The sequence below is a fragment of the Sipha flava genome, unplaced genomic scaffold, assembly GCF_003268045.1.
Source record: "Sipha flava isolate LNK unplaced genomic scaffold, YSA_version1 277_pilon_pilon, whole genome shotgun sequence".
Taxonomy (NCBI): Eukaryota; Metazoa; Arthropoda; class Insecta; order Hemiptera; family Aphididae; genus Sipha; species Sipha flava.
Window position 1 is genome coordinate 879,423 of NW_020272943.1, and position 130,176 is coordinate 1,009,598.

General features: G+C 31.5%; 5 protein-coding genes across 12 annotated transcripts; 1 reads left to right on the plus strand and 4 right to left on the minus strand.

Annotated features, from left to right (window-relative positions):
• Nucleotides 1-2,934: 2,934 nt before the first annotated feature.
• LOC112685487 (33 kDa inner dynein arm light chain, axonemal-like) lies at nucleotides 2,935-6,057 on the minus strand. The gene is made up of 4 exons (XM_025557406.1): nucleotides 5,987-6,057; nucleotides 5,461-5,606; nucleotides 3,440-3,637; nucleotides 2,935-3,010 (listed from the first exon to the last, which is right to left on the minus strand). The coding sequence occupies exons 1-4, from the start codon at nucleotides 6,030-6,032 to the stop codon at nucleotides 2,960-2,962; spliced, it is 441 nt and encodes a 146-aa protein (XP_025413191.1). The 5' UTR covers nucleotides 6,033-6,057; the 3' UTR covers nucleotides 2,935-2,959.
• Nucleotides 6,058-9,609: 3,552 nt separating this feature from the next.
• On the minus strand, nucleotides 9,610-29,052 carry LOC112685445 (rho guanine nucleotide exchange factor 18). Of its 3 annotated transcripts, none has more exons than XM_025557336.1 (29): nucleotides 28,936-29,052; nucleotides 25,108-25,334; nucleotides 24,955-25,034; nucleotides 24,694-24,868; nucleotides 24,481-24,625; nucleotides 24,249-24,426; nucleotides 24,011-24,186; nucleotides 22,822-22,983; nucleotides 22,515-22,687; nucleotides 22,373-22,446; nucleotides 22,212-22,300; nucleotides 21,262-21,321; nucleotides 18,965-19,015; nucleotides 18,812-18,858; nucleotides 18,654-18,745; nucleotides 18,489-18,593; nucleotides 18,088-18,405; nucleotides 17,866-18,024; nucleotides 17,641-17,795; nucleotides 17,236-17,392; nucleotides 16,873-17,158; nucleotides 16,600-16,784; nucleotides 13,549-13,711; nucleotides 13,155-13,264; nucleotides 12,878-13,074; nucleotides 12,228-12,474; nucleotides 10,746-11,048; nucleotides 10,380-10,676; nucleotides 9,610-10,015 (listed from the first exon to the last, which is right to left on the minus strand). In XM_025557336.1, the coding sequence occupies exons 2-29, from the start codon at nucleotides 25,307-25,309 to the stop codon at nucleotides 9,830-9,832; spliced, it is 4,572 nt and encodes a 1,523-aa protein (XP_025413121.1). In that variant the 5' UTR covers nucleotides 25,310-25,334; nucleotides 28,936-29,052; the 3' UTR covers nucleotides 9,610-9,829. The 3 variants fall into 3 exon arrangements, with proteins under 3 accessions (XP_025413121.1, XP_025413120.1, XP_025413122.1); XM_025557335.1 differs by having other exon boundaries at nucleotides 22,509-22,687; XM_025557337.1 differs by lacking the exon at nucleotides 21,262-21,321 and having other exon boundaries at nucleotides 9,611-10,015; nucleotides 22,509-22,687; nucleotides 28,936-29,051.
• A 189-nt stretch (nucleotides 29,053-29,241) lies between these two features.
• LOC112685453 (bolA-like protein 3) lies at nucleotides 29,242-32,065 on the plus strand. The gene is made up of 4 exons (XM_025557351.1): nucleotides 29,242-29,354; nucleotides 30,038-30,164; nucleotides 31,487-31,575; nucleotides 31,912-32,065. Exons 1-4 carry the CDS (start codon nucleotides 29,307-29,309, stop codon nucleotides 31,984-31,986), a joined length of 339 nt encoding a protein of 112 aa, XP_025413136.1. The 5' UTR covers nucleotides 29,242-29,306; the 3' UTR covers nucleotides 31,987-32,065.
• Nucleotides 32,066-34,215: 2,150 nt separating this feature from the next.
• On the minus strand, nucleotides 34,216-38,020 carry LOC112685465. Its single transcript, XM_025557361.1, has 5 exons — nucleotides 36,967-38,020; nucleotides 34,848-34,941; nucleotides 34,666-34,787; nucleotides 34,450-34,606; nucleotides 34,216-34,365 (listed from the first exon to the last, which is right to left on the minus strand). The coding sequence occupies exons 1-5, from the start codon at nucleotides 37,731-37,733 to the stop codon at nucleotides 34,216-34,218; spliced, it is 1,290 nt and encodes a 429-aa protein (XP_025413146.1). The 5' UTR covers nucleotides 37,734-38,020.
• Nucleotides 38,021-43,694: 5,674 nt separating this feature from the next.
• On the minus strand, nucleotides 43,695-119,001 carry LOC112685478. Of its 6 annotated transcripts, none has more exons than XM_025557378.1 (13): nucleotides 118,760-119,001; nucleotides 116,413-116,592; nucleotides 79,563-79,718; nucleotides 59,318-59,501; nucleotides 57,666-57,848; nucleotides 55,905-56,012; nucleotides 54,371-54,785; nucleotides 52,765-53,256; nucleotides 50,762-51,028; nucleotides 49,295-49,690; nucleotides 47,993-48,171; nucleotides 46,947-47,134; nucleotides 43,695-44,656 (listed from the first exon to the last, which is right to left on the minus strand). In XM_025557378.1, the coding sequence occupies exons 1-13, from the start codon at nucleotides 118,984-118,986 to the stop codon at nucleotides 44,350-44,352; spliced, it is 3,282 nt and encodes a 1,093-aa protein (XP_025413163.1). In that variant the 5' UTR covers nucleotides 118,987-119,001; the 3' UTR covers nucleotides 43,695-44,349. The 6 variants fall into 6 exon arrangements, with proteins under 6 accessions (XP_025413163.1, XP_025413164.1, XP_025413168.1 ...); XM_025557379.1 differs by lacking the exon at nucleotides 118,760-119,001 and adding an exon at nucleotides 116,771-116,986; XM_025557383.1 differs by lacking the exons at nucleotides 116,413-116,592; nucleotides 118,760-119,001 and adding an exon at nucleotides 97,749-98,009.
• Nucleotides 119,002-130,176: the final 11,175 nt, after the last annotated feature.

Here is a 130,176-nt window from a genome sequence, read left to right on the forward strand (position 1 = left end):
ATTGATTAATTTTCTGTTTTACTCTGCCTTTAGGCCGATACAAATGAAAAACAAAATTAATAACTGTTTATAATTTTGTTATCATTAAGTCGCAAGGCATGGTATTTGTCTGTGTACCGCTTCAAGCCACGCACGTTTATGTACGTATAATCCACGGCAAAGATGATTGTCGCGTGACGTGTAAAGAAATTTTCGCTTTCAATTTGTCATTGTAATTCTGTAATTTTTGAAGTGTAGATGTCTTCTTAATCATTTAAAAACATGGGAAATAACATAAAACCTTCTGAACATACCATTTGTGCCGCTGTATATTATATTATAGCAAATAGCAAGATTTACAATTTCACGATTAAGTTGTCCGAAATGTTTTTTCGTAAATCCTGTGTTTCGATTTTTATGTCGAGGATCTCTCAGATTCCATATGAATGATTATTTCTCATATAGTTCCAAAAAATCAAAAATAAGGACTGTAAAACTTTTAGGTAAATTAAATGAACGTTTACTAAATAAATAATAAATACTGGTTTCAACTGTTGACGATTCCATTTACATAAAAATATGGTTAAGCAGAGTTTACAGGAAATTTTCAGTTTTAACAGTATTTCATAAGTATTTATAACTTATTTTATATGAGTTTATTCATAATTCAATATTAATTTAAATATTACCTTGTAATAAAACAAACTGTTTTTTTACAACTCTTTTATAATATTCATTAAATGGACTCGGAGTAAAAAGTTTGCACTATTATTGATAGATTGTTTTTTGTTACATCATAAAACCAGTTCAATGGTAATATAAATGAATAGGGTTCTTCAATTTTAGAATTTTTAATTGTTACTTCTGATGTATTTTCGGTAATTAAATTAACAACTAACTAAAATTAATTTATTATTAAAATTAAATAAGCCTCATAATATTTTTAACAACATTTAGATAGAACTATTAAAGCTTAAAATTATACAAACCTCTATACATGGTCGTTCCGAACTTTGTAATATTACATTACTAAGTATACATTTTTTTAAGATAACAATAGTTATGATCATAAAAAATTGCATTTGCTCCTTTATCTCTAATCTGTCAATATTTATAAACAGTAATGTGAAATAAACATAATATTTCAAACCTCATAAAAGCTATTATTAACTAAGTCAATCACATTAATTGGGAAAATTGATGGTATTAGATCCTTTTTTCAAATCTTGAACGTTTCAAAAATACTTAAAAATATGATTCCCCAAGTGTTTTAGCTATTTTCAAAGCGTTAATTAGCAAGTCTGGGAAAGTTAATGATAATTTTTAACTGAGTTAAATAAAGTTAAATAAAGTGGATGGAAAAATGTTAAAAAGTTAACAGTTAATCTAATTTTTTTTAACTCGATTAAGTTAAAAGATATATAAACATTTTCAATTAGCTTGTTAACTTAAGATGAGTTATTATTTTTTTATTTTTTATCTACATTAATACTCAGTTATATCGTTTAAAATAATAAAAATCATAAATATTATTGAACACAGCCTATACTAATACCTAGTCAATAGTTTTTCTATACATAGAAAAAAAAATGTAAGAAAAACTACTTTTAAATTTCCAGTAGTTATAATTGATTTGGTAAACCTTGGAAATTAGCCTATTCGACTAGGTCATACTAGACATATCGATAAAATAAAAATCGAATATTGTAAAGTAAATTAGTAATATGGTAGACGTAAGGAATTCATGGAAACTTATTTAACTTTAACAATTTTATTTAAATGAATATTAAGAGCCTCTAGTGTTAACTATGTGCCAATAGTAATTTTATATATTTTTTACAAATGTCTAGGAAGAGTAACCTTTCATATAGAAAATAAATATCACACCATGCTCGGAAAATTCTTGAGCTAACACTGATTATGTATTATGTATTTATAACTCTTCTAAAACTAAATTAATGTAAATTTTGTTTTGAGAATTTAATACTTCTGAATTTTTATAAAATGTATATTATGGTAATTTTCTAAAATAAGTTAAAAAAAAATTAGAATTAGGGCAGTTTTTTTTAAATTTAATTTTAGAAAAGGTTCTATATATTTTATTTTTAAATTTATATTTGTATAAATAGATAAAACGTCTTACCTATATAAATCGTATAACAATTACATTTAAGTTTATATACACCAGCATTTTCAAAAAATGGGGATTTTTTATGAAGTTTTCAATTAAATTATTTATATGTTTGATCAAATTATTTTTAGTTCTAAAAACAATTTTTTTATTATTAGTATAAGTTATTATTAGATAAGAATTTTAACGAATTTGTTACATATTATTTTGATATTTCATACTACAATAGTTAATAACATTATTTGATAATTTGTATTTTACTTTTTATTCAATAACATTTAAATTTAAATTACTTTTATGGGCTATATAATAGATATTGAACTTGTATTGGTAATTATATTTATTTTACGTTCAAGTCTACAGAATACTGAATTAAAAAATGATTTTTTGAGAATATGAATGATTAAAATCATGTGGTATTATAGCATCAGTTTATATAAGTTTCCTATAAATACTAAATTCAATAATTTTATGTATAATGAAAAGTGTAAGATCTAAGAAATTCGATTTATTAATTACCTATTGATTTTTCGAGTGTATTTTGAATGTTTTTTATTAAATATGAATATAAAATATATTTATTTATATATTAATAATAGTTCATTTAAATGATAATATGCTCTTCAAATAAAGTGATAAAAGGGATCTTCAGTTATTATTAATAATTATTAACAATTTTTAAAATTTAGCAAATAATATTTAAGTTATAATTATAAAATATACCAAAGAGAAAATTATTACAATAGTATGTTTCAAAAAAAAAAAAAATTGATAAAAAACAAAAAACATAAAAAATTAATAATTAAGTTAATAATGATAGAATTTCTGGAATTAACTAGTTCACGTAGTTTATTTGGGACGTTCGCGGCGATCACGGGCAATCTCGGATCTTAATCTATCCTGAAAACAAACGTTATACATGCAATATTAATAAAGCGTATAGAATTTTATAGCACATTTATATCATTGTAAATAATCGTATATACACAAGTAACCTAGTTTAGGGATACGTTAAGTGTTTGTAGTGTTAAACGTTTGGGAGTATTGATGTACTCCTCCAAGCCACTAACTCCCATCGACTTCTTTTTTAACAATATTATTATACTATTATTATTATTGTTATTATTATTATTATATTGAATAAATTATCCAAACATCGATTTAATACATATATGACCTGTGATCGCCACTGAATTGAAAATTTTTTAAGAACTAAACATAAACAGTATATTGTATACGTATATTTAGAAATGATTATCGTTAAAAATAAAATAGTTCGAAATAGTGTATAGAACAAACAATGTACCGTATTGGTCGTGTCGTTCTTACTTTGATAATTTCCATTTCTTTTTTTATATCATCCAACTCTTTAGCGCGATTTAAGGCCTGTTCTTCGCGCTTGTCGGCGATTTCAAGTTCTAATTCCTGCGTCATTTTAGTTGTTTCCGCAAACTCTGCTTCCAATCTTTCATTCTCGGACATGAGCTGTTGCACCATCTTCTCCAAATTAGATTTTTCTTTTTCTTTCTTTGATTTAAATAATTAAAATAAATACGTCATTAGCTGGTATAAAATAATGTATTTATATGAATTTAATAGTTAGTATAGTGGTACGATCCAACGATATATTTTAGGGGGGAAATCAGAGGCGAAGGTTCGCTCTTCGAATCGAGTATCATTGAAAATCAAACAAATAAAATCCCAAATATATTATTAGTATGATCAAAGCAATATGCTATGGACACTAATAATGTATTATAACATCATTCAGACGTTATCACATGCGAATTATTCTTATTTATTTTTTTTTAATTTGCCTTTATTAAAAACATTACAGCAGTGCAGTTACATATTATTATTAAACCTTTTATTTTTTACAAGTTAAATTAAGAAGCCAGAAGAATAGATGTAGTTGATAATGGATAAAATTATGGGTGTGGAACGGGAGTTAAGGAGAAGTTTGAAGTCGGAAATGATGTAGCCCAAAGTAGAAAGGAATGAAAAAAGGAACAGTCTACTAGTGGGAGAGGAGGGCAGTGGAAAATTATATGATCGTTGAGTTCTTGATGTAAAGTACAAGAGGAAAAGGAGTTTAGATTGAGTTTATAGGTGTGGGGGGAATTAAGCTATGTCCTATCCGAAGACGGGTGTAGCTCACAATAAGGCGCCTAGGAAGGTCTTTGTACCATGGGTTGAATGGAATTGTGGAAACGATCTGCCGATGCCAGGTAGTAAAGACGAATTATTTTATTATGCAAAAATGTATTTAAAATTTTGTTAGAGATTGAGTAAAACACGTCGGCACATCAAGTAGTTTGTAAACAAATCATAAGATTATTATGGAGACATTATCAGATTATATTGCGTATAATGCGATTGAGAACGGTCATTATTTCCGATAATTATTTGACTAATATGATTGAGAACGCCTAGTTTTTATAATTCTATGCAACGTTGCCAAATATATAGTAGTCTGAAAAACTATATATATAGTTTATATTTATAAGTTTGTGCAATTATTTATATATGAGTTTTGACGTGAATATTTAAATTTAAATATGAAATACATACAGCGCTATTTTGATAAATATGACTAATATATTTTTATCTATATTTTTCAATTTTTCAATTAGTAATTTTGTGTAATTATTTATATGTAAATTTAATAATAGATTTAATTTTTGAATCAAAATATTAAATACATAGGTACATGCCACTTGTATATGGTAACGGTTCACAGAATTTCGTTCTCGATAATACTAGTTTTTGGTTGGCGGTCATTCCATTTTTCATTTCGAAAAAGTAGTATCAGTCGTATCTCAAAAAAAGTAAAACGTTCTCGATCGTACAGTAATCAATTACGAACACAATTCAGCGCTCAAGTGACTGTTTACAAGTCGAATAAATTAGGCCACTATATTACCGACAACTCGCATTCGTAATTCGTCGAAAATTCGTAAGTCTCCACTGTGGGTGCAGAACTGGAACCCATTTTTAAGCTCTGAGAGGATGCTTACAGGGGCGTATTTGTGGGAGAGGGCTAAGTGGATTTCAGTCTATAATTCCAGTTTATTATATATGAATTTTGTAAATAAGCTACAATATCAAAACTAAAATTGTATTAGTACTAAATTTCTAAGAACTGTTTTTAATAGGTTTAGATTGGAATAAGTTATATAATTTATTTATTTATTTATTTTTTTACTTCTTAATAAGAATATTTAGAAATAACTCAACAATTTTTTTTGATCAGTACCTCAGCCTTACCCCCATGTAAAAAATAAATTCTTCTCTGGGTGCCTATGATAAACTATTACTTAGATCGCATTAATATCCTTATCAATAATCACCAGTAATAATTTTCGGATATCTTTGGCTATCATGCTCTCTTGCAGTTTACGATAACCGTCGATGCTCATTTTCAAATCGTCACGGATACGTATCATCACATTACCATGTTCCGGATTCTTTATCGTAATTTGTCTAATTATTTCGTCTATTTACATAATAAAATAAATAACATTAAACTAAGTCAAATAAATATTAAGTACCTAGTTAAAATGGTTATAAAATAAAAAAGGTCATATATCAAACTATTGAACCGAATCAAATTATATTTTCAATCAGTCTTTGGTCAACTTCTATAACTGTACAGAATAGAGTTTTTAATCTAAAATAGTTATGAAATATTGATAAAATTGCCCCAGTTCGTTGCTATTTTTTTATTTTTATTTTTATTTTTTTTTATTTACAATGATTGTAAAGTGTCACAGCACTTGATATTTCATTCTTTCAAGTGTATATGTAATACATTCATATTGATTATATTAGAATTTAATAATTAACTATATCATGTAAATGCGTTTCAAAACTTACTAAAACATTGAAAGTATAGTTGCTCTTTAATTGGGCTCATGACCATCTCTTTAACATCGAATTGTTCTAAATACTTGTCTAACTTCTCGGTAAGATCTTTCGCATCCTTTTTGATACCCGGATGAGTAGATAATTTTTGTTGGTAACATTTACCATCCTCTTCCCATTTTCTTGTCAATTGCATACGATCCAAAACATCACTGCATTTTAGTTTCGTATCATTACTCTCATTATTTACATTGGAGGTCGACGAGCAATCATTTTTTTCCTTAGACTTAGTATGGTGAAATTATTTATGATCAAAAAACGAATTAACAATTTACAGTGAATTCTTATAAATCAACACAGTAAGCTTAACTAAGTTAAAAATATTAAAATATATGTAGGTACATGGAGTAGGTACCACCTAATTTAGTGATTTAGAGGTAAAGTAAAAAACGTAACGACAGAAAATAAAACTAAAAATGATAAATTTAATTTTCATAGAATTAAAATTAATGACTCGAAATAGGTAAGAGTTGAAGTAAAATTTATTTAGGTCGTCAAATTAAATGTTTTTATTATACAGGTATATTCTAATTTCTAACATTTTCTTCTATATTTTGAATTAAACAAATTTTCGATTTCAGTTCCAGTTAACTAATAAAATGCATTGAAAATGTTTGTGTTTTAAAAAAAACTAGCATATGAATTGATGAATAATTGAAAAAAAAATTATAAAATCACGATTCCGGCAAAAACATGATAAAAATCTAAGAATTTAAGCCACTAATTAAAATTAAAATCGGACAACTGGGTTAATTTTATTCCAACTTATTGATCAAAATACGTGAAATATGTAGGCTACTCCTGCCCACAGATAAACATTGATTATATGTAATTTGTTTTAATACTGTTGTTATTAATCATTACTTGATCAATCTTAGTTTCCGTTTTATGCGTTAACAATTCCGGTTTGCCGAAACGTACCAAATTTATTTCGGGTGGTAGAGCTTCTTTGTTATCGTCCATTTTTTTATTTGTTTGCAGTACGAAATAAAACACAACTTACCTACTGCCATTAAATGTTAAATGTGAAGAGTTTGGTGACATACTAAAAAATTATGCCACGGAAGTTCTCGATCGATACGAAACAAATAACAAGTATATTGGTAGGTACCTAATTTCTTTGGTTTTCTCATAGACAATAGGAGGATAAGGTATGTTCTAGACCACCCTCATCCTCAGATATCCACACCCGCCGCCGTCGCCGAGACCACTACCACCCGCGCCTGCAGGCACGAGTTGCCCTCCATCTCCCTCAACAACCGCTGATTTTTTTTTCACCCACCATCAATCATACGACTGACTTGGGCTTTAACGGAGATACAGTGATGAGACATTTATTTTTTCAACACAACTCGATGCGATCGACCTGATAACGGACAATATGAATAAATTGATTTATTTCATTGGTTCTATATTATTTAAGTTTATATTGTTATGTACAGGGACGTAAGAAGGAGGGGTATTGGGACTATTTGGCCTAGGCCCCAACATCCATTGCTTTTTTGTTAACCCCATAACCACCCCTGGTTTTCCACTACATAGGCCCCATGCTTTAAGTTGCTCCAGGTCCCACTAAACTTAACGATGGCCCTGATCATATAGACCTTACCGACCATTTCTAGGAATGATAAGGAAACAATAAACTATACACAGTTATTTTCCTTTCATTTAGAGATATAGTGTCTAAAATGCTATAATAACAATCATAATAAGACCATATAGAGTTCTAATAACAGCGATATTGAATATATATTTTTTTAACGTGTACTATGATAGTCAAAGTTGTCGTGCTGAGTTGTATAATAATGTATGTTATAAGTGTTAACGTGATACAAAAAGGACATCACGCAATAACTAACAACAATAAACAATGACACAATAATCTAACTATATCAGCAATATTAGATTTGTTTTGAATTTAGACAGACCCTTTGTGTACCTGTACATAAAGTATATAGGTGAAGTATATAAGCAAGCTATTGCTTGTATGAAACTTGAATTCTTACATAACCACAAAATTTTAATATTGTAATGCTCAAAATAGTTCAAAATAAGTTTTCATAACATCTGTCTACAAATTACAATCTTAAAAAGATATTTTGAATACAATTATATAACTTGTTCCATCTTATAAAAAAAAAGACAAATTATATTTGGTATTTATACCTTTAAGTAATATTATAGTAATAACATAGTACTAATTTCACTCCGGTAAATAATAATACAAGATCAATAGTTCAATATATATTTTCATTTATATTTATACAAATATGTGTATATATATTATATAAATATATAATAAATTATAACCTGTAATACAATACAATTCAATACAATAATAATAATAATAATAATAATAATAATAATAATAATGATGATATATTATATTATAAATATAATTTAAGGTATGTTCATTATACAAAATACAACAGGTTTGCAATAACTTATAAAAAATTTTTAAAAAAAAAATATAATAAAACAAGTGAATTGATAAAAATTACAAATATCCAAAATTATTCATAATAATAACAAATGAAAGATTAAAAATCTAAGAATAACAAAAAAAGTTTTGGTCAAATAATACTGTGAACTAAGCTTAACACAATTTAAACAGTCAAGAAAAATTAAGTGGGTTAAAAAAATGTATTGATTATAAAAACCATGCGCTAGGTCTTACAAACGGAACTATTAAATACTCTTAATATAAGTACAGAAATAGTGTTAATCTGAGAGTAAAAATAGAAAATTATTTTTAACAAGGGTTCAAATGATCATTAAGTATTTTATGAACGAATTAAAGTAAACGCTTTTTTAGATTATTTAATGTGAAAGGGCTTATATAAAATGTATCAAAACAATATTGCATAATAAATCACATTGAAAAATAAGTATTGCATAAAAGACTTATTTAAAATAATGTATCTAAGACACATTACCAGAGCTAAACAATGTCTCAAGTGAAAGTTATTCTCTACAAGAGAATCAAATAAAAAAGCAAAAAACTTTTAGTTCAGTTATTATATGCCTATTGACATTTAACTTATATATTTTCACTTGAGTTACTGTTATCACCAATTATTGCTAACAAATTTTTATTTTATTTTTATAAAAAATATAATATAAATATAATCACAAAAAAAAAAAAATGATGCATCACAGCCCTAGTTATGTTAGGCAACATATAGGCGAAGATTAAAAGTCTTAATCATTAATTATTGCTTAGACTACCTCAAAAAGGATCTTCCCGAAATAACAATAAGTTTATAAATAGAAGTATAAAATAAAATGTATAAAAAAAAATAACACATATAAAAGCTCGACGTTACCACTAGCCTTAAATTTAAGCTGAGGAATTCAAATAGAATACTAAATGTCAAATAGTTCTAGAAAAAATCATAGAGGGTAGACATTTGAAATGAAAAAATGCAATAAAAAAAGAAAATGTTGAACAACCATACACCGATAATAAATACATGTATAATATACATATATATATATATGTATATATGGTATATATAATTTAAAACATTAGTTGTATTAATTTTTGAAATAAATACCATAATGAGTTATGATTTATTATATTTTATATTACTTAAGGAAAAAAAAGTATTAGGTAAACAATTCTTATGACTCTAAAAGACTCTAAAGTTAAATATTGGAATGGGAGACATACATATGATAAAGTATTCATAAAATTATTGTCTAAGAATGTCCATAATAGTTTGTCCTTTTATAAATAAACAAAGAGATCCACTAATCAGTAATAAAGATTGTTAAGATAGAAAATGATTATGGTCAAAAGAATATCACCTCTTCTTCGTTAGTGGTAGTAACATTAATGTCGTTGTTACTACTATTATTGGGTGATGTTGGTATTTTAGGTTGTTTTGAATCTTGGCTACGGATGCGAAACTTTTCAGGCAACTTAGGATAAGTGTTTGTTCTCCCAGCTTTATTACCAGACTGTTTACCTTCCATCACCTAAAAATTTAAATTGTGTTTGTTAATTTTATTTGAAAAATAAACTTAGCATATAATCAAATACAATTTCAACCTCAAAGTTAATAATTTCAATAAAAAGAAAGTTGTCAAGATATTAGTTTTATTTTTGTTTTATATTTTAAATACATTTTAACAATAAGTTTTTATACTTTTATTTTATTTGATTTTATTGTTTTGAGTAATTCAAACTTTAAAAATACACAAAAAAACAATCATTAATAACATTCCTTATGTACAACAAATTAATAAAATAGTTTTTCATTTTGAACTATTGAATTTTGAATTTTTTTTTTGTTCATTTCCATAAGAATGTAATTTAGATAATATTTTAAGATATCAATACCTGAGCGCTTTGCATCATAGCTGGACTAGATCCTGTCCGTGAATGACTAGGACCTTGTTGATTTGTTGGTGACAATACTTCATTAAGACTATTTTGAACAGAATTCATGGGGTTTTTGGCACTCTCACGTAACTTTAGTGGCAAAAGCTGTTGAAAAGAAGCATATGCTGTTTGAGAAGATGAAGTTACAGCATTGGATACAGCTGGTTCAGTAGTAGTACTCAAACTGCTATTACTTAATTTGTTGGCTAATTTAAAAGGTAATTTCTGTTTTATTTGAACTTTGGAAGCTGCAACCTGATCAAAATTATGAAATATAAATATTAGTTAATTTTGTAATTATTATTACAATTTTTGTTTAAATACCTTTTGTTGGTTAGTAGTACTAATCAGATTTATAGGTAATGTAGATGAAGAAGTGGATGAAGGAGGAGTATGCTGTTTCCATTTCATAGAATCAGATCGTTTACTACGTACAGATTCTGAATGAGACAACGGATGAGTAATTCCATCAGAGGATGATAGATTTTGAGTCTGTTGATTTGGAGACACAGGTGGTGGTTGCATGTTAGGAGACACAATAATACCTTGATTAGTCAACATTTGTAATTTGAGATAAAGCTGCTCTCGTTGTTGGGTAACATCAGTTTGTTCAAGTCTAACTTGTTCCTAAACACAATAAAAATTTAAAAAAAAATGTCAATACTGTTACTTAACTTCATTAATAATTATGAAGCTATATATATTTAATTTAGATTTAAAGATACAAATTATACTGAACCTAGTAGTAGCATTGATTATAGAATAAAGTATAAATTAATCTTTAATTAATTTAAGTAGTTGAGAGAATCAAGTATTTAATATTATATAAAACAAACATAGCACATACAATTTAAATTTAGCTATAATATAAAATCAGTAAATATATTAAATATATTAAATATAATGTACTAGATTATTTATTTTTTCGATTTAAACGAAATCGAAATTAAGTAAAACATTTACAATAATATTTAAAGTTATAAAATATAAAACCAAAAAATTTAAGAATTTAAACGTTTGATGATATTTATAACTATTAACTATAAAATAATATTATTGTTTATACAATAGTTAACCTTCAAGAAAAATAAAAGAAAGTCAAAATTCATAAGTTTATTATTTAAAGTTAAACATTCGGTTAGTATTTGTCATTTGATTAAAGATTTAAATAACATATAACAGTTTTGATGTCCATTCACAAACTATTAAAATTCTAATTTATATAATATAAAAAAATTTGAATGTAGTTAGCTGTAGTTTAATTGAATTTTAATTAATTAAATTATAGGTTTTTTTTTTTTACAATGTTACATTTGTTTAGAAAAATAAGCTTCTGATATAATTAAAGATATCATCTTAGTAACTGAAGTCATACATTAATTATAGAATATTGTATTTAAATTTAAGACTTTTAAAAGTTTACTTTATTATATTTTCTTGTTTATAAATTTAACATATTCTATTTATAGTCTCAATATAAATCTTTTTTTTTAAATATATTTCAATAATAGAGATTGAAAATTATTTCAATAATTATGATAGTATGATGTCAATCATCATACAATTAACCACAATTTTTGCAGTCATCGATTTGATTTTGGTACATGGATCCCCTATGTATATATGATAATCAGTTAAGTCACAGAATTATCTCATAGTAAGAAATAAAAACATCAGAGTTGAATCAGTGAAAATAAGAGAAAAAAATGAATTATCTAGTATTAAAAATTAATAACTAGTCAAATTTGGATTGGGAAATTATTTTTTAAATTATTACTCTTAAATATTACTTATTATAAAATTAACCTGTAATCTGAGTAATTGCTCTCTTTTTTCTTCTAAATCCTTCATTTCAGAATCACGTTCCCTCATCCATAATTCTTTTTCTTGTGTTAATTTATCTTGAAGGTTACGTAGTTCTTCTAATTGCTGATTGTGCCTATAAATTGGTCTTTTATCTTTTAACCCTGAGCTTGAACTCATATTTGAACTATTTACTGAAGTATCTTCAAGCAGATTCTGAGATTTGTAGGCAGCTAACTCAGCTTGTAAGCTATGAAAAAAAAAATTAAATGTATAATTGCATCTTATTGAATTAATTTTATCAATAACTTAATTGCAATTTATGGTATTATTTATATTTATTAACAACAACTTTAAATTATAGTAGATACATTTTTTAAATGCTACCAAATCACGTAGGTAACGAAAAAAAAAAATCCAAAAAAGGGATTTAATCAATGTTATAGTTTATGGAGTCTTATAACATACATTAAACATTATCCTGAGTAGAGTAATCTAAGTTTTACATCCATACCTGTTCAAGTAGATTTATATATAATAGTTGAAAATATACCCAATGCAATGGACAAAGGGACGGAAAGACTTAAGAGATTATTTCATTGCAAACAATTTGTTAATATTGAATTTTTCATTAATTTAAGTTGGAAATTTACCTGTCAATATTTGTCATCTGTTGTGAAATTATAGATGATAAAGTGTAAATATGATGAGTTAGTTCCATTGCTGTAGCTTGTTGTTCTTTTCCCAAAGCCAATAATGTAGGAAACTCTCCAGAAGATTGTATTGTAGTGGCACTTTGTGATGAGCTGGTACTACAATTTTCTTTCCATGCAATATTGCCTTCTCCTCTCTATAACAATGATTAAAAATTAATTTATTACTAACTATATATGATAACATTATTAACTTTGTACATAAATTATATTTTACCAATTTTGAATCTTTGCGAGTGGAACAAGGAGTGCCCATCGGACTGGAATTACCAGACTCTACACTATTTTCATTACCATCCATAACTTTTGGTAATTTTCTCAGAACATCTAATTATAAATATTTGTGGTTATATAATATACCAATAATATCATACATATAATAATTTAACTAAAAATATTAAATTCAACAAATAATAAATATATATATAAGAATATATTTATATGAAAATATTTTTATATTAGATACACATATTTTTGACCTTGTTATTTAAATATTTATGAATATTATAACATTAATTTCAGCATATCATTAAATATTATTTAAAAAAAAAAAAAAAAAAAAAAATGAATACCTTATTAATAATCATATCATATAGAAACTATATATTTACTTTTTGGAGATGATAGAGAATTATCAAATCCACCAAATGTTTCAGCTCGTTTGGGTAATGTTGGTGAAACATATGTTACACTTTGGTGTTCACCAACTGAACTCGCACTACGAGACAAATTCGTACCAGAAGCATATAATGAACAAGCTAGTTCATTAACTTTCTGAAAAAAAAAAAAATGATAGAATCTTGGTAATTTAACAACATAATATTTAATACATTAATATACAGTTAAAACCCTTTTATTTTAGGTAATCAATAAAACCTCCCTTAACCTAACCTCTAAATAAAGTTTTTACCTCATTTTTTTTTTACCTTTTCATACATTTTTAAATCAATTTGAATGTATGAACATAAATTATTTTAAATATTAATATATACAAATTATAAGTATTTTATCGTTTTTACTCATTACATTTACAATTGTACATGCAAGTTGTATGAAAGTGATATGTTTTGTTTTGTAATAATATTTTGTCATACAGGGACTGGAACCGGTTCTTGAAAAAAACTTAGGAACCGGAACCTTTTTTGGAACCTATATTCTTTATTTTGTAGAACCGGAACCCATTTAAAAAATTAAAAATATTTTTGGTTCTTTTCAGTTCTTCAATTTTTCTATTTTATAAAATTACAGCAGATATAACTAAAACCATTTATCTAATATTTTAACAATAAACATGAACTTTTTGTTTTTATCTTTATGAGGAAAAATATAAAGATTTGATAGATATATTTCTTGTAATTTTTGTATTTTATACATAAGAGCGTACGTATACAAAACGAACGTAAAAACACAACAGTTCTGACAAATGGCGAAAATACGCAGGTGTGCCGACTGCCGAGACCTTAACAATAATAATAATAATAATAATAATAATAATAATAACCCCAAAAAAGATCCCCACACACTGCCGCGGTGGTGGTGGCGATTTTATCTAGTGTAAACATAATATATTTATATATTACCATTGATTATAAATATTTATAATCAATGATAAATAATACAATAATAATAATAATACAATAATTGTATAGTTAATTAATAAATTTTTATGTCATTCATAAATTGACAATTATATAGTACGTTAGTGGGTACTATATTAAGTACTTATACTATTGTACACATCATACTCATTATATATACATATATATATATATATATATATATATATATATATATATATATATATATATAAATATATAAATATATACAATATTATATTGATTATTTTTATATGAATTATTTTTAATTAAGTTAAATAGTATATTAAACTATAACTTGAATAGTTTCTAAGAAATAATCGAAGTCTAGACTAATATACACCATGGTAATCGGTCAAAATATCCAAATTTATCCGTTTTTCTAAAAATTAGTATCAAATTATTTAATTGACTTGTTAGTAGCAATAATATCACATTTATTATCGATTGAAACCGTTATGGGTACTGTTAAATTGAGATATCATTCCGTTTTGACTTCTGGTTTTTACTGTTGGGTTTGATAAATTACCCAGTAGCAGTAAATTGAACGAATATTTAAACGGTAATAAGTCGCAAACGGATTACTGAAATTAAATTCTATAAACGTTAAAATTATTTTTTTCAGCATGTTTATAAATTTTCGCTATCGAAAATAGGTATTGCCATTTGAAAATCGAAAGTTGATAGTGTTTTATCAAATAAGGGAGGAAGTTAAAATTATCAAAATTGTAACACAGTGTAAAATAGTAAAACCCAGAAAGTTTAAAAAAAAATTATTTTAAAATTCCTAATACTTCCCGAGATATTAACTGGTTTACGATTAAAAAAACCACCCTGTATTTTGTGATATTATAAAGATTAACGTAATTTATTATACTTTTAGTAATATACAGTGTATATAGGTTGAATTAATTTTATGAGCTAATTTTTATAATTTAATATCTAAGCTAATATTTTTAGAAAATTTAGGTTTTTTTATGATTAAATAATTTGATATTTGAGCTAGTTGTATTAAAAAGTATAGTGTAATGTACTAATTTTCGGAAAAACGGATAAATTTGGATATTTTGTCCTTGGATATTTTGACCTAGATTCATACACCATATATATTAGATAGTTTAGGTACTATTAGCATATATTTGATAATACAAGATTCATACAAGAGTCAGATAACATCACATGGTATAATATAGACTATGGTTTATCAATTTCCCATTTTATTGGAAAAAATATTTTATTTTTAGCACAACAACAACCGACACCACGCGATAAGCTACCCCTCCACATCCCGATCACCGCTATGCACTATAACTATCAAGTCTGTTATGTGTACATCTGATGACTGGTGTAGTGACTGCAGGAAAAATTGAAGTCTATAATACTTTTAATAATAAATATATCTATTATTTTTGAAAACTGGGTCGTCTGTCAACTTCAACAGTTTACAAATATTTTAGCAATAGGTAGTAAAATAAAAGACCAATCAACCTGTCAAACATTTTCATGCACAGTAAAAATGAAAACAATTTTATTAAAATGTTTTTTTTATTATTTAAATGATTAATTTTTGGACACTTTAAGTTTTGTTAATGGGTTAAGGTAAAAAAAATTACGAGTAGAAGACTTAAATAAATTATTAATGAGTAGTAACACATTAATGGTTACAATTAAATTTCTAAAAAACAACCATTGTATGTAAATTCAATTATCACTTTAAACTGACAAAATTCTTATTTTAAATTAATTTTTAATTTTCTCCACTTGAAATTTTTTTTATGCAACTTAAATATCTAATTGGAACCGAAATTTTGTATTATTTAAGAACCAAAACCAAATTTCTTAATTTTCTAAGAACCAGAACCAGAACCGGTATTAACATCAAGGTTCCAGTCCCTGTTTTGTATTACTGATAATTGTTCTAAATAATTTTGAAACTTAAATTCACATAACAACACTTAATTGTAGTATTTAGAGCAGTAAGCTGACAGTGTTCTAGTATTGCAATACAAATTTATAAATATCATTCCGAGGGTTACTCTAAACACATATAATACAAAATATATTTACCTGTATAGCATTCATCACTTCTTTCCGTATTTTTTCTGAATCTTGATGTTCTGTAACTAAATGACAATATGATGGAGTTTCTACAGGTAAGCTCTCTACTCCAGCAGATGCTAAAAGTTTTAGCTGTAAACCCATTTTTTCTTCCAAAATTAATGCTTGTTCTACATCTTTTTGTCTTAAGACTCCTAATAAATAATAAATAAATAATATATGCAATTTAATAAGAACTTTATGATGACATATTCTCACAATCAATAAGATAATCAAACGTACCAACAATTTCTCTTATATTGTTTTTTTTAGTTTCTAGTTGCCTTTGTCTTTCTTCGATGCTTAATGTTGTATATCTATCATCTTCTTCTTCAGGACATTCCTTAACAGCTGAACGAATAGATTGTATCCATACTTGCTTATCTTTAGGCTTATGTACTTTGAGTTCAAACATTTCTGGTTCAGCAGGATTAGAAGAAATTAAATAAATTCCTTTGGTATCAGTTCCAGCTTTTTCTCTGACTAAAAGTTTTTGTAAAGATACTACTCCAGCAACTGGTTTTAAAACCTGTAGAAAACACATTAATATACATTATTTATAATCTATAGGAAAAATATTTATGAATAATAAATAATACAAATTACTTTTGTTTCTTTTTCTTTATTGCTTTCAGGCATAAAAAAAGTATACTTGTGGTTATTTTCAAGAATAAAAAACAATACATCAGTCATGACAATTACATTGACCATAACCATTTGAGTTTTTGCGTGACGTTGCATTAGATAGGCTGTTCCTTCAAATCTAATAAAATATATAAGCTCAATAATAACTTGAATATTTATAAATACAATATATATTAATGTATATATATATATAACTTCATGTTTAATTGATAAATTTTACAAAACTAAATTAATAAGTCTACTTATATTTATTTGTTATTATTTTCAAGATTGTGGCCTAAACTTTAGATAAGAATATTTAATAACACACATACATATATTCTCCATTCAAAATTTAAAAATGAATTAAATAAGTAATGGACTCACCTCAGTCTTCTATTCTCTGATAATAAATCAGATTTTTTGAATTTACCACCTTTAAAATTAGTGAACGATTTAGCTTCCATTCGGTTATATATTTCTAGTTTTCTATCTTCCTTTTCTTTTTCAGCTACTTGAGAATCTACTTCTACCAAAATATCCTAAATGCATACCGTTTATGAAATAAATGAAATTATACATTCCTATGAAATATTAATATAATATTAATACCTTGACCATAGCTAATGCTCTTGAAAGCTTTTCACATTCAATCTTATTTTCTTTTGATGTTTTTATAAGAGGTTCAATCAGCAATGGATACTTAGTAAGTCTTTGAGTAACAAACAATACACACTCAGGAATACCTTTTTTTTTTAATAATGGGTTGGCCTAAAGTAAATAAAAATTGATTATAAAAAAAACTGAACCAAAATATTTTGTAACATCACTAACCTGACAATGTTTGATAAAATTAAAGAAAGCTGGATCTTTTTCTAATACTTTGTAAACATCCAAAGCATCTCTATGTCTGGAACAAAACTCTCCATAAGCACTCTTCAACCGTTGAGCATTAACGTTGGAAAACTGATCTAATAGTAAATCTGCAATGGAGTCTACAATACCATCATTACTAAGAATAGCTAAACGTTGCTTTTCTTTTAGATTTTTTAAAAATGCTATATGTATTTCTGTAAGTTCAGCCAACCTAGGAAACATGCGATAAACTTTGTCACCCAGCTGAAAATGTTTTTGTAAGCCATCAGCAAATACCTATTCATAAAATAAACAAATTAAATAATGAAAAGTAAAGTAGTGGCAAGTATACTATTAAATAATACTATTCAATAATTTACTTTTTGCATGACTCTTAGAGTAAGGCAATGGTGTTTTTCAGTTAAAACAAATTCATAAATATGTTCTTGACGTTTTATTTCTTTATCTTTCAACCTTTTCACTATCTATAAGGTAATAATAAAATTTTTAATATGAATGATATATTTTTAAAATAGTCCACTTACTTCTTTAGTAACAGTAGGTGACCATGAATCAGGTTGCTCTTCATGGAGTCCCAATGCTGGATCAGTTTCTAAATCATGAGCTGTTATATGATCTTTTTGGGAAAAATAAATAAATAAAATAAAAATAACTAATACTTTGATTAATAAATAATACATACTTTCATTTAAGAACTCAAATTGAACCAATGAAACTTCGTCTGAGTAACTGAAAACATAATATTTTATACAAACATCGTAAAAATAATAACTCAACATTTTAAATTAGTTTAATATTATAAACTTGTTTTTAATTGTTAAATATTTTTACTTACACTACTCCATCTTGGGAATTATAGTGAGTATCTTCTTTTTCTTCGGGGTGGCTAAAATTAAATATTATTTATTAAATTTAAATTAAAAACATATAAATTTAAAATATCCAAATTGTATTAAATAATATAAGGATATGAAAGTACATACACACATCATGTTAAGAGGGCAAATTTTGAAAACTACAAAAAATAGTTTTTTATAATAATAAATTAACCTTATGTGTTTATATATTATAATAATTAGTGCAAGTACAAATGAAACACAGAAGCAATTAATAATTATAACATACATATATTAAATAGGTATGTTATCAAACAGATATACTAATTTAAAATAATGGGATATGGCTATTTTAAATTAAAATTCTCATTTATAATATATCATACTAAAAGATACAAATAAAACTAATAAATTATTTAAATTATAAATTAATAATTATTGTAAAATTAATCTATATTACAAGTACATCTATATTAACTTTAAATTGCTATCATTAGTGCATATAGCATGTTATAAATAAATATAGACAGAAAAATATAATGAAATAAAAAATAAAAGTATAATGAAATCTTAAAAATAACTTTTTTTTTTAAATATAAGATATAATTTTTTATAAGTTAATATTGCTAGCATAATTAATTGTCACTGTACGTCGATAAACTATTGTTAATAAAATGTATCTCTAAAGAAGTAATTGTCGTATTCATAGCATTTGAAATCTGAGTTTATTATTTAATAATTATTTTAAATTGTAACTTATTATTTAAACCTGACGATTAAATATTTAGTTGAGATAGGTTACAATGTAAAGATGTATAAGATATTTTTTGGAGTTTCCGTTGATCAGAAGCCTCATTAATTCAGGGACCTTGGCCTAGTGTCCTTAGGATAAAGATGGCATTGATATTATACGTTTATAAGACAAAAATAAGATAATATATAGGTATGGCATCTTCTTAAGAAATCATAAAATAAATGGATTCAAAGAAATATTTTACTGGTCAATTCTTAAACATTAAGCAATAAGTTTTGTCATAGTATTAGCCGGAAATTATTATAAGTAATAGTGATCTTTATAGTATTTTTCTAAATCTATAATTTATATGTAATATTTTTTGTAGCCTGACTATTTAGAGTTCTATTTTGTAGTCAGGATTTTTTTTTTTTTTTTTTTCTAGCAGTGTAACTAGCAATTCTAATTCCAACCTTATCTTAACTTCTATTCTGAAAATATATTTAAATTGTACATAATATGTACAATATAAGCCAAGTTTGAAGCTTATTTTTAATACATTAAATATATAAGCATAAAATATTGCTACATGAAAAGAATATTAAATGTAGCCCTAATATTCTCTTGTAAATTTTATGAAAAATTTAAATAACTTTTCAAAATTAAAATCAAGAACTGTTTTAATGTATTGTTAGCATTAAATTAAGTAATATTTGACAAAAAAAAAAAAAAAAATATGTTGAGACCCCCTCCATATAAAGGATATGGCAATAATCAGAACAAAATATGTTATATATCACTACTGCAAAAAAATGTAAGATAATATAGTAAGATAGTATAGTCATTGGCTTAGATACAGACTGGGGAGTATAACAGAAACATCAACTATATTAACCTAGACTTTTGAAATTATAAAAACTTCTTTAAAGGTATTTTAAATGTCATTCCTTTTAAAATAGGTGAATTATAAAATATAAATCAATACAAATAGCTTTTCAAAACAATTAATCTATATCATACTTCAAAAATAAATATTAAGCTACAGTATAAAGCATCAAATATTATACAATACAAAACTTAAATGTTGAACTCGTATAAGGCTTGAATAACTATAGAGAACTATGAAGATATTATATCAGTGTTTCCCAACCTTGAGGGGGGAGGCATAAACACATTTATGAAAGAGGTACAGTCATCATAAAGAATGAAAATTATTATCAATAAAAAAATAAAATAAAATATATAACCATGTTCCTGTAATTTTTACGTAATTATATTATTCAAACTTCTGGGCCCCCACACGAGTTTTCTCAGTGGGGCCCAGTATTTCATATGTATATGTTAATTAAATTAAATAAAAAAAAAAAGAGATTGGGAATCACTGTGTAAAATAAAAACAATAATTATTCATATTTATTTAGAGTTAAAATCTAGCAAAAGATTTAAAACACATTCAAGTATTGACAAAAGAAAAAAAATTTCAAAATGCAAAAATAAGAAAAAATAAATGTGTGCAACAACAGTAAATCACTGAATACTCTATAGTGATGTGGGGACACTTACTTTACACCTAATTTGTTTGCTACCACTTTCCAAGGAGAGTAAAACTGCACCATAAATTTCCTGAGAATGGATAGGTGAAAAAAAAATGTATGTGTTCAGAAATAATAAAGAAATGTTTTTCCCATCATTATAATTATTATATCAACAAATTATACAACTGTATATATACCTTCTATGATTTATGCATCAAATATTACATTTATAACACTACTAAAATTAAAAAGTGGCTTTTAAATTAAAATTAAATAATGAAAAATGTGATATCTTATTAAACTATAAAGCCATGCAATAATAAAACATAATACATTTGACTGACAACCTTTAATAATGACATATAATACAAAATTATAGATTTATTTTGATGAATAATATGTTTTTGAATTCATTCAAATGTACACCAAAAGAACATGCAAAAATAAAAAAATTACGTTTAATTATATTTTTAAAAGTATGTCCACTTTTTTGAAAAATGAATCATTCATTGGTCTAATTTTACATGTAAAAATGTCTTAATCATTATTTAACTACATTAATCAATCAGAACTAATATTAATTTATGCATAATAACTCTAAAGACTTAAAATTATATTGCACATTATTTAAGTTTACAAAAATGCATAATATAATAGTTTAAGATAATAGAACTGTAAATAAACAGTGAATTAAACTAAATTACATTAAAATAAAGAACACAAATTAAAATTCTATATTTTTTATTAGGTATAAAAAAACTAAGACCAATCTTTAAATAAAAAAACTATTATTATTAAAAAGTTTGCTTCTGATTGATTTAAATCGAAAATTCATAGTAAATTTATGTTTTATCCATCCTCTGAATTATTTTATGTTAATAATTATTTTAGTAAACGAAGGCAGTTTATAAATGTATACATTTTTTTTATTTTAATTAAATTATTAATATTATAAAAAATTTCATTAAAGGTATTTACCTATTTGGTGAGGAAGACTGATTAGTATTATTTTGACGTTTTCCATAAAACCTTTGCTGGAATGAGGCTGAAGGAAATCTTAAATTACTCTATTTTAAAATGTTTATAAGATTAAAACTAATACAAATGACACTTAAAATTATGGTATGTAAAATATGTACCTTTCCATATTTTTGTTTGATACAATCAGTAACTAAATCTTTACATGAATTTTGATGAACCGTAATTAAACAGCCTACAAATTAAATAAATATATTTAAATATTAAATAAAAATAACAAAATATAAAAATGCGTACTCTCACAAGATAAAGCTGGTTTATTTTCTAAAGGTTTTGAACACCAATCACATGACTGTTCAAAGTTACTATATGGTGGAGATATCCATGAATGTAAAATTTTCTTTGACTTATCTTTTTTCTTTCTAAAAAACAAGCTTCCTCTTTTTCTTCTTTTTGCATTTTGATCTTCTGACATGCTAGAAAAGATTATTGAAAAGTAAAATTAAAACATATTTTTTTCAGGATAATTATTTACTAATAGATACACTATTTAAATTAACTAAAATAAATAATGTGCTGAGTGCAAATAAAATTTAAAAAAAGAACTCACTCAGAAAACAAATTGTAGAAAGGTATATTTGTGTTATCAGACGAAGGGGTAATATTATAACAACGTTTCATTGTACTATCTACATCCAATGTTTCTTCTTCAGTCTCACTATCTTCTGTACCACTAGGACGACCTCTATGGTGGGTAGGATTTTTGTATTTACTTTAATAAAAATAAAATAGCAATAACCATGTATTTTAAATAAAGCATTATACGTGCAATCAGTGATAAAGTAACTCACAATATTTTTATTTAACTTTTAATTTGTGTGAATTAATAAAAATATAAATCACAGCTTTACTAGATAATGTTAATTCATTTTATAACCCATTTGTTTTTATGCAAACTAAAGCAATTTATATGAAATAGATAAAACTATTTATGTATAAATTGATAGATCCATTACAAAATTATTTACTATTTCTGTGGGAACAATAAATATATTTATAAAAACTATAAAAGATAATTTAATAAATATATTTTAAAAATAATTTAATTTTTATTCTATTAATAAATTTTGAGTTAATATTTAATTTTACTTAAAATAAGAATACAAAATACAAAAATAATACCTTGAAAATGCAGAAATTTAAACACTTAACTGTATATTGTAAATAGAGTGAAAATCAATAAAAATAAAAAATTGCAAAGGACTTCATTTTCAGTTTATGAGTTAGTTTTAATTGTAGCTTATCAGGTAATATGTCTACGAAATAGTTTTTGGCGAGGTTAAACACAATTTTAATTTTATTAAGGAGCCTACCTTAGTTAAATTTTTCTATAATTTACTTTATTAACATGATACAAGGTTACATACAGATTATACGACAGGGTTTGATATATTTAGATAATAATTATTTTTATTTACCTATTAATTTACTAGCTGGGATTTTGGCAATGAGAGAGGGGAATTGAACTCCCTTTCCCTGAGTCACTGACAAAATATTTAATTAAGATAGATTCATTTGTACATTAAGTCTTGTAAAACTGTGATAATTAAATAAAACAAAATGAGATAAAACAAACTTATGACAAAAAAATAATTTGTTATTAAATATATAAAAAAAAATTGTATATTTAATATGCAACTAATATTGATGCAAGGTATCAATAAGAATTCTAAATAAATATATAATTGTAAGCCATTACATTTAAGGAATAAATTTAAAGTATACTCAAAACAACTTACATCGGTATACTATTGACATCATTATTTATAACATTTTCTTTGTTCAAAATATCATGTGTACCCATAATTGATGGTGTGGAAACAGATTTTTGTAAAGGAATTCTGGGTTGTAACAAACATGTTAACATGTTAATATCTTTTACTGCTCGTTTTTCAATTATTTTGTTAAAACCATTCTAAAGCATATTTAAATATATAAATTGAAAATAAAATAATTATTAATATTTTAGTTGTATACCTGATAGTCAGCCTCATTAAGCGAGTGTGTAGAAGAATTTCCACTAAACCTACGACTGATTAGACCCACATTTGTATTTAACTTTTGAGTACGAAATGAAGAACTGTCAGTTAACAAATTTGCTGTACTATCTGAAAACGGATCTTCTGTCTCAGATTCCATACTACTCAAACTGGCACTAAAAATTAGATTAATTTATAATGGTGAAAAATATGGATTGTTTCAAAATTACCTTTTTTGTTGTTTCACAATTTGTAAACTATTCATATGATTTTTTGTCATATCATCCAATGCTGCCCAACTCCTTCTTCGCATAATTTCATTTTCTTTAGATTCAACACAATTTGTTACCATGTTTAGCCAATTAAGAGAGTTTTCTTAAAAAAAAAAAAATTAAACATTTCAATATTAAAGAAAAATATAAATTAAATTAAATTAAACATACTATGTCTAACAAATCCAGTTCTGTGTTTACTATTTGAATCAAATGTTGAAGATAAATCTGGATGAGTAGGAGAAGAATTAAGACTGGAAGTATCTATATCATATTGACAACGAGGTTTACTTAATGAAGGACAAGATGAACTTAATGAATGGCTTATTCCACAATCATTTATAATCTAAAATGTAATACATAAATTAATACTATAAAAAAAAAAAAAAAAAAAGGGGAAACATAAAACAAATTGTTATAATTTCAAATTACTTGAGTTAATCCTAATGTAGCTGAATCACGCATCTGTTGAAGGGCTTCATGTATTTCATGTAGATGTTGTATATTATCTTCTGTAAATAACATACACGTCCAAAACATGAATAATAATTTAAATTTATAAAATTTATAATTTCATAATTATACCAAGGACTGGATAATTTCTCCCGGCTGATGAATGAGGTGTTATACTAATTGTAGGAACAAGAGTACTGCTAGGCATTGTTCTCAACACAAAATCTGTTGAATCAATACTATTAATATCATGTGTAGCAGCGTTAATTTGGGAATAATCAGTCACTGTATCTTCTTCACTATCATCCAGTTCATCTCTTTCAAAGTTATCCATTACATGTCTTAATGATAATGTAATTCTAAAAATAAAAGATAAAATAAATGTATTAAAAAGAAATTTCATATACAAACAAATCGTTTCAATTTCAATTCAAAATTAACTTAATTTAAAATGGACATTTGTAAATCAAATAAATGTTTTAAATTACCTACTTGAGAGATTAAGTAATTATTCTGTAAGATAATAAGTCATTATAATTATAACTTAAAGGTATTAAAACATATTATTTATAATTAATTAAGTAATTATGTACATTTACACAATAATTAATTTTTGTTTGCAAATAAGTTTTTTTTTTAAAAAAAAAAAACTATAAAATTGATATGAATAAATAATAAAACAATAACGATAATGACGAACTTTAATTTTGCAAAATTATTTCCTATATTATTTATATTGTATTTATGATTATGAAATTTAAATGGTTGTTTCATATTTAACCAACAATAATAAAAAAAAAATATATGAACAATTATGTGAAGTTCATTTTTTGTAGTGTATTTTCTTTATATGCAGGTACAGTGCACATTACATAGAAGAAACTGTTCTTAAATAATATGATGAATTACTTAAAATATTTTGAAAAAAAATTAGCAAAGTAAAAATTAATTTTAAATATTAATAGTTAAATACAGTCAGATTTAATCAGAGAAACCAAAAATATTAAGATATATTAATATTTAATATTAATATTCATAATATGTTATTATTATAATATATTGTTATAATCATGTGATGAATATTCAAATGTATTTTATAAATAGATACACTGTATTATATTGACTATAAAATGGTCAATGTCCATATCTTATTTATTTATTGCCTTTATTTTGTAATCAAACAACACACAATCATAGTAGGAGTAAACAAAATATGCTGATTTCAGAATATAAATAACAAAAAAAGTACTTAGATTTATTTAAATTTAAATAATCATCTAAATAATGATAGATTTAACGATTTAGAAATAATGTAATAAGAATTACTAATGGTTCACTGATTTAATAATTTATTTACCTTTATTAGAATTTCAATTAACTTTCAAATCGTAAAAATTAAAAATACTGAAAAAATTTCTCTATAAAAAATATTTTTAAAAAACAGCAAAGCAATTAACTTGCCTAAGTCATACAAATTAAATTATGAGCTAAATGACTAAAAGAAAAAAAATTAATATTTTACAACTTAAAAAATTTTATTATATCTAAAAAATAAATTAACCTTGAACTAATATACCTTGAGTTGACACATTGTCTTGATAATTATTAAAGAATAAGTACCTTTCAAATATTTAAATCACCTTTAATACATAACTGATTTCAAAATAAAATTTAAAATGTATTTATAGGTAATCAAAATCAGAGCTAAATGAACACCAACTAAACTTGACAAATTATATTTTATAAGATACAAAAGTATATTTTTTTCTTCTGCACTCATGACATGTATACTACTAAGTAGAAAATTTAAAAATTGTTGTTCAAATAATTATTTAACAAATACATATAATCTAAGAGAAATTCAGTAAAATGTTGTTTATCTGAGCATTGAATATGATGAAATAAAATTTGCAGTTTCTAATTGTTGTTTCACCTGTAGTTTGTCTAGAATTTATCTTTAATTAATATTTATGTTCTAAACCAGGAATATATGTACTAATATACACATAATAACTAAACGATAAGATATTTAATACAAATAACACACAAAATGTATTTATTTAATTATTTTCACTCATGGACACTAGGTCAAAAATTATAGTTATGTGAACACATTTCTCCATATTATTTATATAAACAGCATTTAATTGTACATATAATATTTTTTGAAAATGTTGTACTAATAATTTATTATTTTCGGGAGTTATTTAATGGATTAATATTTGGAAATCACTTATAATATACATTTAATAATATAACATATTATTTAGAAATAAGAGGAGATAAAAAAAAGTACCAATAAGAATATATTAAACATATTATTACAATTCACATATTCTTTTACTTTTTCTCTCAAAACAAATAATAATTATTATTAGTTCCTATAATATGAACTTTGTTTATTATTTAAAACTAGATATTGTTGAGGGAGCTTCAGTCGTTGAAAAAGTTTCTTTTAGACCAAAAAGCTAGACAAAACTGAAGAAATATGGTTTGATAGATTTTAACTTTTTAAACGGAATTTGATTAGTTAACAAGTTTTCTATGCTTTGAAAGTGGTGATTTTGAAAATTGTTTAAGTTATGATTAAAAATATGTTTAAATACCTCTTTTTTTTTTTCAAATCAACTTATACTGTTCAAAATGCTGGTTATTATAAATATTCGGGTAAATATTTTATTGAAAATAATGTTTTTATTCAACTTATTATAACATAAAATATAATATAATGTAATATGTAATATATAAATATCAAACTTAGATTATATACATATATATAATATATAAAAAACTGATCTTATATAATTTATCTCACTACAAACATTAATTTTCATAAAAAAAAAAAACATTTTAAGTAGGTAGGTACTTGTATTTCATTTTTGTTACTAATTTTATATGCATCCCTACCTATTAACATGTTATCAAACCCATTGTTAATTTCACAATAATATGTTGTAACTTTTAAGTAAATAAGCATCATTCACTAGAAAATTAAAACATAGTACCTACATCTTCTTTAAGATACTCTAGAATATTATTTTTACGCAATATAAATGGTTATGTGAACATATACAATAATAATTAACAATAATATTACATGTATGAACATTAAGATTTAACAATTATAACAGTAATAACTTATTACTTATGGATTACAATAATGAATCAATCGCTTAATTTAGTATTCCTACCTAAAAATTAAACAGATAAGCTTAATTACAAAATTATTCTTAAGATTCTTAAATACGATCTAGATATTAGAAATAATAATCACTATTAACTAGAAATTCAAATAGGATAATTGGTAAAAAATAATAATATTTTGATAATAATTAAAATAGATGAATCAATTTTTATTTTTAATTACATTATTATATAATGTTTGTTTAATTTAATAAAAATCATCTTCAGAAAAACGTGTACCAGTGTACAGTTTTTAATACATATTTATTAAAGGTATCTACACTGTTGAAATCTGAAGACAATTTACCCATAGGAAATAAATACTTAAAATAAAATATGTTAAATTTTAACTAAATAAAACACAGCATTAGATAATAGCAGAGAATTCCTAGACAAAAAAAACAAATAATAGTTGGGTATTGATGGATAATATAGGTGCATCAATGATTAAGTTAATCAGTAGGCGTACAATTCAAAGTACACCATGAAGAATTTTATATACATACCTATCTAATAATTTTAGGAAAATATAAGTTTAAGAAAATGTCAAAAAGGAAAAATCTTAAAGATTCTAACTTGTCACAAACTAAAAAAACAGAATTCGTTTTCATTGAATTCTCTAACGGTAACTCACAAGTAACGAAATTTAGTCCAAGACCTACATTTATATAATAGGTTTGTTGGTCAACCTAGAAGGTCTAGGCTACGGAGTAATCGGTTCAATACACAAAATAACAAAATAGCAAAATAGATATGCAGTAGACGTTTAAGTTTTACCTGTATTTCAATGAAATTAATTCTTCTTATTTAGTTGAAGATTTAAAAAAAAAAAAAAAAAAAAACACAAAATCCTACGTTTTCCACACAACAATCGTGATGACAGACTGCCATTTTGATACTTTATGTTCATAACAATGAAAATAGGAACGAAAATGATATAGAATTTGTTAACAAATAGACGTCAGCAACGTTTCCAATTTGATAACGCCAACTGATAACAGTGATAAGGACAGAAAATCAAATAAATTACATTTTAGTCATTATGATAATAATTGTATGTACAATTTTTGTTTTATGATTTGGCGATCCTTTAGAACATTAGAAAAATTATTTTATATAGTTTATTTAATCATATAATTTATTTTAAAATGTATTCTATTACAAACCGTAGTGTCAAAATATTTGGCACAAATATCGTAAGTCGAACAGCATGAAATAATACTTTTAATTCTTTGGCTACTTTCTGTGTAGGTTAATTTTCAATTAAAAAAATAAAATTACTTTTGAAAAATATTAATTAATATTTTCTCCATTAATCTGTAATGATTAAAAAACATAAATATATTATATAAGCTTACATTTACTGATAATCTACTTTATATTTTTCCAAATGTAATTTATAAATTATTTAAATTAACAAAGAATGCTTTTATCTTATCAAAATTAAACTCTTTTAAATATTTTTCTTTATACTTTTGGAAGATGAAATATTTATTTAAAGTCAAAATTTCTTTTACAAGTTAAAAAAATAAACATGAAATATTCAGACTAACTATTTTACATGGTAATATAAGTTAATTAAAACATAAAATCTGGGATTTAGTCTCTATTAAAATACTTCTAGCGTAGTAAATGAATCTAGTAGTTTTACTAAGTAATTTTTTCATTAATCTAAGAAAAGTATGTTGTCAAACTGAATTGTACAAAATTAAATTGTATTCCACATGAGTTATATTGAAGTAGGCATAATTTAAACATCTACTATTATTTATTATTATCAATTATTTTAATATTCTAAGATACAAAATCGAAAATTGCCCAGGGGTTAAGCTAGATTTGTTCTCCTTACACTAAGTAATAACTGTTTTAAATGTTATAGTTTGCTTTAAGAAGATATACTGACAATGCCAATGTAGCAACCCTTAAAGGTGGTGAAAATATTTTACACCTATCATTATCAAAAAAATTTCCCCAAGCCAAAGAAATTAAAATTAAGGATATCTCAGGTAATTTTTATTATTATTTCATTAAATTTGTGCATTTTTTTTTTTTTTTTGCCTTCCCTATGTGATTAAATTTTAATTCATTCATTTTTAATTATATTTTTGTTATATTAAATACATTTTGAATTTTATTAATTTTAAAAATGTAATAGTATAAGTTATCATTCAATTTTGTTTGAGATTTATACACAAAATCATTATATTCATAATATTTTAGGAAAATTTAATTTGTTATAATTTTTTTTTTTTTGTTTTTTTATAACTATAGTAAAATCTCTGGTGGAAATAAGCGATATAATATATTTAAAAATAATTAATATTTTCATTCATTTTTATGAATCCTTAAATCAGTAATAAGCAATCATATTTGTATTACTTGCTAAGTATTCCCAATGTAATGTATTTAAAAAAATAGTTGACATGTACAACATAAAAAATGATTTGTATTATGAAATTTTATCAACATTTTAAAAGGTTTAAAATTGTGTTAAATCCTTTTAATTAATTTTTGTAAACATTTTATAGGTGTGTAGAACCGTATTGAACCAATCCGTAAAAGCAAAGTTTTATAACACGGCCAGTTAAACTTCAAAGACAAAATAAATTATGTGTTGTATCTAGTGAATATTTTTATTTTTTTTTATTTTTTTTTAGATTTGAGTCAGTTTGGCACTGAAAGAAAAACTTATTCTGTAACATATTTTTAAATACAGGTTCTACACACCTCAAATAGCATATTTTATTTCTATTTATTATTAGAAAAATTATAATTATTTTGAATGAAGTCTACTTGCAGCAAACTTTTTTATGTCTTTCAAATTTATTAACTCAAATTTCACCAAAACCAAAAACTTCTATTTATAAATTAATTTTGATTGAACTAAAAAGAGTTAAATAAAAAGTGTGAGGAAGTAAATTTCAAGTAAACTTTACAACAAATTCAAATCTATTTTTAAAACTTGTTTGGTATTAATAAGTCATGTTGTTGTGTCAATAATAATAATCTACTATGATACTTCAGTGACAAATATTGACAATATATCTTAATAACCAACTTCTATTTATTAAATGTTCAATATATAATAAAATAATTCATTATAGGTAGGTACCACTAAAATCTAAATACATTTTAGGTATTTTTCAAATTTACTCAAATACCAACAAGTTCATAGATATTATTTAATTTTCAAAGTTTATTTACTTATTATTTAAGCTATATTTGAACATTTAATTTGCAGTTTAATTCTTGTAAAATAATTGTGGTTACTTATAAAAATATTTTTTAATTGATTTTATGTACTCTATTTAGTTTTATGTATTTTAAGGAGGTTGTGGTGCTATATTTGAAGTTTTTATTTCATCAACAGAATTCAAAGGAATGAGTATAGTAAAACAACATCAACTTATTAATGAAGTATGTAACCATTTGTTATGATTTAATGTGTATATGTTTGCCTATACTTCTGTTTTTCTTAATTATGATTATCATTATCATAAATGTATAATAAATTCTTTAAAAATAATTATTTTGTATAAAATTAGGTTTTACATATTTACATACCTAAATTTTAAACAAATTATAAAACTAATGATTATTGTGTCTATATTTGTTTTTTAGCTCAAAATTATAATTCTATAAAATAAAGTACAATATTTATATTTTTTCTGCATTTATTACCAATAGTATACTTAATAAATTATAATGATGCTGCCAATTTAGTATATTTTCATTTAATATTATTTATTTTAGGTTTTAAAAAATGAAATTAAGTCAATGCATGGAATACGAATACATACAGAAATTCCTGTTGAAAATAAAGAGTAAGAATTCCTTTGGATTTAAAATGAATAAAAATAGTTGAAATTTAGAATACTATTTTGATATTGTGTACATTTGTTTTTACTTAGTGTATTTTATCTTTATTTTTGATGTTATTATTATATTATTAAATTATTTTATCAATTGATATTTTACTTTTTTTACTATATTACTATATTTTTATAAAGTTAGAAGTAAGAAAAAAGTTTCTTTGGGCTAGTTATGATATGAGATCCAGAGAAAAATAAGCAACTGTTAAATAGATTGGTGTTGTCCTGATGGTCTCCGATGTCGGGATCAGACCCCGTTTCAGTTGCCTTCACCGTTGATTGCTCCTTGCCCATGTTGAAAGTTGGTGGACTTGAAGATGATTTTTGAATGTTTCGCACTCATTTTCGGTGGTTCTTTTATTTGTGAATGGTGCATGCGACCGTTCCAGGTCCCCTTCCTATGATGGATGGGAAACTGGGTATCGCGTTAACGGTACGCCCCGTGGACTGGATGATCCTAAAGGATAAACGCGGCCATTGTGAAAACGACTACCGTGCCAGATTTCATGCCAAAAATAGATAAATATATAAATAAAATTACTGATGAATTATCAGCTGATGCAGCTCAAAATAAGTACTTTTAATTGCATAAGGATTTGTACGTTGATATGTCATTTTTCGACTCTCGAAATTTCCCAATTAAATCTGAAAGCATTTCAGGAAAAAGTATTCTTAAAAAAATAACCCATTTAATATGTTAGCATTTGAGTAAAAAGGAAAAGTCGGAGTTGATGATAAATGTCAAATGACAGAACGTATTGAATGTATATTATGAGATGAGATGATTTTTCACAAAAATGGCCGTCTATTAAAAAAACTATTCATAATAAATATGAATAGGGGTGGACTAGCCAGGGAGACAAAGGGGCGATCGCCTTCTGGGCCCTTGATAGTGTCATATTAATTAGCTGGGTACAAAATGTAATGTTAAATTAAATGAAAAAAACACCAATCATTTACTATTAGAATATCTGAATTTGGATGAATTAAGCACAAGTAACTAAAAATATTTATTAATTAAAATGTAATAAGTCCAGTTGATCCCCCCTCGTTACCTAGCTCGCCCCTGAATATGAACACGAAAACATCAATAATCCAGGTAAAATAATCATACAATCAGCTAGACTTAAATATTCTGTAAATTAATATTTTATGGTTTTCATAGACAGTCATAGGCGCATTTTTGGGGACTCGGGTGTACTTAGCACCCCCAAATGTGTTCATGTTAATTTACATTTAAATACTTATTGTTCATGTATAAAAAAAACAAGTTTTTATTGTATAAATATATTAATTAATTATTTAAATAATAGTGATAGAAGTTCGTTCTTTCTCTTTTTGGTCTTCGAACTGGATAATAGTAATAGTTACAGATTTTGAAATCCCTAAACTTAAACCATCGTATTGAATGACTCTGAGTAAAGGTTCAGTATAAAAATAAACCATTTATGAGTGTATTTTACCAATTTTAGTCTAATAATTGGTAGGTTTTTTTTTTTTTTTACCAAATATTTATCTGTATACAAAGTTTCATTATGACTGACATAATCAAATTTTTTGAATCAAATTTTTTTAATAAACATTTAATATTGAAAATTGATGTAAAACAGTAAAATCCGTAAAAATGTTAGGTATAACATTTACTTAAACGCTTATGAAGTAAATTTCAGACTAACGATTTTTAAAAAAAAATAAGTAGTGGTAAATAAGTACTCGTATATGAGTTAGCTGATATTAAATTTTCACTTAATATCTCAAAATAAAAATGTTATTACATAAAGACTTTCAAAAAATTAGGTATTTTTAAAGTTTTATATTTAAATCAAAATTGCTATTTGAAAATGTTCTAAAATACGAAAAAAAATATTTTTGCAACAAAGTAAAAGTTTCAAGTTTCTAGCCACATTAATTTAGGAATTATGACTAAATAACTAAAATCTAAAAAGTGAAAGTCTTATATTTACAGCGTATTTTTACCGTTTCAGAACAGTTTTTTCCTAACGCATAGAAAAAACTATTAAGATTTAAAAAAATTACCATTCTAAATTACCACGGCATGCCAATTTAAAATCTAAAAAGTTCATAGAAAAAACTTTTGGACCAGGATTTCTATGCGAAAAAGTGTTAAAAAAATAAAATACAAACATCATTATAAAACCATAATATTCTTCGCTTCACTTAGAGTCTAAAAGTTTTGTGAAAGAAACATTTGTGTTTGTGTGTGATGGTTCAAAGCATTGATTATTTTTCCAATGAATTTGCTAAACGTCACATGAAATCCATGAATTTGTATCTGAAGTGTACCATTATAATTAATAACCCATTTCCAACATTTCTGGATTTAATTAAAACTTGCATTCAACATAAAAGAGATGATGTTACATTTTTCCTTAATATTCATATAGTAATTAATCCTTACACTAGTAAATAGTTGTAGATTTACAACTTTATTGGGTGTAATTTTTATCATAATTTTATTGGCATCTTCCATACGCATTGCAAGCATCAACAGTAATTTAGTTTTTATATCCTTTGCAGTCCAGTTATAACTATACATACTGAATTTAATTGATTCTTTTATAGAAAAATATTGTATCGATGAACGAAAGAAATGTTTAATTTATGCATTTACATTACCTTGATGTTAATTGTTCCCATAAGATAACTGAAGTAAAACAAGACAAATAAAATATAAACAAATGCAGAGGATAGTTTGATTATTTTGAGAATTGGTACCGATTCCGATGATAAGAAAACCTTGAGCAACATAATTACTGTTAATCAGCATAATCTATTGCAATTATTTTGATTATTTACCATAACAAAAGAGTATGTTAAGGATATGATTAAACCCGAGTACAAAACAACATATGACAAAGTAATAAGTCTTATGATGGAATAGAATAATTTTCTGAAAAAAAACACATTTTATAGTTATTTTTATAGAAAAATGCTGTTACAAATATTTTTATCTAAAAATTGTTTTAATTATTACATTGACTGAACAACTGTCTAAAGATTTATTTTAGTACAGATAGATTCTAGTGTCTATGTTTAATATGATTGAAATATAAATATATAATACTTACAGATACATGTTTTGCAAATCAACTGTAATTCATATGAAATCATTGTAACAATTTATCACTCGATAATTTTTATCTCCTGAAACGCACAACGCTTAAGATTTTAGTTATAGTTTAACAATTTATTGACTTTACAAATGTATAGTTATTGAATCGTATTAAATTTATATAAACGTCTATATCACAGGTATTCTAGTAAATATACCTTAATGTAATACATGACCAGACTAGATGACATCCAAAGGCAGAGGCGGTCTGGCCAAAGAAGTTGGGGAGATTTTTCTCCCTAGGCCAGTGACAATTATCAGATTATGTGTTAACTCAGAAGCATTAGAATAATAATATAACTCATATAACTGGTAGGTATATTTTAATATTCTACTAAAAATATGTGCTGACAATCATGTTTATTTACTCAGTAATATTTTGATAGGTGATAATTAAAGGTACGAGTTGTATTGTAAAATGTTGTCCAATGCCGAATTGAACCTACCGAAAGTTAATATGCTGATATAAGTAAAAATTGTTTATTCAGTTTTCAAAAATTGATTAGGACCAATTTTAATTTATAAATTATGTATTGTTACAAGTATGTCTACAAAAACATTATAAAACGGGCCGCTTCATTATCGAATATCCCTAGGCCTTAATATTCCCAGTCCGCATCTGCCCATGAAAATACTGGTGAAACGTATTGGAAAAATTGCTTGTTATTACAGATAAATCGTTGACGGCCGTGCATAAAAGCATTAACGTAATAGGTATACAAGTAAAACCGAATCAAAAACACTATCGATAATGAAAAACGTCTAATTATTATTATTACTATGATGAACTAATGTTTGTATACGCATCGAAGTGACTCGGGAAACTATTCCGTTTGTTTTTCGACCGTTTCGATTCCGTGTTAGGCCGGGGGAACACTGAAAGAATAAAACTGCTGGGAGTTACTCGGAATAAATTCTATTCACACCTAAAAACAAAACAGAACAAGCAAAACAAACACGTATTAATTTATAGTTAATTTTTGTTATCACACTAGACGTCAAGATGAGTTCAGACCAGCTGCGGATTTGTCCACCGGGATATCAGGAAAGTTCCCTGTGGATCGATCGTCGTATTTTGTGATTTCAAAGTTGTAATACTGATATTTTTCAAATGATTAACAATTGTACCGAATGAGCATGTCACACAGTTATTTCTCAGACCGCCACTGGTTCTAACGAAGGCAATTTTATTATACCGCTTTTGTGGTATTTTTCCATTAAACAGTGAAATAAACGTCAATAAAAAACCGTAAAATTTGAGTGAATGAGATAACGTACAGAAAATAATACAAAAAAAAAAAAAAAAAATAAGACGTCTGCTATCGACACGAAAACAAAGAACTGGATCGGAGCGAAATTATATCGATCAAAACCGATCATATTTTGTCTTGTCTTGTTTCAACGTTGACCGATAAATGTAAGATATAAATATTACATCGAACAGCTCTGAGTTGATCCGAGGAGCTCTGGGCACGATCCTGCTCGTCCGACGTGCGCCCGGCCTACCCAGGGACGGAACTAGGGGATGGAAAACGGGGATTCATCCCCGGGAAAAACATTTTAGAGGGTGTAATTTTCGTAATTAATAACAACTGATTTGATATTTTAAACTTTGTTAACTACTGTTATTAGATTAAAACTCAATAAGTACGATTTTCTATTAATAATTAGAAAAAAATTCTCGAGAAGAGTATTTGATTATTGATCTACGATAGGGCGTAATTTTAACATTTTCCCCGGGCGTTAAAAAATGCCTAGTTCCACCATCGGATCTACCTATTCGTTCGCGCGCGCGGCCGGTACCGGAACGACGGCGCGCACACGCGTAAGATGTCTGTCGGAGAACCGGGTCGGCACTCGTTCCTTGGCCGGTTGCCCGTGGACCGCGCGACGATGTCGTAGTCGACGACGAACACGTAGTACAGCGATATGATGAACGCGTCGAACAGCACCTGCACGTACGTTATGCACACGGTGATGATCAGCTCCGCCGCGTAGAACAGCGCGTAGTAATCGTTGTAGCGGCGCGTGGCCACCGGGAACGGCAAGTGGAACACGTTTCCGCGGCACGCGGTCGCGCCGTCCGCGCGCGACGAACCGTTCACCAGCAACGGGAACGCCAGCCACTGGGACGTGACGGCGAAGAAGCCGAAATTGCACAACGCGTACGTGGCCGTTATCGACCGGGCGCGTTGTTCGTGGAACATGGCCACGTGTTTGCGGCACCGGTCGCTGACCATGAACCGTTCGCGCGTCACGTCGATCAGCCACCACAGATCGTCGCCGCGGCGCACCAGCGTCACGCACTTGAGCAGGTACAGGCTGTAGATCAGATAGAAGAACAGCAGCTGCACGAGGGCCAGGTCACCGATTCCCGCGTAGTCGTGCCACTGGACCAGCAAGCCGACCGCCGTTAGCGCGACCACGCATCCCGTGATCGCATTTGCCGCGGTCCACGCCAGCCGGTACACGTTGCAGCCGAACAGTTTCCTGCCGACTATCTGGTAGATGTTCAGCCGTTTGAACAGTTCCAAGTTGATGCCCGACACGTTTGACCCCGCCGAGCTCATGTTATACTTTGCGCTGTTCGATTTTTTCGCTTCTTTGTTGATGGACGGAGCCCTGTGCGCAAAATTCGATTCATAACATTTGCATTTGTACAAGATAATAATGAAGGTATGAGAATAGTGAGATAGTCTACGGAATGATTTCTGCCACGATTAGTAGTGTCACACGTGAATTACAAAAAGTTAAAAGGAACGCGATGTCTAGTGGCGCAACAAGGAACTTGACCCGCGAAAGAAATGAGAATGCACCAATACAACCTTCTAACCATTTATTCAAAAACTCCAAGTAAGAGTAATTAATCAATAATGAATTCAATTCGAAGTATACGTGCGTGATCAACGGTTCTCACGAAACTTCTATAACGAACAGTCGTATATTTCAAAAATATAGTATCATATTTTTATATTTTTACTATAATTATTATTATTACTCTGATATTTGTTAATAATATTTATAGTTATATTTATTGCGTAATTATTACTAAATAAATATATAATATATTCAAGCGAACAGAGAAGTCTCACGTCTACTACATGGATCATACGTCACGAGGTTGTTTATTGTATTTCAATCTGAATATTAAAATATAATTAAACGCATATTGAGTATACCAGTACTCGTACTTTCTTTTTAAGATTGAATTTATATAACTATATTTCACTGCGTTGTTTTCTTTAGTATATAAAATAATTCTCAAATGTGAGCAAATATCCCATAAACCCAAAGTTATTGCGTACGAGTAGATAATCCGCTGCGCCGATATTGCGAGTCATATGTTTCATATCTAGCGTGCGGACTTGGACCCAAACAAGTTACACGGCATGTGAGATTTTAAACCGTTTTATTCACCACACACAGGCACATTTCTATTCAGGTTGTAAATATTAAATGTTCTTTATTTGTAAATATCAAACTGAACATTTTACGTGTATGTTTCTTCAAACCTTCAAAGAAATTTTCTCAATATCGCTACAATTATTTTTATTAACCAAGCAGTATAGTTTTTTTTAGATAGTTCTTGAGTTTTCATGAGAAATAAAATACTTAGAACAAAAAAAAAACCGTGCCAACAATTTCGGTTAGTCAATAAAATCATTGATTTCATTTGTTAAGTAATTGAATAATAACAATGTCCATTTGATTTTTCATTTTAAATAAATGTTAGGCTTATAACAGTAAATAATAATTGAATAAGATAAAAAATTAACGATAGATACGTAGCAATTTACATCGTCAATTATCTTCAGTTATTAAATAATATTATTATTATAACAATACCAGCTTAAAGATTTATACAAGGATTTATATATTTATATATTGTATATATAAAAATAAGGTTCGAAAATCTTGTAAAAAAAAAAAAAAAATTATAACGTTATGATGAGTTTTATCAACGGATCGTGTTTTTTTTATAAAATTAAAAATAAAAACAAATGGTTAAAAAAGTTATTAGAAACGGAAAAATAATTATCAAAGACATAATGATTCATAATTTGCCTTGTCAATCATCACTAATCACGAGTAACCATCATCGATGTTCAAGTCTATACGTTACGGTATTGGTTCTTGAGGAAAATCGGTTAACCCATATATCGTGGTAACTGGCAGCGGAATAAGCGTATCTTCTAACCAGTGCTGGGCAAGATACCTAAAAAAAATTATCTAAATATAAGATACAAGATACATTTATAGTTTGTATCTAAATACAATATACAAGATACTTCGGTATTTTTAAAGAAACTAGACACAAGATACAGGTAGCTGAGATACTTTATACATTTAATATTTAATATAATATTTAATAAATAAATAAATTTTTAATATAATATTTAATTTATTAATATTTATTTATTTATTTATTTATTTTTTTATATTAGTTACAATAAAAAAGAATATAAATATATTTATAAATTACAATATTTATTTATTAACTATTATATGTTTAAATTTAAAAAAATTATATGTAGTATTATAGTAAAAGTAACCAATCATCGCACAGTCACATAGTCCAAAATAAATGTTTAGCACCATAAAATTAAGAAAACATTCTGCCGAGAAATTGGATTTATGTAACTTACTGATTACAAAATTTGCTCATAATAAAGATTATATTAAATATAATCTTTATTATGAGCAAATATTGTATATATTGTTTATTTATCAAGTGAATGTCTTCGACGTGAAAAACTTTAATCTTAATTATTAGTAAGTATTATTACATAACATTAGATTGTATCTAGTATCTTTAATCACAAAAAAATGATGGATACAAGTCAAAAAAGTATTTAAATCTACGATAAAAGATACATTAAAATAATGTATCTCGATACAAGATACAATTGTATGTCAGATACGTATCCTTAATACTAGTATTTAAGATACTGCCCAGCTCTGCTTCTAACACCACGGTATCCTTTTCTTTTTGCGCTGCGCTTCTGACTGGGAAATCACGTACCACACTGGCAGAGTTGTCCAACGCAAGGCACTTGGTAAACGTTATGATGCGCAATCTACAAGTGGGACTATATATCAATAATTGATGAAATTATTTCCTAATGCATTGGTTGCAGATAGTAAGGCCACAGATCACCACTGTAGCTCAATAGCACACACAGGATTTTTTTTCGGGGGGATTTTGCCATTAATAATTTACTGTAATAATTAATGTTGTACCTAATGTTACATTGATGTTAACCCTATGCAAATATATTGTTAAACATTGTACAAAAACAGTATATACTATTTATATTTGTACATGGAAAATAAGCCCCTAACATGATATTATTTGTTATTATTCTGAATACTTATAACTTCTTAATTTATTATGAACAGTTTTTAAGGTCAACGAAATCTAAATGAAAATTGCTAACTTATTATAATAGAATAATGTATGCCTATTAGTATACTTTTATAAATATAGTGCCAATCTTGTTGGTAAAATTGTTTGTAAAACTTAGTTAGGTAAGGTTAAAATGTAACGAAGGAAAACATTTCGGGAGGCGAATTATTGACCTCATAACCCTCCCCCCCCCTACGTGCACCACTACTGTAGCCTTTGGTGACCAGTTCACCGCAGGTGGTGCACAGAAGTTAGTGCAAATATAACTCTTGAGCTTTTCAAACGCGTTTTGATGTTGGATATTTGATCGGTCCACTTGTTAAATAATATCTTTCTGTTGCATCGCTCTCGCGTTTGCACTGACTATGCAGGCGTCGACTATTCTTTGAAGTTCGTCGAGCGTGCTCTTGAACGAATCATGTAGTATTGTCAACTTTTGGGTCAATATCTCGGTCATGGAGGTTGGATATGACTTTTTTACTGCCTTTGAACTAATCTACGTTTAATTCTGGTTTTTTTCACTCAGTCGAAATGCAAAAGAAATTTGAAGTTATGGAAATCTTCCCGTCTTCTTCAAAACCTATGAGGTCATTGTTCTGTAGCTCTTTACCGTGTCGTTCATCTCCTGGAATCTGTACGCAGTTCATATAGGTGCCTAATGCAGTGTTCATATCCGTTATAAAGAAACTATCAGTCTTACAATGAATATAGCAGTAATTATAGCAATGATAGCAGTAAAATCTACTTGTATACTTTTACTGATATAGCTGAAGCTTGTCCACGACCGATTAAGAAATATTTGTCTCACGCAATCCGAAAAACATCGCCAGTCATTACGTTCATTACATGAAATAGGTAAACCGTGAGTTCATTACGCGAAATTGTCGATAACGAAATATAGACACATAGGAATATATGAATAAAATGTACCAATATAAATGTGACAACAGTAACATTAGATAGCAATTAAGTGAAAATAATATTGTGTGTAGATTTTTTATGTTTGAATTGAAATATCAATATATTTGGAATACATTTGTATATTATATATGTATGTTACATTGATCCCCGTTCAGAATTGTTTTCATATATTTATTAAATTTGACCTACATAAATTTCGCTGTTAATTATCGATATTCAATGAAATTAAGGTTTTTATTTATGTTATAGTCAATTTACAAATGTAAATTCCAAAGTGCAATCTACTTATACTATACAAATTTCATTTTTTTGTTAAACGGAATTCATATTGGTAGGTATTGCGTGCTCAACTCTTTGTACTACCGTGTATGTAAATAATATGTTTTGAAAAATGTTGCTAAGAAATGTATTTATTTACCGTACTCATATATGCTCTACATGTGCATCTCATACCCAGTAGTATGTAAATAGATAATAAGTGGCCCAGTCGAGTATACGGCTTTAAGTGTTTATGTAGAATTCCAGGACAGATATAATGACAATAATTATAGTATTTTTTTTTTTCAACAGGAAATTTTACAGAACAGGCACTCATAAATATGTACGTAGTTTTATGTCATTTTGTGTACTTATATGGTTAATGTTGAATGTCTAAGGTTACTGCAAATGTGTATTTATACAATGTAAAATATTTTGTTATGTCTTATTATATCAAGACTTGGAAGTTGTTTAAAAATTAAAATAAGCAAAATATTTTATAAATATAATATTATTTAGTTATTATTTTATTCTTATAATGTTTTAATTACCTAAAGATTTCTGTGACTTGAAGCATTACCTCAAAATGTTTCTAGGTAGTGGGTCTGTGTTGTTCATGTTGTATTTATTTTATAGACAAAAATATGTAAATAAATGTATTTATATGCAAAAAAAAAGGTTACTGTGGAATTTAACACAGTATATTGTAATTGAATTATAATTTAATATATTTCATATAATGTAATGTACTATAATTTTTATTGTACAGAAATTGTTAAATTAAATCATAATAATAATGATAGTTTTTTTTTTTTTGTGAGAAGAATGGTGGAACGGCATAATATGCGTTGCATCTATCCTGAAATTCCTAAACATGTGACTCAACACATGTATTATGCTAATATTATAATGTAATGATATTAATTATTTAACAATTAAATAGCATTACAGCAGTGATCGATATAACAATATCATATTCACTATCTGCACCATACTCGTATGATAAACCAAAAGTAGCAATAACTAGTAGCTCAGTATCTGAGTGGTTATTTGTGATTGCTACTTTAGAATCGCTGAAAAAAATTATAATCACTGCCATTTCATTTTATCACTGTTTTTTTAGTGTGTATTTGATTGATGTTGATATCGGATGTGGTTAATACAATAATATTATAATGGTTGATCGATTAGGTGATAAATGTTGTCAATTTGAAAGTGGTGTTGAAAAGCGAAAACTTAAAATGACTAAAGAACATCATCATGAACGTCAAAAAAGTTCTTTATTCAATTTTTTAATTTTTTAAAAAAAATACCAGAAATATGTTAGAGTGGTAAAATTGAAATTCAAATAAATGCTAACTTCCAATCGAGTGATAATGACGATGTTAATTTTGAAAAAGTAGAAACTCAATCCAGTTTTAGTGGTAGTGATGAAAAAACAACATGCTTATTAGTTTCAGATGATCAGGTACGACCAGAAAAATTTATTTTTAATGAATTCAATGCTTTTATTATGGTATTTTTTAGTATTTGTCTGTATATATGCCTGTATTATTTAATTTATATTTATTTATATTAAAACAAATTTATATAAATATTAATAAGTGGTGATTCATAAATTATAGACTTGTAAATAAAAAAAAAAAAAAAAACATAGATTTTAAATTGTAATAACTAAGATACGTACCAAATTGTTTGTGTGATAAAATTATTAATGTGCTCATATGGTTATATATAAAAATTATATAATCTATATATATATATAGTAGCTAAAAGGTTTTACGAGTATTTTCTATTTTCACCCTTGGTCTGGCAAATCCTAAGGATGGTCTTGTATTCCGCCGACATATAAAAACCAATATAGATGCACGAGACTGTTAAATAATACACAAATTATTACTGTTGATAAGCGAGAAAAGCGTGGCAAAGAATAAAAACTCGCATGTACCACATCGTCAAAATGAAAATCGATATTCTATATTTCGAGAGCGTACAATGTTGAAAAAACAAATGAGATAAAAAATAACAAATTCATAAGGCTTCCCTAAAACGTGTGATTCGCGAGAACATTATAGGTAATATCATGTCGTTTATATTATAATAATATCGTTTAAGTTCATAAGGTAATAAAATCAACTATCTAATGTCAACGTACATAATGCATGCGGTAAGGGTATATTATACATGTCACATAATATATACTATACGATCTTAATCTTAAACGTTCGCACTTATTGTTTTTCAGTGATTTATATGTATATATATATATAATTTTTTTAACAGAACAGAGAAGACAACGTTTACATCGTAATGTACGTGTACAGCGCATGCGTAATATAATCATGACGTGCATGATCGTGTGATAATAATATCATATAAATTATAAACATTACCTTAAGCGTTTCGTACAATATGTATAACTTAATAATAAAATAAAATTAATAATCGTAGGTATAATATATATATATATATATATATGTATATGTATGTGTATGACGAATATAAATAATAAAAATAATAATATGGAACAATATACATGTGTCCGAACGTACGATAGGCGCGCGCGCGGTGTTGTAATAGTTCAAATACGATTTTCAGCATCATTCCAAAAGATTCAGCGTGCTGTTGGTCTTCCTCAGCTGAGCTCTCCATGGAATGATTTTCGCGTGTCCGTCGTCGTCGCTGTCCGCACCGTCCGCCCTGTTGCCGTTGCTCTGCTGCGACGGTTGCGGCTGCGGCGGCACCGCCTCGGACGGTTTCTCTTTGGCCTCCGACGGCGACATCGGTTCGTTCGGCTGATCGTTCTCTTTGTTGTGCCCGTCCGGCTGCGGCGGCGACGGCGACGGCGATTCGGCGAACGTCACTTTGGCTCCGGTGCCGGGCGATCTCGTCGATTGGGTCGACGTCCTACACCAACAAACCGATACGTTATTACAAAAAAAAAAAAAAACGTTGAAAGTACGAGACAGGTTTTTTAAGTCGAAGGGCTTTCAATGTGTGTGTGTGTGTGTGTCAGGTGTGGTTTCAGAGACTTACCAGGGGGGGAGGGATTTTAAGTATTAACTGATAACAGTTGTTTCGCCAAATTAGTACTGATACACTAGAGTCCGACTACGTTCTTATATTATGATACACACCTCGTATTAATGTCATAATATGGTTTTTTAGGCAAAATAAAATTGTTAAATAGGTATCTAATTGAATAATCGGGATTTTACAGTTCACAAGGAAAAAAATGTATTAAACAATTTAAATTTTTTAAAAGTCTGGGGGGCATGGCCCCAGTGGCCCTCCCCTGTAACTACGTGGTCAGGACCGTAGCGACTAAATATTGCGCTCCGGACGAAATTTCAAAATGCGGCCTTAAAATTAAAAAGTATTTTAATTTATAAAAAAAAACTCACAGAAAAACTTAATATTTTTTATAAACGCAATATAAATAATAAATGTTGCTTATAATTATGTAAGCGTTTGTTAATTTTAATTAAATCAATAACTTATTAAAATATAAATATACATAATAATTATATGTAGATTCATAGATATAACACTATAATATTTATAATTTATATAAGTAAATATATAAATTTATATAAATAATATATAATATATAATAATATAATAATATATAATATTAATATATAATATAATATATAATAATATAAAATATATAAATTCCTGTGAGGGCACGGTGTAATGTGTGGATCCCGCTTAACTAAAGTGGTATGTGTGCGGTTCACCGAAAACGTCAATTAGCACACGAACAATTTATAGCGTTTCGTTTTACCGCGGTATAATAGCGGTTCGACAGACACGCGTATTCTCCGCTGATGATTTGCAATTGAAAACATAAAAAACGACCGCAATGACGCGTAGTCCATAAGTTGTACGCGATATATGTTGCAGTGGCTTTCAGAGTTGTATATTATATTTCCTTCGGTTCGGAAAATTTAATTGTCAACACTGTTATTTGAACGTTTATACGGTTTTTATTGTCGAACTATTATAGTTAAAAGTGTGTAATACCCAAGTATAGTAAAGTAACATTTCTTCTTCCCCCTCTTCCAGATGTATTTGAAAATGGAAATGCTTTTATTTTATCGATTCACGGAAACTTTAATCAATTCGGAAAAGTGATAATATTATAATTTAATTACTATTGGCATAAAACTATTTTAAACATGTTGATGGTTAGATTTAATTTCTATAGAGCGAAAATTACCCATCGCAGTACTTTTACGTACTCGTAAAAAGTTTTACCGAGAAGTATTAGGATTTTCAAAACTAACCACCAGCTATGTAATAGAGCACATAATAAATAATGATCGGTTATTATTTGTTAATACAAGACTCCTCCGCATGATTTAATGTGTTGAAAATTTGAAGCGTATATTATATGTATATACTGCTATAAACTGAGCAAATCATATTGTGTTAAAGTTATTATGTATTAGACGTTCGTAAAAATAAATGAAAAAAAATATATACATAAAAAATTTCACTTTAACGATTCAATAATTATAATGCTTAGAAAAACTCTTGTTGGTAGCACACATAATTGTACTCGATTATAAAATAAAATCCGGCGAGTTAATACGCACATCATTCGTATAAAAAAAAAAAAAAAAAAAGTAATCGTTTAATAATCATAACATTAATCCCGTTTATGATTATTTTCGTAATTATGTCCGATAGATAAACATTGAACTAAAATATAAGTAACAAATGAACTGTTTGAAATGTTAAACTATTATGAAACGTACATGCGAAAACGAGTCGCTAATAGATGCGTTCGAAATCGTTGGAACGTGCAGGATACGTAATTAATATGTACTAATATTTATTGACCAACCTAAAATGTTTCGTTAACGTATTCCATGTTATTGAAAAACGAGCTAAACCAAAAGATCATAAAATTTGAGCGGCTGCGTGTTATGCGCTACTTAAACGTGTGCACGACTAATTAGTTTTTACTTTTAATTCACAAGCGTCGTGGGGTACGGATACTATAAAGACACGTGCACGTATTATTTTAAACGACGAGGGAGAGGCCTGGACGGTTTTTGGTGAAAACAACTACAGTGCTCTCGCAGGAAATCAAACCGTGACGACGAAAATTTCTACACACCGACTAATTATCGCAACGACTAGTTATTAAACATCGCAAAATGTGCGCTCGTATTTCGCGAAAACATACTTGTCGTCTTGTTTCTTGTTTTGCATCAGCTGCCGTTTCCACGGCGGCAAAGCCTGCAAGCGCTTCTCCTCCGCTTGTCGACTCAGTTCCTCTTCCATGTCTTTTCGTGCTTTTTCCGCAGCCTTTTTGGCCATCATATGACGCTTCCATGCGGGTATCACATTCCCATTCGCATCCTTTTCCGGAATCTGTAAAAGCAAACATTTTTTTTTTCCATTAATTTTCCACTCGACGCAAATTGAAGTCTTCTCCTGTACGAATAATATAATTAGTACTAGACTAATGCGTTTTTACACGGTTAAAATAACGACAAGAGGAGTTCCGTGAACGCAAACGTATTGTATACGTGTATACATATAATTAGATGTAATGTAATTAACGACCGACGAGAATAGCATAAAGAATAACGTCATTACTTGTCTTAATGTTGAACACGAGGTGAAATCGCACACCATATAGCTTACGGATCTTATTTTAATGCCTTAAGTGAAATGTGTGCAAATCGAGCCTCAATTGCATATCTCATTGAGATAGTCACGATTATGATTATGTATGTTTTTGGGCGATCCTATCATCAATTTCAATTTTGAGATATTTCTATTAGCAATTGTAGAGCTGTACATCATAATATTATAATCAAAAGAAAAATATAATTGATTTATGATTATAATCAGTTATGAATATCAATAAATAACAGTTCAAAGATTCGAATTTCCCATCGAACATTCTATGTATTGTATAAACCAATTTAAGGTTAAAATTGTCTGATAAGTACAAAAGTATGAATAATTTTTTCCACGAAGATATTTTGTTTAGTACAAAAATATAGATTCATTAAAAAATAATTTCATTTGTAAAACAAATAATAAAATATAAGAACTACAATTTTGTTCGTACTAAGATTATAAATATTTTTCAATTTATAATAACTAACATGTTCGTGACGAATAAGGTACTCAATATTTAAATCTAAAATATTATATAAATTGTGAAGATTTTAATTATATTTCATTAAAAAAAAAAAAAAACCCGCACTCATAACATACCTGATCGATAATGTTGTCCGGCGACAATTGTTTGGTGATCTCATTGATCTTTTGTTTTTCGCTCATTTCATCCATTTTGACTTTTTCCACTTTCATTTTTTTGATGCCATTGATATCTTGGGACATTTTCAGTTCGGCGATTAAGTCTTGTCTCTGCGCTTGTAACGGAGGCAATTCACCTAATGAAATATACACACGTGCACGAACACACCACATGAGTCAGTGAAAGCCGAAGAAATTAAAAACCATTCCCATAAAATGTTTATTATAACAACAAAAATCATCTAATTACATACGTTGTTATTATTGTCAGACTCTATTAATATAATACACAAATAAATTCGAGCGTGAAGTAGTATGAATCACTTTCGTACACAACCAATCCCATCATATTATTATTTCGTATAGAAATCTATACAAATATCAGTATACGTATTATATATATATATATATATATATAAATGTATAACAGATTAACAATCTGAAATAGAATTTCTTTTAAACGGTCAGTTTAAAAATATCACGATTTGATTATACATTTTTTATAATAATATGATTTGACAAAACATTGTTTTATTTTGGTAATGAATTGTACATAATGTATCGGGTTGAAATGACTTAATGTCAGACATACTAACGAAATCTCATCGCCAAAACAATATAATGAAAACGCGATTCTACCGTTAAAAGATATATAACTCCGTGGGATGCATAAATTTAATTATAAACATTGCAACGAAAAATGTACGTATCCTATACGACTGTAATAACATAATACAGTCGTTCAATTCACTTAAGATTCGTTCTATTGTTATAACGTTTGCGGTGTGTACATTCCATTTGAGGACGATTTGTTAGAAACAGCGGACGGGAATACAAATAATAGAAATGCGTTTACCTCTCATACACATGTACAAAATGCAGATGCGAACGAATGTTTCGTGTTAAAAGTTCAACGAATGTTTCTGAAAAAAAAAAAAAAAACTACGCGACGATTATCGCTGAATAATGAACGCGGCATTACGGCAGTTATTTCGGCACGGAGTAAAATGATGCGGAAGAACTCGAGTAAGAGTGATAATACACATGAACTTATGCCGAAGTAGTAGATAAAAAGAGTAACGCTTTTTGCCGTCACCTATACGTGTGCTCAAATGATATGAGTTTAAAATTCATTTTCGATCGGAAAAAAAACATTGTGTTACACACATTGCATTTACAACTCCGAAGTTTTACATTTTAACCGGACGATTCACCTAATAAGTACAAGTGCAACCAGACCGTTCCGGAGTAACGTCTTACCGGATTGTTTGTCGAAAGCGTTGTTGCTGGCGTGATGGCCCGGCATGATCTTGACGGTGCCCGGCGTCTTCTTCAGCTGCACGCTGTGCAAGTCGTGTATGCTGATGGCGGCCAAGGGCTGCTGCTGGTGCTGCTGCACGGCCACGGACAACTCGGACTTGGTCCTGTGCAACGGCGCGTTCGCGAACCGTCCCGGTAGTTCCTCGTTGCCGTCCGCTGCTCCGGTACACCCACTGCCGCCGCCTCCGATGCTCTTCAGGTACTCCGAGGGTTTGATGAGTCCGTCGTCGTGGGCGCCCGCAGCCGGAAACTTTGGCGGAATGAACGGTGTCGGCTGCTGCTGGTGCTGCGGTCCGGCCGCGGCCATCTGCGCCCCACCGCCGTCCGCGGAGTCACCTGCGAAACCGAAACGGCCGTGTTGATGATTTCGCGTCGCGGTCCACGGGGCCGTCGCGGGCGGTTAGTAGCGCGCGAACACCGATATTATAATCGTTTTCGGCCATCGCGTGCACCCGCGCGCCAAAAGACAAAGACGACGCGCGCTCGGTCAAAGCAATAATTGCGGGCGAGCGAAAGCCTGAAAGGTGAAATCGTTCACTCGGTGACCGATTTTTATCGGTCAAACGCGTTTTTAATTAATCCGTTCGCACAGGTATTGCACATCGCGCACGTAGGTTGTAACGCGAACGGCGGACGAGCGCAGGCACACATATCGTACGATGCGGAATGGACTTTTGATTGTTCACGGGCCGACGGTCTTCCGCGAGATCGTAAGGAACAGCGTGTGAAACGAAATTATACATGCGCATAATGTGTACAGCAGATAATGTACACGCGAGGGATCCGAATCGATGGATAGAGACTTAAATATTTTATATTTATGACGTGTACACGCGCTGTGCAGATAGTACAGTACAGTACGGAGAATATAATCACTGTCAGTCCGGCTACGAAAAATACTTGCAACGAAAGATACTATCCTACAATAATACAATATGTTTGACTGAACTACTTACTTTTGGATTGTTTTAAATATAATTTGATTACATATTTACATTATAAAAGCATTTGTCCCCGAGTGTATAGTTATTATTATATTCCTATCACTTTTGGGCGAGAAAGTTTAAGTTCCCTCTCGCAATGTATTTCCGCTGGCCAAGATGGAAAAAATACCGATTGCCCTTGATCATGGTAAAAAGGAGAGAGAGAGAAAGAAAACATCAATAGCCTCAGAGGAAAATCACGGTCGACACCGAGTACGATTCGCAATCACCAGACATTGACCCGTATGACGTTTCCGTCTTTCTGCAGTACGGGCGTGGTCCGTGTTCTCTCGTGATATACACGTAATAATATTTGCTATTGCTGCGCAGTGGTCATTTATCGCTATTATTCTAACGCGTTTTATACGCCGCAGGACGGTTGAAAGTGTTTTCTATTTTTTAAATTCGTCTTGTTTTTACTTACGAGTCGATTGGTTGCGGGCCGTCTGCACGTAAACATACACCTGACGATGGAAATCGTTGACCGGCATCGGCGGCGGGGGCGGTGGTGGACACGAGCCCGTCGCCGGTTCGGACACCACTCGCTTGAGGGGCGCCCGTTCCTTGTGGTGATGGTGAACGGCCGCGTGCAGCGGAAGCGTGTGATGGTGGTGCTGGCCGGGTACCTCTGGGTCCGAGTCCTCGGCCGAATGGCTCACGTCCGACGGCGAGCCGCTCGACACACCGGACTCTACGTGGAATAACGAAAAAGAGCATAATTACAAACACACGTTGCGTGTGCACCCATCGTTTAGTTCAGTGGTTTTCAACCTGGGGGTCGCGAATTATAGGTTTAGGGGTCGTCAAAAGTAATGGATGAAATGATTTTTCCATATTATTTAAAAGAAAAAACTAAGTAAATTATTTTGTTTATCATGTAAATATTTTATCGGTAATTAAATCAAATTTTTTTTTTTTTGAAGGGGTCGCATTACAGAAGAATAAAAAATGAGGGGGGGGGGTCGCGATCTGAAAATGGTTGAAAACCACTGGTTTAGCCCACTCGGATCGCGGAGAGTAATCTTCGTCGCCGTGTAGTGTTTATCGATTTATCGATCATCAGTTCGTACGCAAACGCCTACGTGAAATCCCTTGAACGCAACGGCCGCGTTATAATCTCGTTAACGTTATTCTAGCTTTGCCGTTTACTCGTGCGCACCAATTATTTAAATTAATTACCCACTTCTGTGCTACTATCTGTGCCCGAGTTCACGCAGCATCACGCGGATAATAACATGATTTTTATCGTTTTATTGTTCCATAAACGTTTCAACGCGTTTCATGTTAATATTAAAATTCTAATTTTACGTTTTATACAACTTTTGTAACCGTCCTGTTCGAGAGCTAATGTGAAATTCGTAGATAAAATCACGATTACGGCTTACGACTGCAGTGTTGTTAATTAGGTCAGAAACTGTGTGTACGGTATTGGCGTGTGCATACACCTTATAAAATATTACAAGATTATTAAGCGTTACCGAGACAAGCGTGTAATGATTAGACGGTAAAATCGATTACATACTATAAAACAGGATAGCAGTAAGTGAATGTTTAATAATGAACATATGTTAATGCACGAATTTTACGAGTCGTTTTCAAATCGTACGAATTCGATATGAATCCGATAAAATCGTTATATAAAAATAGAGAGTGGCAATGCGGAGCAATATGGTATCGTTTAAGTTCAAACAGAAAAAATTGTTCTCGGCAATCGTATCGTTAGTGAACGTGAGTGATTGGAAAACACGTAGAGAAATGTTTAATAGAACAGAACAGCATTAAAAAATCGACCATACCTAGTGATTTGTATAGAATTAACCTTTGTTATACAATTTGACTTTTTTAGAACAAGACTTCCGAGAGTATTGAGTGAACTGAGTGCAGTGATTATTATACTTTTGTCAATGCGCATTTGACCAATGTATTATTCAATCTTAAAAAAAAAGAAAACTCTTGAAGAGTCATAAAACCAAGAAGAAGAAGAGATTATTTAATCTTGATACAGATTATAAAATCCACATAAAAAGAAAACAAATAAGAACCTAATCTTCAATACCACACCGTATCATATATCCAAGTTCATATGAAGTGGGGGCTGTGTGAAAAGTTTTTTTTACAACACTTATTAATACTGTTAAATTCCTTCGATGAAAACGCAACGAATAGGTACTATATATAAACTGCAGTGTCACAGTTTTTGAGACAAGAGATACAAGTACCAACGTTCAACAGGACTCGAGATACGTATAGTGCATGCAATGAAATTGTTTCGAATCATTTTAAAAGACAAATATAAGTCATTGGTGTACGATTTTTACTTCCCACTTGAATACCTGAAAAGTCGATGGACTAGCCACTGACGACCAGAGCATCAATATTACAAGATCACTCACTGGATAGGGGAGGGGGTTCAGCCGAAATACGTACCTGGCGTCATAGCGCCGACGGACTCGTAGCACTCGATCAAGTTGGACGTGTCGTTGATCATGGTACTATTGGTGCTGTTGGTCGTGTTGGAACACTGGACGTTGACATTCGTGACGGTCGCGGGCGAGTTTATCGCCGTGCCGCCAGTGGTGGTAGTATGAAGCACGACCACGGAAGAACCTGATCCGACGACGCCCAGGCCACCGCCGACTCCGCTGCCAGTGGAACTCATGGACCCGGAGCGGCTGTGACTGCCGGAATCGCGGCTAGGGCTCTTGGAATCCTTGCCACGGCCGTGCGCCTGATGCTGCTGGTGATGGCCGACGCCGACAGTACCGGACGAGGCGCGGTGCCTCACCTCGTAGATGTCCTCGTAATCGTTCTCGCCAGCCGCCGTTCCGGGATCGCTGCACCGGTCGGACGACGACGAGCTCAGGTTCTCGTCCGAACCGGCACCCGAGCTGCTGTTGCTGCTGTGCACCTCCACCTTGACTGCGGACACCAAAACGGGTGACGTGACCGTTAGTGACGTGAACGTGCCGGCCGGGCCGCACAGTGACGACACTTCGTGCCGGTCGTCGGCGGCCGCGGTGGTGGACGCGTTCGCGTGGCAGTAGCGCGCGCCGTCCGGCCACCGGTACCGTAGCGGTCGCGCGGGACACGACGAAAGCGCCGCGCAAATGTCGACGACCATGACGGGCTTTGGCGGGCGGACGAACACTGCGAACGCGCGCTCGGCTCTTTGTACACGCGCGCAAAGTACGCGTTATCTCCGGTCAGATAAGAAAGAAGCGACGTGGCGACTGACGTTGAGTGCGCAACGACGAGCACCGGATTCGGTGGCGGTAAATTTTGTATTTTTTTTCATATTTTATTCGTTACAAATGAATTTGAAAAAATTAAATTCGCACGCGCCCACCGATTTTGTCGCAAAACGTTTATCAACGCGCGCGCGCCTAAATCGGCTAAATACGGGATCGGCCGCGTGTCCGATAGTTTTACGATATTCCGTTTAAGTAACGCGATGTACCGACGACGCGACCGATGGAGAACAGCAAAATTAATAATAGTGTTCACGCGACTCGAGTGCAACACGCGTATTTTCGCGTACATATGCGTTATGCGGTAAAATTAAGGCGAAAAAAATGCACTTACGCGCTGATTAATGCTATACGTGTTGTTTGCTACAGATAATTATAATATTATCGAGTAGTGCACTGTTGTCGAAACCGACGAGATAAAAAAAAAAATAAATAAAACGATTGTACAGCATTACAAAGTTTCAAGTATCATAAGAACCGGAGGAGTTGTCAAGATTTTTGTTATTGTCGGCGCGACGGATATTGCGCGCTTATCGGCTTACCGCGCGGTAACAATTTGCTTAATTATTTTAACGAACATCAGAGAACTCGACGAGCGCACTTATTACGTAAAGTTAGCAACGTTATAATATTACCTACTCACGACCATCGCCGAAAACGAGAGTGGTCAATCATTTATTCGGTACATTTCACGACGTCAACAATATATTGTAATAAGCGCACGCGTCGTTTCATAACGTAACGACAGCAATTAAAATATTCGAATAACGGATCGCGGCTCTTACCGGTCATGGTGTTGAGGCCAACGGCCGGAGGTGGTGGCGGCGGAGAACCAGCAGCGATCACGTACGCGGTTTTGTCCGCCGCGAATATGTCCTTAACCGGGTTGTCGATCACACCGTTCGGATTATGCAAATAAAACGGTCCTTGCTGCTGATGCTGTTGCACGGATTGAGCCGGTTCGACGGCTACGACCACGGGCGCGGTGTTGGCTTTGCATCCGCCGATCTGATGATGATGCTGCTGCTGCTGTACCGTCGCCGTCGCGGCGTTCACGACGTACAGGCCGTCCTTGACCGCCACTTTGCCGCGTCCGGTGCCGTTCTGCTGAGGCTGCAGATGACCGGACACCGGCGACGGGGGATGAAGATAAAACGGTTCCTGGCTCTTTTTGTAGTTCACGCAGTCGGCAAATGAGCACTGTACAAAAACGGTACGTTTTTTTATTATTCCTTCGTCCGTCATGATACGACTATTATCATTATTCGACGGCGATGCAAAATCTAATCATACGCTATCGGGATCGCGTGCCCGAATGAACGGCTTACTCGTTTTCCATTTTCAAATTGAAATGAAAAAATCGCGCGTCACATTTATACGAGCACCGGCGACGATAGCAATTGGTAGTCGTATTGAACCGCTGTTTAATTGTACGTCGAACCTGCAGAGCGTCTAGAGGAAACCGAGTACGATCTCGTGTCAACTCCATAACACACAAGTCGTTCGCGGCTAATGCCAGCAAACATGTTTAATACGATGCGGATCGAGTTAAGTATTGGATATTGCCGTACGCCGACAGTGCATTACGATATACAGTAGAAACTCGATCAACCGTCATTCGATTAACCGTCTCTGTTGTCCGTCATTGCTATCGTAATGAGGCAATCGCGATAAACTTGTTGCGGCGACTGTCAAGCGTATATAATTTTTTTCTTATATTCAAAATATGCGATAAATGCGACGTGAACGAACAAATTTAATTATTTTTAGCTTAATTTAATCAGTGACTTACGAGTAACGCGGTTTTACGGTTACATAAAATACGAAATATTACAGCTAAAAAAGCTTAAGTCTAAATAAAAAACAAACGAAAATAACAGATTATTTTGTTTAAAATGATTAGTTTTAGTTAAGTAGTGTTTAGAATGACGTGTAATATTTAGTGTATATGGGTATTATATTTTTCTGAAAATACCAGGTTGTAAAATATGTACGTTTATTGCAAAATTTAAAAAAAAAAAATTAAAATTATAATAATATTTATTATATTATTTTTATATTACATATATTTTTAATTATTTCAAATTGAATTTAAAATGTCTGTTGACCGCTTATTCGATTAACCGTCGTAGTCCCGATCCCGACAGTGACGGTTGATCGAGTTTTTACTGTAACCATGATCACATTACACGTACAATCGAACGAACGTGTTCGACCAGAGACGTACCGGTAACGATTGCGCGCCCCATAAGTCACACAACAGAAACGCGCGCGTACATTATTAGCAGTAACGAAATACGATAATGGCGATGTACTCACTCGTGTTTTCGGTTCTTCTTTCCGGCACGTACATCCCAACAATCGGCCGTTCTTTTTCTCGTCGTGATAATCCGGCATGGTACCGTGTTGCACCAATACGTTCAGACACTATAGTGCACAAACAGAAATATTACATTGGGATGCGCGTAACACGCGGATGGAATATTACGTTTCGAAAGGGTTACACGTATTTGCGTTTAAAAACACGCACGCACGGCAGTATACCGCGTTACGGTGCTTACGTATCGGCGGATTACACAACGCCTGTACGGTATGGTACGTACGAGATGATGCAAACGGCAGCAATTCATTTGCGGTCGACATTTCGCGAGCGTATATGGGCCTACATTATTTTTTTTAATATTATTATTATTATTATTTCGGTTCGCGTTATTAAACGTCCACGACAATTAGTTATTATTATTATTAGTTATTAGTTATTATCGTCGTTGGGCGTAGTGGCGGTATTAGTACAATCTCGTTGCGCGCGCAAGGGAAAGTGAACAATCGTCCAAAGCTTCGAGCTTTCGTTTTTCACCGGCAGTCCGTGTCGTTCATTCACTTGCTGCGTCCATCAAGGTTAGTCTGGGGTATCGCCGCGATTCGAAAGGTTATTGGAACATGAACGTCGCAGAGCGTCGACAATGGAATGTCCGCCTGTAGACTTCACCGACCGACGCACCAGAATATCATCATCCGCCCACGGTCATCATCATCACGTACGTACATACGTAAAGATATTATGCACAAACGTTAAATAAACATAGATAAATAGCTGGGTAAATACCATGACCGTGGTATTTAACGAACCGCGGAAACGTTATACCTATACTGCAACGGCCTAATTGGGTTAATTATCCCGGAGACGAGGACAAATATGCTTATTTTTTTCCTCGCCACGGTGCGTTATGGGAAATTTTATAAGTTGCTGGTAAATAATAATATTGTATTATGATTTCTTGGTCGCAGAACAACAAGTCGGTGGGTCGACAATGAGAGGTATTTAACAACGTGTTTTTAGACTGTTCGACAGCGGTGTTCACCAGCTGTATACTTACACAATGTCAGCGCGTGAAATTGATTTTATTCACCGAACGCGTCGATTTACAACGGTGGACCTCATCGAACACGTTCACGTTTCGGCAACAACAACAGGTAATTGGGTATGTAATGATTATATTTATTACTCGAACGAGCTTCTTCCTCGACACGTTGTACACGTAAACGCGGAAAAATAATATAAATTCTTACGCGCGCCTAATTCATTCCCACACGAGACCTATTAATTGTTATGACGATCGCGATCCGACGATTCAGCGCGAGCAGCTGAACGTTGCACGCGGACGACCGCAAAAATTGGTCGACGATAACGAAACCCGAAACATCGTCGGTGCATTTAAAGGCGGCGGACGGATGTTTCCGTGTTTGCGCGAGTCGGTAACATTTAAACTGCAGTTTTATAAAATATTTGAATCTCGACGAGTGGATAGTGGGACGAACCCGGACCATAATTTCATCCGAACCGAGTGTACGAGCGCAACGTAATTATATATTTTCATGACGAAACGGTTGATTGCCGACGTGTGGCGTGCGCGAGAATGTAGGGTAGGTACGCACGACACTATGCGTGCCAGTGCGTACGCGCAGTCTCCCGCGCATAAGCTATGATCACGTGTTATTATAGCCGAACCGTTAGCCGACGACAAACGTCGCAGCGTTACGTTACGGGACGGTCGACTGGAAATAGGAAGTTTCGCTCACCTCCATCTGGTGGTTTTCCGCCGCGTCGTTGATCGGGCTCTTGCCGTACTTGTCTACGACCAGGTTGGCACCGTGTCTTAACAGCCACCGCACCGTGTCGACGTGCCCTCTGCTCGCAGCGAAATGTAACGCCGTCGCGCCGTCGCCGTCTCTCAGGTTCGGGTCGACTCCTTGATCTCTGACCTGTTCAAACGTGCACATTTCATATGTTTTATAATGTTTACGGCGCCACCAACGGATTCCCGTTAACCGTACGATTCGCGTTTACGCGGAAATCGAAATAAAACGAAAACACCCGTAAACTTGTACGACGGGTGGATTGGGGGGGAGGGGGAGGTGTACCGGACGAGATCCGTGATCGTAAAACCGTAGGTAAACCGACAACAATACCCCCCAGAACGTCGGTAACGCTTGGCGAAACATCACGATAGGAGTGCGAACAACTTTGCGAGTTCGTGTTTTCAACATTACGTGTGCACGCAAAGTCTTTTGTCGTGGTCCTCTTAATTGCGTGGGTGACGAAAAATTCTAATACGTTCATCGTACATTGAACGTGTTCGCGAACCCGTGTGCAACATTCGACTCTTATGAAATGCCGGTGGAAATAATAATGGATGTTATGAAACGTATTTTTGCGCTTAAGCATAAATATTTATACAAAATGGTAATTCAATTGTAATTATGTTGCACAGACACAACAACAATACGCCATGTTGAATATAGAATGCATAAAATATGAAACAAATATCATAAGAATTTATGAAAGTTAAACTATAACCGAGTCATAGAAATGTGAAAAATCCCACGTGGATACGATACATATCCCGAGACTTCCGCGTGTTTTCGTATTATAATTAAACATCACACATTTCACATAGCCCACGATACTTCGATACGTTACACGTACAGTCTGGTAAAACAGTTGTTCGAATTATGTTATTAAAACGGAGAATAGTAATAAAACATAAAAATATAAATCATACACGTATGCACGTTATATGGTTATGATCGCATAGTGGGTCAACAGCTTAAATATATTGGAATAAACGGCTATTTTATGTAGACGAAAAGTATATCGAGGAACTATTTATGTGCTCTTTAATTTCACGACGGACATGATCAAATTAGTAACGCGGGCAATAAGTAGTATAACACAACGTGCGTTTCGAACGTGTTACTGCTCGTAAACCAGTGGCGTATTTAGACTTATTTCCAGGAGGGGGAGGAGCGACTCAAAGTTTTTCTTTAATTCGGGCTTAAAATTTACAAATAAAATTGTTGGTAATATTTAAATCCGGTGAATTTTTAATATTTGTAGTTTTTTTTTTCTAATGTCGGATCCACTTAAAATCGGCTTTTGAGTAGTTCTTTTTTAACACTTGACTGTGTTTTGAAAGTTACGCCTGTGATTTTTTCACTTAGTATGGACCCGAAAAAAAGTCCAATTCAATACTCATAGCCACGCGTAATTTGATTTCGTTATAAAATGATCCACATTAAAAAAAATTGAAATGTGTAGGTATCTCAAATATAATCAATTCCTTAAATAAGTATTCAGGGGGCCGATCGCCCCTTCGCCTTTCCTAAAATACGCCCCTGTTTTAAACTCACGAGATGTTTCGTCCGTTTTCGATCAATTAATTCAAACTTACCATCCATTTCAAACAGTTAAGGCATCCCATCTGGGCGGCGGCGTGTACGGGTGCCATGCCATCTTTAGCCCGCACGTACAGCGATCCCCCAGCTTCCAGCACAAGGAATTTAAGCACTTCCAGGTGTCCTTCTTGCGCGGCCAGGTAGACGGGCGTGACGTCATTGTCCATCTGAGTGTTTGCGCTGAAATAGAAATGAAACCATTGGGTTATAGTATCGCCTGATAATGCGAATATTTCGTGGGTACATAAACGCGCAACACAATCGGCCACAGAGGATCAAAAACGTCTCGAAAATATATTATGATCAATTATTCGTCCGCGTAAAGCCATATACATATACAAATATATATAAACATATACATATACAGCCATATACATTGTTCAAAACAATTCGTAGTACGTAAAAAAACGAGCATAATTTTTTTTTCATTTGTTTTTTCTTCCGCAACATTACCGTCAGTCAGAAGCTTATTATAAAAGAGACAAAAAAAGTGTGCACATATTAAATGAAATGAAATCACTGTAGGGGTTGATCGGTTGTGCGATCACAACGACGAACACTGATTTTGTAAGGTATTCAAACATATGGTCTAAAGATTTTTCGTGTAGTACCTACTACACGTTTGGATGCGAACAGAAAGCGTTCGCGTACATGCATTTTAAACGTGGTTTCATTTTTCTTTCTTAATTCTTCTAATATTTTTTAGCGATGGCACGACAAAGCTCGTAAGTACGTTACGTTGGGTTGACCGTAACGGGTTGTGTAAACCAGTTACAAGTATATTTATGCGTTATACAGTAAGGTCGAGATCTTATGATTTATTATTACAGATAAATTACACAAATAGAATATGGTAATATTAACATATTATCTGGTCTTTGCATTATTTATTTTGTGTGAAAAAATCATAAATCAAATGACTAAAATGACGTTAATCCGTTTTGGTATACGTTTTACACTCAATACTTTCGACATATTCCTAGACGAACCGCTTACAATTTAAAAATATTAATGTTCTAGGAAAATCGTATTGACTCTTTCACAATTTATATCCGACGTATGCATATGACAGGCTGAACGTGACTTTTGACGAAAAGGGTCAAGATATAAAAAATATTCGTACACTATTATGTCACTATATCTAGAAAATAACTATTATGTGTGTTAAAACTATTAAAGAATTAAAAATTGTCATTTTTTTCTACCACATGTGCGTTATTATAAACTTTTAGAAACTATTAAGCTTGATTTATACTCAGTTATTTCTCGTGATAAATACACCCATACCTACTAACCTTTTTAAGTTCGGAACACCGTTATTTTGCTCTATAAATTGAAAACCAATCAAACTTTACGTGACGTAAAATAAATGATTACGGTGTCAAAATGGGTTATTTGAAGATGTTTATCATTAATACAGGAGAAAATAAGTTAAATTAATGATTGCACTGTTAACCGTGAAAGCTGTAAAGTTATGAAAAAAATTCTATAGTTACAAATACATGAAATAACCACTTATTACTATATTTGAAAGTTAAAACTAATTATTGCTATCATTAAAAGTAAAATAAATTCTACGTCGTAGGACTCCAATAGTAGATTTAATAAGGTCAAATTTTATGTCAATCACTATTCGAGCAGGGTAACTACGATGAAAATTAATTACAGACATTTTTTATTTTCATGATCGTGATGCGAATTGTATAGGTATCTATGTGTACAACTAGCAAATATATAAAATAATATATAGTATAGTATACATATAGAATATATAGTAGCTGTTGTTTTAAAAGTGGTGACTTTGTAAAACCGTAAATGAGAATAATGCTTATATTTTGTCGTTTATATGTATTAAGTATATTAGATATCACCTAATAATACAGTTTCCGGTCATCTAAGGCTGAACAAATAATATACTTAAATGTATTTTTATATGTAATTACGTCGGACACTCGGAAAGAAAAAATATACGTATGTTACAATATTTTATTATTGCACGATCGGCATGATTAGTGAAACGTATATACATTTACGTATAAATAGTTACAGATATAGCGTATTATAAACGATCGAAACCTTAATCATTTTTAGACGTTACTATTATACGATAAAATTAATGACATTTTGAAAAGTGAAGTAACATATTATATTATTAAATTACTTTTTACTGTTCGAAACACTGAACCAAAGACGTGTCAATGCGCCGTAATATACGCTAAGAGAGTTAAGTTGGTGTATATAACATATTTACAATAAACATACAAGACAGTGATTAAGAGTCCGGAAACTGTGTAATTTTCTCACGGCAACATGTGTATACACGTTGTATCTCCTCCGTACAGTTGAACTTTTCGTGAACTTTAAACGCAACAAATAATAGCGGTCCAGCTGAATAGTAATAATAATATTTACATTCATCCGTACCGGTACCTAATCGTTTTTTACGATTGGCAAATCGTTGAACGACGGCACACTTACAATTGCAATTATTAAATGCGCATCGCGCTCGCATACACACGCTATGTGAATCGAAATAATAATTTATGTATATTTGAAATGTACAGCGATAGCAAGTTCTTGTTAGAACACGTCATATTGATTAATCCGTTCGCATTATTTTCGAATAGAATTAAATAAGTGACTTGGACGCGTTTTTCATTAATTCGCGTTCGAAAATAATTCCCGTTCGTTATATAGCCTTAATTCACTAATATTTATTATACGGATGTATCGTATCGTATCGTCCGAGGAACGACGGTTGGGCGGTTTTCGGGTTGAAAAAGCAGGTTAACTGACAGTGTCGTAACTGAACTAAAGTCCTGTGTGCAAATCAAAATCTTGAGTATCGATATACGTTTTTTGAGCATTTGACTTTTTGAGGCCCTATATCGGGGCCTGTGAGCAATGCACAATCTGCACACCCGGTTTTTACGGCACTGTTGACCGACCCTGAACACCGTTTTGTCAGCTAACGTGGTGGTGGCAGTCGATACCAATTCGTGTAACTCGTGGAAATCGTTGATAATTGAAACACAAAGTATCAACATTACATAAACTTTCAAGATGATTAAGAATAAATATTGACGTTAACGTTGGTGTTTTTTTTGTTCTTTATTTTGCTATTTAACGGACGCGAAAAAAAAAAAAAAAAATAATAACAATAATAATAGTTAGTTAACTCGTTTGGATTTGGACAGTTGCTATTCGGCGGAACCGGGAAAAATATTTAACTCGCCAAAGTCTGGACACAGGAACATGTTTTTTGTTTTTCGTACCGGTACACGTATGTATAATTACAACGACACGACACGACAATACGAAATCGTTAGTTACGCGCTGGGACCGTATAAACGATAAAGCAATAGTTCACGAGTTAGGATGAGCTGAAAACCGGGTGCGAATCGTGACCGAAACATTTCGGTGGGAAGTTCAAACCCCGAGATACGTGCTAAAAAAAAAAAAAACATGATAATATATGTACTTGGTTGTGCGTCGTTGCCATCATCATCGTCGTCGTTTTTACGGTCACTGCAGCGGAACTATTCCGTGGAAACATAGGAGAATCCCTACCATTTTTTTTTTACCGTGGAGTTATGAGTACAGTTATTGTCGAGATATTACTCGATGAACGTATTTTACACGATATTAACAAGTACTTGGGTTCCCAGTAGTGTGTACCGTTTCCAAATAAATGCATATTTCTTCCGCGTAACTTGTATTAGTTAATTCATTTTTAAATTTTTCTCCAAATTAAATATTAATTTATTACAACAGATTTTTTTTTTTTTTTTTTTTAATCAAATTCTCACCGTAAACAATAAAATTCAATAAATCTAATACAGTTTTTACGATTATTATACTGGTTTAGAAGTAGACATAAAATAATGTAAATTTAAAAATTCAGGCGAAATAAAAAGGTCATTTTAACGTGTACTAAAATATAATATTTCGAATAAAAATATGGTCTTTAACGCAAATACTGTTTACTGAAGTATCACGCACTTGTTGATTGCTATCGTAAAAAGTAGCTCACATGTGACCAATTTGTTAGGGGCAAAACAAAACATGGTTTTTTTTCTCTGTATTTTCATGCGATAAACGCCGTCGTGATTGAATACATTTTGAAACACACTTATATGAATACGTACGGAACGTACGGAACTTATTTTCGATCTATACAAAACATACGATTAAAAATGGAAAACGAATATCTCAAACTGGAAATTCCAAAGATAATGGAGCAGCAGTAAGTAAATCAAATTAAAACCAGCGCATAATATATATATATATATATATATTATATAATTACTATGTATGTTATAAAAAATACATCATACAATATAATCCATTGGACAAATCTCGAAAAAATTGGAACACTTGTAATGATGGCCATGTCGAAAGTTAATCTTCGTTTTGAAATAAAATCTATAAAATGTGACGGATCAAATTTAATTATTTAAAAATGATACGGTAATTTTCTCGAAAATATTGCATTTACAACTTTTGCGTTGGTGAAACACTGTTGAGAATGAATCTAAAATATCGTAGACGATCAAACAATGAACAGCATACATAAAGATCTATATATATATATATATTTTCAACTACGACGATGATTATAATTTATTACATACACGACTTATACTGCCGTATTCGCTTGTTCGGGCAAAATACTCTTAGGGCAAAGCTACGTCGCTGATAATAATAGCCAATGGTCTTGTTATTTACGACATCAAAAAATCAAATCAAATCAAATCTAAACGACGCTAATAATAAATGTTAAAATGTGTTTACTATGTCTATATTTACAATATATCTATCTACGCGCGATACGTTATGCCCATGGCGCATTACAGTATTAAGGTTAACAACCGTTGGTGTGGGTCAATCGATTATTTCAAAATATAATAAAAATCTAATAGAACATGCTGAATATTCCGAAGTTAATGTTTTCTTCCGTTCTTTTTAGATTCACGAAAACGCGGTAAAACGAATTCCCCCGTCGCCGACGTAAACGTTGCTGAAGCAACACGCATTCCGTGAGCCGACCGAATCGGTATGTAAATTTTTTCACAGCCAGGTTTCTTTGGGCTAAAAAGACATATATTTGATAACCATAAACTGCATACAACCGAGCGTACGTGCAGGTAAACGGACATTAGAATAAAAATAAACGCGACGCGTCGTTTACTATGTATTTGTCTGCGTAGCATTTCCAATATCGGTCAATTGGACGGCATGAAAAATATGTTTATACTCGTACGACCGAGACGCGCCAAGCCATTACGCGGATAATTGCATCGCGACTGGTCCGCCGTCCGACCGGACAGTTATATTCCACGTGTACGCCACTATACACTTTACAGCAACATATTATTATTATATACGTACCGAGAACGTATAACTGTGGAGAATTTTACGGAAAAAAAAAAGAAAAAAAAAAGATTAAAAAAAAATAATCACACTCGCGTAATCCACAAGAGCACTAAGGTGACACACATTCTGTGTAGAAAAAAATATATTTGTACACGGTTAGTATTATATTACGATTCGAAAAATATATTGTATTCGTATACATTATTTGTGTACGAAATGAATCATAACCAATGTTATATTACACTTGTGCATCGGACGAGAACTGTGCAGAGCCCAAGGTCCGTGAATAATATTTTGATAAAAAATAAATAAATGAACAAACGTAAAAAAAAAGTAAACACAAGTGTTTTTTCACGAAATAAGGTTAAGAAGCTTATAGTTTGGTAAAGAATTTTATTGGGGTATTTGTGGTTTTTAAATTGTGTTGAACTATACAAATTTCGGTCGATTAAAATAAAATAAAAAATACTGTGGATTTATTCGGTACAATATAGTAAAAAATAATGATGAACGTAACAATCTATCGACAACAATTTAATGCTGAAATCGTAAATAAATTACGCCATGGTTATTATATTACTGCAGTTCGAGTCATTGACTATAAAAAAATAAAATAATATGCATCATGTCAAACAAAAAACGTGAAATATTTATTAGACAAGATGAATTTGGTGAAACTGCCAGTCACATAAAAAAATAAAAATATATAAAAAAATATAAATTGTCCAATTTTAATTTATTCGTATAACTTGTTTACACGATTTACTAGATGTTAAAATCATCAGTGTATTCACATTTTTACATCTTCGTATGTTTTAAAAATGTTTTTATGATTCCTTGATATGACGACAATGTCCATTATAATACGACCAACCTTGTATAAAACACAACGGTCTTATGAGTTATCTTCTTAAAATTAGGTAATTCAAGAAAATATTACACATTTCTCGGTCAACTAGTAAATTTAGAAACTTTATTAGTTCAATAAATTTCTAATTTATATAGCTGTTTTATTAATAAAATAAAAAAAAAAAAAAAATCGAGTTATTTATTTATCTGCATCATGTATAACTACTGCATAATAATAATGTGCAATTAGAGTAAATCGATTTATCGTGGTGCTAAAACATTTAATAACAAAACGCGAATAATTTTTAATACAATTTTGGTTTCAAATAAAAATTCTGCACGTACAGATTTTTTTTATAAATAATTAGATCGTCAAGTAATCATAAACAAAATAACGTTTCAAAATACTTACAGGCTACATTTATCACGTTCGTTGATCGTGATAATCATTAAAATTGATTGTTTGAAAACATCTACGAGCCCGTTAAAGCGCGGACACTTAAAAATTAAATTTAACATTTTTTTAAAACGGCTCATTTTCGCGTGATGTGTGTACCACCGAGGTAATACGAAGACTGAATGCAAAAGTTAAATAATATTACAATTGTTTGCCCATAGAAGAAATTTCTCCAAGAATCTGCTCATTGGAAAATGATGTAATAAAGAGAAAAAAAGATGAGCGTCTCAACCCGTGACAAAACTAATCTGCGTGATGAATATCGCCTCCGAGATTCTATATTTTATGGTGATGGAACCTGTATAAATAATTACTTAAAAGAGGAAAATAACCGAATCCTCTAGAGTTGCGTAACATGTTCGATTTCACCGCTAGATAAGCTTGAATTTTTTTTTAAAAAGTATTTTAATATATATATATATATAATAAGTACATGATATAAACGACGAATGCAAATATTGGCACTTTCTTCGCAAACGAGCATAAACACATAATGAACAGTCTTCGTGTATCAGTGCGGCTGTGTTCGGAGCAAAACGGTCTTTGAACTCACTGTACAGACAACGATATGCGCAAATGTTTATCTCGAGGACAAAAATTTACAAAAAAATATCAAGGTGATATAATGTGTATATACTATATTCACACGATTTATTGATGATAAAATATAAAACGAAGGCCAATTTTGGTGTACAATGAATACAGCACCGAAATAGTTTAAGTTTAGTGGCGCATAAAATGTCCTGCGTATAGAAATAATGGAAAATTAGGTATTTAACAGACCAATCTTTCTAACCATATCTTTTCACGTTTTCTATACTGCGTACGAATTCGGATTAACGATGGTTTTATTTTATTACATACGTTTTTCTTATATCAGCAAAATAATGTGTCTTATGGCCTCGTACGTCCTCATCGTCTCATTCTAATAATTCCCAATCGATTTTAGTTATATAATGAATTTTTTTTTATAGACACAATATGATTTTTGTATTGGAGAAAATCAACCAACAGTCCGTTAAATTTGTCACTTTATAACAACTCATTAAAAACTTTGTTATAAAAGAGGACCGATTGAAAACCTCGAAATCAATAAAATGTCGTAATTAATATCTAATTATAATATCTATAGTATTATGTAGTAATTTTAAGTTTATGTCAAATATTAATTAATTAACCATCAACATATTTTATATGTTTTCAACAATAATCTATAAATATAAGATATGTTACCTATTCTGCTGTAACATAACAATATATTTGTAGACTTTTTTTTTTTTATGTTGAATGCTTCGATATTAAAGTAACTGCAGTTCGCTACCATAACCATAAGAATATAAGTGTTTTTCCTTGTATGATTTTATATAACTCTGAAAATCTAGCTTTTACTAAACGATAGCTGGAGGGTAAAATAAAAATGATTGATTGTTTTGAAAAAAAATAAAAAAAACTGTAATTCGATTAACATACATAGAGCAAAAGTATATCGTAATTACGAAGATTTGATATACTTGCGGAACACATTGGCTTAAACCTAAATCAACGGTGAATATTTCTACAACGCGTGGCATTAACAATAGCACTAAATCTCAGATTAAACACAGATGCGTACATTTAAATACTTTTTATAAAAATGACGTGTATTTATATATACATTATAGACTTCTCGAGTTGGTTCTCAGACAATTTCATACACAAACTAGAACAATGAAAATGCTAGCAATTGTGAATATCGAATAGAATATAATGCATAAACGATAACAGTAATAAAGACTCGACTATACAATACGATAAATGTAGGTATATTTTGCGGAACAAGTCCGTATTGTTCCGGACCTCTGAATTCAAGGTGCGCGCCCGCGTCGTCGCCCTTTTACGGAATCCGTTTTACCGAGTCCGCGAGCGGTCGACCGTAACCGGACATCGCGATAATGTGTGTGTTTGTTTTTTTTTTTTTTTTGTTTTTGTTTCTTCTTCCCAACTATACATTATCATTATATTGTTATTATTGCTGCAGAATGTCTAAACGAGAGAACAAAACCCCCCCCGATAAAACTCGGTCATTCGAGACGACTAGCGAATATTATTTTTGTACACCTCATCGTTGTAATGCTTGTTCGATTATACATACTATATTATATTTTATGCTGTTGCCCGGTTCGTAATTTTAACACGCGGATGTCAAGACGTTATAAACTATTGTTATCATTACCATTAAACGGTCAGATCCGCTGCCATTTGCCCTGCCCCTCCCACTCCTATCCACCCTTTATAGAACTTTACACGTTAGATGTTGATGGTTTCCGTTTTCCCGTTGACTAAACCGTCGTTAACATTCGGCAGAGCATTAGCGGTTGACGACTTATACCGCGACCGGCTCTTTATAATAAAATAATATAATGTCGTCGACGATATTCACGTATTGTGTGGATTGGTGGCATCGCGCGCGATAGCCGGAGGAGTTCAATCAACCTGTACCGAGCATGGTATTGTGTACAGTCGAGCATTCCGTTGCCCGCCGCCGGTCCAGTTCGTGTTTGCATGTGTTTGTATGTGCATGTGTGTGTGTGTGTGCGTGTATACGTAATTTTAATACACGGTGATCCCCCAACCATCATTGTGTCCGCAAATCAAATTTGTTCCACATATACACACGTCCGAAGCCTCCGTCTCGCAAAGGATTCGATGACATTGACCAGCGGCAGATATATACGCGTACATCGCCGTGGTCAATGGAAATTCGACCGATGTCAATGAATCCTGACTATTATATTCTTTTCGAACACTTCGACCGACCCACAATAATGGTATCGGTATGAAACACATACCCGGTGCACTAACCATCGTTCGAAACGCGTGCGTAACATTAACGTAACGATTTACGATCGACGGTAATCGCGGGGTAGTTTAAACATGTATAATTGTACGTGCATTAAATCGGTAGTAACCGTAGTGTGTACCTAAATTTCGCGTAATGACCGCGTCTCCTCCGAGCAACGGCGATAGGAACACCATGACTCCTGCTGCTGCTCCTGACGTGCACGTCGTCCTGCTGCCGGTACGCCGGTTTCTTTTGCACACTGCACCCGAGACCGAACATCGCGAGTATTACACGGACGACGAGACCATGATCATGACTATTCGCATCGCAAACCTGCGATGAACGACAACCGCCGGAGACCGTCACTAGCCGTCACGACAGTAGATTTTTCGTTTCGCCTCGTGAAAATATCACTGGTTCGCGACGGTAAAAAAAATTAACGGAATAAAAATGAACACACCGATTTCGCCGCGACGAGGAGACGAACTTTGTACTACGGTATAAATGTTATCATAAACGATGGGTGACCGACGACGGTAATAACAACACCTTGTTGTTGTAACACATTAACATGCACATCTAACAGCGAATAAAATAACAAAATGTAAAACTTTAACAACGGGCGATCGTTTCAACGATACATTAATCACGTGAGGTAACCGGGTGGAGAGATAGAGAAAAATATAAAATAATAATAATATAAAACGATCCGCGGGGGTGGCGAGCGAAGGACGAATAGAGGAGCGTGTAACGTTCGCGCGACCACTGACGACGACGCTCGTCTTGTTGAAAGGTTGTATCACGACTCTCACCGCGATTGTCACTGGCCGCGCACGTCGCCTGAGAACCGTTCTTCCACGTACCCGTCGCAATACACTAGCGCTCCGCACCGCGGACCCGTGCGCGCACCGTTTTGTTACTTTTTTCTTCTTATATATTTTTTTTTTTGCCTACATGTTTTCTTTTCTCTCGGGTAGCTCACGACCGCGGCGACGGCGTACGTACGATTACGCAGGTCTTTCAAAATAGACTTGCGCAGCCGTGCAATCATTGTCCTCTCGGTGAACGGTTCGCGGAGTCGCCGAGTACACCAAAAGAACGGCGGCGGGACGATGATCGACCCTGCAGCACCGCAGCGGGAAAAATACCAGCGATCGCACATATCACGTGCAACGAAGAGGGACTCTAGTTACTTGTGAAAAAAGAGCGTCCCCAAAATGTGTAAAGCGTTACAATAACGTAATAATAGTACGGGGACGCTAAAATTTCTGAAAATTAGTTGGGGTATTCCGCCCCTCTGCGTCCATCCTCAAGTCGAGTAATGACGTGTACGTGGAAAATCAACGGATTCTGCGAAAGCTTTGGTAGGAGAAGAAACAGAACAAGCGGAAATCGTAGTAATAATAAAAATGGTAAACAAAAATTACCAGGCGATGGTCATTGCTGCCGCCTACAATTTCCAATCGTCGTCACTGCCGCCGCCACCGCCACCGGTGGAATCTCTCGCGCCGCGAGTTTTGGGACTTTCTCCCAAAACTGGTATGACCGGTAAAACGAAATTGTGTACACAAACCATATGTTTAAACAATAGAAAAAATAAATAACAAACTTTTTTCGAAATTTCTTGTTGGTCGAGCGATCTAAATTCGTTGGGTTCTTAGTTTTTTTTTTTTCATACATTTTTATCCGACTTCCAAAACTTATGCGCCCGGCTTACGGTTCATAGTCTAAACGATATTTTTTGTTTTGAAATATGAATATCAAATTAAGCCAATTGCCTGCAGCCACCGCGTGAAGATTATGCACGAAAAATGAATTAAAAACAATAATCGAAAAAATAAACAGTAATTAGATTGTACAGACCGCCCAAGTAGAGACTATATAGTGAGCTTATCTATAATATATTAACATACAATAAATTATTGATTTCGATTCGACAAATTCTTTCGAAGCATTGCAATTTTAAGAGCTTTCCATTAGTCGATTTACTATCACTTTTATCGTATTACGTATGTATTAATAATATATGCAAAATGTATAACCTATGCACCCGAAACAATTTATTTCTATGCGTGTAAATCGTATTTTTTTTTAGATTTTGAATGAACTTTTTATTTAACTGACTTTTAAAAAACATTATTTACTTATCATAATAACCATTTCAACAGTTTAATATCCATATTTTTAATTTTAAATATTTATTTAATCAACCTGATAATGTAGATATACCAATATAGTGTTATAAACTATCTTTAGATACATATAAAATAGTCCTTTATTTACTCATTACTGCATTCTGAGACCAATTATACATTGATTTCAAACGTATAGTAAAATAATTCATCTATATCAGTCATCCGACTACTGTACATCATCCGACCACTGTACCAAGTTCTTGTGTTATTCTTATCAAGATCCCTTCTTATGCATTTAATGTCATGTTAAAATAGTTAAAAATAATTATTGTAACTGAAACACAATACCAATTAAAAAAAAGCTACTATTCCCATATATTAGATAATTCTGAATGCATAAAACAATAAATGGTCTATTATTATTATTTGACTAGAAGCAGTATTATATACACGAATATATATATAAGTATATTACCCGGGGACAGGTCATTGCACCGACCATAGTCGTCGTTATAGGGCTACCCAATACACTGTCTCATTCAAAGAGTGCTTGGTTATATCGATGAATGGACTTGTAGTACCAAGACTACCGAATAACGGCGGCCGTGGCAGACGAAACACATTGAATGGAAGCGCATGTACGTGAAGACGTTATAATTTAAATACCTTCTGTGCACAAGTATAGTGTACATATATGTATAAACATGTAATATGGTGTGTGTGTGTGTGTGTGTTTGCGAACAATGTTTCGACGATCGTCTTACCGTGAGACATTGTGTGCGCTTCTTGAAGTCTCAACGAATGCTATACAAAAAGCATTATAGGCATGTATGCAAATGCACAGGTAATGATGACCGTAAGTCTGTTAAACGTATACCTAGACACGGTCTGTCAGCTATAACAATGGCAAAGATAGCATGACAATACATTGTTCGTGGCCGCCGTGCGCCACTGACAAATATTGACCATAGTGAAAGGGTTGAACAAAATGTCCTAAGTACTCGATAAAATGTGGTCACAAGGCACATGGTACTTTTAACTTTAAGTATATAACAGAAACAATTTATTGTCGTCCAACAATTTCGAAAACAAATTACTTCAAAACAATTGGAATAATATTTCTAGACTATACAAATTAATTATACAAAGCTACAATCATTCATCGTGAAACACTTCTTGTGTATGCTATAAGCCATAATCATTGTATGAGTCATACGATTAGTAAAAACTTTCAGGAGAATCATCAAAGTTAAAATAATAAAAAATAAAAAAAACATTGTTAATTCAAAAAGAAACACGTTACTTTTCGTCTACTCAATACTGATTTTTCATTTATATTTATTTTATATTTATTTATGTGCCTAAGTATGGATTTCCTGATGATGAAATATCTTACGTAATGACGGTAGGTCCGCCATTAATGACCCGCTGCAGGGTTAATTAATTGTATTGTACATCGTGAGTTTAATATTATATGACTATAGAATTCCGAAAAAAAAACATAGGTTGGTTAATTCAACACGTTAATACATAATTATATTGTATACGTAACATCATTTCTTATTCTCTGTACTTATAATTTATGCACAACAATTTTGAACATAGTTTACAAAAAAGGTGTACACTCCATCATAACATCATTACAAATACAATATAAATAAGTATTCCATCAGAAAAAATTAACGATTTCCACTGTATGCATTTTGGAAGGTTTTAGAAGAATTTTGAAGGATTTTAATTTTTGAAAAAAATATCATAAATACTTATTATTACAGGATTATAGGTGTACAATTGTGTTATATATTTAAAAGTATATTAGTGTATACTTGGAAGTAAATATAGGTGAAAAAATTACACGTTTAGGTATAATGTAACGTGATGTGTTTTTCCTATACGTTTTCCTTATTTTTCCTAACACGATTCAATCGAATACTTCTCACGATTGGAAAGAAATATAAAAATATATAATAAAAAGTTACTATAATAAAAAGTAACCAACAATAAAAACTTTAACGAACAACGCCACATTGTTTACATTCGATTCATAAACGATTTTCAATAACAATTTATTATTATTGTTATTATTATTATTATTATTGTTACCATGGATGTTGAATGGGCCGATGTCATTATGTCAACGCGCCAATGTACATTTTTAGAAAAACTAACGAACGATTATATTTTTTATATCGTAATAAATGTGTCATTAATTGGCTTGAATTTTCATTTTATTTTTATCGGATTGCAATGAAGGCGTGAGATTTGATTAACAAGTATAATGCCATTGCACACGTAATATTATTTATTTAACGTGTCGTGCAGTAGTGTACACTAAGTCTTTTTAGTTATCATTCGTTGAAATGTACATAATAACCACATGCGAAATTCAAATAGACTAATAGAAAAACTAAAAACGTGTACAGCAAAATATAATAGGTAGTTTGTTTTTGTAATAAGTAGTAACATGGATCAAATGAGCATAGTTCACACTCTACTTCACAAATCGTGTAGTCATCTTCGAGTAAATATTAAACATATAAAGAATTGCATATATTATACCTATAGTGTATGAAAATCTATATACAACTGAATATAATAAGTTTGCTATTATTTTTATAAAAATGTCGAATAATAATATTTGAAAATGAGTTTTTTACTTAAAGACATGAACAACGAATTCGAATATTCTTAATCACTTTATTTATACATTTCCAATGATAAGAGTTTTGAAATTTAAACCATAAACGTATCCTCATTTTTATCAAGATAATTGTGTGCAACGATAATATAATGAAACTATTTTCCCTAATACCAGCTGTACAGTAAAAACGTATTTGATCAGTTTATAAGCTTCATTGTAGATGTATTGCTTATATAATGTATGTACATAATTTAGTGTTATACCTGAGCAAACAATCAAAACAAAGACTTTTTTTTCTGTTATTAAATTAAAGCGCGATTGTAAATGTTTATATTATTTAATAGTTACGCATAACTATAACACCATTAAACGTGTCAATGTATTTATAGTTGCATAACAATTCTTTATATAATAAAGCATCCCCATGGTTTATTGGAGTACAGAGGAGTACTACAATCAATAAGTAAACTAATTTATAATATATTTTTATGACACATATAGTTTGTGTGATATATACAATTATTAGTGTAATAATTTCTTCTTTCGACCCTCATATGCGATCGTCAAATATAAATATTTTTCATTTTTATCAATTTAAGAGAAAACAAATAAATGTACTTGGTTAATGCGTGACTTACATGTACCTCTTTCTAAACAATTGTTTTAAAATGAATTTACATTATTTGTTATTTACACTTTGGACTTAAAAATAAACTTTTGGTATACGTGCAAATTATGAAATTTAATTTCAAACATTGAATAATTATTAAATTTATTTTGTACTTTCGATTAGAAGTAGATGATAAGTCATGAAGCTAATAAGTATGTTGTTATTTTATAAAGAAAAAAAAAAAATTAAAATAAATTTCGTTTGCAAATTAATTTACAATTGATTACATTAATAAACTTAACACATTAAATATTATAAGGAAAAAAATTACGGGGTAAAATTTATATATATATATATATTTTAATTAAATTTAAGAAAACCTTACTTCTTGTAGTGATTTTTCAAATAATAAATTAAATCAAATGATACACCAAAGAATTATTCATTACAATAAAATAGATTAGCACTGTATTTGCTCGAGGTTGTCACTTTTGATAGTCATAAAACATTAATTATTTAACTACACAATCTAATTATTTTATAACAAACAAAACTATAATCAGACGAGGCATGCATATGTATACCCTACTAACTTGTGTGTACACATGAAAATGTAATCACTATATGAGTGTCATAAAAACTTGTTACGTCGTTTTTTCGTTATATACTTATTGAAAACTCTACTATTGTATTATAATTTGATATACTATTCATAATCGATAATATCATAATTGAAACACGTATAAATAATATTTTAAGTGCAGTTTAAAAAAAAATAATGCATTAACCACTACGGATACGAAAGATAAAAAAAATACATTATCGTTTCCTGCAAGTCGCATGTCAAATAGCCCGTTAATAATAGTTTTGGGAGCCTAATTGTTGAAATAAAAAAAAAAATAAAAATAATTAATGGAATACAAAACGCTTCGATTAGACGTCGTATGATTCCGCACAGTTATGGAATCAAAAACGAGAGCGTATTGATAATATCGTTGGATTTGTCACGTAGTTGACCGCCTGGTTTTAGTGTTCACGTACAACTATATTACACAGTAAGTATCTGTATACTATACAATATACTAAATTTCATTCGTACATATATATATGTTTGACAAATAGTTACAAAACGAGAAGGCGGTGCACATACACTACATATTCTTGTGGAAAAAAGGATTAACCGCATCGACAAAGCCATTCGTCGTCGTTTTTATACTTTAATACGTGTTTATAGATTATAACAGTATCACAACTTTCTCTAATAACCACGCAGCCGAATATCGCTCACAGATCTGTTGTAGTGGTCAACATTGTGTACCGCGTCCGTACGATTGTTTAGCTGTTCGTAAGTAATGCGCATGTCTATACCGGTGACTAGATTTTATATTATTATAAAGACGGCGGAAACGACCGGAGATCGTTATGCGATTTTTGCGGATCCATATCCGGCACACGGAATACAGTCGTCACGTTTTGACGGCTTCGGCCGAAGTAAAATCTATTGTGTCTGTTCACGGACAATCGATCGCATAACGACGGTGTTGCCGGTAACGCGAGCATATACTGCATTGTACATTTGGCCGTTTTAAATCGTTATCCATATTCCAATTACAAAACTACGTTCGTGCACTGCTCACGGAGAGCTTATCCGCACAAAATAATACTAAAAAAAAAAAAAAAAAAATGAATAAATAAAAAAATACCGGCTGACCATTATGTACCAGTGCACAGTTATTGTACCGCATTGCAATGTGTGCGTAGCGCACAAGCGTGATAAGTGACATTTTTTTGAAAAATGAGTTAAGTGCATATTCAATTTAATCATAAAATTATGCACATTACGCATAAACAAAATTATAACATTATTCAAGTAATTGTTGTTCTTTATTGAAATTAGAAGAAAAATGTGATGTGTTTAAGTATTACTTTTTACATGTACAAAATGTGTTAAGTACAATACTTTTTTTTTTCAAATATTTTTTAAGAATACAAATGTGGTCATTTCAGGTTTTTAATCCTCATTGCTCATCGCATGTTAAGGGTAACATAACAAAAAGTTCATTACAGTTCGTTACATTTTTGAATTGTTATAACAGCTCAAACATATAAATCGTTCTCCTGAACAATTGCGAAAATGTCGCTTATCACGGTTGTGCGCTACGCGTTACTTGTGCACTCCGATTGTGTGCACGTAAGGCCGTGTAGGATTTAAAGTCTCAACACGCGGCACTCGAACGGAAAATTGCGCCGGCGCTGCGTGATTATAACACAACACCACAGCGCGTTCGTGAACGTGTAATATTTTTTTGTTTATTTTAATTTTAAATTTTTTCCATTTTCTTCGCCGTGCCGCGGGACGATGTGCAGCAGTAATTAAGAGCGATTTTTTTTCCACGAACGTGACTAAAAGTAAAAGTACACGAAACGATTCTACCTGGGCGGTACGCCGTCGATCGAGTGTTTAATTTTTTCGTGAAAAAAAAAATAATGAATAATTATAATAAACGCGCCGACGGAAGCCAATTCCCGTTCCGTGTGAACCACGTAACACGCCGTTTCCCGAGTCCCGTCGAAGACCGGCGCCACGTCATCGAAACGTTGTAACACCGTTGTTACGCAGAGGTGTGTTTCTCCCCCGCGGAACGTCGCGTTGCGCAACGTCCGTACCCGGGTGGCCGCGTTACGATTCGCAAAGCCTTTGCGCGATTTATCGAATCGATACGCCCAGATTGACTACCGAAAAAATTGTAACCGACACGACGGCCTTTGTTCGCGCGTGTATCCTTTTCCGTTCAAAAGCGCACAGCATCTGCGTTGGTGATCGCCACTGAGGCCAAAAAATGAACGTTAATACGGTACGGCCCTGCCTCCCAAGCCCGTACCGTATTTACAGAAAAAATGTATATTGTTATAAGTATGTAGATAGAGCCATAGAGGTATGACGGTGTACACGATGTACCTTTTATCTATATTACGAAGAATCAATAAACTATATTAATATAAAATATACTACGGTATGATACTATGATATTATTTTATAATGTTCAAAACATGAATTGCGTAGCACACATTTCTGTACGGACTAAATTGTTGTTTTATTTTTGTTATAAGATTTTATAAAACTATAACTTGCCCCCTCCCCATAACCAAGTCACTGGAACCACCCCTGATGATCGCTGCAGTGACGACGCAACAATCCCTTATTATCGCGATTCATTGGGTAAAACACGATTGCATACGTTCGTTATCGGCAATACCTTTTTAAGCTAAACAATTCCGTACGGTTTTACCTGATTTTTAACTACACGATTACGTACGAAATTTTAAACGTTGGAGCCAATTTTCATACCGATATTAGTGTATATACCACCTGCCTATACGAGAGAACTTAAAAAAGTTAATAAATACTTTGTGTTTTATCGCTTTCATTAACTACGTTTATTGTTGATGATATCGAATATATAAGATATAACGAAATTTCGTTGTTTCCGTTATATTATACGGTATTTTCCGAATTTCAGTAAAAGTAGTAGTTATAAATGTCAACGAATCCAAATTTATAAGCGTTTTCAAATTATTTATTAACAATGATTTCATTCGAATAAAAACTGTCGATTTTATTTATTAATTAATTACTTTTCTTTTATTCCGTTATGCTCATTTTGTTTATTATTTTATTATTATTTTTTTTTTTTATGAACTACTATAGAACTGTTATATTTATTATTTATGTTTATGTCTATTATTTATATTATTTATTATTTATGTTTGTTTTTTTTTTTTTTTTTCATTAATACCTAAATATTTTTACAGTTGTTGACAAATTCGACAACGTTGCATACAATTTCATACGCAATGGTGTTTATTTATTTTTCTTACCCACCTTTTTATTACACATCTACAAACGTATGCAATCGTGTTCTACCCGATACTGTCTTCGACGGATAAACGGCAACGAATAATTATCCCTACAGTCACCGATTACACGGCACCGACATATCTTATTTTCGTCCGGCTAAATATTTGATTTCTCCCGTTGTGCAGCGGTGGAATTTCCGGTGCAACTCGGACCCAATAAATGCAATCGTACATGTTTATTACGTCTCATGCACGTTCGGCCGAAAAATAACGTCACGTTATGTACAACCGGTACGAACAAAACGAATACGTGGTACGGCGGAAAAGCACGAGGCCCTTCGCGATCGCACTAGCTGCACACGTCCCTTGAGGACGTTATATCATTTTTCTCCGCAGGATCCTCGGACGACGAGCGTCCGCGAACCGCGAAGATACGGAGCGCGCGTTGTCCGTCACGGACGGCGTCGACCGAACCGCGAGCGACACGATGAGGGGATTCTCGGATGATATGCCGGAAGAAAGGACGAATTCGTCTTCGCGCGCAAATCGATCGCATCGAAGACAAATCGATTACGCGTATCGGCAAGGAAGTCGCGACGACGTCATGGCAGGACGAAAATAACGAACGTTTATCACGACTCTGCGAAACACCGACGACGGCTCACGCTTTCACTTCGCGAAAACCATCATCGTCGTCGTACCCCATAACCGTCGGTTATGGAACATTCTGTTCTGCGCATTCCTCGTCTTATTGTTCGGTGACCGACGCTGTAACACACGCCGTTGTGCGCGGTCAATCGAATGTGCCCCAAAGGCCGATGACTGTGATGACCGCGTTTCGGTTGGTGGCCTCTGCGGAGGCCCGGTGTCGGACCCGGGCAACGGACGTGACGACGGTCGAAAACGCCCAAACGTGTATTCGTATTTTCGCGGTTTATTGAATATACGAAAACGGTTTTTGAAAAATCGATATAATACACACACGGCGGTGCATTGACTCGCGCACACGTCAGATCGCGTATACGCTGACATTTACGGTGTATTACATTAGTTACGCGTGGCTATTGAGCCAATCGTACGAGTACGTATGACTTTATAATAAATCGTACGTTAGAACGGTCGTATGTTTCGATCAGTGAAATTGCCGGATCGTGTTATGAACGAGAGAACGACCGATTTCAGTTTTACGTGCATTGTTTTGTACCGACACGCGGTACGCGATATTTCATCGGAGACTCAGTGGCCGATCCGGGCCGACGTGACGGGGCGATTTTTAACACTCAAACGACACATTACCCGGTTCATACAGCGGTTCGGAGTACGTTTGAATTTATCACGTGTCGAAATAATTTTAAGCACGTTTCAAACCGTGGCTGGGAACTACATTTTTGGCCTACCGAAATCAACGACTGTTATTCCGACCGTTGATGCAAACATGTACAATTGTACCCGCAATATGATTATAAACTATGTTCACATAAACTTAACACTCACCATATCTCGCCAGCCGATTTGCACAGGAGCTTTACGCAGTCCAGACATCCTCTGGCCGACGCGTAATGCAGCGCCAGAGCACCGTTGTTGGATCTTTCCAGCACCGGCATGTCTGCTTCCCACAACAGCCACCTGACCACGTTCACTCGACCATATCTGCGAACAAGAGGAGTGAATATAATACGCAGTCAATGCGTTCACTATTGAATAATAATAATCCTCGGGAACAATCGAAGTGATTTATTGTTTATATTATTATTTATTATGAAAGTTTTAATCGCATCGCGCACACATTCACGTAAGAAGCAATCAACTGTGCGATAGAAACAAAACATTTTTGAATCGCCTAGTCATAGCGCGTTTTCATTACGAACAATAATTATTATTACGGGTATTAGATATATGCCGTTATTGTTGTAGTTACGTATTATTTTATATTTGCGTTTATTGACTAACTATAATATTATATGTGTTCAACAACCGTTCTTTACATTATTCACAATTTCTACTACTTGACTGTATACGTATGGGTTTATTATTATACGAGTTACCATGCACGTTACGTGATTTTATCTATTGCTTCTGACTTATACGGCTTATATGAGACTTATCCGTTCTACAAAAGTCAAGTGTGATATAATCATTGAATAACGAAAATCATCGGACGTCCGCCTCGACTCGTTAACATCTGATGCAGTACATAGTGGTACATGTAAACGTTTAATTTTTAATTATTTAAATAAGCCCTTGGTATCGGTGACCGCTGGTATTCTCTATGTTAAATTATAACAAATATTATTAGGTAACATCGAATATAATATTATAAAAAAATATTATATTAAATGACATTAAGACACGGTAGATCGCAATTATTACATAGATTGCTCGGAAACTTGAAATAACTAGAGTTAAAATGTATTATATATTGTTGAGTAGATCAACTGAAATTATGAAAATGATTGTGGCTGATACGAAGTTGGAATCTTGGCTGAGTGTTGCATCTAGAGATTTAGAACTTATACTGGCCGTGGAATATAAGCGTCGTGTTCGGTAACAATCTAGTGGTGTATTGTTGCAAGTGAATTTTGTATTCAACAAATGTTGATTTCTATTTACTTCTTGTTTTTATCGACATAATTATCATAATATTCACTTATAAAAATATTTTATAACCGTAATAAAAAGTTTTAATGTCAAAACCGTAATAATATTTTGAACAATTTAAAACTATACTCGTATTTCATCACGAATTTAAGTAATTGTGTATTAAATCATTATCATAATTTTAAAAAAGAAAAAGTGCATAATATTTACTTATTAAAAGAAAAAATTTGAAAGTTATTGTTGAGTAAATATTCAAACCCATCAAGTTAACGTTATTTATAAAATGCTATAATAGTTGTTTATCTGTTTCGAACGTTCTTCGACAGTTGAAAAATTTCTTAATTTTTAAGTAATAATTTTTATCTAATCTAAATTTTAAAATTGCATTAATTTATAACGTGAATATATATCAGTATAATAACAAAATTATAAACTGGTTGGAAAACATGTTACGTAGCTACACGGACGATTAACATTAATTTAATATTCACATGTGATCGTTATTAAATACATAATATAACGAAATGTGAATTACATTAAAATGTTAAAACCTTGTTCAAAATCAGTAACTGGTAGAAATGTGACTATACCTCATTGGTTTACAAGTACACAGAAATTGTTGGTTGAACTGTACGAACGAGATCATTTTTCGCCGTACAAGTCTTTGTTAGATTGTATTATTATTATTATTTGTTTTTTATCTCAACGTATTTCGATTATTTGATAATAAATTCTGACGGTGTTGCTCAATAAGCGAGTTCATGTTTTGAACGGGTCGAAATGTAAACCCAAGTTCGTATGTTGTATCATGATTGTTGCGTCACTGATATACCACGCATAGGCGCGAATTCAATCTAAAACTTAGGAGTACTAAAATTATTTACCCTAATGTGATCCCGTGGGGAGCAAAGTTTCCCCCCACACAACTACACATATATCTGACAAAAAAGATTATAGTTTTACTATTTAATTATAAATTTATAAATTTTCTGTATTATAAATAAATGGTACTGTTAAACATCATTTTTCTTTACCAATAAGCGATCAAACCGGTAGACGGCGAATAAAAACAAAATCCTAAATAGTATTCCAACAATAAATACTAAAAAATAACTAAAATAAGCTAGACCACCAAATCCGTCAACACATTCTAACCGTAACGATATCACATGTGTTACTAATAGGTAACGTGACAAACCAAAGTACCCAACTCCTACTCTTTACATACATGTATAATGTGTGTACATTTTACGTCCGTGTCGTCCAATGCAAACTGGAATAAATTCATTCTCATAAACGCAAAATAATCGTCTTCAAACAATATTTTACCAATAAACTGAGGGTGCTGATTTAGAACTTGGGGGTGCTAAACACTCCCTGACATCCCCGTATTTGCGCCAATAATGTCGTGGTATTGATACTCAAAACATGCTCCGTGAAATCCCAAGACTTGGCGAGAACGGTCTAGAGGTTCCACGGACACAACTCTTTGGTGCAATTGTTACGTTTTACATACATTGTACTCGTGCAGACACGTCCATTGATTTTCTTCCGTCGAAACGAACATTAAAAATGATGAACCACTACTTAATTCGTAATTATTATAGTTATCATTGATTTTTTTTTTTCAATTAAATTAAATTGTTTCGTATTTATTCGGTATAAGAACGATAAAGAAGCAAATCGAAAATCAGATCGTAGATTCGTCGTTGTTCATGAAATGTGGTCTATTACATTCTTGGTTTTCGGTGCGTGCTCCATGATTTATTTATTTATTTTCATCCGTGCAATACAATATTCGACTCGTCGGGACACCGCGAGTGTTTCGGCTTACGCCTGACGTGGCTCGGGTGCGGCTACATATTGTACGCGCAAGTGTTCAGACCGTCCTGCGCACGGCGCGTGTCCTCGTCGCACTCGGTGTCGTTTGATAACTGACCGCTCGCGCGGATCATGATCAAGGTGGTTTGCCTGTTCCGGCGTACTCGTCTCTGCCTCAGATGTACGTAATGACGACCGTATTACGGTGTGCGTACACGATCGGTGTCGACTGGACTATAGTGTCTGCCAAACAGAGCATAAATGTCGACCAGGTGATGTTCACAACGATTTCGTTGACAATATACTACGCCGACGAGTGTCAGGGTACGTGGTGGTGGTAGAAAAGGGTGGTGTACATTAACAAAAAATTGAAATGCACGAATTTTTATTTTTTTTTTATAGATATGTAATTTAAATAGAATTTAAGAGAATCCTTATGAAGCTTTTAATGAACATTTTACAGGAGTGTAATGGGACCAACTATGCTATATGGTTTAGAGTGTTGTGTGGTTGACAGAAGAATAGAACAGAGTATGAGTATTACTGCGAAACGAGAATGCTTAAATGGATGAGTGGAGAAGATAGAACAGGGGTCGAATAAGTGAGAGGCAGTATTGGTGTAGAGCGTCGATAGTGGACAAAATGAGAGAAAATAAACTGAGATGAATTAGGCAAATAATGAGACGAGAGTTATAAAAATGAATGTCGAAGGGAAAAGAGGAGGATCGAAAAAGAGATGGTTGGATACGATTGAAAATAATACGAGAGCTATTGGTGTGTCCGTAGGGGATGTAGAAAATCGAGACGAGTGGAGGTTAAGGTGCCAAACCCAAGTAGTCAAGAGAAAGGCGAAGAAGAAGAAGAAGAGAACGGAAATGTAAATTAAAATTATTTTAATAAACTGAAACCATTGTAAATACACAATGCACACCGTCAATAGTATATTTCATAGTCACTAATCATCTGAAGGAAAACTAAATGTCTATCACAAAATAATGCCAAAAGTAAAAACTGTAAAATTACTAACAGTTTAATATAATTTAATAAAATACAGTTTAATAAAAGCACGAAGTACTTAAGATTTGAGAGTATAGGTAGTGCTCCCGTGGGTTTTCAAAATAATATTTAGAGTTTACTGCGTATAAGTAGTGTACCATACGGCAGCGTTCCTCATCATTTTTGTATTCGCGTACCCCTTGATCTCTCACCGTTACCTTACGTAACCCAAACTGTCAATTTGTCTACATCTGCATTGGATTGATAAGAATTTGTAAAATTAATTTTAACGAAAAATAAAATAAACAATTACAAAGTATTTATTTGTTTTAATCAGTACCTACCTATGTGCAAAACAATACGTATGAAAATATTATATAAATTTTACAATTTAATCCTAATATGATCCTCAAGGTTGTTTGGTAACACTAAATTTTAGAAATCTGGTTCCACAGATGATAAGTAAGATCGTAAGTCTGAAATCTGAATTAATTCAAATACATCAACTTTTAAATTTTCTGCCATCACACTTTTACCCGATTACCTTCTGGTATCTTCTCGCACAGCACACCAGGGTATACTCCACGTACCCCCGGTTTAGAAACGCTACCCTACGAGAACACCGCTGCATTTGTCATACATCACACCAACACGTTGTGTACCACGCTCGCGTGCTATCGACAGCAACATGTAATAATAATCGCGCGTACTCCGGGCAAATACATTTTCGACTCGTTTAAAGAAATAAAGTCTAAAGCAATATGGACGATTCGTTCAACAAAGATGGCACAGGTGATAACAAATATTAATTACAATTAATTGAGTTACATTATTATGTTTTGTCTTAATTCATAATTTTCTACATTCACTGTACTGTTCGTCTTGGAGTGTTAAATATATATATATATATATATATAGTATGTCCCAGAAATCCCGTATTACCCTTAATATCTCCACGAGAAATCAAAATATTTAAACGCGGTTTTTTTTACAATATTTGGTATAGAAATTATGATTGAATGGCATAAAATTTATTTTTTTTTTTAAAAAATTAAAAAATTCAAAAAAAAATTGTTTATGCAATTAAGAATTTTCAATTTTTAAGATAGCCATTTTCTTGAGCATATTTTTTAAAACAGTTCAAAAAAAAAAAAAATATTAAAATTAAATAAAATTTGACCAAGTTAGAGCAAGTTATGTTTTTGAATAATTATAATAATAGTTGTTACCTAGCAAAACACGAATTGCTCAATTTAATCAATCTCGATTGGAACGCTGATTTTTTAAGGCAATCTGTAAATATCTAATTATTAATAGATCTTTTAGGAAATATTAAAATTAAAATTCATATAATATTTTTAAACTTGATTGTTAGTAGAAAAAAAAATTTTCTTACATAAAAACAAAAATAATGCATTACATTTTTTTTAAAAAAATGTTCGAAGTGCACCCCCATTATTTATAACACAGAGCAAAAGTTTTTGGACCCAAGCATTTTTAACATTTTCTAATGTCTCAGGTGAAATATTTTGAATATTTTGTTCAATTTTATATGTTACAGAGATCAGGCAATGAACACGACGGATACACAAGATTTTTCAACCCCGTAAAAAAAAATTCCATTGGTGTTCAGTCGGGTGACCTAGGTGACCAAAGCACTTTTTTGTTATAATTATTCAAAAACATAACTTGCTCTAATTTGGTCAATTTTTATTCAATTTTAGTATATTTTTTTTTTTTTTTTTAACTGTTTTAAAAAATATACTCAAGAAAATAGTTATCATAAAAATTGAAAATTCTTAAATGCATAAAAAAATTTTTTTTTTAATTTTTTAATTTTTTTAAAAAAAAAAATGAATTTTATGCCATTCTATCAGAATTTCTATACTAAGTATTGTAAAAAAAATCGCGTTTAAATATATTGATTTCCCGTGGAGATATTAAGGGTGATGCGGGACTTATGGGACGACAGTATATAGATATTATTTTTACAAGAAAACATTTACGTAAAAAATGTATAGGGTTGATAGGTATTCTGTTCTGCATAAAACCTCCCTCTTCCCCAACGAATTTATGGACATGTGCGTTTTCGATCAAAAACGTACCTTTCCCTTTTCGACCGATTCACTTTTCGATCAAATTTAAAATAGGCCGATTCCTTTTTCAACCAAAACAAATATTTATATAATAAATTTAAAATAAAAAAATAATGATGTACAATTTTTGTCAATAATTATTAAAATACAAATATAAAAGAGAACGATATTTTGTATCTAGTTTTGATATCTTATTATAATGAAAATTGTTTGCATTTTTTTTTCGAAAAATCGGAACTTTAATTTTAAAAATGTTAAGACTTCGCCCTAAGGGGAATTATAGTCTAAGTCTAACCTAGTTTTCGTAAAAACCTTGATACTGTTGCAAATGGGATTATCCTCTGTATGTGAACCTAATCTAACCTTACTACGTGAGTAAAACCCTGAATCGTTATTAATATACTATAGTAATTTCCATCATAATCAAACATTGTATATCATTATTTTATTATTTTAAATTTATTATATAAATTTTTGTTTTGGTCGAAAAAGGGAATCGGCCTATTTTAAATTTGGTCAAAAAGTGAATCGGCCGAAAATAGATGAGTACGGTTTTGGTCGAAAACGAATTTATTATACCGCGTGACTGACGGCTTAATATTATTCGATTAAAAAGTAAAACGCGTGAGACTTGTCGACGGAATCGTTTATGGACACACGTGTGGGCTTGTAAACATTTACAAAACCGATGCGCGTTAATGACATTGATATTATTAAGAACGATGAGCGTTTGGACCAGAAGACCGCTGTACGATTATTACACGTGATTATAATAATATGGTACATACGACGGTCGAAGGCACCCGAACGGAGTGCAGCGTAATTAAAACGCTGGGAACAGTGGTGGTGGTGCGCAACGTGTGTGTGCCCGTAAGACCGAGTGGAAAGTTACAAATCCACTTTCATTGAGTCGTAATTTCGAACGTAATAAAACGCGTTTCGGCTAGTATATTATTGCAATTGACGGAACATTCCCGTTAGAAACTCCGCGGTACGACACTGGACACACGTTTCATCGACGACCGAATGGAATTCGACGCGAAATCGATATCACGTTACGATAATCGTTATCATTTTTCCGACAAACTTCGCGCGCGTGTACACTTATATGCGTACATGCGTTGTAATCAGTGGCGTAGTGAGGATTTTTATTCTCGAGGAGCTGATCAATTTTTGGTGGTTTAGTTTTCTGCGACCGATGCACAATATTATATGTATAAAATACCTACTACCACAGATGGATAGCTGTAAAGTTTTAATGCTAAGGTTTTATTTAGCAATTTTCCTAGACCATAAATATAATTTTCTTAAAATCTCGGGGGAGGGGACTGCAGGCCCTCAGCCCCCCCCCACCTTGGTTACGCCACTGATTGTAATGTTCGACATTTATCGTCAAACAATGTAGTCACAGATGATTGATACGATGCGACCGAAATACGTAATACACACATTTGTACATCGTTCACGGGCGGGTATCGTTTTCGGCAGGTATCTATGACAACAAATCGGTCGTCGAGTTGCACACGTGTCCGTTATTGTAGAAAACCAAACATCTATGACCATGTGTTGATTGACGGTTGACGGTGGTCGTCTCGAACAACGTCGGAGAACTTTCATACGTTGCCGTGCCGGCGACAATTTATAAATAGGATAACTCCGATCAATACCACATTGCTGAATAGAAAAATGTAAATCTCCACACGCTCTATATAATGGTCGCTTATAAATAATAAAAACCGTCAATCAGAATCAAGGTTTAGGCGTAGAATTCATTATAGTCTATTTATACAGTAGATTATAAACATAGATACTGTTCCTTAATGAGTGTACGAAGAACGAACCCGGTACCTACCCGAATCTCACGGAAGACACGATCATGAGGATTCGATTTCACTACAAGTAAAGATAACACTAACGACCTTAAGATTTTCAATTTAAACCACCAAAAAAAAAAAAAAAAACTGTAAGACTGCCATTTTTTACGAGACCGATTTCATTCGACCAGTAATTAAATTTATTAAATATAATTTTTTAACGGTCTCGTGTTCGGTTTACGCGGCATGATAAAGCGCCAAAATTAAGTTGTTCAAACGATAATTATCTTGATTCTATCCGGGATGAAATCCTCGTTTCGAACGGCAGCATTGATCATAATTATCGGTATCCGTACGAGTATTAGCGGTTGTTGCGTCGCGACGCCGTCGTTTACAACGTAGAATCGTAAAATATTACAGACGCGCGCGTACGCAATACGTATTATTATTATTATTATACCTCAGGTTCTGCACTTTGACGCGACACGTTTCGGATAGCACGTGCCGGTGTTTCGTCACGATCTCCACGGTCCGGCGACTACGACGGTCCTCGACGTTCGTCAAGCTGTCTTCGAACTCCTCTCGCTCGGCGTCGGTCCTTTCCACTTCTTCGGCCCGCAGTTCTACCACGGTCGTGTGCATCCCGCGACAGTCGCTCCGGTCCTCGTAGTAAAAGTCCGTGTCCGAAGCCGACGAGCAGCCGGCTACCGTGTCCGTCTTACTGCCGCAGAGGTCGTCATCTTCATCTCCGTCGTCGTCGTCGTCATCGTCGTCGTTCTCGTAATCGTCCTCTTCTTCGCCATCTTCATCTACTTCTTCTTTTTTGTCTTGCCCGCCGTCGTCATTATCGGTTCGTCGTCCTTCGTTGCCGGCCGGCCGATTTTCAGCGACCCGCGGTCCTGTGCCCACGGCCGTGCCGTACGAGTCCATCCTGGTCCTGACCTCAATGGCCGGGTACCTGGAACTGATCCTGTGCACGCGCACTTTCCTCTTGGACGACTGCCGCCGGGCCACGGCCGGCGCGCGTCTGCCGTGCGCCCGATCCGACGGCGACATGACCACCGACATTAGACACCGGACGCTGTCCAACATGACTACGCGGACACCCGACGCGATCCCGAACTGAACTGCCCGGGCTACCGGGTGCTCGCCGCGCCGATAACGTATCCGGGTACAGGGTCACCGGAAATTCGAACAATGCTGCCGTACCGTCGTGCGTGTCTCATTTGCGCTCATTGTGTACATACATACGTATATGTATATGTATAATAAATATTTATGTGTTCGAGTGCGCCGCGGCGGCTGTCCACCGTGACAGTATTCTACCCCCTTCCCACCCGCACGTGCGTGTGTCCTGCTGGTATTTTTTTTTTTTTTTTTCCGTTAACAGCACTATGGTTACGGTGAAAAGTTGTGATTTGTGAATGTGTTTGCGCGTATGAGGACAAATACGACAACAACTGCTATTTATCATGTGTACGCGCGAAAAGCACTGCGATTAGCGCATTCCACGACCGTGAACAATAACTGGATAGCGCGCGCATTACCAAAAACAATTGATTTGCTCAAACGCGATGTGCAGATGTTATAACTTCAACGACTACAGTTTCTGCGTGAAATAATCAAGTTATTCTATCAGAAATTCTGTTTAAGTTTTGTCATGTAGGTGGCGAGCAAACGGCCGAAGAAAATATGTCGGACTATTGTCGAATCGACGATAATGTTAAACTCCGATAGTACCCGTAGCCGCCGGGTCAGGTCGATCTTACAAACGCATCATCCATTGGATTCGAAATATAATGATTACCCGCCACAGGGATAATTGTACCTATTCATCGACGAACGGCATCACCGTCGCTGTTGCGCCCGCCCGAGAGAAGACAGATGTTGAATGTTATATTTTTGAGATTTTATCAAACGGCCGGTACAGTAATCGAACAAAAAGAATGAAGGAAAAGATCCTATTATTAATTACTACAGTATTGTTGGACTGAATTTGTAGTCCATTGTCGAAAAAAATACGAACGTTAACTTCGAGCAAGACGGTGTTCTAGAACAGTAGCGTAATAAATCACAAAATATACTAACTGATATTTTACAATACCGAAAACTGAAATCCTTCAAAGACAAAGTTAAACGTAAATAACGTATGTTTTTGTATGCAGTGAAAAAATTTAAAAATTTTAAATCAATTGTGTTTCGTGATAGACAATTTGGAACTCTGTAGCAATAGATAAGTATTTACATGATTATGAACTTCTAAGCGTAACATCTAATCCAGAGCGCATATACATTGTGGTCTGTGAACTACGTTGTAATACTGCGGATGTTACGGTTGTATGGTTCATAAATTATGATCTAGGGTTGAATTTGAGTACGGCAGCTATTTATATACACGCGCGTACGTCAGTAATTCCGTAATGGCACGACGTAGGTTACCGCCAACACTATCTAATTAAATTTGCCGAGGTATCCTTGATTATCTTATTAATCATATTAATGTGCAAGAACAATAATCGACAAACGATTGAACGCTGACTAAAATTTGTGGTTTTCAGTGTTTGATTTGTATATTGGACTATAATAACACGTTGAGAAACAAGTCAAATTTAAAATTATCAGTGGACCGCATAATTTGGAATATCATAATGCATTCAGCGTCTACTCGTATTTTAGACCAATAACCATGTAGGTATTTGATTCATAATTAATGAATTATTAGTCATATGCGCATACGATAATTTGCGTAGGGAAATGTTGCGGAACGATGACACAAAGAATACATCTCATCGGCACATATTAGTTTCGAGTTGGTTCCAATGATAATATCTAGTGTTTTTTTTTTTTTTTTTTATAAAGCTCGAGATGAATGAACGTTTTCTTTACGACTGTATTAGCCTAAGAACATATTATTATTTCGCGGTCATACTCTGATAACAAAACAATTATTTTTCACGCTGCCTCGTATTATACATATATATATATATATATATATATATATATATTATAAGTAGACGGGCATGTTTGCTCTCTGCAGCGTTGAAAAAGTGTGTCAGTGTTTGGATTATTTAACAAATCCAGTGATTATCACAGCATACGAATTATACGCGTAAGATCGTTATTTTAGTGATCAATATACATTATTGATGTTCACCTTATTCACATTAGCCCGTATCCGAGTATAGTATCTATTTTGGCAAGCTTATGAGATTCTGAAGATAAATAATAACTAGAAAAGTGAACGGACACCATAAGATATATACGAGTATTATCGTATTTCTTTAGAGTACGTTTTCCGACGGATAAAAACACGATTTCAATTGATCACGCGGCCTAATTATGATACATAATAATATACAAGTATTAACCGAGGAACACATAAAATATAGATTGAAATTAACATTTTTAGTATTATTTAATCTACTTTACCGGAAAAATATATAATTTTGATAATTGTATGAATAATAACAAATATTTTTCGTATATAGACGTAATAAACAATCAGAAATATTATACGGGTTAAGAAACCGAATTATAATGTATGCAAAACAGTTTTATCATATTAATAATACATTATAAATCAATCTGTAAAAATGCTAATTTTCCACTCGTCTTTAATTTTTAAACCGTGATAGAGAGGACATTATTTGATGGAACAACACTTTTTTATTAGAAATACAAATGTTCATCTTACTATTTTTTTATGTGTTATACTATAAAATTACTAATATCAATTTATTGACACTTTGATAAAGTGTGATCAGAGTATAAAAAATCATTAATCGTTCAAAGAAATTTATTACTTTCATGCACGTTAACAGTTTTGTATTTATTTGGTACGTAATAAAACCATTAAGTGTATTTATAATTGGTTATTTTATGCAATAAGCCATTATTTTATTTTTTTATTTTTTATTACATAGATAAAACCAAGTAGGCCAAGTTTCTTTTTCGGCGTTGTATGCACCCAAATCAAAATCCTATAGACACATTCAACATCGATAAATCATTGACGCAATAAATGTACTTCGGGATGTTAAAGGTTGAAAATCGTCGTAAAACATAATACAAATTATTTCTCAGCGATTTGCTAGAAGAACGTGCGATACACGAGTTGAACATAATGATATAGCGAAAACGATAAAAATTCCATAATACACGCGCGCAAAATAAAACACTGTTAAACACGAGAGATTAATCGGAGGAAATCGGTAATTTCATGGTTTTCGATCAATGTATTATTATAGTTAATCGTTGCAGAAGACGTTGGTACGACGTGGCGACAGGTTAGGTGTTCAACGAGCGTTGACATTTACCTTTGTTAATTTTTCTTGTCCTAGCCTGCGAACGGTTGGCCGATAGACGATTGGCACCGCTAAAACACTCGAATAGTAATCGTGGCCGAAGACGTTACGTGGAGACGCGAGACAAACATCGAGGTTGCGTACCGAAAACGAAAACCAATAGCGGATAAGCAGAACCGTACAAGACGTGAAGATTGTGGTCCGCTGTGAGTCACGGACGTAACCGAAAAAGTGAAACGGTCGGAGTGAACTTGGCTCCGGGGCAACATGATAAAAATATTAAAAAAAAAAAAAACCGCGAATCGCTGTGCACGTGCGGTTGACCTTAGAGTGTGCTACACACGAAAACCAGCTAATACGAATCGTTCGGAGCGCGTTCGGATCACTTTTCCTCGACGCCGACAAAGCACTGCTACGCGGCCACCGTTCGTTTCCAGTTCTTAACGGTTATTCATTCGGCTTCATTTTTTTTCTTTTTTTTTTCTTATATTTTTCATTATCTTTTCGTCGGCATTCGGTGCCCGTAGTTTTGTCCGTGCCCGCGAGTTCGTACACGAGGTCCGGCGGTGTCTAGCAGCCGAGTGCGTTGACCACACCGGTGGAACCAACCGGTGCGCACATCGGCGTTACGCGTGCGGCAGGGCCACGGGACCGTGTCCGAGCTTAAACGCGATCATTAGCATGAACCACTTGGCTTATTATTATTTTTATTATGTTTTTTTTTTCCCGTCAAATCGTTTTTAATAACCACGCGCATTGTTAGAAACGGGAGAAATCCGTGTGTGATATACGAGTGCACAAGTTTTCCCCATGGCAGACGCGCCCGAAAGATCGGTAACAATCGCGTTTCGGTAGCACTAACTTCGCCGTCGTCGGGCCGCGCTTTCGTTACACGAGATCGCAACGCGTTGCCGTACAATGATTTGAATCGCTAAAACAGATCGCTGATAACGATGTACGCCATCCGTTGCCCGTTGCTTTTTCGAAAAAATCGTTATGGAAATCCGATAAAGTAGGTCGGTCACTCCGACGCGTGTGTGCATTCTGCGACGACCATAAACCGCCGCCTGGAACCAGAAATTCCGTTTACCAGTTTTCATTTCTTTCAGCAGGTGTGTTTTTTTTTTCCAAATGCCTTCCAGCGTATTTTTCTACACTCCGGTTTGTTGGCGATTCGATTTCTTTGACCCACATCTCGATTTCGAGCGAATACATGGACCGACTCGTCATGTGCGCACAACGCATAGTATGACGGTCGGCGGGGGTGCCATCCGAGCTTATTAAATATACATTAAACATCGGTCGTTTTTCTTTATTTGTTTTTTATTACTAATGCGGTATGCGTGAATACATGTATACTCGAAATATAATAGCTAGCCGCCGCGTTGATTACATTCAAATATTAACTCTGCAATTAAATAATAGTGTTTATTTTTTTACATTTTTAATTAGTTGTCATTGCGTATTCTATTGACTATTTGATATGTGTAAGATTATGTAACCATGAAGACTGTTTCGTTATCCTCGAATCGAGCACTAACGAATGTTATTGTTGGACATTTCATTCCGATACACATTTCATAGTCTATTTAATATAAGTATGCATTATTTTAATAACATGAAAATCATAAGCAAATGTTTTTATATGCATATACCATCTGAGTTATTCGGTATGCACGAGAACTACGAGTAACGATACTTTATTATCTGATAGCTAACTAAAACCAGTCTTCGGCGTATGCTATACATCATTAAATTCAACTGCGTGTTAAAAAATCGTTTGTTATTATTATTGCCTTCTATAGTGAAATCACGACAAGAAAGTGATGGTCGTCACTCGCACATGTACACAAATAAATTGATTAACTTTGACAGACTTAAACTATTATATACAATTGTGGCGTTTATATTTTAGCGATGTGAATTTCATTCATTGGACAAGCATTATTTTAATTTCGCTGCGTTCATCAATATTAACAATTGAAACTTTAACAATTCCATTTTTTCGTCGCTAAAAAACAATATCGTTTACAAATGATTTAAATTTTAAAACTATCAAGTACGCGAACATATTCAATAATTATATTGTATTTCATAAACATCATTTGATTAGTATAGATTCAAACTAAAAACACACGAATTTTCGTTTTATCAAGGGAAATAGAGTTTATTTCTATGTTGTTTTATATTATATTATTGGACCGAAAGATTATGTTTTTTAATCAAATAGAATGATTAAATTAAATCAACTATAGAACCATACGCATTGTTTTTTTTTTTTTTTTGTCAAATGTAACGTGTACTGAATAAATCGTTTAGAAATATTTACATTGATATTACCGAAATCTAGCGTAAAATTTTTAAGCTTATTAAATTCGCTATCATGGTAAAAAAAAAAAATGCACACATTTATTGAAAATGTATAGGTATACGTTTATTACCCTTTCATCATAGATTATGCGACATCTCGTATTAGATCATGATGGCTGTCAACGTATGCAAACAATGACCATAAACATTAATCGATTGGTTTAGGAAAACAATAAAAACGGGTCTTTGAGGTTAATGAAATGCTATTTGAACAATGATCAATTTGTTTAGTTCGTAATGAAGTGCACTGGTCAATGATTTATTGCAAATCCGGGATTATTTTATGATTTTGTCGGGTCATGTCACACATTGTTTCCGGTTTAACTTAACTTTTGAATGCTATTCTCATCCATACTATACTTCATTAAAACGTTGATACAAACAATAGTATTTTAATCTTATTTATTATATATTGTATTGTTTTCTTACACATAAATAATATATGAATGTACTTCATGTTGTTTAATTATAACTTTACATGCACAATATTATAATTAGATGTTTTCGTCAATAATATTGATAAAAATATATTTGTTCAAAAATTCTTTGAACGTTATTACAATAAATTTAACGTATAATATAAAGGGTTAAATAATTGTGTATTTCTATCTCATGCTTCTAAATTTAAATTATACTTCACATAATTTTAAGTAAGTTGCATTTTTGTTTAAAATATATATTACCTCTATTCTGTTTAAATTTAAACAAATGTAAGTGCAAACTATTAAGAGCTATTTCCTTTATTTAAATAAAAACTATATTAGTTAAATTGTACATTCTAAATAGTAAAATAATTATATATTTTATGATACAGGCCATAAAAAAAAAAAAAAAAATTAAACATTTTAGTCAATTATGAATTGTGGATTGTTTTATAAACAATAAACGAATAAACGTTATACTGCAGTACCAGATATATGAAAAACAATAAGATTATAAATAATCGATTTCATCAGTAATTCCTCTTCGATTACCAGTCTAAAAAATTATAAAAATAAAAAATACATTCTTCATAGAAAGCTGTTGACATTTTATTATGTGACTTCATATAAAACATTGACCGTCAAGAACCCCTGAGTGAAATTTGTGTCATCGGCTGGACCGAAAGAAAGCGGTCTTGGTACATTTGCCTCGGGGTCATCAGCTTCACCCCGCCGACTTTCCCACTGTCTAATGCGTTTAATAGGATAATTGATCGTAATGATAACCTTCAGAACGTCTGCTTACTAATAGGGTATATAATGATTATAAAATTGTTTCTACAACCATCTGGAATTTATTCATTTTTATTGAATATTTTAGTATGTATGTAGATACACCAGTAATACATACATGCGCGTTTAGTAAAAATCGAGCATAACAGTGATTAACATAAAGAAAGCGATAGTGATTTTGTTTTTAAATGATTATATATTTGAGTATTACTCTACAAATGCAATGACCATTCATTTTATTTGGCTTCAACAAAATGCAAATTGATTTATAATGACAAGGTTCCTGATTAACGGTAACTTTAACAACGAATCTCTTACTTTAAATTGTACACCCAACTAATTACTAACGGTAAGTTAATATTATTCGAAATAATACAAATAAATAAACATGAATAATAAAGAGTAAAATTATAGATTTAAATATGAATAAAGTTTAATTTTAATTTCAGTTAAAAATTAGTATATTTATTAGAAATTGTTGAAAATATTTTTCTGATAAATTATTTAAAACAAATTGTATACTTAAAACCGTTGACCATTTTTAAGTACAATGGCATAATTAAGTATGGATACCAACCAAAAAAGAGAAACCATTTCTGGTGATATTATGCTGTCACTTAGACATCATGATAATAGTTTTATGCAGCTCGTAAACAAACAAGTAAATAAACAAATTTCACACACTTTTTTTTTCGTGTTAAACTTGAGATTGCCGTGTTCGTGGAAGATTTGCAAAGCAGCTGATACTGACGGATGGATATGTCATATTTTAAAGGTTAATGCGTTTCAGAGAAACCGGTCATACCTGGACGAATATGTTCAACTGAACTCGGTGAAAACGATATGCGTATTCCAAAAATATTAATTTAAAATCACACTATTCGTCTAGAAATTGTATACTTTTTCAAACAGACTGATAACTATGCATATTGTTATTATAATGTGTACAATTTTTTCGACCATTTACTGTACAAGCTTGTACTTCATTTCTTTTATTATTATAACTTCTGTGTACACATCGTGTATGATAGTTATAATAGCGTGCATACATATATGTGTTTATATGATCACGTCATAACCGTTTTCAAAAAATTATAAAAATTTATTATGTAATCATTGTTTTTAAGGTACAATTATATAATTTTGAATCGATACTATTATTTTTAACTTACAAAATAAAATGAAATACATTGGTATCCATCAGGAAACGAAAAGAACTTTTATCATAGCTGTATGAAATATGATGTCACCGTGAATTATAAATATGTATGAATGAAATATATAATATCGTAACGGATAGAATATTCGCTACTAAAAATGTAAACAACCATGATTGTATTAATTTAAACTGTTATTCTTATATTATCCATTCAATCTCGTATACTTCAGAACAACTGCAATAAAAATCGAAGTTTAGTATAAAAATATAGATGATGGAAGTTGTGGAGACATAAGTGTCTAAAAACTATGAATTGATAAATTATCAAAAGAATATGACAGAATATGACACTCTATAAATAAAAATTTAAATCGGAAAAGTAATAACAGAATTTACGGTTTGAAATGGACATTTTATACATTATACTAATTATTTAAAATGTGTGTTACAATATTAAAGTGTTAAATGTTTATAGTTCAATTAAATCAATATTGTTTTTTATAGAGTAAATACGGAATTTAAAATTTAAATACCGTGGTTCATAATTTATATTATACATTTAAGTCGAGATATATATTAAAAAATACAAATATAGACGAGACGTATATACATATTAAAATTATAATTATAATTTAATACCTACGTTATTTATAATAAAAAATATTACACATTATTTTTTTATTAAACCATCAAATCAAAATTTTTCAAATCTACTAGGAGTAAATATATATTTTGTATCATTTCGGAAGACAGTAAGCATTAAAAAAAATATTGAGTATTAAATTAGTACTATTATACTATATGTACGATGAAAGTTTGAAATCTAGGTATTTATGAATATAGCTAATAATAAACGTATTCACGAATACTGCTCGCTATTAAATTATTCTTAGTGTTATCAGTTAAATAAATATTAATTTATACTTGAATTACTCCCAAAATAAATACGTAGAAACTTTCGCTATTGGTAAATTTAGAATATAAACAGTATAGATTCGAGAAAAAAAATTGTATAATAGCATATTGAAAACTACAAAATTAATTAATTTTTAGAATTATTGAGGTACGAATTTACATTGATATTAGTAACACACGAATTATGTATTAACGTTAATAATATTAAAAAGTTAAAGTTGGCATTACTTAAATATTAATTAAATTTTTTACCAAAAGAACAATTTTTATACTCCATGAGGCTATATTACGTATACATTTTGCTTGCTACTTCTATTCACGTGTAATAAATGCATGGTAATATTATTTTAAAGAAAGTTACTATTAATAATAATAAATTGATTTTGAACTTACATTTCAAAAATGATTTTGATTTGAAATCCAGTGTAATCAAAACAAGTATCGCGAGCACAAATACACTTCTCAGACACAAAAAATAAAAATAATAATTAAACGAAAAAAACTTAATTCAATAGAAAAGTTGAAGAAAATAACACTAAAAACACAAATCACAAAAAAAACACCCTATCCATTTCATGCCGGTATATTACAAATAAAAAAAAAAACCATCCGAGCACATGCGAAGTTAACGGACAAGTGTGTCGGGCAAAACAATAAGACGGTATAACGTATGGTTAGGCTTCGTTCATTTCTCCGGAGGAGGTTCCCTCTCACTCCGTCGTTCGGTTAAGGTTGAGGTCGTTAAGTAATGAAATTTATAATCAGAGTCAACGATCTTTCTTTTTCCGTAGACTAGTTTTAAAAACATTCGGAATAAAAAAATTGTTTAATTGAAATTATTTTCTGGGGTGTCTTTACTCGTGTCGAATTATTATATTATTTGAGCCAAACCAAGAGTCAATACTAATCGACTTAAAAAATATGGTATATTAAAGATTGACGATTAATGTTAAAATTATTTTTCGTATAATTGGTTTACTTGGACGCTCTTGTACATTAATATTCGGTTAGACATACTTCAATAATTTTTTTATCAATATTTTATGGGCCATATATGAACTATAATGACCAAAAAATCATTTAATTTGAATAAAAAATTAAGTTTATCAATTTTAATGTTCAAATACAATTAAAAATACATTTTATAGTAAAAAAGTAAAACTTAATTAGGAATGTTGAAAAATATTTAATAAAACAAGAGAAGAATAATTTTGGAAAACACTATAGACATCGTTTAAAATAATATTAAACTATGAAACAATTAAAATGATTTAATGAGTAATAAGACATTTTATAACGCTGTTGATGGAAACAATGAAGTTTAATTTAATTCTGTTGAAGCTAAAATAAAAAATGTCTAATAAAATAAAATTATTTATAAAAGTCCAATAGGTTCATGAATACATAAACAAATAATAACAAATTTCAATCAATTAATTTATAAATATTTTTATAAATAATTTTGACTACTAGTTTTGTTATTTATAGTATTCCAGAAAAAATCACATTAACCTTATTAGAAGCATAATACATAATGTAAATAGACTGATCTACTTTTTACTGTCGTGTTCACTGAATTTGAAAATTAGTTCGAAAATAAGTACTCTTCATTATCTCAAGTACATAAAATTAATTTCTATTAAATTAAATACTACAAATACCTATGTATTACCATAAATAGGTTCCTATACAAAAAATAAATGAGATAATATAATATAATAATACGAATTAAATGAAATGTCTCGTTTAATAGTAACACGCATTTTAATTTCAAATTTATTAAATTCCATACTATTTACAAATGTTTCAAGTGTAAGACTATGATCAACTATAAAGTAATATACCGCTTTAATTAATGTTATAGTTTATTGAAAACACAGGAAGAGAAATAAATGAATATATAATACTACAATATGAATTATAATATCGAAATTAAATCGAGTCAACACTTGGTATCCGTTTCAGTTAAATTTATTTCGCAATTTTTTAAATATTAATTTAAAAATATTGTTATATTTACATTTAATATGTTATATGTATACTATTAACTTTAAAGTCACTGAACCATTAGTAAATAAAAAATAATAAATCTATGTTCGAGAAATACAGTTATAATTTAATAATTTATTTAATTATTTTGTTATCTACATTTATTTAAAATGTATGAACAATATACCAAATTTATTTTTCTAGGTATTCTAAGTTAAATATGATAACATGTATTTCAAATATTAATGATTACTATTAATTTAAAAGTCATATACAAAAAATATAGTTAAAGACTACTTAAAGTTTTTATTTATGTGGATTCAAAAAATAACGTTTAATAAAAATCTATTAAAGAAAACATTTTTTATTTAAACGTTTAATTCGTAAGAATTATACATTATTTTCATTAATTATATTTAAAATAGTTACCAAATTTTACATTTATAAGTTACATAATTGAACAGACTATAACTAAGCGTCTTCTTTTCATAACATACAACTATATTTGTTTACGAATCTTAAGTAAACAATATAGATCATATTATATCATAATTTTGGATGTTTAAGTTTTTAATTAATATCATTGTTAAAGCCAATATTTTCTATATCCATAAAACATGGATGATAAATCTATACTATATATAAAATTGTAAGGGTTTTTCTTCGACCGCGCTAACCGAGAAAAATACTGAACCGATTTGGCTGAAATTTTTTTTGGCTGAAACCCGACACTCTGCTGAAGGTTTTAGTACCACTTTTGTCAGTAAAAAAGTTCATAAAAGTTCATAAAAAATTAAAAACAATTGTACCTATATTGTATATACCTATATATATGTACCTATACCAAACTAAAAAAGTTTATGCATGTATTAAAAAATAAATATATTTTCGGAGATGTAAATTGTTATGTTTTTAGTGTTGAATGGCAAAAACGAGGTTTGGCACACTGCCACATTCTTTTGTGGTTACAAACGAAAATTCAGCCAGATGAAATCGATAAAATTATTTCTACCGAGATACCAAACAAAGATAGAGATCCTATACTTTATGAAATAGTATGCAAGAATATGATTCATGGCCCATGCGGCGAGTTAAATATTAGATCGCCATGTATGAATAATGGAAAATGTAGTAAGAAATACCCTTACAAAATGGTCAAGGATACTCAAACTGGAGATGATAGTTATCCGACTTACTAATATTACTTAATATTAAAAGTTCGTGGTCAAACAGAAATCGTGGTTGACAACCGTTGGGTTGTACCGTATTGTCCAGTGCTATCTAGGTGCTTTAATGCGCATATTAACGTAGAATACTGTCATTCGGTTAAAGCGATAAAATACATATGTAAATATATTAATATAGGATCAGATAAAGCTACTTTTTCTGTTAATCGTGAAAACGATGAGATTACAAATTATTTGAATGGTCGATACATATGTACTTCTTTAGCGTTTTGGAGAATTTTCAATTTTGAAATCCATGATAGAGATCCGACAGTTCAGTACTTGGCTATTCATCTAGAAAATGGACAGCGTGTTTTCTTTAATGCTAATAATCTTCATCAAGTTATTGAAAATCCAAGAAAAACGACACTTACTGCATTTTTTGAACTGTGTTCACATGATGATTTTGCGAAAACACGGTTTTTTCATGAAGTTCCTTCTTATTATACCTGGGATGATAGCAGAGGCTGGTTAAAGAAAAGACGAGGAAAAGATGTTTCAGGTTGGCCAAGAATAAAAATGGACACAGCCATTGGTAGAATTTACACGATTCACCCAAATCAAAGTGAGTGCTTCCATTTAAGATTGTTACTAAATTATGTACAAGGTCCTACTTCATTTGAAAGCTTGAAAGCCTTAGATTTTTTTACACTTTGACATTTTTAATCTGTCCAATAAATTTTATAAGTGGTTATGTGAAAGAGCTATTATCTCTCCGAGAAATGTAACAGTAGGAGAAATTACTGATATCATCCTTCTAAAATTCGATGGATACTCACGTGAATATCTATCTATTGATACAGTTACATCAACAGATGATGCTATTCATTATCTACAAGAATTTATCAATTCTCTTTCTCCTTCGGGATTTCCTCCTCATAAGCTAAAATTAAAAATTGGTGCTCCAATTACATTATTACGTAATCTTCAACCACCGAACTTATGTAACGGTACAAGATTACAAATAAAATCGTTGCGAAATAATATTATAGCTGTAGTTCTTACAGGGCCAGCGAAAAGAGAAATTGCATTTATTCCAAGAATTCCCATGATTCCCTCTGACTTGCTGTTTTCTTTTAAACGGCTTCAATTCTCGGTTAAAGTTTCTTTTGCCATTACCATAAACAAAGCGCAAGGTCAAACATTCAAGTAGGTTGGCGTAGAACTTCGTACAGAGTGCTTTTCACATGGCCAATTATACGTGGCATTTTCTCGAACTGGGGACCCGAATCATCTTATGATTTTAATTTCAACAGGAAATATAACAAAAAACATCATATACTCAGAAGTCTTATAAAATTATTATTTTAATTCTTTCTTTTTTCTTTTTTTTTCTTCATCAACTTCAATCAAATTCTTTATCAACCATAAATTATTTCTTTTTTATCTGTATTTATTTTTATCATTTATAACGCTAGAAAAATTTCAATCCGTTTTCATTAACCGTTTTTTATATTTTCTTGCCGATCACATTAAACAATAATATTTGAATAAAAAATTTTACATATCATGGTCCGAAAACAAAATAAACAACCAATCACGGGCGAAGCTGTGACGGGTCGGCTAGTGGATCATAATGCTCATAATGAATTATGAAAGCTTTAAAGTTATACGTTTTTGTGAATGAGTTCAAACATAAAATATAATGTTAATAATATACTTAGGAATAGGTAGTATCATCAATTCAACCTACAATTAAAATCGAGAAGTTGGTAGTTACATTGTTTAGAGCACAACAAAGGATAATGGGCTTGGAGTTACCATAGTATATGTTAATCGAGATATTAACACAAATATTTATCTATTGGACATGACCGTACAAGTAATTTTTTATAATGGGATATCATTTGTATAATATATCTCAGCTTTCTTTTCGTATAATAACGCGTTCGAAACTTTTATAGTCCAAGTATCGATCATCATCCCTATAGAAAAAAACTAATGTGCCTTTATATAAATATTTTACCATGTACGTTTTACGAGAGAAGAATGTTAAAACTGAAAGTATTAACTCAGATGCCAATTTAGAAATATTCTGAGAATTTCCTACTAACATAAAAAACGAACAGACGTAAGTGTCAAGTTTTCTATGGTTTTGAAGTGGATGCATTTATAAATCTTATTGATCTTATCTATTATACTCGTATATAAATCTATTTGAATACAATCTGATACATACATACATATTCATACAATATATCACAGAATACATATCCATGTTTGGAAACCAATTGAAGTAAAGAGCAGTATAAAAATGAGGAAAGTATATATTAATCTTTATTTGTATCATCGTTATAGTGAAGTTTTGTGTTAATATTTGTTGTAAAGTGCTGTCGAAATTTTTATAGTTTAAATTAAATTTAAATCTAAATTTAAAAACTATATTTTCTGGTTTTATATAAACTAATTCATATTATTTAGCAATATACTCGTACGTCAAAGCTTTAAAACTAATTAAATCACTGTTAAAATTATGATATTTGATTGATGAAAATAAGAACACAAACCTAGCTTCATTTTTAATAAGAAATAGTGAAAATAATCTATGTTTTATTTATATAATTTAGGTATTAAAAGAATATCATTATTCATCGGATCTTGAATGTTTAGTAAACAAAGTTGAAAACTTTAATATATACATAAATTACAAAAATTGTTGATTTATATGGTTAGTGATTTCTTTAAATACTTTCCAATCACACATACAATTTTAAACGTATTGATAGAAAGTTAACTACTATGAATAATGACGGAAGAATATATTAGAATGAATTATTAAATAGGCAGTTGAGAAAATTCAAATGCCATAATGTTGATTAATACGAGTATATTGAATAAGATTTTGTATCATATTGCTCATCAAGTATTTTAAAAATTACTGGTACTCGTCAATTTACTTGTAGATGAAATACCAATATTATGCTACATTATTTATGCTAGATATATACTTTTCAATCATTTTAATTAAACGATTAAATATTAATTTAAGCCCATAATTTAAAAATATCTATGTGTAAAATAATCAAACGATTGTGATTTTGATCGTTTATTCGAAATGTTCAACAAAGTTTTAATATAATATTTCTCTAATACATATCAGAAAAAAACCTTTGATACTACTTAAAATAGATGGTCTATAAAATAAAGCGATTTATTACAGACCATTCAGAGTGTGAAATATTTTTCATGTCAGCATATGATTCCTGGTAGCATAAATGTTAACATTTTCAAGGCGGAAACTACTTTCACAAATAAAATAATTTATACTTCTGTCGTAAATCCATTAAACGAGAAAACTTGTACGACTAAGATTATAATTTAAATCTTATAATTGTTTTTCATTTTGTCCAATTTACCTTAAATATAAAAATAAATTGACCCACTGTTTCCGAATAAAATAATAAGAGCATGAAAAATGTTTAATATAGCTTTTATAATAGTACATTTTGATGAAATGGAGAGCTTTCGAAAATATTTAAAATGAGTTTACTTGGTTATATTAGACTATATATTATATTTTTCTTGGACCATAAACACATTAAAATTATAACTATAAAAACTCGAGCCCACATTTAAGAATGCGTAATAGAAATTTTTAAATAAAATTTTACTTTTTATTTTACAAATAAAAATCTACAAACAGATTTATTATAAATAAATAAAAAAAAGGTTTATCGTACCAAAATACTCATTTAGCTTTTAACTTTTTGTATTGTTTACTCATTAGTAATGAATCATTAATCACAAGTCGCATGGCTATACTACACAATAACTTTTTGAATTGTAAATAATAAAACTGATAAAATAACACTGACTTAATCAAGAGGATTTTACCAAGAAAGTCATACCAACTAGTAAATTTTTTTAATTTTCGTAAAAATATACATATACAATTTTATTTTTAAATAAAAACTTAAATATTAATAATGAAAAAATATAATATTGACTAAGCATACTTTTTTTTTACAATCCCCTTTCTTTTCAAAAATACCATTGTAATATAGTAGTCTGTATAAAACTAGATAATACTTCAGCGATATTTACAATTATGTGGTAACTTCTATTATGAAATAATATTAGAATACAAAACAATATTAACTCAAAGTTTATAAACTGATTATAAATCAAAAAATAAAACCTCTGAAAAAACTTTAAATATAATGGATTAATTGTTTTAAAAAACTTTTAAATGTAAAACAATATATTTTATTTTTTTAAAAAGTACAATTTTACTTTATACTTTAATTGGAAATGTTTTTTATCATTAAGAATATCAATTTCAAAAATAATTTTTTAAATATTTTTCCTTCGACTATCCAATAATACATGTGTGTATAATGTATGATCATATCACTGCTTCCTTTACTATTTTTAAAAATTTGCGATAATTAATTCAAAAATTTTAATAATTATCTAATAAACTATTTATCATTGTATTGTATTTTTCTAGTCAATATTATATTATTATAATCATCGATAAGTTGTGTTTATTTTAATATGGTGTAAGATTTTTGAGACAGCAAAATATAATTCAGAAATATCAACAGTATTGAAAACGACACATTATTCCACACAAATATACAAATAACGAATAGTTGTAACAAAAAGAGTACATAATAGAAAATATAATAAAATATACAAAACGTAATTATGCATATATTACTAGGAGATAAATATAATATCATAATATCAAAAAAATCAAAAATTTGTATAAAGTACATTTGACTTTAGATGACTATTGTATTAATACAATTATTAAAATTGTATAATCTCTACTTAATTCATGATACGATAGTTATTTATTATAATAAATACGGTTTGTGAAATCTGAATCAAGTTCGTACTAATACTAATTATAAACCGTATAAAACAGTTTTAGGTAATTTTTTACAAAGGCGATAATAGTTTGACTGCTTCTAAATGTATTAATCTAAAATAAAAACAATGAAAGTATAATTTCTTTCGCTAAAATAAACTACATAACACACGCTTTACTAGGAAGTATGTAGTTTAACATTATAAGTAGGTTATCTAGGTAAGTTTACATAAGTCGTAATATATCTAATAACTAAAGATGTAATTAATATTATTTTATTTTAGATTTTGTTTAAAAAAATGTTCATCAGTTACAAGACTCGTTAATTATTTACTCGTAAGCTTGTTACATAACTGAAATGAAATTGTATTTATGGTCTAACAAAAGAAATTTAAATAATGCATAATTTTGTAAACAAAAAATAATTTAGTTTAAGAATTATTTGTTAAAACTTCGAAAATATTTTTTTTTTTTCATTTTAGGACCCTTTGTACTTACAAAACAAAAAAATAATCAGTATAAGGTTAAAAAATAATGATATATACTTAACTAAATTTATAATAAAGCTATTTGGAAAACAAATTTAAATTTTTGTAAAACTAGAAATCAGATTGATACATGAGAATTTATAAATCATGATTTATCATATATTACATAATAGGTAAATAGGTAAATATGATAAACGTAAAATTGATGACATGTTTTTTTATTTATTTTTTTTTTTTTATTTTCACAAGTGTATACATAATCTATACAAATTAATGCACAATAAGCATATAAAATAAATGGCTGTACGTAACATTAATTACCCGAGTAAGAAGCCACCCATTAGTGAAACTTAGCTTGATTGACGACAGCATGTAAAATAATTTTTTTAAGAAAATCGTTCGTATTCACAATATGAGTGATATTTATTAATTAAAAATACGAATGTAAATTATCATTTCAGATTTTAAATTTACCGCGCAAACAATGTAAATATATTAAAATGCAGGATATGCTATAATGTACTCTTATACTCTTATACCATAAATAATATATGATCCATTGATTATGAGCCTCTTAGAGCTGTTTAGGATGTAATTCTCGTAGGTATACAAAATTATGAATCCCAAAATTAAATTAAACATCAGATCTATTTAGTATTTTAAACTAAAGTTACCGCTGTAATCGTGTCCATTCGAAAATAATAAATTTCGTCCCATCGGTATTAATTTTCAACCTCCGTTTAGGGCATTCACGAATCATGCAAGATCCCACGTCTAAAAATAAACCTTTACCCTTATACTATGACGAATCCATTAGTAACATAATCATTATACATTTAAAACGTACGTAGAAATTAAATTTCACGTTTTTGTAAATACCTACGTATTATCACCATTACGAAAAAAATTTTTTGTTTATTTAGTATCTCTGCTGGCTACTTGTACTACCACTGTAGTTCTGAACTGAAGGCCGAGGCGGCAAGGCCATGTATCAGTGACGCCTAAGCCAATAGCCAATAATTGAAGATGAAAAAAATTAATTTCCCCCTCTAAATGGCACCTCTGCGTATAACGAAATTTCTTTTTTACGAATTTCTATATAAATAATAACCATTATGAATAAAATAATAAATGATGCTTAACGTGCGCATCGAAATCTGACTTAATGCATTCAATGACAATTCATGAAAATACTTGACTAATACGTATTTTGTGCAATATATAAATAATGTGATTCCACCGTTAATGACATTGACCCGATATCAAAAATAAAACGGCGAATTAGTAATATCGATTGCAATTTTGATTCAACATTAATTTCCGTATATGTTACGAAGATTTATAAACGATATAACATCGTGGTACTAAATGGTACTAGACATACAAAAATAAAAAAATGCTACATTATTGCGCAACTTGAAATATTGTTATTGTCCTTTTAAATTACCAATAAAATTGGTACTATTACAAATGAAATCCTATAAAAAAAATTTTTAATCTTTATACTCCATAAACCAATACTGCAATGAATAATAAGTACAGAGTCGGCGCTATGATTTGCGAGGTCCTGTGCAAATTATAAAAGCAAGGCCTCGGATCTGAGTATACTATAAAATTGAAGCGAGGCCCAAGAGCCGATCCAAAAGTGCGAGACCCTGTGCGATTGCACTTCTTCACACCCCTCATGCCGGCACTGGATATTTAAGTCTTATTGTAGTGCTACAAAGTTTTCGACGAATCATTTTACTCCATAATGTTATCGATTCATTTTCACGTTTTTTTTTAATTTTTTGTATAAGAGAAATTTTATATTTATCTACCAATAATATTTTCAGAAATGATGTATTGATTTTTTTCGCTAAGATATTTTATTATATCGTATACTTTTTTTGTTTTCACGTAATTTTTATTCCCAATATTTATGAACATTAACTAATACACACAGCTTACAATTTTAACTCTCAAACCATTTTTTGAATACTTCTCGTATTATCGTTGATCCATTTTTACAAAATACTTACAAAATATTCTTATTTTTATGTTGGCACAAATTACAAAGTACGGTGAATACTACAAAGTCAATGCATGTTACAACAACCAAAAGTCAACTGCAGCTGACTTAAATGTAAAATCCGACAACAACAGTAATCCATACTGAAATTTACAGATTTACCGATTTACTATTGAAGCGCTTATGGACGTACGATGTATTCAATAACTCGAGGTCTTGGAAATCTTATACGTCTTTATTATATACATATTGGGAAGGTATTAAGCAAAATACAAATATGAAAAATGTTTATTATATCATCTGCTGATATGATATTTTCAAATAATGCAAAAAATGTTTTAAAAATTACAACACCCATATTTTATAGAGTACAATCGTGTTGCATTTTTTCAGGTAAAAAGGAAAAACGAACGTAAACGTGTAACTGCCCATTTCTAAAGCCCTCCCTATCACACATTCTTAAAATAAAAATAAATAATTTTATAAACAGCCATTTGTAAGGTACTGTTTTTATGAAAAAAAAACATGGTTTTCACTCTAAAAAATTGTTCACGTTCCTTTAGTTTTTGTTGAATGCAAGTGTAAATATTAGCGTTTAACGATTTATTTATTGAATATATACAACAGGGACAGGAACCTTGATGAATTTTAACCTAACCGGTTTGGTGCCTAAAAACAAAATCGATTCTAGTTTCTTTTCGTTTTCAAAAAAAAAAAAAAAATATAAAATTTGAATTTCGATTTTAAAATAACGAAAATTTAAGTTTCCGTTTTTTTTTTTTTTTGTTCTTGAAAAATTAAAAATTTATTAAGTTTCGATATTATATTCATGTAAGGAAAATGTTGTTCTGTTTTAATTCTTTAAAAAATATAATAAAATAATCGTAGTATTAATTAGCGTTAATTATGGCGGTTAATATCGATTTTCAACCAAATTTCTGCCAATAGCTTAGGACTAAGGTGAGGACTGAATAAGTAAAAAAATTACCAATCATTAAATGCAAGACACTGTTTCAAATAAACTTTTAAGTTTTTTATAGTTTATAATTTGTTTGTACAAGGCCGTATCTGGAAATTTTTTCGGGAGGGGTCCAAAACATGTATATTGTAATTTTATTGAATTTAGATTTTAACTTTTGACATTTGGTTAAAATTTTGGTTAAAATTAAATAATACAGAAAAAGATTTAATCTTCTTTTATTAAAATTAATATCATATTTTCATATGATATAATGATATAAAATTAAAAGCAGTCAATGATTAATTGGAGCTTAAGTCATTTTTGACTGAAAATATTTATGTTGGTATTAAAAACAAATAAATATTTTAAACGTTTGTAAAATATTAAAGAAATTTTGGGGGTACAGACACCCTGGACCCGCCCCAGATACAGCCTTGGTATGTTATGTATCCTTTTTTGAATTGCCACTTTTTAGGTAGATTAGTATTAAAATCTTTAAGATGGGCATCTATTCAATTAATTACTACATACTTTATATATTTTAGGTCAGACTTGCGTTCAGGGGTTTCAGTACATAGGGAAATCTGTTCCCCTTTCACGGGATTTTACACTAATCGCAATATAAATAATGTTATTTTTGTTGTGATTCTAATATTGTATTACATTATTATGAGTTGCTATGGAGAAATATTTTTTACTCAAATATCTAAATTCTGTACGCACTTGAGTTATCTTGTATATTAAAAATAAATTATGAAAACTTAAGTCAGTCCGTCTAGCCGTTCTACCCGGCCGATTTCTTTCATTTCTTTTTTTTTTTTATTTAATTAATTTAAATTAAGATCTCGGTAAGGTTTCGGTTCCCAATATTCAAAGGATTCCGGTTTCAAAATTCGATTCTTTCCGATACGGTTCCAGTTTCTGGTACGAATACTTTTACTCCTCAAATATTTTATTATTATTATTATTATGATAATTTGTTAGCTAACACCCGTTTATGAATGAAATCAAACAAAAAATATAATGTCAATAATATACTAAGGAATAGATAGTATATCATTAATCCTACCTACAATTAAAATCGAGAAGTAGTAACATTGTTTAGAGCACAACAAAGGATAATGGGCTTTGTGTTACCATAGTATATGTTAATCGATATATTAATACAAATTATACAAATACCGGACTGAACGGTTATAAATTTATTTGAAAATATTTTCTACTGAAACCCAGAACAAATGTTTTTGTTTCCAAGCAGATGTTTAAAAAAATATTTAAATGTATTGTTGTATCTCGTAGTTCTTCTATACGGTGAAATTCATAATACTGCTACTGCGTTATCTATCGTACACGTTCGAATAGATTACTGGCATACTGACCACGCTATCTACTGGTGGTAACGGCATTGAACAAAAACAAATAGCAAGTGTCGGACGCCGCGGCAGCAGAACGAGTTATTATAAGACCACCGCTAGAGCGCAGAGTAATATACATAAAATAAGTTTTTATACGATTGTATATTTCATCGTGTTAAGCTTAAACTTTAAAACCTAGACCGTTGTTATCATTATCACATCAACGAGGCAAAACGAATCAAATATTGGATGCCTTTCATTCAAAATTGTCAAATGGGAAGCAGAGGGGTGTCAAACATCCTGTCAGAAGCACTACACCCAGACACAGTGACGGTGCTAGAGTTTGTGAGGCCCTGGGCAAAATAAATGTTGGGTCTTATAATTTATATTAATAAAATATTTTGAGTTCAGTTAAATCAAAACCGCGGGGCCTTAATTATAATTTAAGGCACGGGCCCCTAGGCAACTGCCCCTATTACCCACCCTCTCACGCCGTCCCTGCCAAGACAACATAATCCTCATGATGATCACCTTAATAACCAAGACTAATCTTATCAATAGTTTATAATTTGTAAATTTTAAATGTAATTATATATCCTAAAATATGAACCATAAAATTATTTGTATGCCATAGATTCCGAGGCTCATATATAATAAAAAAAAAATTAAAAAAAAAAAAACAAATATTGTAAGTAACAACATCAAATAATACATCACTTAACAGCCTATGAATGGTTAACATTTTTTTGGACAGTAGCCGAAAATTTTATTTTAAAACAGGTATTATTGTACATTACTTTACACTTAATTCATAATATAATTATGTATAAAATGTATTACGAAATCCTAACAAGAATAGGAAAATATAATTTTTGATCGTAGCTACTGATCTACACCGAGTGTTGAATGACTGTTCTGCGTTACGATATTTCTTGGATTTGTAATTTATGGAGCGTATAAAATATTAATTAATCGTTTATTAATCGCATGGCACATCGTACACTATTTTTTCAGAAAATGAATTATTTAAACAAACTGATTAAGAAATGCAATTACTATAAGGTCTCTGGCGTAATATGTATTGTAATTTTGAACGATATTAAAATATAAACGCCTAACAGTTTATCAACGAAAGCGAAAACAAACTCTTTACAAGCCAAGTTTAGCTGTTTTTTACGAAAACGTTCGTTTAAGAAATTAGACCATCAACATATAAATACAATGTCATATTTAGTATTAATAATAATTACTATGACTATAAATGTAAAAAAATAATTTTTAAACTTGTACAAGTCGTTTATAACTAAATAATTGTTAACAGATGCAATAACGTTTTGTTATTATAAATTGTGTTCGAACATCGACGGCGTGTAACAGTAGATAACCGTTTCGTAATCTGAAAATTTGCCATCCGATTTCCAAATCTTTTCAACTTTCGCGGTTTCTCGGTAAATCTTATGTAAATTTCGAAAAGAAAAATTGTATTTTAAAATCGAACATCGCGTCTTCAACGAAACGCAGTCGATTAGCCACGAAAGCGATAAAAATGTACAAAGCCGTATCGAGACGTTTTATACCCTGAGGCAGAACTGAAGCAATGCGCCTCCTAAGTTGTAGAGTTGTCACTCTCACAGTTATTAATATGTATAATACAATTTGAAAAAATTTGAAAAATTTTAATTCGGTTTCTAGCAAAACAAGAAATAACATTTCCTAAAATAAGTTAATTATTTAATATTTTTGCCCCCTCCCTCCCCAGATTCACGCGTCCAAGGTAAGTGCCTTGCTCACCTCACCTTAGTTATTGCTCTGAAAATGTAAGACAAAAAAACAGCTAGAAAAATTATCGTCAATGGGTATAACCATTGATTATAGATAGTATTTATAATCAATGGTATAACAATAGAAAGAATAGCAATAAATGATATTACATTAATCGCACATTAAGACATTATTTTGCGAACGTTTAATTAGACGGGAATATCCCTGAAAGCATATTCCAAGGTTTAAACAATTTATTCAAATTACAAAATAAAATTGTATTTAATGTTAATATAACGTCACCGATTCGTGTCGTCATTCTTCCCTTATCACTCAATCATATTATTCTTTACAAAACTAAAATATTTTAATTACTATGGGTTATAGTGAATCGTGATTTCATATAACAATAATAATAACTAATAATAAAGAACGTTATGTAATTTCAGTATTTATATTTATAGATCTTCGAATAAATAGTTCGCGAAGGAACTGTTCTATGTTATACCCTACAGAATGCTTTTTGGTTTGCTTTCTAATCACAATAATAATAATTTTAAAAAATGTTGCTAAAAAAACCATAGGAATATTATTCAAATTTTATGGCGTACCCTTTGAGAGAGTCTGTTATTATCTTCCGACGATATTTTACAAGAAATTTTACAGGTATACGTACAGTTATTAAACTTTTTTTGTGGTATAAGGAATTGCATTAATTCATATTACGATTGTCCATACAGCTCGTTTTTATTTCGGCTATACTCGTATAATTCCTGAGTTTACTTACAATGCGGTTTACTACGGCATTATTTTTATTTGTTTGTTTTATTCAAACATCACAAACTTTGGTTTCTCGGTTTTTTTTTTAATCGTCGCAACGGATATATCAACGCAGAACAATAAAAAAAAAAAAGGTTTGCGAAACTCAACCGCAATAATATAATTATGTATCATAAAAAAATAAACTTCACCATGACGACAATAAACAAAAAAATACTTCCGAATAAACGTTCTATACGTATAATATATGAGTTTTCATAACGTTATTTATTTTATTTTATTTTTTTTTTATGCGCAACGTATAAAAGTAATTTATTGAATGTATAATTATATGATAAAAATATAAAATTATTATTAATGAAGTACCTAATGGAATGAAATGAAACGAAAAGCATAAGTATAAACCGTAATTTCCTATCATACTTTCCATAGTTCCGATGAATAGCGTTGTTACACTTTAGTTGGGTTAACTCCTAAATCGATGATCTCTATTGTCTTAGTTTTTATCAATTTTATATTAGTTATAGAATATAGTCTATATTTTATAAAATAAGTTTTCCCATTTCCAAATAATATATGTTTTTTTATCTATTGTAACCACGTATACATAAATGACATTGAATTATTATTATATATAGTCCTTAAATGTTCACGCTATAAAACGAATTCAATCGGTAAGTACATTAGAAAAAAACTCGGTTCATGAAAAAAAAAAACGAATAGTTTTGCAACATTATATATACCTATGACCGATTGGTTGCTATATTAAAGTAAAACGTGGAAAGAGGATAAGTGTATAAATAATTCCAAAACTATTCTATTCTCGTAGAAAAATCAGTATTATTGTGATTATTTAATCAAAACGATGGACTTACTATTGGTTTTAGAATTTTTAAAAATTTATTTTTTCCCACAAACACTACTATTTCGGAATATCAATTTGCACAATATAAGTATTTTATGCGGGCACGAGGTCAGAATAATTTTTCAGTTATGAACGAAGAACCTAAGCGATACTATAAAAGTATGTTACATCATTATATTTGGCAAGTTTTTGCATTTATTTTGATAAAAAAGTATTTATTTTTTATTTTATTCTTGTATTTTTTATGCTATGATAAAAATCTGAAAATTCGGTCCAGTCAATTATTTTTATTGACATTTATAGTTTGAAATAGGCATAAGACATAAAACCGTAAAAAGCCGAAGCTCTGCACTAAATGGTTTCCATTATATTTATTTTTACAATTTAATTTGTTTACTTTTTTTTTAATACATTGACAGATGCAGTGCCGCATTGAACTATGTTGCCACTCTGGGGCAAATTAAAATATGTAATATAATTTATAAAATTACTTACCCAAATTTAATGAAGTTGATCATAAATGTTGAGATTGTCGGAGAGTCATAGTTTAAACAAACATAATCAATGATAACTCAATAAATAATTATTTTGGCGGGAAAACTTATATTTGTTGTAAGAATAACCATATGTTTTTTAATTGAATATGATAAAAATTGAATGCGATCAACAAAAAATGTGTGAGACTTATAAAGATAAAAACTATGATGCCATATGGCATCATAAGGACTTAAAGACAGGGCCATCCCGAAAGGGGTTCTTGAGGGGTGTCTCATCCCCCAACAATAACACCAGTCGGAAGTTAGATTTATATAAATAAAGCCTTGAAGGACCTAATTTTACTTACGGAGTATATTAAATATTTCATAATACAGTGTATATACGAATACAATTTATATAACTACTTGTTATACAATATAAAATATTATATATATATATATATGGTAATTAAATTGTCAATTTTAAGAATATGCGACACTGACACATATATACACGTTAAAAAGTAAAAGTACAACTACATATAGTTAATTATACTACATACATTGAGTAAAAAAATTGTAGTTGGCATTTTTCATATTATTCACCCTCCCATGATTTTAATCTTCGGGACGGCCCTGCTTAAAGAATTAAGAAAAATAATATTTTAACTCTTAAAAAAAAGTTGACAAACTAAAAATATGTTTACACATATTGACTACCGAGATAAAATATAACGATACACTCATACCTGACTATTTTCGAGGAAAAACGTACAGGAATAACGAAAATATTTTATACGAGTTTATACAGTACAAATTCTTAATTCTTTCGTCTTGTGACATACAGCGGTAGACTACGGCTTTTTCGTGGTATTTATGAACGAAATAATATGTATTATAGTTATACAGTCATAAAAAAAAAAATTATAATTATATATTTTTATTTTATGTTGATCCTCAAAAATGTGCCGCCCCTTCCAACACCATAAAATTTTCCCCCATTAAACGTGGCTTTGAACTGATGATTAATTATATAAATTATTAAATTTTTCATCGTAATGGACAATTAATAAAAACTGTAAATACTTTATTTGTTATCGTTAACACGATGGACCTTGTAAGTAGAAAATAATTTCAAATTTGATATTATATCGATAATATTATAAAATAAATCATAAAACTAAATTTGTTTAACATTTCAATTTGTACCCTATATTTCATGATCATTTAGACTACACAGTATACAGTTAATGTTTTATTTGTAAAATGTAAATAAATATTGAATATTATGACTTTTTTGAAAGTTGTTTCAACAAAAAGCGTTACCATACTATTGAGATGGGTAATAAGATTTTGATATATAAATAATTGTTCGTAACGGTCGTGATTTTTACGCAATCATAATTTATCATTATTCATCTTTCAAGTACATGGTTTAATTACTAGTATTTTCGTGTATCAAACATTATCTTTAAGCACTGGTATTATATACACATATAAAATTTAAATTTAAAAGATTGTAATTATCTCTTGTACAGATCCATAATCATTACACCTACAGAGTCGTTTATGAGAACAATATTTTTAACAAGTAATTATCGATTCGTAGACTTTATAGTGGTAAAACGAGGCAATATAAACTAAGACTGTTGTATGGGGTCAAATTGATGAGTTAGATGTATAAAAACTGTATGTTTGGAAGACATTAATACATATAACTATGAAATAAAGTGTTTAGCAAAAACATTAAAGATTTTTTTTTTTTGTAACAATAAATCGTTATAAGTATTATTTTTTTTTTTTTTTTAGAATTCTTAAAAGAAACAATAACAATATATTTATATAATCAACTGGTCTTTAATTTTTAATAGGCTGTATTTTATTAGCATTTTTAGCGTCTGGGTTAAAACATAAAATATTTCACTAAATACTTTTAAACATTTATGTATTTAATATTATAAGCAAAATAGTTTTATTTCTAGATCTAGATGATACAATTTTAATTTATGTATTTAATTTTAATAGTTTTCATGAGCAATTTAAAAATAATTATACTCATATTACTCATTAAATAATGGTCATTAAGTTGCATAGAAAATAGAGATACTTGTATTTTTTACTATGCAGACATTTTATTTTTTTCTACTCAATTGTAAGCCATTATTCATAATGTTTAGTAATTGAGGTATAATGAATAGATAACGAGGCTGTTGAATATAAAATACAATCGCAATTCATTGTAGACGGTACGGAAATATTGAAATTGGTTTGTGTGAAGATTTTCTAAATTGATCATAAAAATGTTATACGGAAAAGTTCAAAGACTCACTTGGACGCCAAATGCAAGACATTGCAACCTTCCACGTCCCGTTCGACGGATTTACATCCCGAGTATCTGATCAGCCATTCCACACAAGCTACGTGTCCGTTGATTGACGCTTCGTGTAAGGCTGTGTATCCCACGCTCGATTTCTGGTTCAAGTTCCTGATCCCGTGGATTTTCAGAAACCTGTAAGGGATTCAAAAATACACTGTTGTTGAACACACTCACTTCGTTCATTATACGATATATATAAACATTGGTTAAAACGCAAATGGAGGGGGGGGACCGCGAACCGCACGCGATGGTCGCGGTGATATGATGTTAAAAATATACAATATCACTGCGGAACGGTCGAACTGATCACCTGAGAACGGACAATTGTCCTTTGCGGGCGGCGTAATGCGCTGCCATGGCGCCGCGCGAGTCCCGGGCTAGCAAACGGGTCGGCTTGCAGCCGACAATGAATCCCAAGAAATTGAAGTCTCCGGTCGCGCAAGCACGCAAAACTTCCGCGTCCAACTGCTGGGAGTCTATCATCAGAACTTGCCGGTCGCAGTGCACGGACATTACTGAACCGGTCGGAAACGGGAAGAAAAACGGAATAGTAAACATCCACTCGGACTTTCGGCAGATTTTCACTGATGCGATGGTCACGCGGTTGCCCACCCACACCACTCGCATACACACACACAGATGCGTAACGGTCGGAGAACGCGTTTCAAAACGATTTCGTAACACGCAAAGCGACTTAACGGTCCGCGGAGATTTCCTCGCTAATCTTCGGTTTCGATAAGATACGAGCTCGCGCGCGCTTTTCACGCCCGACGCTCGCACATCACGTACACGCTGCGCGCAATTGCATGGAATTACGAAATGCGTGTAAAAGTGCCGCAATTAACGCTTTCCGTTTGTAATGTTTTTTTTAATCGGACTAAGTTGCGTTCGCAGCACTGGATTCGGTTTGTTGACCGATCGATTTCGGCCCGTATTCCGAATCCCACCGCATGATCTCCGGGCCTGGAATCGATGGACTTTGACGGAATTTTGAAAAGTGCGTAATGGTCTTGGTCGAAACGCGGTCCGAGGACGAGTTTTCCGTATAAAACGATATACTATAGCGTTATACTATATCTCGGTGGATGATAATCGCAACAAATTGATCCGTGTTTATTGTTTTGGACAAATGATTTGATGTGTTTACACATGCGAAGCATATACTATGTGTTCGATTTTAAAGATAACAGGAAATATTTCGAACGCATAACCTTGAATTTAATTCGTGTTTTTTTTACAGGATGCAGGACATATAAATACATATGTTTTTGATAAATTCTAATTTTTAACTTTTTATCTGCGCGTGCGTAGTAAAATTAAAATTTCTTAAATAGGAACCACCATTTCTGACACTGGATTTGGGTTGCTCTATTTTTTTTTGAGCAACTTTGATCTTAACAGTGTTTTGATATGTTCAAAATTGACATTTTTAAGACAGTCGAAAGTTTTAAATTAAGTAACTCGTATTTATCCCATAATTCAATGCTCAATGTATCTTAATCAAGCATTTACAGATATTATTATCACAATTTATTTTTATTAAAAATACAAGGTGTATTTATTATAACATTGAATTTATAAACAAATATCATAAGATAATAATAATAATAATAATAATAATAATAATAATTTATTATTCCATAGACTGTTCAAAATTATTGTCATTATTTTCAACGCATGCTTCCATTCGTCTAAATAGTTCTCTTTGTGTAGCTGCTATTATTTGATCTTCGGTGAGTTCATTACACTCAATGATTATTTTATTTCTCAAATCATCAAGATTAATAGGTAAATTTTCATAAGCTACTGTTTTTAAATGTCCACATAAAAAATAATCCAACGGTATTATATCAGGTGATCTGGCGAGCCATTGTACTGGACCATATGTACCCATCCATTTATCGCCAAAAGTTTGTATTCTCGAACAATAATTGCATTATGGGCGGGAGCCCCATCTTGTAGGAAAATCGGTTGAAATATGTGATAAATACGAATTATCTAATTTAAAACTTTCGATCGTCATAAAAATGTCAATTTTGAACACATCAAAAAACGCATGCTCAGAAAGAAAAAAGTTAAAAATTAGAATTTATCAAAAACATGTGTATTTATATGTCCTGTACCCTGAAAAAAAAAACCCGAATCGAATTGAAGGTCATCGTTCGAAATATTTCCTGTTACCTTTAAAATCGAACGCACGGTATGAGATAATTTTTTTTTATTTGAATTTCTTGTCGGAAACGACTGCCAACCGGTGGCGGTCTAAAAGTTAACGGTGTTTCACATGACGATAACGTACCTGGGACTGTTGCCGTGAGGTTCGCGGTGATCGGTCGCGGGCGGCGGACGGGGCGCGACCGGTCCGCAGGCGTCTTCGCAAACGTTCTCCAGACTGAACTCGCCGCTGGAAATGCCGCTGTCGGACAGGTCGTCGTCGCCGTCGCCGTGACGACGCGCGTCTTTGCCCGGGACCGAATCCGGTCCGGTCCGGTTCCAGCCCAGCAGCAACAGCTTCCACAAGCACATGTCGCGCGCGGGGCACTCGGACGTTTAGGCCGTCGGCGAGAAAAATATCGTTACGACGGTTTGACCGCGGATCGCGACGCGTGCGCCAAGAACAATAAAACAACAACAACAACAACAACGACAGTAATTACGGCGACGACGACGGACGAATAAGCGGCACCGTGCTGCGCCGACGGGACGAAGACGAATGCCGACCGCGTTTTCCGCGCGTCCGGTCGCGATTCGCCGCGGTGGAAATCTTTCACCGGCCGCGCGATTTCCGTTTCACGTAGCCTCGACAGCGGCCGTGTGTACCCGCCGCCGGCGCGCACTGTTCAACGCGCACGTCGCGCGCACCTGTACGGCCGTACGTTTTCCATTCGGACCGCGACCAATCGTTGTGACGCGGTAACCACTCGATGTTCCTACGTACGTGCGCACCGGTGTCTGGTCTACGGTTCTAATGATTTTCTCTAAGATTTTCAAATTGTGATCCCACCGCGCAGTATTGACCGGTACTGCTAATACTTCAAACGACATTTGCCGGGCCCGCGACGTTTGCGGTTCGAGACGAGCCTGTCATAGGTTTTTTCGCGTCAACCTATGGAATAATTGGTTGTCGAGTTACACGCGCGCTTCCGGTGCGTTCGATGAATCCGAAAAGTACATGCACTTCGACTGGTCGCTGCTACGCGGGTACCGGCCGACCAGACGTTTTAAAAACCGACGACGACGATTTCGTCCGCGTATAAAATATAAACGTCAGGTCGACAAAGGTTTATTTCGATCCGTACGATGTCGGTCTATATTAGAGTTATTAAACAGTCGAACGAATTACAAACTTAAAACGAAAATCAAACGTCAATGTTAAGTCAGTTTAAACGGATTTAATTCGTTTTTATTTACAACAACTTTTTGAGTGGCATTTAGAGTTACAGAGTACATTTTTTTTTATTCTTGTGTTACGTGGTGCATCTGAAAAATCCTTTGTTTTATCAAAATATTTTAGATTCCATATCGAAACACGTTTTCAAACGGTTTCGATGTTTTCAACTTTTCAATACTACCCCCCATAAAAACCACCGAATCCGATTGTTTTATCCGATTCGTTACTGTTGAAGCGATCTGCCACCGTGGTTATGTAACGAAATTCCGTTGAAAAAAATTATTGAAATGTCATTTTGAAATCGCCGTACGGCCGACAGTAGCACGCACGATTGTTGTTGCGGGCCCCACGCGCGTTCGGACATTAGTGCGGTGAAACAGCGTCACGACATCATCACACGCACGGGTCGGGGAGACGAGAAAATCGTCTTTTGTCATCGCGACCGGCAGCATAATGGACACAATACACTCGGCACGTATACCTTCGCAGCATCCTCGGAGTCCATCCGTTTTTTTTTCCTCCGCCCTACGTCCGTGTGACGTAACAACGATCGTTACGGCTCGCAGTACAATGCACAGTCGTAACAACGATTGTACGTTCGCATTAACGCCGAATAGAATAGTAACAAATCTATTCGGAAACGCGTCGCCGCGGGTCTCACCGGCCCGGCGAACGCGTTAAATAATACACGCCGGGTGTACAATAAACCGCCGTCGAGTGTTGCGTAAATCCGGTACCGGTCATGGTACACGTGTGTAACAATACGCGCGGCGGACACGTAACGCGCACCTCGAGGTTGCGATCTTACGGCGTTTGCCACGGACAAACGGACGATATCGATTTGTTTCGTTTTTCCGTTTCGATCGCGTTGTTACGTAACCGCTGTTGGAACACATGATACGACGATCATACACGACGTGATGCTCCTGCGGTTTCCGGCCAAAATTCAAAATTCCAGTGTCAAAACACCCCTTCGGATACTTCAAATCTCGCTCCGTGCGAGTCTTAGCTCTTCTCAAAATTCAATAGCGCGTTAAAAGAAACACATTTTAAACCGGTTAAATCTATAAAAATAAAATCGAAAGAGGAATAAAAGGTGCTAAAAGAAAAGCATTTTCAACACTATTTCAACGAACGGAAAATACGAATGGGAGCGATGTATCGAACTCGGAGGGGTGGCATATAAAAGGGGAAACATGTTAAAATTATTAAAAATTTAAATAAAAAATTTTTTAAGTGATAATCTCGTTATTTTAATAGCCACACCTCGTATAATTACATTATGAACATAATAATGGGGTGCGGGTTCATAATGTAGCGCCCTCAAGCAGGGCTTTAAATTGAAATAAAATAAATTTCTATTATAATTTCAATTTTGATTATTGATATTGGTATTTTTTAATTTCGATTTTGGTTTCAAATATTGATATTTATTTTTTGCAACTTCGTTTTTGATTTCGAATATCGATTTTATTTTTTTCATTTATGATTTTAGAAATAGGTATTTATTTTTTTTCGATTTCGGGTTCACAACAGAATGTTATCTATGACTTATAATAATTTCTTAAATGTTAGTACATAATCAGCATAATAGTGTTGTAGGCTGTAGTGACTGCAAGAGCTTATTTTTTTTATTTTTTATTAGAAATAAACAATCTATACAAGTGCTGTACAATAAGCTTAGTGTTAAGTGTTAAGAGAATACTGGAATTGAATAAGAATTGAATAAGAAGCCACCCACTGGTAACACTTAGCATGAATTATTTATAAATTTAATTTTTATCTTTTAAAGTTTATGATTGAATTGTATACATTATATATGTAATATGTATAAATTGGTAATTGTAGGAGGTCACGACACTATTTCCTTTTTAATCTGCGCCTTGGATTTCTTGGGAGAGTTAGAGAAGAGAGGTTTTTAATAAGATGATTTTAGTGGGATAGTAGTCGAATGCGGAAGCGCAAGTAAAAGGATTGAGCTTCTTCATTGATGGATTTCATGTGTAAATCATTATGCAATGTTAGGTTTGAGACGTACGGTGGTGCATTAAAGAGTCGACGAAGAGCTAGGTTTTGGAATACTTAGATTTTATAGGTGTTGGACTTTATTACTGAACCTCAGAGCTGTATGCCATAAATCCAAATAGGTTTCAGGAGGGTTTTGTAAATTAGAAGTTTAACTTTTAGATTGGTATTATTATTTCTCGATATTAGAGGACTAAGGATGCGAATACGGGCGTTGAGAGTCAGTCTATTGGTTCGTATATGATTTTTCCATGTTAGTCGTTTGTCAAGATTGAGTTCCAGGTATTTTATTGTGTCCGATGTGGAAATTGGGATGTTGTTTAATGTAACAGTTGGACATACGCCCTTCTTGAGAGTAAATTTAATACGACTTGATTTGTTTTGGTTTATTTTGATTCGCCATTTGTCGTACCAGTTAGTCATTAGATTGAGGTGACGTTGAAGGTTTGATGAGGCGGTTACCGGATTTTCACTAATTGACAAAATTATTTTACCGTCAGCATAATCAGCCACCATAGTTTGAGGCGTGGTGGGCTGATCGGCGACATAAATGTTGAATAGAGTAGGAGATAGAATGTCCCCTTGTGGAACGCCAGCATTCATTTTGGTTAATCCTGAGTATGCAGAGTGATAATGTACTTGGAAGTGTCGATCGGTTAAGTAAGATTTAGTTAAGAAAAATAATGGGTAGGGAAGAAAACTTTTGAGTTTGAAAGTAACGCGTCGTGCCAAATTCTGTCGAATGCTTGGGATACATCAAGGAAGACGCAGGTATAGTAAAGTTTTTTTTCCAACGAGAGCGATATTGCATCGACAATTCTACGGACTTGGTGAATGGTACTATGTGAGAATCTGAATCCAAATTGTGTGTTCGGCAGAATATTATTCCTGACAATATATGGAGTCATTCGTTTAAGTATAAGTCTTTCAAAAGTTTTTGACAAGAAGAGCAAGAGACTTATTGGCCTATATGAGGATGGGTCGCCCAAGGGTTTAATAGGTTTAGGAAATAGTACAATTTTTGAGAATTTCCAGAGGATTGGAAAGTAAGAGAGTCTTAGGCTTGCATTAAATATGTATGTTACTAATACTATTGCTTCTTTGGGGAGGCATCTAGCTACTTCCGCCGTTAATAGGTCGTAGCCCGGCGATTTTTTTAAGGAGTATTTTTGGATAGCCTGTTTGACTTCATTGGGCGTGAAATATTTTTCAAGATGATTGACTACATGACTGCAAAAGTACAAAACAAAATTATTTTAGGTTACTTCATTGTATATTATTGGTTAAAAGTATAACTCACGGATGAGAGCCAATGGAGTATTATAAATTAATATCTTATCCATAATAATACACTATAAAATATATATATATAGTATATTATACGGAATAAATCGTGTGTATAAAAACAACAATTGCTCGTCGAACGCTGATTCCTTATCGTAAATATTCTAAGAAAACAAAATTGGTACTAGTTATTTATTATTATGTATAATCAATATTATTACCAAACATGGAAATGTCTATGAATTGACAATATAAATAGACCTGTTAGCTGTTGAATTATAAATTAATTTGATTTAAAATCGTTTTAATTACTAAAATGATTTTGATTTTAATATAAAATATCGATTTTAACTTTTTTAAATTTTGATATAAATTTTTAAGATCATTACCAAACATTAAAGATTTTGATATTGTTTTTGATTTTCTAAAAGAATCTTAACGATTTTTATCGATATTTGAAATAGATTTCAAACCTTGCCCTCAAGATTTGTTGCGTCACTTTTTAGGAGTGTTTGTGAATATTTTGATTTTACGCGAAATAGATCAGTTAACAACGCGTTCTCGTTGCGTTTTGCGTTTAACGATAGAATATCGGATTATTGTCTTGGACTGTTAGAATTTTTTTGTTTTTAATTTAATTTTTACCTTTGTCGTAAACATCACAGCGAACCGTTCGAATCAATCGTAACAAGTGGACGTGTAGGCCGAGAGAGCGAATATTCGATTACGTCCCGATTTCGCGTGGGTACTCCGCGGACGAGAAGTACAACAAAATCGTAACGATTTCGTTTGCACGAGTGCCCGCGATGCCGACCGACTTTTTTTTGACCGCCGCGACGGCAAACGGACCGAACCCGCAATTGCGTTACGCGCGCACAGTTAAACCGAGCGAAAAAAAAATTAAAAAACACCGTCAACGATACGGCGGCGGTGGCTGTTATCGATAGGCACTCGCGTGCTCCGTTGTGCCAAAACTGCACTCGGTGCGATCAGCGTAACAGTGTTATTATCGATTCGGACGGTTAATCGTAAACGAGAGCAGAAGAATAAAAAACGAATCGAAAAAAAATCACGAAAACTACGCGATGTTAACAATGCAGTATGATAAATACCATGTTCATCGGTAGTTCCCTTCCCCGCGCCTCTGCCGCACGGAGTATCGCACGTGCGACTTACGCCCGCTGAATAGTTACGCCAAATAGGATTTTCCAGATCCAGTTTCTTTTTTTTTTTTTATATATATATCTATTTAGAACACCGTTTAGCGTTCACACGTTCAAGTGTAATGTTTTCGTCTGGTTTTTTTCCTCGCAAAAATTCCGTACCCACATTACTTCCTAATACAATATTACACGCACCGCAACGAAATATAGTGCACGTCACTTAATCAGTGCAACGTATATTTTATATAATCGACGAACCAACACCGATTTCCTCTATTTTATATATTTATCTTATTCTCGTTTCGTACAATAACACATTGGTACACAAAACGCGTGTTCGTATCGTACGTTTGTGAGATTGATTTCGACGGTAAATTCAATAAACATTCATACGGGCACGGATCAAGAGATGGTGGGGGGGAAATGGCCTCTCAATCGCCCCGAACAATTTTTTATTGGTACATGGCGAAAAAAAAATTATTTAGTTTAAAGGTTTACAAAAAAAAACTAAAAATGTTAATAATTATTTCAATTATTTAACAGGTAATATATAATAAGAAAAAAACTTTAAAAATAAAAATAAGTAAGTCAATTTATTCACCTTTTATTGCATGACGTTCACATAATATGTTTTCCACAACATTGTCTGGTATTTATAAAAAATTAAACCATGATCATTTTTCCGTTCATTTCCATAATGCGCAGTTAGTAGGTTATTTACATTAATTTTATTATTGATGTTGAGAACATTTCGTATTGGAATTTTGATGGTAATTCATGTTGCTATTATTCCTTGATTTTTTTGTAATAGGTTTTCCCATACCAACATTCGCCGTGGACTAACACTACGCATTTTGTATTATTTTGTGCTAATCGTTCTTTTAGTTTTGGAAGAAGTAAAGTGTCACTGTTCTGAAGGCCTAATAAACTTGCTCGTTTCAGTTTTCCAGTCATAAATTTCAACATCCTATAAAACTTTCAAGACAGTCCTGTATTTTGAAAAAATGTCCAAACATTCTTGAGGTTCTAAAATGATTTCCTTCTTTTTGCACTCCACTTCGATAAGATCAAAGATACAATCAGGTGGAATAAAAGAGTGTCTTCTTACTGGCAATATACTTGTAAAAAGAGATTGTACGTTTTTAAACTAAATGTGATTTTCACGCTTAAAAATACACTGGAGATTTTGCTTGACAATAGTGAGTTATTCGAATTCAGCGTTGACAATTGAATACGAAACGACATCTACCTCAATGTTCATGAAACATAGTACACTTTGAAACTAGAGCCTTCGTATACAGTTTATTCAAATTTTAGTTATAAAGCCAATTTCTATCGGAACAGCAGAAAGAAGTTTTTCCTCTTTAAGGCTGCCTAAAATCCTTGGTTAAGCGCAAGAATGAGAGAAAAAAGATTGCCACGGTCGGGTTTTCCAATGCAATATCCGTAAAGATATTAATATTGACAGTGAGAATAACATGACAAATATAACTAACAGATTTCCTAAAGGAAAACAACGAAAACTTGACTTTGTATTATAAAAATTAAGTGTATACCATTAATTTGTAATACCATGATGTTATGTTATTTCTTTTGCTTGTTATAAAATTTAACTTTGTTCCTAAAGCTACAATTTACCATAAGTATATCACATTTACTACGTGTCCTCCCCCTCACCCGTAAAAAATGTATGAATAAAAATGAATAAATAACGAACGTTTTCTACGTTTTCGTTCTTCTGCAATGTAATACAATATGTGTGTGCACTGCAGAACACCAATGACTCAGTGCGGAATGATGATGTTCAACCGTCGCGAGCAAAATAAATATATAATCATCATATGTCGCAGATCTTCTCTCCTACGACCGTCACGGATACGCGTTTCCGTTTATTTCGTACCGACTGTTCGTTGTGAGCTCCGTTCGAAGCATATGTCGACGTGTAGTATCAAGAAGTGTTACGCTACTTATAAAGCTAATAGAAAAAATAATAATAAGAAAAAAGCAGTGTTACGACTTTGACAAGCCCGTACGCCTGTTCGTATCAAATTTTAGAAATTCTATCGTGACAACGTTTCGTAAGTCGCGATCGACACGCGCGTTTCATCCCCCCTGGAGGTAATTTGAAAAATATACGACTGTTTGCGTTTTGAGCATTGCGTTTTTAATCCGTAAACGATTTTTCAACGGCCAATCGTAACGATGTCGTATTGTTTATCAGTTAAAGAAATTAAATTAAAACAACGAACGTTTAAAGATTAACCCCGTTCACGTATTGAAGATAATTCACTGTTTTCCTGAACAAAATGTGCGCGGAATAAAAATAAAACACGAGACACGTCGGTATACCTATTACACAAGAAATGCAACATAATGTTTATTGCGTTACACGTTAATTGAAATCATTACGTTTGCTCGCTACAGCTGCACCAACGCAACACGTTATAACAGGTTTATATTAAATTTCAGATTCAGATGTTGTTATCTTTTGTTTTACCGAACTTCTGGTGCGTTATGCAAGCCAGAAAAAAATATATGTATAAAATTAAAAAATTGAACACTTTAGGTATTCATAGCGATTTCATTGAAGTACGGAATAAAATCGAAACAATAAATCCGATACATTATTATTAAAACTAAACAATTACAATTTCATGTAGCTATTATTTTCTTAAACTAATTTCGCTTCGACATCATTATCGGAAAGTAAGAACTATTGTGGGTGACAGGAGATTATACCACAATTGATTCAATACTCTGGAATGATGATTATTCAAAATTCGAACATTTCACTTGTGTTGCGCGTATGGGCGCCCGGAGGGGAGGAGCAAGAGGGGGCATTTGCCCCCCCTGCAATTCAATAGAATGTTGAATATTATAACTTTTATTTTGATTTATCAACATTTTATCGATATTTTTACTTTAGTGTGTGCCGTGTGGTGTTGTTGATCGTAATAACAATATATTATAAGGCGTACCTACAAAATAATGCGTATTACAATAATGGCGCAAAATTAAATACGTTTCAATTCTGTGAATTGATATTAATCGCCTAGTGTGTAAACCACTTATGACGATCGACGCACCACGCACATATAGCTTCAGTTTTTATTTAACTAATTTTTTGGGTTGTAAGGAGTATATTTTTTAATGTTCTTTTTGGTGTTGGATTTCATATAATTCTAACACGATTTGTAGTTTACAAGGAATAAACTTTTTTTAATGTATTTTTTTTATGTTTGATTTCATTATGCCTCCCCTGATAAATTTCCTGCGAGCGCCCATGGTTGTGCGCGCAAAATGTTTGTACAACGTGCGAACGTCGTAGCCATTTGTGGTACTGGACTAGTTGAAAACAATAATAATGATCGTTGATTAATGCGACAAAACGTATCGATCGTATTACAGACATTGAATGCGATAAAAGAAAAACTAATTCCAGGTTAGTCGCCGAATCCGACAGTGTAAATAGTTACTGTAGTGCGGCTCGAATGTTAACCTTCTTTTTTTTTTCTATGGATTTTAAGGAAAAATGTGGGCAACACACTGCTATCGATTGCCGTTGGTTGCATTTCTCTTCAACGCGGATTACGTAGTTCTTTTATTGCACCGTATCTCGCGGGACCGTTTCGTCTTAATTATTTACATAAACATATTTTGGTGTTGTTTTCGCTTATTCGTTTAACGCAGTGGTGGCCAAACTTTTTTTATCGCGGGCCATAAATAATGTATTTTTCAATTCTTTTTTTTACGTAAATCTAAAATATTGCAGTTACGCAAATAAGTGTTGTAACGTAGAATAAATTCGCGGGCTGGAGTTGGCCCGCGGACCGTGATTCGGCCACTACTGGTTTAACGTATGCAAGGGACAGTGGAGCGACGAAACACCCGTTGAAAATACGGACCCAATCAAGTCGGGAAATACATTTCGAACGACGACGATGGATCAAATATGAAAACCAACGAAACCGTCTCGCAAACTCTTGGGCAAGCGGTGTTTCGATCGGGCCAAGTACATCCGGGACTCGGGTTTCTAACCGAGTATTTTGTTGCCGCATCTCGCGGCGTTCGGTCGCGTTTCGATCGCGAGCTTCGTGTCACTAACCCGATTCGTGTCACCGTTCAAAAGTCGGTTCGACGGATCTTCCGAGACGAAATGTTCCGTTTATAATCGATGTGTGTACACGCGGGCGCTATGGCACGTCTCGAACCGCTCCGGTGATGACAAACGACCGAACGTTTAATATTATCCCCGTGACCAGGATAAATATTTTGCTATAATATATATAACGTTTGGCGGGGGCTGGTGGTTTTACGTTTTTAAAACCTTCACACAGTTTTGAGAAGTTTTCGAAAACGATTGTTACGTATGTTTAAAAAAAATTGGTATCATTTTCGGGTGCGATAAATGATGTTTTAACTGCCGGAGCACGTCTAGAATTTTTCGTGGGGGGGAAGAATTCGTTTGCCTCCTCCTCTCATAGAGCTAAGTCAGGTACGTTACCATTTGTAATTCATTACGAGTGCCCGTCGGTGGATACGTGTTCCGGAATACCGTTTTCCAGTTGACGATTTTTCGCTCGACGATACCGAAACTCTCAGCTCCCCGTACACGTTTCGACAATCGCGCACACGCAGTAGTCGGTACTGCCGGGCGACTTCTCATGATTTCCGATCGCTCTCGCGACCGATTTGCGCCCGAAGTTGCGTTCGACAGCATTTTTCGGTTTGTGTAACGTTTCCCGTGTGCGATGGGAAACGGATCAAACGGAAACGCACACGGTCCGTTCTTTCTGGTCCAGCGGCGTATTTACGGGGGATCGATCTCTCCCCTTGGAAGTTTTTTTCCTTAGGAACGTCTTAACGGACTAGCACTGTTATCAGTTGATCGGACAATAGACATAAATACTGATGAAATAATTGATGGACTAGCAAATAAACAAAGAAAACTTGATTTTATATTATAATTGCAAATAATAAATAATTATAATAAAAATAAAAATGTGTAGTGTGTAAAAAGTAAACTATTTTTATTCCGTAAATAAAATATTATTATACTGCATTTAGTGAGAATTTTTTGAAAAACTCAAATTGGAGGGGGTGCGTAGCTCCCCACATACATGTATGTCATTCAATGGCCTATCCCCTCCCTATAGCAATTCCTAAGTACGTCGCTGCTCTGGTCCCGACGCGGTCGTAGGTAGTGCGAGAGTTGGAGAGACCGTGCACATGGTATCGAAAATCCAAACCGATCGTCGGACGTTCGGCATTCGATTCGGTCCGACGATTTCCTGAAACGGTCAAGGTCACGGTCGATCGTAACACATTTCCGACTCCGTGCGCGCGCGTGTGTCTTACCGGTCTTATGGATTCGATTCACACGATTCGAGCCGGTGGAATACGCGAAAAATGGGGTCATCGGTCCGGAAAACGATAGTGCCCATCGATGTGCATTACGAGATCGGCACTGCGTTTCCACTTTGGCGGCCAAAACCTCGGCCACTCAACGGGTACGTGAGTCGGACAGAGAAAAAACGCGTTCAATATTTTTAAGACTTTAACGTATATTTTATATTAACTAAATATTTAATACAGTATATAATTAAATATCGTTTTACTACACAAACATCGTTTTTTTAAATTTTCACTTATAATTTTTTAAAATTTTTTTGTTCAATATCATGTGTAAAACCAAAACGTATAGAGTAATATATATATAGTCTTGTTTCAACACCTGAAGGACAATAATTTTCGAGACAAAATATAATATAATATTAAGGAACCGAAAATAATATAGTAATAATAGTAATAATAATAATAATAATAATAATAATAATAATAATAATAATAATA

Coding starts and splice junctions, on each gene's coding strand:
- LOC112685487 (XM_025557406.1), bottom strand. CDS start 6,032: ATGGTCATGAGCCCAATTAAAGAGCAACTATACTTTCAATGTTTTA. Junction 5,607..5,986: donor ACTATACTTTCAATGTTTTA/GTAAGTTTTGAA, acceptor TTATGTAAATAG/ACGAAATAATTAGACAAATT. Junction 3,011..3,439: donor AAGAAATGGAAATTATCAAA/GTAAGAACGACA, acceptor GTTTGTTTTCAG/GATAGATTAAGATCCGAGAT.
- LOC112685445 (XM_025557335.1), bottom strand. CDS start 25,309: ATGGATAACTTTGAAAGAGATGAACTGGATGATAGTGAAGAAGATACA. Junction 13,712..16,599: donor AAGTGATGAATGCTATACAG/GTAAATATATTT, acceptor TTTTTTTTTCAG/AAAGTTAATGAACTAGCTTG. Junction 13,075..13,154: donor CTCGCAAAGATTCAAAATTG/GTAAAATATAAT, acceptor TCATTGTTATAG/AGAGGAGAAGGCAATATTGC.
- LOC112685453 (XM_025557351.1), top strand. CDS start 29,307: ATGTATTCTATTACAAACCGTAGTGTCAAAATATTTGGCACAAATATC. Junction 29,355..30,037: donor AAATATTTGGCACAAATATC/GTAAGTCGAACA, acceptor TAAATGTTATAG/TTTGCTTTAAGAAGATATAC. Junction 31,576..31,911: donor AACATCAACTTATTAATGAA/GTATGTAACCAT, acceptor TATTTATTTTAG/GTTTTAAAAAATGAAATTAA.
- LOC112685465 (XM_025557361.1), bottom strand. CDS start 37,733: ATGAGCTCGGCGGGGTCAAACGTGTCGGGCATCAACTTGGAACTGTTC. Junction 34,607..34,665: donor GGAACAATTAACATCAAGGT/AATGTAAATGCA, acceptor TTTTTCTATAAA/AGAATCAATTAAATTCAGTA. Junction 34,366..34,449: donor ATCTACAACTATTTACTAGT/GTAAGGATTAAT, acceptor AATTAAATCCAG/AAATGTTGGAAATGGGTTAT.
- LOC112685478 (XM_025557377.1), bottom strand. CDS start 88,485: ATGTTGGACAGCGTCCGGTGTCTAATGTCGGTGGTCATGTCGCCGTCG. Junction 79,719..87,853: donor GTCAAAGTGCAGAACCTGAG/GTATAATAATAA, acceptor TCTTGTTCGCAG/ATATGGTCGAGTGAACGTGG. Junction 56,013..57,665: donor CGGAAAACCACCAGATGGAG/GTGAGCGAAACT, acceptor TGTGCACTATAG/TGTCTGAACGTATTGGTGCA.